We start from the raw sequence: 143799 nt of genomic DNA, 5'->3' as shown, positions 1-143799 counted from the left end.
AAGGCACTGACATTATCACATTCCTCCTATTTATTAACACCCTCTCCCTGACCTTTAGATATATGAGACAGTTTTCTAACTTCATGCTGTTTTCTCTCTGCCCTGTTTCTCAGCACTTCTCCCACCAGTCATGTTTTGCTTCTTTATAACTGTCTTTGATTGCTTGCTGCTCTTGCCTGTCTCACCTCTCTCTGTCTCTCTGGCCACAGTGATCTAGACAGAGACTTTTGGAATAACAATGACAGCAGCAATGTGCAACAGAGGTGGAGCTCCTACCCACCCAAGGAGTTCCTCTTAAACATGTCTCCCTATGCTCCCTACGGAGACCCTCGCCTCACGCCCAAGTGAGTCTCAGTCAAGGCTGGTAAGGGAACCCTCTCTCTGGGCTGGGCTGTAGCGAACGAGGGCCTGTATACACCTTGAAAACCCCCCATAAAACTGTATGATTGGTTGATATAATAAAACTGGACATTATTAGCAAGGTAAAGATTTCCTGCACGCTAAATAGGTGATTTTAACAAAGTTTTTGCTATTTGTGTGCATAAGTACCTGACAAGCAGCATAAAAAATAGTCTGATTCAAAGCCAGCGGTTGATCAATATATCCCTCTGAGCTGTGAAAAGGTCACATTTAATAGTCCAAAGGGGGGAGAAAGGCTCATTTTAACGCTGTCTGGCCACTTCTTTTAACAGAAGTCTCCTCTCATCCCTGGTAATCCTCATGTTTTTGCATTCAGGCATGTCTACAGCGAGGTGATGTTTAGTATGCACTGCTGGCCATGCAGCACCTGATAGAGATGTGCAGTACCATCCCTCAATATTGCTGTGATTCCCAGGACTTCCCTAACATTGACTGAAATTACTACCATTTTCCAAATGATGGCTTTTAGATAGAAAGACAGTGTTTCTCTCTGACAAAAGCCACACAAAATTAGTTAATATTTTCTATCTGAAAACACAAATCAGGCTTTAAATCATAACTGTTTATGAGAGAAGATTCCAGGGAGAACAGAAATTATGCTGGAGCCCCTCCTTTTTGAGTACTGTCTGGATGTTACAGTGAAAACTCAAAACAGAACAATACATCAGGAAAAAAATATATATATTATTACATTATTTCACTGTGTATGGGGTGTACAAGTGCAAAGGTTTGATAGCTGTGTTCTCTACAGCCCTGCTCGCCTTATCAGACCCTCTTTACCTCTCACCTGCAGCCCATGGGGTGTTACCATGGAGACGGACAACCCTCAGAGAGCCGTTTCACCTGTACCTTTTGCCCCTTAGTACAATCCAGCCTCTCAACTCCAAGTATTCAAATCTGCTCCTTGGGATACTGTAGCAGACTTGACTTATACATGTACTTACCTAAGCCATTAGGGCTTCCACAGAGGGTTGACTGTTATAGATTAATACAGATGGGTTTGTTTGAAGGAATAGTTTCTTTCTGGCAGAAAGTTAGATGAGAAGATCAACACCAGTCTCATAGAACATGTTTCAATAAATATTAAGCAGCCAGCAGCCGAGTTAAGGAACTGTCGGTAGATGGATTTTGTTACCGTCAAATAGCTGTTTTCTCATGTCTCCAGTTTTTATACTCAGCTAAGCTGGCCAGCAGCTGGCTGTAACATCTTATTTGACAGTCAACTGCAAGACTGGTATCAATCTTCTCATACAACTTCCCATCAGAAAGCCAACAAGCATATTTCCCAAAATGTCCAACTGTTCCTTTAATGGGGTGGTTTCTGTTTTATGTTTTTTTTTTCACCGTTTTGTGTGTGTGTGTGTGTGTGTGTGTGTAGAGTCGTAATGTGTTTTTTATTCCTCTCACCTCTTCCTCCACTCACTCTGTGTTTTATGCTCATTTGTTGTGGCTACTCCCACTACCCCCACTATCCCACATAGTACTGTAAGTGCTGCCTGATAGCCCTCCTGAGTCTAGTCTACTGAGACCTGCTCCAAAAACAGTGACACTGTATCCGTCGTGTACAGTACAACAATTAAGTGTTTGGATGGTAAAACTGGTCTGTTTCATATCACCCTCCATGCCATCATTGAGATGCATCTCACACGTCACCGAGGCATTAAGTGAGCCTGTTCAGTCTTATCCCATCTAATTACATCTCACTCAACTCTTTCAAAAACACTGGGAGATCAATTACACTATGTCTGTGCTGTGATGCTGAAATTATTGTAAAATCAGTGAGCGGCAGCCGATTGTTGTGATTGCACTGCATTATATTATTGACTAAATTATTTCATATTTGAACGCCTTTTAATACGCCATTTAATAGGCTGATGATAATGGCATTTCTGAGATATATGATAGCATATCAGCGAGTCAACCATTTCTTACTCCTTACTGTCGGAATAATGATGCTTTTAGGCTGGCAAGGCGAGTTTGTTTATCACCTTTCAAACTCCGAGGCAATTCAAAGTGCTTTACATAAGGTGGAGCAATGCATTGGAAATAACAAATGGAATAAAACTAGGTAATTAAAATCCACAGGTGAACAGCAGAGTTTTTAGGATACTGATTATCATACGTGAGGCTAGTGTGGACCGTGTGGGCAAAACATTAGCCCAAATAGCCAGAAAATATCTCCAGTGACCAGTGAGAAATCATTCATTTTACCGTCAGCCTACACTTAATGTCTAAATGTTGTTGAAGACGTCGTCCTGGTGTGCCGCTGTGTGTTGTGTGATTTGTCCTCACTCAGTGGAAGGTCCCTGCACTGAAGTCGACGTTCTGTCTGTGCTTGTCTCTTTGACGTCTAAGTTCAGGTCAGCTGGGGTGGGCCAGGTGGCGTGATGAGAAATGATGGAGAATTTGTATGAAAACACTTTTCCTGCAGAAAATATTTGCAAGTTATTGTGATGTATTTCACACAAAGTCATTTGGTATTTAAGGGCCATTGTTTACATCGTGAGCTGCAGGTGAGTTGCTGTGAGATTAGAGAGACATTAGTGTTCTGTTCTCATCACCTCCATCTGCAGTCTTAAAATCTGAAGATGATGCATCTGCGTCATTACTCAGCTATTATGCCCAAATCACAGAGCCAGCAGGCTGGTCATTGCTGTCCCCCTGTGTGGAGTGAAATGGGGCAGACCTGCTGCATCTCTTGGCCCATTTCTCACCTTAGATATTTCCAAAGACAGGTTGTTGTTGTTTTTGTAACTGCAATAACAAAAAGTTTCCTATAGGCATTGCCAGTATCTTGCCAGTATTTGACTTACCTGGGTGAATTGGGCATTACAAGTTATCTTAATAAATTATTTATAGCAAGTAAAGTAATCTGTTGGCCTTCGATTTTTGTGCAGTTTTGAACAGAGCTATTGTACTTTGGAAAATGTGCTTTGTCTCTGTCAAGTGTCCAAAGAGCAAAACAACTGTGCTCTCCAATTTACTCAGTGTTACACAGTAAATATCAGCTCAGACCTCTTCACTGCTTAATTTACTGGCTGGCTGGCTGACCAGCAACTATTCTTCCAAGTTTTTCTTGTATATTGGACACTTGTGGCTGGACTGAGCGTCCACAAAGTGTCTTTCCCCACCGTTATGACTAACTTTACTGATGACACTTTTGCTCTCCGGCTCTGTACGTCTGTCTCTCGTCTGTTCATCTCTCTCTCTTCTTTGTATCCTCTCTTGGTCCTATCTTCTTGTCTGTCCGTGTTTCTTTGTCTATGACCCACCTTCCCAGTGGGGCCGTGGATAAGGGTGGGCAGGGCGGTGCTGGACCCTCACCAGGGGCCAGTGACAGCGGGGGTGGTGCTTGCTCTGGGACTGGGGCGGGGCCCAGTCGCAGTGACAGCGTTCGAAGCATGGTGACGGGGGGCAGCAAGGCCGGGCGCTGGCAGACGGTCCAGAGCCATATGCATGCCGGAGGCCTGCGGTTTAGCAAGTGAGTGGCGCATGGTGAAAGGGGCACGCATGAGGGGCTACAGTGGGCACAACAACAGCATGGTGTGGATATCAAGGAAGAGTGTGAGTTTGTAAAAGCATCATGAATGGTACTGCTGTATGTACTCTCAAATATGGAGATTAAGTTATTTTTGACGTGTGCAGATGAAGATAACGTAAAGAAGACCTGAAGGAGAAGGCAGCTGCTTTGGAGACTGTACCTGTGACGCATGAGTAACCCTTGAAGTCTCTTGACTACAGAGAGCTTCCTCGCTTATGAGCAAAACAACATTTATGTGTCAGCTGCCTAATATCCACCAGCTGAAGTCAGGACAGTCTCACACAAAGTGAATCCGCACAGTCATACTGTATCTCTGCAGGCTCCAGTTTACTGAAGGCTGTGACAGTTTCAAGACTTTCAAACGAAACAGATGCTCACAGAAGATCTTCAGAAATAGCTTGTTTTTTCATCTCAAATAACAGCTTTTTAAACTCAGAGTGGCTTGTTGCATAAACAGCAGGAGGGCAGTTTTATCAGGCTAGTGATGCAAATGAAGACCTATCCTGCAACATGGCTGAATGCAGTGTAATTTTAGCCATGGTTCACTTCGCATCAATCTCTGTAAACAGCTGAGAAAGTGCTTCGTTTTTGTAAGTAGGTTTGTACAACAGCCCATCAAACTGTAGGTGGTAGTCACATCGATGTTCCATTGGTTACTGCTAGAGCCAGCTGATATTCAGCATGATCAGCTGTTAGTGTAAACAGTGATTGACGGTAAAGATTGTGTTACATAAGCAAAGAAAACTGAATCACCAGAATTAAGTATTGTGGATATCCCTAAATACTATATATAATCACACTTACTATGTTGCAGGTATTAAAGCTTCATTGCATTTTGTTCTAATTAACCCAAATGACAAATGACAATATGTACTTGTGACCCCTTATCCTATGTTTATCACAGTATGTAATACTAATGAGTTATGGTCAGCATTTTTTAAAAATTTGAATAAATGTTAGAGCCCTGAAAAGGTGAAAGTATCAAGTATTTGACAAAGAAATAGAAACGATCATAGATAATCTGACAAAAAATAAACAGTACTGTGAAGAAGACATAGATGTAACTTAATCCCACATGGTTTAAATGGGCTCTTATCATGAAAACTTTGGGCAGCTGATCCCAGCACACAAATCACACAAGCTGATAGTAACACCACCGCTGCAGAGCAAAATGGCAGGGAGTGATAAGGTCAGGGCCTAGTCGCCACTATCAGCTCTATCAATGCTCTGTATTCAAATAATGATCCGTCCAATATATATGAGTCGGGTGTGCAAATGCTAAAACAAATTGTTGGTTGGTGAAAGCTGCAAGCTTTTGGAAAATACCAGTAGCACACTGAAGAGGCTAATGAATAATAAATATAAGATCTCTGTATGTAAATCGTAGCCCAGATAATCAAATAGTCTTTTGTATTGTATCGCCTAAACAGTTCATTCATTAAATCCAGAGCAAAATACAGAGGAATAGATTAATTAACAAGTGTAGCCTGGGGCTTCACAGTGAGTCATTCTACCATTCATTCACTCATTGTTAGCTGACTGTATTTATAATGCAGGGTGTCCTTGTTATGATAAGGCAGACTGATTAGACACAAAAGAGAAAAACTCTGTTCAAAATCAATATTGGCCCCTTGATTGGACTGTAGACATTATAAACTGCTTCCACAAATAATGAATGATTTGGCATTTTCACAAAGTTTTTAGTAAATCTTATAACGCTACAGTATGAGGCTTTTTAACTACATGACCTATTAGACTTGCAACTGAATATTTGCTCTTGAACATGATTTTCACTTCTCTTGTTGTATTGTTCTCCACTCCTGTCACTCTTCTGTTTTGCTCCCTTTTTACTCCTTTCAAATCCATCTGAATTTCCATCTCTCCTCTGGAATTGGTTTCTATTTTGGGGCATTTACCTCTCCCTCTCGCTGTCTGTCCTCCACTCTCTCTCTCTTTCACTCTTCACTGTTGGTTTTTTGTTTTTTTTCTCCCTCTGACTCTGTCTCCTTGTTTTTCACCCTCCTCAATTTTCCTTAATTACAAAATCATTCAAGGTTTATAGTCATCTTAATTGACTTTCAAGCAAGAAGAAATGTGAAAATAGCCCTCTAAGACACTAATAGGATCATGGTCATGAATGACTGGTGCTGTCCAGACAGTAGATACAGGCGACAGTAAAGATGTACAGTACCTGAAATCACAAGCAGGTACAACTATTGAGGAAATTGCTGTCAGAAAAGGACTTTGGTTTGGAGAGCCTTTGAATTTTTTAAACGAGTTAATCCTTTGCCAAATTTATGACACTGAACAGACTGGCAAAATTTATTAGCACATGGACTGGCTCTCAGATGTCTGGCCGAATGCCACCATGAAACCAGCCAGATGTATTGATTTATCATGATGTCAGTTGTGATAACATATTTGTTGGACCCAGAAATGATGTAAAATATAGAGCTTTCTATGAGTGTCACAGGATCTTCTTTATTTATCCTTTATATATACACTTGACTGAATATTTTGGTTCCTAGGCTTAGATGTTCAAACAGCAACATAGTTTCTTTGTAATATGTTGTTTTGCTTTCATACATTTCATTTCATCTCTGGTTCTCGTGGCACATGACAAGTCTCATACATCATGGAACAATACATCATGTGGAGGACTTTCACAAGTGGCTTTGTCAAATTGAAATGTATACACCACATACTACACTGTAAAAAATATTTGTTGTAGTTGCAATTGTATTACCCAAATATGGGTAATATATCTCCTCCGACTATTCCTGTATTTCATGTATTTTTAGTTTTTTTGTTAACATGAAATGATTGCCAGTTAATGACTTGAAACTATATTGTGTTTCAGATATAGTATTATTATATCTGAGCACAAAGATGCTTTGAGTCAGCTCCAAATATAAGTGAACACAACCATCAATAATAAAAAAAAAAAGGAAAGATTGAAAAAGATTTAAATGTATTTTTTCTTGTACCTTTGACTTCTCATCAAAGAACCAGATATTTTTTAATGCAGTTGCTGATCATTTGTACTAATGATTCAACTGGGAGTTTTATCCAAGTGCTTGGAAGTTCTCCAACTAACCATCGCCTAATGTTGTCTATACAGAAAGTAACTGAGACTTTTACTTCAAAATGCTCAAAATATCTCCTCCCACTTCAAAACTCTGTAACACTTTTGCTCAACAGAAACCCAGCAAACATCTTTAATACATTAATTCACATTTAGTCAATTAAAATATTATGCACAAGTAAGTAAACATTCTCATCAAAGCCTATCCTCAGGAAAGACTCTGAGAGTGTTTGTGCGTGTGAGTGAGAGAAAGCGTGCCCACATGAGTGCATGTATATGAGCTCTGTCTTGTACTTACTTGATCCAGCATTGCTCTGCTCCTCAAGGGGCTTGTCTCCTGGCTCTCCAGCAGAGTCAGAGCCGAGTTAATACTGAAGAGCGCCACTAACACAACTCAGGTCCAGGCAGTAAATCCTCTCTCACAGCATTAGCTCCAGACAGAGCTGTTTAGCACGAGCTTACAGTCATCAGGCAGGGCAGTGATTGAGGGGAGGATAAGGGGTAAAGCCCTATTACATGATTGTAAGAGCAGCAGACCGGTAATTAGAGAGCAGACTTAAAGAACAATGATTGGCAGGGGTGTGGAGATAGATTGATGTGAGGGCTGAAGGTGAAGAAAAGATGAATGGACAGAGGCGATGAAGAGCAGTTGAGCTCAGAAGCACAAAGGTAAAGGGACGAGCGGGAAGGGAAACCATAGCAGGCGCAGAAAGAGAAAGACTGGTGGAAGCAAAAGGCAAGAAGATAGAAGTGGGTCAGGGCTAATTAGGGAGAGAGGTAACGTACAGAAACACTTTAGCGCTGCAGCTGGAGAACAGACTCAAGTGAAATGATAGTGATACTTTAACTTCAGCTCGAATTTAATTCCACTTAAGGTTTGTTTTGACACCAGCTTGGAAAAGAATAATCTAATGTTTACATACTGCATGCCAGCCCATTCAAGCACACACGCATACATTGTCATTCAGCATAAGCTCAAAAGTCTTCACAGTTGGTTTTATACAGATGTTTAAAGCTTTTTGACAACTCTGTTCTTCTTTCTCTCCCTCTTTCACTGATCTGCTTTGTTGTTTGTTCTCTCTTGATTCTCTCTGCCTTGGATATTCGCTGTGGACACTGTTTTCCCACATTTCAGTCTGTGCTGTATTTTTTTTTTTTTGTTGCCATTTTTATCCTCTCCGCCATCCTTTTGAAATCAACATAATCTTGTGTAACTTTTTTATATTTTCATCTTTTGTAAATCCTTTAAAACCTTCCTTCCTTGTGCTGTACCTCTCATGTTATCTCTGACTCCAATATCTACCTTGTATCCATCTCTTTCCCCGGTGCTCCCACGTCTGCTCAGTTTCGGGGATGCTTCCCTCTCGTCTGCTTCCACCCTGGAGCACATCCCGTCCTCGGCTGTGGCGCGCCCTCGACCCCTGGTCCGGCAGCAGAGCCTCCAACAGCCCCTCACTCACCAGCCTCCTCCGGGTCCCAACGACCCCCCAGTCACCTCACAGAGCCTGGGCCAGCTGCACACGGGCCCAGGCGGCGGGGGCCATCGTGGGGGCCCGCGGGGGGTCCGGGGGAGTCCGGCTGGAGCCTCCCGGTACAGAGGAGCAGGGACAGGCCGATCGAGGTCGAATCCAGGCAGTTGGGATCACATGGTGGAGCAGATCCGGAACAGAGGGCTGGACGTCAAATCGTTCCTGTAAGTGTCATGAAGTTTTCTACTCTCTAAATGTTGGATCGGGAAAACTTGACTGAAGACACTGTTAAATATAAAACTGTTGAGTGACTGCTGCTCTACATACTCAGGATATACATATGGTGTGCTGATGACCTCATTTTTAGGTTTTCGGTTAAGTATGATATAACTCACCTCCCAGTTTATTAGGTCCACTAACATGCTGTACATAATTTGTCTTTGTACTTAATTTGCACTTTAGTAAAAGTACAGAATAATTACCTGCAAAATGTACTAGAAGTATCAAAATTCAATGTAGCTGGTAACTAAAACTGTGAAATAAATGTTGTGGAGTTGAAAATGGAAATACTCAACTAAAGTACAAGTACTTAAAAACTGTTTGAGGTACTTGCAGTACATCAGTTCTCTCGACAATATAGTTTTTCCCATAAAGACTGATAACAAATAGAAAGAAGTAAGAGTAACACAAAAAATGAAATAGCCTTAACTCTAAACCGACCATGGTACAAAAGACTTATTCAGTGTTTTCTGATTCTTCCACTACTGAATAGGACAGCTCATTGTTTGAGGTACGGAGCTCAGAGAGCTCTCCTCCTCCACTTGACTTGAACGATGTGCTCTACAAAGCAGCCTCACGTAAACACCCTCTCCTCTACTGACCATGTACATAGACGCTTACACACATCCACACTCACAGATGTATGCTCCTGTACTTTTTGCGTGTCTTTCCATTAACATTGTCTCCAGGCCAGTGACCTCCCTGCCTATGTGAATTATCATTCAGATAAGGCTGCGCACGTATATATGGAGGTGGCATCACCCATTGTCCCTGTCCTCATGAATCTCAACACATCAGTTGTTGACCCTAGCAGTTTCACCTTCCATGTGTGTCCATGCCTGTCACACAGCGTGGCAACTGAGCCGCCCCCGCTTATATTTCAGATCAATAGTGCTGGTGTAGGAGCTAATGATCTCAGTACCCTCCGGTTGGAGTGCGCGTGTCTTTTTTGGTCATCTATACAAATCCATTCACCTTATCGATGAGCCTCATGTTGGTACTGTTTACACATCCCCAGTGGGTTGCTGTCTCTCAAGTGCTAATGTGTTCCTCTTGTTGTCGATGTTGCTTCAGCAAACAGCCTCTTGTTAAGGAGCAAATGCACTACAGAAAGTGCATGCAAGCTGGGAAAAATAGATCGGAGGCATGAGGTATGGAGAGATGAGGGTAAGGTCAGAGGAAAACTGAGGGGAAACATGAAAAATACCATACACTCAAAAAAAGATTCACAAAAGAGCCGAGTTTATTAACATTTTGATCTCATTGATATTTGTTTAAACTTCTTGGCTGTGTGCACAATTACACATTTGTCGTCATCATCATTGCAGAATTTAACCTTTACATTTCTAAAGAAGTTTTGATTACTGTTTTATATTGTAAATTATTAATGTTCTCTGTGATTTATATCAGGGCCCACCTTGTTTCACTCATCACCTGTTTAAGCTCACATTCAAACCAAAACAAGACAGATACTAATCCACAAAATAGAAATGGAAAATTAAGCTTAATCTCTTTATATAAAATTATAAAATTCTCAGTCAGGCTATGTTATGGGATGCAAGAAATGAGCAGAATCATGTTGGAAATGCCCATAAAGAAATTACAGTGGCAAAGAAAATACATAAAGCTTGTCCTTGGAACAGAACGCCATGTTAGAGGCTGTATAAAGTGGAGGAGAACGTGGTGGAGGCAGAGAAGAATGTATGAGAAGCAAGAATTTTGTACAATATGTGCCCGCATGTGGGTTGTTATTCTGTGACTGTGAATTACAGTGTTAGTTGTGGGCAAATGTTCATTTGTTAAGGTCACTGTTTGCATGGCCTGTTGAATTCAAGGTGCAGCATACTTTAGTAAGACATAATTTAAATGACTCCAGGCATGTTCAGAGGGAGAATAACAGCCAAAAATCAACATGATATGTTTCTTTGTTGCAGGTTTTTGTTAAGGCCACCTCAATTTTCATGGATTTTCTTCGCTTTTTCTTCTGTTTTTCTCTTTTTTTCCTGCATGTCATTTCAATTGCCTATATTTTTCTCTCTGAAACAAACCAAACTCTTATTTTAGTTTTTGCTTTTCTATACTTACACATTTATTTTCTATGAAACGGATAACAGAGGAATATAAAGCCGTGGAGGCAACAGTGATTTTCTACCTTTCTGCTAATGGTGCTTATTTTATTTAAACATATTTAATAACTACCATATCTGCAGAGGAGTTTAAAAAAAACCCTCATAAGAAACGGAATACATCACTGTGCTTCTAAGACTCACACTGTTCACTGATGCATTACATAACCTCATATTTTAATGATGAATTGTAAGAAAAAGAATTGGATGTATGGATGTTTCTAAATGGATATATATCAAAGGTTGGCCTTTGATGAATATGACTTCTGTTATCACCTGTGTTTTAATTAGACACTATGCTATAAAGCAATACATATTAGAAGTGCATGGGTACACTAAGATGATCTGTACAACATCATGTCAGTGTTAAAGAGCTAAAGAAAGATTCAGCCCAACTTCTGACAAATAAACTGGCACCAAAATCATCGGTTTCTCCAGTAGAAGCTGCTACAGCAATACAGTACATTAGGTAATCATAGGCACTACGCATTATCCAGAATGTGAGAATAAGACTTTGTAGTAATTCAAAGGCTGAATGGCTTTTAATAGCTCACTCTCAACCTTGAAGAATTGGTTAAGGAAATGAAAAAAGGAAAAAGTCTGTAGACCTCCTTTCCGCGACAACAGATCTTTTTTTTTTTCTTAATCTTAATGTAGTCTAATTTGCTAATATCAGAAATGAGAAAAAATTTGCCAGAGAGCTGAGGGCTGTGCATTAATTATTGTGTGTGTAATGGGCATTGCTGGTGGTGGCAGCAATGGCAGATTATGTTTTCTGATAATATGAATTTACGCGCTATAGAATAAAACAGTGCTAACCTTGAATTGTCTTTAACATCTTTGTGTAATGGTTGTCAGTGTTAAAATATGCACATCAAAGGTTATTTTGGTGCCAGTCCTCATCCCACATAAGCCATGTAAGTTGCCTTTTTAGGTGTTTTGGTTTGTTCTGCACATACAATAAACCAGCAAAATACTGTGTTTTCAATGCTTTGAAGGTGATGTTAATATCATGTTTAATGATATTTACATTAAATCAGATTTACAGAAAAAAAAACATGGCACAAAATGAATGCAGTGAAGTTTCAGATTGATAAAGTCTGTATTCTATTCTCAACTCACTCCATATAACATTGGTGTGGTTGAGATGCACTGCAAGTATAAAGTATGGAATAATGCCCTCACAACAGTTTACCACCTCTCTCCCACTCTCTCTTTGTACATGATATGAATGTGTGCTGTGTGTGTTGCTGTGTTTCTGTCACTGCCTGTTTTTGTGTGTTTTATGTTGGAGTGTGCGTGCGTGTGTGCACGTGTGTGTCCTTGTGCCTATTTGTCCACATACCTGTGTGGTCTTGTGATGTCTTGTTTGTCTGTCTGTGTGTCCAGTGAGGGGAAGATGGTTGTTCTGTCTCTAGCAATCGGGCTGGCTGAACAGGATGACTTTGCCAACCTCCCAGATCTACAGGAAGCACCAGCAAGCAAAGAAAATGAAACCACACCAGAAAAGAGGTAATGAGAGAAAGAGAGAGAAGAAGGATGTGATTAGTAGCTTTTTGTGAGGACTGTTTATCTCTGTTGTTTTCATGTAGTGGTCCACACTGTAGTGTGAACTTTAAGATCAGCATTCATATTCTGAAATGGTGAAGTAATTTTCACATTACCCTAAAAAAAATTAATAATCTTAGCTTAGCTGTTTAAAATTCTGTTTTTTCTACTCATAGGATTATCATCAATAGCAACACAGACCAGGACTGACTGCATTTTTTCAAAAAACTTAAATTTCAAAATACCTTCAATTCCCTTTTTTATATAATTTGAGAGAGATTAGGAGTATGTGGCAAAGAATCTTTTCTGTTGTTTGCCTATGCTCAATACATTTTCAGCAATTTGGGAAAAGAAACAGATATTTAAAAATCGTCAAAGGTTAAAATGTAATGAAATTCACATTAATGTCAAAATGGCTTGGTCCTGGGGCTGCAGCCAGGATTTTAGAAATACTGATATCATGATTTCCCCATGGCAAGCCATTCCTCCTGGCTATTTATCTGTTTGGTGTTTTGAAACCTTCTCTACACTGCCAGAAGTATAATTCTGGTGAAAAAAGACCTTATTGCCGGTAACTAAAAATATATCATGTGTATCTACTGTTGATGTAATTATATATAAACTCCTCCTCAGCATTCAAACCCCCACATGCCCAGAGACAATGCAGAGGACATGACCTTGGTATTCTCAATGGTAGCTATGGCCTTGCCTGATACTGCTATATTAGTTTGGTTTCTCTGACCATTATGTTGTTCTGAAGACTCTGACTTGGTTTTTTTCCCTCTCTTTGTTTATCTTTTGCTGTTGTGGTTTGTTTCATGTTTTGTCAGATTTTTTTTATTCTGGCATATCACCACATTTTTCTTTCCAGCTTTCCACATTTTGGATCCCTTTCTCCCATTTTTCATGTCCTCTGTCTTCTCCACCTAGACCTTTTGTAAGTCTGCTTGTCTGCAGCTCTTCACTGCTGGTTTGATCTCTGAGTCGTAGGCACAGAAAAAAGGGCACCCTCATTATTTAGAAGTAAGGTTCCTCACATGAAACGCTCGTCTAAAAATATGTTAACCTCTCATCTACCAGTGATCTCACAGCAACTAACAGAGACTAGCACAGTCTCTCAGCTGGTGAACAAAGGACATAACAGGCTGCCCTCTTATCACATCAGACTGTTTGAGGGATAAAGTGCTTAACCTAGTGTTTTGACACTGCTGGGCTGAGCGTAAACCTGGGCATAGTTCCATATAAACTGCATACATTTTTGTTGAGTGTTCTGTTTTTTTTCTGCTTTTGAATTCCATAAAATTTCTTAAAATGCACAAAGTTTTCTCAAAACCTCTCTGCAGTGCATCCAAGTGTGCTGTTCTAACTAGGTCATCTGTGAATTTGTGGTAGACAAAAAATAGTGGTCTGTCTTGGAAGAAAAGAATGCTATAAATTTGGATTCTTTTTGATGTTATTGCAATAATTATGACCATTTTTATGCTTTCGAAATTCAATTTAAAAATGTCTAAGGGTCAGTCAGGGGATGAGGACCAGCTTAGCTCTTGTCCCCCCCATCATCCACTCTCCCTGCCTCTGTGCAGAGGTCTGTCAAGCACCTAACTCTAATCACAGCCAGGCAGTGAGCCTCTACCTCGAGGGGTCTCGTGGGCCAAGTCGTCTAGTGTCCTTCCACAACTAATAACAGCTCTCCATCATCATCTCTGTCCATCTCTCTCATCTCTCTGTCTCTGTAGTTACCCCGTAAGCTCCTAGTGCCCGTCCGCTGGCTTGCTCCTGGGTGTTTTCATGGAGCCCAGTAGACTGAGAACAATGGAACAGGATGATCCTGCCAAGAATATATGTGATAAGACAAGATGCTGTCAGACAGTGAAAGAGAGACAGAAAGAGTGGGAAACCTTTGCTCTCAGCTTTCTAGAGAAATATGCTACAAGATAAAAATAGAAACTTCCATAGAGGTTTGAGATTCTCTTGGTTTATTAATGAAATCAAATACAGCTTGTAGCATAAATATCTACAAAGACCAAATCTGATAAAAGGGAAATAATAAGATAAAAGCATAAGCTGTGTGCACCGTGTATTAGGTCAGATCTATATTTGTTCAGACAATCCTTCTAAATATGGACAGTAAACAACCAGACCAAGTAGCACCCTGTCCTCATCCAACAGTTTTTGTATATTTAGTCATTTATAATTAAAGCTTTCTAAAAACGTTTTTAACCACTTGGGGGCAGTAGAACAAGCTGTAAACATGACATTTACGTCATTATGGTAAACACGTATTTACTCAACAACCAGGCGCAGATCAAACATAAGCATCTATTTGGAGTCGTGTTTGATGAAAGCAGTGACACTGAACCTAAACAATAGATTTGCTTTTTGTAAAACCAAAACAGTGAGTTAAAAGAGGCTGAAAACCTCTTTAGCACTAATGGGATCTGCAGAGCTCCTAGACATTATGTACAGTCATTTGGTCTCTTGTTAATATAAAAATATTGATGCAGCTGTGGTGTGTTTTGGGGATTGAATCAGTAGTCACTAATCTACATCACAGCTGTTTGGCAAACTGTTGTCAGGAATCATAATTATCTCATAACACAGATCAATTGTCTCCCTCATTACATAAATGAAGAGATGTTTGACTTGTGTATTCATACTGAATATGAATAGGATGTTTGTGAATCAGTAGTGATACACAGGTAGATACTGGTAGTGGTGTGTACTCAGATGCCGAGAACTGCTCATCAAAGCTTGCAGCGTGGGACACAAGCTATTTTTACCACCTGTCACTCATTTAAAACCCCAGATACTTGCCCAGTCTGTTTTAGTTGCTTACAGCTAAATTCGCGTTCACTGAGGTGAGGGTGATAAAGTGAAATCACCGCTGAACAGGGTTTGTTATCTCCAGTGTGTTGCTGTGTGAGAGGTTTAATGTTAATCTGTGATTTGGGACACTCTAACAGCCCTAGCCGTTGGCTACAAAAGCTGTCTTGTATTTATTACATCTTAGAGGTCAAATCCCTTAAAACACCAATGTTGTGATCACAGTTAATTATATTATTGTCAAAGGGCACATTCTCTTTTTAGCTGATCTGTAATCTCTAGACAAAGCCAGTGTTTTCTCTGTGTTAAGTTAAAGGTCCTCTATCTCTTATACTGAGCTTCTTGTTATGTAAGTCAGTTTGGTTCACTGTGGTAGACCGGTCAAAGCCCTGTGGTAGACTGGACATAATCACCCACCTGCAGATAACTATGATGGAAGCTCTGAAGCTGTTTGTGTTATTACCGTCTCAGAAAAAAAAAAAAACTGTTGTTGTATGGCAGAGCTGCATCTTAATGAGCTCAGAGATTCACCACACACAGAGATGCAACAGGGAAATAAATATGAATAAACCCAAAAGAGCTCACTGGCCCTGGACAACCTCCACTCTGAATGTTGAGTTTGTAAAAGCTGAAAAATGTGCAACAGTTTCTGAAATGGAGCATATCAAAGGCTGCTTCCATTCAGTACAAGCCAAGAATATGTTGTGCCCACACAGACTGTCAGTGATGGGACTTTCAAATTAAGTGTGGATCGCTCTGAATATTTCCAATGCAACATAAAGCTGCACATTGGATTGTAAATATTCCTGTTTTTCTTTCACAGTGGAGAATCACGTACTTGTAAGTATTTTGTCATAATTTTAGCTTTGCTGCAAGTCCTGGTGTGGTATAATAAGCTCTGTCAGTGTGGTTGACCATTCACAAACTTTAAATGAGCAACATGCACCAGTGTTACCAACGACAGTGTTCATTTGAGAAGCTGTAAGCCCCAGTGGGAAAGAAAGAGAGAAACCTCACAAACATAATATTAGAATAAATGTGACAAGAATCATTTTTCTAAACAGTCAGATTGAAAAGTAAGCCTTGCACACCTGTTTGCAGACAATACTGACTTTTTCCTGTTTCTCTGGAAAATGTCAGTCAGTGTCATGTTTGCAGCTTGTTTTGCTGCCTACAAGTAGTCAAAAATGAAGGATATTGCTTTATGATTTTGATATTTCAGATCAAAATCTGTACAGGAAACTTTTATTTGATGATCATTTAGAGATGCTGTCCAACATTTGATGGGTTATTCAAACAATGGGTGTGAAATTTGATGGCATGGGTGGTCTCAGTGGGAATCAGAGTTCTAATCTCGGCAGCGGTAATGTTACATTGCACTCGCTGAGTTGCACAACGCCAGACTGTACAGTATTAATCAAGCAGGAAGTTGTTGCCATCCTTTATCAGCCAGAATATCCGACTCTTTCAATTGTGTGCCTGAGCCAGCAATCACAGTGAGTCAAGCCTCCTAATGACTCTCTAGCCCGACCACTGGTCCCCATGGCAGCCTCTGGAGCCGGCAGTGGCCCGAGAGGAAAGATGATTGGAGAGAAAAAGCGATGTAGGTCAGCACAAACGAGCCATCTTTAAAAAAAAAAAACAAAAAAAAAAAACTGTCAGATCTAAGTCTGGAGCTCATTCACCATTTCCTTGGTTGCTGCTTGTGGCTACGAGCAGGGAGCTGATTTAAGAGAGCCCATGAAAGAAAAGTGAGGTGGACGTCACAGCGAAGGCGACAGTGAGTGGTGGAGGGGAGAAAAAAAAACTAAAAAAACTCTCTAATTTTGAAAAGGATATGACATCACTACATGTCATTCTACTTCCCTCATCATGCACGGAGCGTAATTTACAAAAACAACAACTCCAGGCAGCAGAAGTCTATTCAAAGAGCATCAAGCCAGTCGAACACTGCAGATGGCTCCATTAGTTGTATTAGCCTGCGTGTTGAGGGGGGCGGTGGCTGAGTGATTTGTCCCTGTTGGTGTAGAGCGCTGAATGGGCTGACATTGGAGCCTAGGCGTCATCCATCATGGGACATGGGACCTATATTGTGTTTCATGGTCTCCTAGGGCTAGTGTGCGATCAGCAAGACCCAGATACAGTATGTTTATGGAGACACGCTTCCTATCCAGGCCCTGCTGGTAACCCTCATTCCTCATGTTCTCAACCGTCCATCCACTTTCCCTCCCTCCTGCTCTCCTTCCCATTCCTTTCCCCATCCACCTCATCAATTTCCTCTCTACCCTCTGTAGCCCTCATTTTCTTTCTCAATAAGACGTTGTCTCCTCATCTCTCCTTCATTCCCTCTCCAGTTCTGCCTTCTCTCTCAGTCTCTCCACCACGTTTTATTTAATTGCGTCTATTAAACCCTTTCTCTGTCTTTGCCCTGTTGTTATGCTAGTTTGGCTCCTTTCCTTTCTCCTTTTCCATTCCACTATCTTCTTATTCACCTAATCCAACCTTTCCTGAGGGTGTTGACTGGCGTTGTGACGGGATGATGTCACTGTAGCGCTCCCCTGTTAGTATAGGTGACTGTCAGCTTGGCCAGACTCTGATAAATCTGCTTCATTGCTGAACATCAGAAAAAGGAATGAGATTCCCCTGTGGACAGTTTTCATGCACTGATATATACAGTATATTTGCCCACACACCCATCAGCTCTCTGTAACAACTCTGTATCACCCTTAAATGTACTAGTTGCAAGTGTTAAGATTGAAGGTTTGGCTCCAAATGTATTTGGTTTTAGGCTCACAGTTTTATTCTCACCTAATCTCAGCTCTGTTTCTCGCTCGTTTAATTCACCTAAATGATAAGGAAGTCAATATTATTTCATACTGTTTTCCCCCATGAAGCCAGCTATAAAAAAAAAGCATGCAATAAATCTTTGTCACTTTATAACTTATCTCATATCCTAAGGCAGTCTTAACTTGATTATTTTGGCATGACTTCAGAGAAGGATAACTGAAACTGACAGATGGTAAAATACCAACAAAAATAGCTTTTTCAAATGAGCTCTCTGACTTTCTGTTGGTGTAGTTCTTCTCTGGGTGATCATTATTTAGTCAGTTCATTTAAAGTGTTCTTCTGAACTTTAATGATATATCATAATTTTGTTTTATTAAATTCATACACACCGTAGAAAAAATCCTCTCATTCAGCCTTGTCTCTTAGAAATTACATTACCATACTACTAATTTGTTTTGCCAATTACATTTTGACCATAAATGTTATTGATTATGCTCATTCTGAGTAAATGGAGACTTTTTTCAAACTTAAACACATAAGGAAATTTTATGAGCAAACAATACAAAGAACCCCTCAATTTTCATAATGTCTCAGCTCAGTGCAGACCTGTAACAGAGCTTCTTCATGTGGCAGAGTTCAGTTCTTCTGCTAACTCAGGCTCAGGATAATTTCTTTGGGCAAATTAAAACCACTGACAGTGTCCTTACTGCTGTTTATTTCCAACTGGTTAACACCACCTCTAAAAACTCCTTCCCTTCTCATTACGTGCTCCACAATATAGTTAACAAGCCACAAATGATGAGCCTTGTTTTCCTTTTCTTTGGCATCTGGGGCCACTGCTCAGCAGGTGTTACTGACTGAAAACATAAATCTTAGCTCTTCAAGGCTGAGTTAGCATTAAAATAAGTCCGTTTTTATTTTTGTGAAACTGTCTACCATTAGACTGCATTAGACTAGATTAACAATGGCCAAGCACTACAGACAAGGGTAAAACATCTCTGTGAAAACGACCCCCTTGGGTTTGCATCTGAATCCTGTGTGTGGTTGGGTTCAAGGTTGTTCCTTGAACCCAACCACACACAGGCACATTGGTAAAGGTTAGGGGAAGACTGTGATTTCACTTAAAGGTTAATAAAGTAAACACATTTTGTTTCATCCTAAAGGACCAAAGTCTTCAGCTAAACTTTGTCATGTTGCAGTTGCTACAATATTATGGGGAAACATATGAAATGTGTTGTCAGTAAACATGTTCCTGATGCTTTCGGTATCACTATTTTGAGACTGATAGTTTTCCCCGTTATGTTGATAAAACATGTGGTGAAGGAGTCTGTAAGATCATTATATATTCTGTTTAGATAAGTTGAAGTGAAACATAAGGACTTGTGAGCAAACCTATGTAGTGGCGTACGTTAAAGGGATAATTGAGCACATACGTAATATGAGACATATTCTACTGAATGTTCTATTGCTAAGCATTTGATATAGTTTTTTTTTTTTTTCTGATCAGTTCTCACTCCTGAGAGTGGTTATATTTAGAAAATAAAAAACACATCTTCCTCATAAAGTGTGCATAAATACTTTTGGTTCCATCTCTAAGCAAACAGATGGCAGCTGCATGTTAGTGCTCAACAGAAATCCCATTAGTTTCCCAAGTCCCAGCTATGAGGAGACATGGAGCAGGACAATATGGTCGCAAAAAGCAAAGATTTGGTGGCTGACATGTGTGTGTAAAAACAAAAACACGCTAATTTAAATTCTTCTCCTGTAAATGCCACACAGCCTCTCCAACAGACACGTGTACACGTACACGTGTAACATAGGAGGAGATAAGATGTCCCTGCATTGTCCCCTGGGATGTAATGACCTGCTTTGCACAATAACACAAAGGATGGCCTACAACTCAGGCCCAGGTTGAGGCCATAAGGTCAAAGGTCAGTGTTATGAATTTCAAGGCATCAGATAGGTGTTCATTCTCCAGGGACATTGCCCTCAACTTTCAGGTGGATTACACACGTGTGTGTGTGCTCATTTGTTTTGTTTTATAGATTTGCTCATAGTTCATTTGCATTTCCCATGCCGTGGAAAAAGTGAAGTGTGGGGTGAGATCAGAGTTTGTTTGAGTCTGATGAGCCAGGCTGTTTTATTAACAAGGGAAGAAGATAACTCCATAGTTGCTGTCTTTGCCTGTTGTTTTGAGTGTCATAGCTGGAGGTTATTCTGCTCTTTTTTTCTTTTTTCTTTTTTTTTTGGCATTTATGAATCAGCCATTTTCAGCATGAGCTCACACATACCCAGTGGTGTGTGCTGTGGTGTTTTCGCAGGGTCACAGGGGGGTTAGAGAAGAGTAGGTATGAGGGAAGTCAAAGAGTGTGTTTCAAAGGCTTTCTAAAGGTTTGGTCCCTTTGCCCCGTGGGCTTTTTGCTATTTTCACTATATGGCCCTCTCTGTGGAACTACCTTGGATTTTTTACTGCCCTCTTTTGAAGGCTCCTGTTACCATGGTTACTGCAACCCCGCGTAAAATGCATGATGGTAGTGAGTACAACCTTAAGTGGGAGCACACATTTCAGTAGTCATGGTTACAACAACCTCTAAAGGATGAATTATGTAACTGGTGTTGTGTTTCAGACGAGATAGTCACCAGCAGGCAGAAAGGGGCAACTCATTGCTTCAGATAAATTCCAAAGTTTAACACCGTGGTATGATACATGTGCACTAACTTTTTACATTCTAATGATTGCAAAAATGCTGAGTTGGTGTCTAGTCTGTTTTTCATTGAATCAGAATGACTGCAGTGAGAACAATTCGGTTGTTTTTACTGAGAATTAACTGAATGGAACGAGAGCAACCCCTCCTCTTCCCTCTTCAGTTTTTCTGCAACATCTCTCATCATTTTCTTCATATCAACAAGCTGATTTGAGGATGTTATCGTGTCTGGATGAGATATTATGCGGCACCAGTGCCCTGCTGCAGTCTGTGTGCGTGTGTGAGTGCAGGTGTGTGTGTATGTTTGAGGGTGAGTAAATATGTATATTTACACGCATGGATGAACTCACCTCACTACCACACCCAAATGCCCCATGTCCCCCGGGCCGTTGCCGTGTAAACAGTCGTGATTTGAGGACACTCTGTACAGCAGCAGGTCTTTATTTGCCTTTCATGTCACGATACATTAATCTGTGGTGACTATGTCTCCACAACTGTACTTGTCTCATGCGAATCCTTTGGGAAAGCAGTGCTGATTTTCTTTTTATTGTTATGCTGATTCATCTGTTTGTTTCCCCAAAACAAAGTCAGAAAAAAGGCAGCACTGAAGTGGTAAAAAAAGGGGAAAGAATCATCTCATGTTTTGATCATTTCGGAGAATTTTATTTACAACTAACTGACAACACTGCAGACGCATTTCCGCATAAAACCTTCATCAGTGCTTATGACAGCGCTGAACTCGCTTTCAAAATGACACATCATGCAAACAACAAGAAAACAGCAGCACTTTTACACCTGCAAGAAGACCCACAGAGAAAAAGAAGATTCAATAAAATAAAGAAATTGTTTATCATAATTATGACAGTAGCCTAATAACAATATGACAAAAATAATAAAAAAAAAACAATAAAACTGTGGGTTGTAATAAACTGCTCTGCCACAAATGACCTATGGGCTTGTTTTTTTAAGAGGACAGTCTCAAAATTCAGTGAAGGAAAAGTGCACCTGTTTCCACTTATGAACACATTCCTGGTCTGGTTTTAACTTTGGTTTTATTTGGCATAGTAGTCATAATTTTGTTTTCATCTCTTGGTAGTTAAATTTATGAGTTGGCTCTGACTAGTTAATTAAATGTACACATGTTATAAAGAGATAGCATCTATGTAATTAATGATTCTATGTTTTTAGTTGATGAAGTAGGTCGTCAGCCTGAAGTGAGATATCATTTTGCTTTGATTTACTTTCCGTTACTGGAATTAAACTAGCTTTCATTTTTTACTTTTTGACAGACGTCATCTTCTCCTGGTTAATTGCTGATTTGGGTGCATATAATCTCCTCACTAACACAATTTTTTCATCAGTTCTCACTTTTCATTTGTCTGTCTGGCAGCTGAACACATAATTGCGTGTCTGTGTGTCTCAGGTTAGATAGTAAGTAAAGAGTCACAGTATTTGCTCAGTTCGTTTATTCTCCAACAAACTTTTTCCATTGCCGACAGTATTTGACTTGATGTTGCAGCATATTTATGTAAATATTACAAAAGCAGTCTGACTTTCTAGTTGGCTCAGTGCTTTATTAGACAGACAGACAGAGCAGTGGATATCAGGGGTGATCCTGGGATTAGACCTTGTGGGGGGCCCGACCATTAATGAGAGTGTGTCGCGCATATAGTACCTAGCAAAAGTGTTCAACCTCGCTGCTAAGTCACTCATTTCGCTGGATAACAATTAATGTATAGTAGTTTGTTATATATGATATTTAAATTTACAATAATAATACTAAGGAATTAGTAGTAAGCAACATGAGTTTTACACCTCTAAATATTTTGTAAGAAAATGAAAAATGGGATATGCTGTTTTCAAAACTATTCAAACCCTTTTACTTTGGCAAACCTCAGTTCAATTAGGTACACAAGGTTACCTTCAGAAACAACCTCATTTGTTGGGTAGTTGTATTGCATTGTATTCAACTAGAACATGATCATAAATAAAAGCTTATTTGAGTATTTGTGATGTAAAAAATCCAGATTTGATAACAGTACACTGCAAATAATACACTGCTTATTTATATGAAATCAATATGGAGTCCACTCCAGTGAACATGTGCAGAACAGAAGTTGGCTTGGCATCATAACTATGTGATTTCAACTACCTGTCCACTCTCCTTCTCTCTCTCTCTCTATCCTCCTCTTTGTCCTGTCAGCTGGCAAAAGTCACAATGTCTCCCTTTCTTACATCTTACATCCACCTATTGAAAAACACTGAAAGACATTTCTAATGAGAGAGCATTTGTTCCAGTGTTTCAGTTCACTGTCCATAGATGTACTGTAAATATACCATAAATCCCAATTCTATCAGAATAAGAAACCTTTGGACTGCTTTAACTAAAATAATGAAGTGCATCAATTAGCTTGTTTTTCTGGCAAGTGTGCAAGCAGCCTGGCTCAGAGAGCTAACATTAGCTGATTATCTCTGAGCTAGCTAATAATCCATAATTAAAAATAATAATTACTGTTATTTTTTAGGGGTGCTGAGATGAAATTTAAGTGTGCTTGAGCACTCCTAAAAAGAATCTAAAGTCTCAAATGGTGGATATGTTTAAAGTGAGGAAAAAAATATTCATTATATATGCAGGCCTGTTTTAACTACAACAGTGGTTATATGCACTGTGTTAAGGTACTGCATGTGCTCTGCATGGCTGAGATGATTTATAACCTATTCACAGTAGCATAGTAGAAAGAAATGCAATCTCCATAGTAAATAATGGAGAAAATCCCCAGATGTGTTTATGTAAGGCTGATTGTTCAAGATTCATGTGGTCTCTGTCTTGTGTGTTGTGTGTTGATTTAGTAGGGTTCAATGGGCTGTCATTGAGCCAAGCCCTCCTACAAGTAAGCATTTATAGACTCTTTGGGTAGAGACCCAGCTGACAGGCATATATTATGTGCTCTATAGGCAGAGTGGGGAATGCCTCTAAAGAGTCATCCAAGTAGCTTTGCAGAGCATCTGAAACAAATCCTCAGCAATCCTCATCTTAAGGGCTTTTTAAAAATGAAAGCTTTAAAGTTCAGGTGGTTGCTGTTGTGCCAAAAAAAAAAATCTGTCTGGAAGATAAACAACCAGTCGGGTATACCCACTGTGAGAAGGATCATGAACATTTTCATGCACTAATAACTCTGTGTTGGTGGTTGACATTCAAATGTCAGAGGGTCAGAATTGCTTTGACTGTTATCAAACCAGTCTCCACTAAAACCACATGCTGAAAACATATGTTTCAAAACATGAAGAAGATCATATGGTTATGACAGTTTATTAGACATTCTCCATATTGTCCAGTTTCCATCCAGAAAAATGAACAATTCTGTGCAAAGAACATTTGGAAAACCCAAACCCTGTTCTTGTATGCGTTATTGTCAAAACCTTTTTTGGATGACTAAGCTGAATATAATCTTTGCCCTACTGTAAGTCTATGTATGAGCTAAGATCAGCTTCGCATCACTGTAGATAAACTAATTATATAAAGTTGAAGTATTCCTGCAAAAAAAAAAAACCTGTATGATCATAACTATCCAATTCACATACAAAACAATAGGAACAAACTTGATTTAGTTATTCATTTTTTGTTCTTGTAGGCTGCATGGAAAGAAGGACATTTATTTTAAATGTTCTAAAATGCTTTGTAAAATGATTGAGCTATAATACAAAGTTTACATGTTTTTTAGTGAACAGGCTAAGATACTGTAGGTCCTATTTGTATTATCTGTAAATTCTGAGTGCCTGTACCCTATTGCATCTTCTCTTTGCTGCTGTAACAGTGTAATTTCCCCATTGTGGGACTATTAAAGGTTTATCTTATCTTATCTTATCTTATCTTATCTTATCTTATCTTATCTTATCTTATCTTATCTTATCTTATCTTATCTTATCTTATCTTATCTTATCTTAAAGCAGTGGGTATCGTCCTTGAACATGAAACACCACAGTGAAGGTGGGAATCGCGTCACTGGCGCAGCGAGACAGCCAAGTGTTATGTGTGTGACTGTCATGTGTTATGTAATTATTTTTAAGGTAACACATTGTCTCCTGATGTGTTGGGGGCTTTTCTTAGAAGCTGTAATTGAATATTCTTTTAACCTGTCCTGCAAACATTAGTTCTGAGCTGCTGGCGAAATGATGCAGTCATGTTTCAGAAGCCTCTGAAACAGGAACCATTACATTTTGAATTCAGACTGCGCTGCATTGTTGGTGCTCTGACCTGTAGATCACAGGAAATAAATGCAGGGTGACGAATCAATTCTTTTCTCTTCCACGCTGTATCCGTTTCTCCTCCTCTCCTCTTCCTCTCCTCCTCTGTTTTTCTTGCTCGCTCTACTTTTGCTTGTCTCTTTGCTCAACAACCCCTGTTCATCTCTCACCCCTCTTTCTCCAGCCTCCTTCTGTTTTGCTTGCCCATGTAACGTGTCAGCTTGCTTCCCTTCTCTGCTCTAGAGCATCTGATTCTTTACCCAAACCAAATCTGATATGTTTTGTTTCCAGACTTTTATCCCATCTCCCTTCTCTCCTTGATTTTTTTTTCAGCCAATGTGTGTTTGTGTTATTGTGTGTGCCTAGCAATGTCTCAGTCTCACATTAATTTGAGTCAGTAACCTCACTTTGTTCATTCTATTAATCCTCCAAGTCTTAACAAAGACAAATCCTCTCCTTCACTTCCTCTCAACCTCTGCGCACAGATAAGTTTTCAAATTTATCTTTCCTTCTCGGATCATCTTTCCCACAATACCATCGTCTAATCTCGCTTCTGCTTTTACCTTTGTGTTTTACAGCCCACCTGTTCACTCGCTCACCACATCTGTTTCTCTGGCTCTTGCTTGCACTGGGTTTTGTTTTTTTTTCTTCTCCCTGGGCCGTCTCTCTCGCAGCGATAAGTGCTCATTAGTCTTATTTGTCAATACGCCTAGACTGGTATTAGATCTTTGTATTTTCCCTGTCTACCAAATTGTTACATAATATGAGCCAGGAGCCGTTTTTTTTCCCCCTTTCCTAATTTTAGCATTTTCTTTTTCTCTTTTTGTTTCAAGGTTTATCAGTCAGATATATATATATATGTTTTTTTCTAAAGATGTTTTACTATGAACTTGGTTTTGTTTGATGACATAGTGTCACATTAAGTTTTGGGGCAAATTATACTCAAATATAGCTAGAAATTGTCTCAGTGACTGTTTGTATGTTTATTTAGTCCCATCCTGTTGCAGTTGACATCAGTGAAGCACACCACAGCTTCTGTTGCTTAAGAGACAAACACTACATGGCCAAAAGTTTGCAGACACTTGAAAGTAACTGAACAACTTGATCTAAAATCTTTGGCAGTAAAAATGATAATTTGCTATTTCTGGCAATACACTCATTTGCTTTCTTACCAAGAGTGAGATTAAAAGATTGATATCACTCCTATGTTTGTATGGTAAATATGAAGCTACTGCCAACACCCTGTTATCATAGCTTAGCATATAGACTGGAACTGAAATTTCCTATCAGAATAACAAGGCAAAACCTTGTCAAAGTACAGCAGAGGTTGAATAACACAAAAAGCCCAAAGGATTGTTGACAAACTTTGTTTTTCCCTTAGCTGTAGAAAGTTTTACAGATTTATTAAGGATGACCGTGTTGTGTGCCTCTCTGCTGGTTACATTCTTAGAATACAAACAACCTAGCAAGGAAAGGCTATTGGAAAAGTAGCCTACTTATGTTTTTGGCTGCCTCCTTCTGTCACACAGCCCTCGCCTTGCAGGCTTCCGTGTTCCCTCAAGAGTCTCACATGACAGCCTCCATTTTTTGGAAGGCTTCCACAACATATTGGAACCAGGTTGCTCCTATTCAGCCACAAGAGTATTAGACAAGTTGGGTACTGATGTTGGTACATAAAGTCTGGCTCACAGTTGGTGTTCCAGTTCATCCCAAAAGTGTTGGGTGGGGTTGAGGTCAAGTTGTTCCATGCTGAACTTGGGCAAAACATTTCCTTATGGACCTCTTGTTCACTGGGGCATCACTGTCATTTTGAAACAGGAAACAACATGTGAGCATGTTAATGTTAATGTGTGTGTGTTTGGGTCCATTTTAACAGGACCCCGGGTAACAAACCAGGCAGTAGCCCCAGAGGTCAGACCCCAGATGAGACCGGACGCCGCCAGGGGCCGAGCCACGATGCCAACTCCTCTGTTTCTGACTTGGCCAACTCAGTCACCAGTGACATGCTCATGGTAACACACAATATCAACACAACCCCATGAGACACATTTTTATTGATACACCACTAACTCATCTGTGGTGTGTCTGTTTTCTGCTTTGCCGAACTCATCTATATTAAGAGGAGGAGGACTGTTGTCAGCAAAGCCTTTTAAATCATAATAAATGAGATGGCTGAGAGACTTGAATGGTGCTTCCACATCATCTTTTCTAATCTAAGATGAATGTTACATGCAGGCCTTGAGACAAGGAAGTGGAAGATGAGCCAAGGGGGCAGAGGAAATAATGTGGAAACCTCAAAATAGAACTTCATCCTATTAGTTATTAATCACCATTGTAAACACTGGTTATATTGGCTTAAATGAAATTTAGCAGGACATATAAATCTCCTATTCAGTGTTTATGTTCATTATGTCTGTGTTGCTTCGCTTTTAACTTGCAGCAGCTGACCCTGTTGTTGGATGCAGTCTGACTATCAGGCTTGACAGCTCATTCTTGACCATGCAAACAGCAGCTGACCAAACAAACCGTGCTCAAGGTCCACTTACTCACTGCATCACATGTTCTTTATCAGCACAAGGTTTGCTCACTTTTCATGGAAATGAAGCATGCATCAGTTCACGCAGAGCAATTCTGAAAAACTGACATATCAAAGTGTATGTACAGGTAACAAATACTGATACTGATTCTCACTTTTATAGCAGTATTTGTAATAATTTAAATTTCAGTGTTTAAGGATACTTCCAGTCTCTTACAATTTGCATCCTATTTTTGCAGTTTTGTCCATTGCTCCTTTCAGTATTAATAATGCTCTGCTTACCAAATTAATGGCTGAGATCTGGGAACATGGCAACACTGCTAAAAAGAAGTCCAGTGGGGTGAGAAACACAAGGAGTCAGACAATCATTTGGATTTTAAGCCAAACCCCATTTCAGCCAAACTTATTTGGAAGAGAAAATATAGGTGTTAAAATCATTTCTGAAACTGTCTGCCGTAAACATCCATCACTGTTTACAGACCGAGTTCCCGGTTTAATTATGACCTTCGTGCTTGCCAGATCACAGTAATTACTTCAGTAGCAACTTTTTGTTTTCATAACTGATGGAGATGATGGCCAAAGCTACAAAAATAAGACCAAAGTTGATTTTGGTTGGTTTTGTGTGAGGTGTTTACATTTATTTGTCTAACACCTACAGTATATAATACACTGTGTTGGTTCTAGAGATGACAGTGAGAAAAGAAAGCCTACACACTTCAGTTCAATTGTGTGAAATCCTATGAGAAGTGTTTCCTCCTCCCAAGTCTTTCATCACTCAAAAAGTACTGTCTTCATCCCACTCATCTCACCCACCTGTAGAGCAACACAGTTAGTTACTGCCATACAGCATCTCAGCTAACAGAAACATACAGTAATCACCCTGAAGTGAGACACTGGGAGGGGAGGGGACATGCGCCGTATTCAGCGAGGTTCGGTAATTAGCTATGAAAGAACACGCAGTGCTGTGGGTGCTGCGAGAATATGGCAGAGATGGGTATGAGCAGTGTGTAATTATGTGGGTCTCATGGTGTGTCTGAGGAATTCACAGTGGTGGTGCTTAATGATAATACTCATTCTGGGCAGTTTTGCCAAAGGCGTCTATATATTACACAACCCTCCTTTCATGCTGAAAATACCCATCTAGCACTTTTGAGCCACTTGTGTTGCTGCAGGAAAAGCAATGGCAGAATATACAGACGTTTTTTTCCACACGCTGTATTGAGAAAAAGGATGCTGTGAAATGGCATTGAACATCAAAGTATATATACATCCAAACCTCTCAAGCGTCTCAGGTGATAGGGGTTATGGGGCGATGGGTGGAGGTCCTGTCAGCATCACATGGTTTGTATCAGGATGTTCTCTGACACGGCTTTCATTTTGTGTGATGCTCACAGAGCCTTGGATAGAGTAGTGTGAATGTGTCCTTGCCTTTGTGTCATCACTCATCCACACATTCACAGAGGTTTATATGTGCTTTATTTGTTGAAGGACAAGGCTGGTGATGTTCAATTTTTTTTTTTTTTTTAGATTTATTATTGTCAGTAAATCCCTTGAAAGTTATTCCACCTCTCAATACTTTTTGACTTCCCAAGCCTACAGTATATGCGGCACTCAGCACCAAACCCGTTCATTCTTAAGCGAGGTTAGTACTTCTATGTAGGATGGACTGAGCCTATGCAAGTGGCCTACGCCGTTTTGAGCATTTATACCTGTGCGCTGGTGTGTCAGCGTCACTCTGCAATTACCCTCTAGTTGGCAGTGGGGTTTCTGTGCCACTGTGTTGAGTTTCTTTGTGTACTTCCAACAGTGGCAACTGAAACTGATGATACACATTTTATGGGCTCGTGAGTATTTACAGCAGCAGGACGGTGTATGTGGGGCCTGACTGAAAATAAGCCATAGTCCTTGTTCATGTTCACAGTGCCGTCAGCCAGCGTTACATGTGGCTCATTTGTGGCTCTTCTTAATTTTTTTTTTTTTTTTTTTTTGAGTTAGACAAACAGTACTTGCAATATATTGATAATAATAAAAATAGGGTATAGCCATCAAACAAATAAAGCACATATAAACCTCCACAGATGTGTGGATGTCATAAAATCTCTTAATATCAGATATGCAGAATATCATTGGATTTATCTTTTAAAATGTTACTCAGACCCGACCACGTGTTGTGCTCCAAGAGCATTTGCATCTACTGCACGTGGGTTGTTTGGGTTTCAGAAAAAGAAATTAAAGAGAAGAATTTAAGAACTGAATGAGAACAGAGGACTCTGGGAGAAAGAAAGCGCGCCAAAATGTAGAAAAGGGGGAAAAGCAATTTAGGCCAGCTGTTGGGTGGAGGACTGCATAATGAAAAGTGATCATATTCAGCATGGAGAATGAGTTTGAGCAGAACCGTAAGAAATGTGTGGGAGAATATGGAATTGGATATTAAATTTCTGGAACTGCTCCTTGAGTAATGCCTCCAGCTCTTCCCCCATCAGATAGCACTTTTTAAACTGGATTTCTCACCCTCCCTCCAGGCCACAGCACCATCAGTCAGAGGGTCTGTCTACCAGCAGATAATCTGCCTCTCATCTCCACACAGCCCTGGACACACTGTGTCCTTGTCGCACAGCGGCCATGTGACATGTATCATTATGCTAGTTTGCTAGTTAGGAGCTTTTATGTTGAAGCCCAAATTAGTGCCCCCTGTGGACTGGAGTCCAAGTCTCCCATACCACCTGTCAACTCCCGTGAAAGTGTTTTATCTGTGTGTGAACAACGCAGTGGATATGGCCAAGTGTGACCCTGTGGTCTGATAATAGTTGTACATTTCAGATGGGACCATATTTTTTTACACCTTTTCACACTTTGTTGCCAGTTTAGCAACTACAGGAGTTAAAACTAAAGCAGTTTAATACATCGGTCCTGCAATAAATTCTACCTCCATCAAAGTTCAGTTTTTGTTGAGACTGGTTTAGAGGTGTTGATTGAACTTCAAGGGAGTCCACGCTGAAGTTGAATCAGCACCTCTAAAACAACTCAACTCAAGCTCTGAGGGGCTCTAGTGCTGTATCCAAAATCACTCCCTCGTTTACTCATTCACTTCTCCCTGTTAGAGAATAGACCCTCAGTAATTCACTCAGTGAGCAGTAAATTGAAATTTCAGACACTTATGAATCATCATCATTTGGAGTCTTCGGTGACAATAATTACTCAACAGCAATTTAACACACCTATAATACTATAACGTGCAACACATTGGATCTTGGGATTGTGTTTTTTTTTCTTATTTTTTATATACTCAGAATTTGGACACTCAAATGAAACTTTATACAGTAAATATAGTGCACTGTACAGTAAACAGGGAGTGATTTTGGACACAGTATTGGACTCGTGTTGACCTGTGCCAAGCTCAGCTGTTGACAGTGAGTCAACATGGATTCAGAGTGAGGGCAAATTTGCACATCAACAGTTCCACGCAACTGAGCAAGCTCAGTCTGCAAATGAAGACTGTAAAACTGACAAAAACAAGTGAGTAAGTGAAGCTTGATTTTAGATTGTTTTGTCAACAACTTTGTGGTCACAGGTTCAACCTTTGAGAATGAAACCAAAAAAAAAAAGTCTCCTTTTCCTCTTGTATCTCTTAGCTGTCTCCAGGTTCGGAGGAAGACGAACATGAGGGTCCAGTGTGCGAGAAGCTGGGTCGTATACAGTTCAGTGTTGGATACAGTTTTCAGGACTCCACCCTCACCGTCAAAATCCTGAAGGGACAGGACTTGCCTGCTAAAGACTTTTCCGGCACCTCTGATCCGTTTGTCAAACTCTACCTGCTGCCAGACAAGAAGCACAAATTGGAGACCAAAGTCAAGAGGAAGAATCTAAACCCCCACTGGAATGAGACCTTCCTGTTTGAAGGTTTGATGGAGGAGGCTTTCCTAAAACCTTAAACATGAACTTAACAATGCTCACAGCAGATGCAGGCACTCTTAAGCTGTTTCTTTACTATGTGTATCACTGTGACGGTGTTGTGTCAATTTCTTTCTCAGGGTTCCCCTATGAGAAGGTGGTCCAGAGGACTCTATACCTGCAGGTTCTCGACTACGACCGCTTCAGCAGGAATGACCCCATAGGAGAGGTGTCCATCCCCCTCAACAAACTGGACCTGGCAAACATGCAGACTTTTTGGAAGGAGCTGAAACCATGTAGCGATGGCAGCGTGAGTGAGAAGGAAACGGGGGAGGGAAGGTAGGAGGTAGAGGAAAGAAGAGGAAGAGGGAGGAGAGGGAGGAGGGGAAAGTGACGATGGGACAGAATATAACGGGTGATGTCATTCCTGGCTCCCAGGGAGATGTGGCAGCGTGCTGGTGGGAGAAGAGATTGAAGGGAATATGGAGAGGCTGACAGGTAGAGGGAACACGGAGAGCCAGAGGAAGAAACTGAAATAGACAGTGAGCACGAGAAGAGAGAACAATGTGTAAAGGGGATAAAAAAAGTAAACAGTTTGGTGTTGTCTATGATTTCTCCAGGGGAGCCGAGGGGATCTGCTGGTGTCTCTGTGCTACAACCCCACAGCCAACACCATCACTGTGAGCATCATTAAAGCCCGCAACCTCAAAGCCATGGACATTGGAGGCACTTCTGGTATAAATGTTCCTTCATCTCCCTCGTTTTTTTTTAGTGTTGTCCTTCTATATCATCACTGGTTCAAAATAAAACCAACAAAATGATTTGCTGCTATAAAATAACATGAAAACCATGAGAGCACACAAACTAACATTGCATTAAATTATAGTAAGCAGGACTGAGATATTGTGAGCAGCATACAAACAGCTGCATTTCCCTCTCCACAGACCCCTATGTAAAAGTGTGGTTGATGCACAAGGACAAGCGAGTGGAGAAGAAGAAGACGGTGGTAATGAAGCGCTGTCTGAACCCTGTTTTCAACGAGTCCTTCCCCTTTGACGTGCCTGCCCACGTGCTGAGGGAGACCACCATAATTATCACCGTCATGGACAAGGACAGGCTCAGTCGCAATGATGTCATTGGAAAGGTATCTCCTTCCCTCTTCTTCCTTCTTCTTCTTCCTCTTCTTCTTCTTCTTCTTTTTCTTCTTCTTCTCACCCTTCGTGTTATTCTGACTGTGACAGACCATCAGCAGCTGATCACTGAGCCAGTCTCTACTGACCCCTGCTGGAACAATCACACCCATCATCTAAATTGCATCTAAACAAAAGGAGAAAAAAACGCCTCGTTTTGAGTGTGAACCAGTTTTATTTAGACTTACACCAGTGACCGATAAGCATCACATGCAGGCACATGCAGGTACACACTCTCAAATGTAAAGATAATCACCCTCACGAAATGTACAATTTCCATTTTCGCTAAATCTAGAGGGTGTTTCCAGATTCTCTCCAAACTATAACTGAAATATCCCTTTTTAATACTGATCATATTGTATTATTGTCCATTTTCCTTGACAGGAAGATTGGCCAGTCCAAGTTTCTCAGGATCTATTGCGTACACAAAGGCTAAGATGTGCAAATTAGCCTTTGAATGTATGGATTTCCATGGTCAAATTCATCAACATGTTTGTTTTATCTTTAATTGGTTAGTTTGTTTAAGGGTCTTTAATTTCCTAATAAACTCCTAATTCATTCTCAGAATGTTCCCTGGCATAAAACTGTGTAACTTGGTGCTAATTATGGAGAACAGAGGAACAAGTTCTGAGAGTTGTTTTAGTTTGCAGAATTTAGTTAATTGTGGTCAGTTAGATTTACTTCTTGGAAAGAATTGCTCGATTTCAAGCACAAATAATTAATAATTCATAAGTCATTTATTATTGGAAATGTAATCCTTCATATATGTTCAGCTGTGCAGCTGCCTACAGACAAAGTCACATTTTTTGCATGCTCAGCTCAGCTGCTGTGCACTCAGAGTCTAGGCTACGCTAGCTTAGCAATTAATTGGAATTAATTTCTTTGAAGTGTACCACTTTAACACTGTCTCAGCTACAGCTATAATTATTGCCAAATTACATCGGTCTTTTCAGGAAACTTCCTAGGAAATTATTGGAAATTTACAAACCCATAAAATAGAACTTTGCATTAGCTTCTGGTCTTCTGTTATCACACCCACATTAATTTTACTGCATTACTGATTCAGATACTCAGCTCAGCTCCAACCCGTCCTGAGTCCTTGTGCATACCGACTGATTTGTTTATTGTAAACCAAATATCCACTTCTCTTACATATACAGTGGAGAATAGAGCCTCAGTTTTTGTCTAAAATAAAAGACCCCAAAGCTCAGATCAAGTTCTTGTTCAGAGGCTGTAAGAATATTTTTTGAGCTGTGTGCTGCACAGGTAAGCTACTAAGGTTTCCATCATTCATACACATCTACAGTTAACTGCAGATTCTGTACATGTCATTCTAACCACATACTGTATATTATCTGCACCCACACACAGCAGTTATAATGTGTTGCTTATTATAGGACACTCATAAATAACTTGAAACTGGTCGGAGGACTCTGAAAACCTGAACAGTACTTCCTGTGATATGTACAGTGTCTTTCTACATGAGAATTACTTAAAGACTCGGTATTTGATCTTCATTAGTGTCAGCATTAGCCTTTCTCAGAGTATTTTTCAGCAAGTGAAATCTCTTCTTCTAATGGTTCTTTCTCTGCCCTGGATTTGGATAAATTCTTTTTTTTTTTCACTTAATACCCCACTGTTTTTTGGGAAGGCTTTTTACAAATACCATCAATCTCTTTGTGATATTACATGAGCTACACTGACTCTCTCTTCCTCACAGATTTATCTTTCATGGAAGAGTGGCCCTGCAGAGGTAAAACACTGGAAAGACATGATGGGTCATCCTCGTACTGCCGTGGCCCAGTGGCATGCTCTCAAGGCCTGAGGGACCCAGCAACCAACCTGCCTACAGTGTTTTTCCCCTCAGAATTCAGCATCAGCCGCTCATCCCCTGCCCTCAGCACATATCCCCTACTACCTAACTGCAGCCTCGAGCTGCAGGAACTGTGTGTCATCTCTTTGTTCTCAGGCCTCTTTGATATCCCCTGCCCTCAGTCCTCGTGACACCATCCTTAAATTTCAACCCTTGTCAAATTCTGACTCCCTCCTGACCCCCTCTCATCTCTTTGTCTGAACTTAAAAATGTCTTTACTCACTTCCTTCCGCCCTCTTTTATGAAATGTTTTATTTTTTCAAGCTATCCCTCTGTCTTTCCTCCACCTTATCAGTTATTCTCAGTGTTTAACATCAGAGCAGTACCTCTTGCCACCCATGAATTCAAACTACCAACCAAAAATGGATCAAACTGATGTTCCAACCATCCTCTACGGCGGCAAGACGGACTGCATTCAGACATGCACCTGGGTGTGAATGGCACTGACCTCCGCAACCCATTTAACACTTACATCTGGTGTTGCAGTGAGGAATCTTCCACTCTGCCCCTCACCTCTTTGTTCACGTCCTCTTCTGTTACCGTCACTGTTCCTCCATTCCCTTAAAATGCCTGAGAAATCAGGAAAGCCCATGCAGGCCATAGAAGAGTGATGGCCTGTATTTAAAATGGAATTGGACTGGAACTGGACCCTGTCGCTCAACTCATGTTTGATCTTTTTCACTTTTCACTCTTTCTCTGGCACCGCTGTAATAATTCTCCCTTGGCTGGAACCTTTTGTCGTCTGTGCGTGCTGTGGGTGATGTGCTGTAACCCCAAATGAAGTTCCTCAACAAAAAAAAAAGAAAAAAGAAAGAAGGATATGGATGTGATCATTTAACACTGGTCCAGGAAAGCAAGTGTCAAAAAAAAAAAAATTCTTTCCTATTTTTTTGGAAAAGAGATCCCGATGGACAGAAAAAAAAGAGTAAAATGATTAATGTTGTGTTTTATTTTTTGGTTTTCAAAAGAACTTAGAGAATCAACCTGTTCTTCCAGACAGAAAATAAGCAAAAAGCCAGCTTCCATAAATGTGGAAGTGTGGGTTAATGGGTGTGTGTGTGTGTGTGTGTGTGTGTGTGTGTGTGTGTGTGTGTGTGTGTGTGTGTGTGTGTGAGTGTGAGTGTGAGTGTGAGTGTGAGTGAATGAGGGAGGATTTTGGACTTGCTTGTTGAAAATAGCATTACCCTTGATAAAGATGGCAAATAAGAAAAATTAGGTATTGTTAGAATTTGTGTTGTTGAAGTTGAGGGGAGGTCACTCAGGCAAAAGAGTCAGTCCACTCAAAATTACAGACACACAGTCTTTTTTAATGCCCCCCTAGTGGCAACACCAAGCCAGACAGACAGTTTTATCTATATATATATTTATGTATATGTTGTGGGTTTTATCCCCTGAAGTCACTGCTGCCATCCCCAAATGCAAAGGAGATCAGTAGGATCTCATAGTGCTCACTCTATTTGAAATGCCTTTTAATAAATTCAACAGCAGCTTCTCGTTCCAGAAACAGTCTTCTGGTAAATACGTCAGATACATCTAAATATTTTTCAAATATACATTTTAATAATTTGAGCATACTGCAGTCAAAAGGAAAAAGCTGGAAAGACCCATTTTACAGTGTGTCTGTCAACTACATCAGTCGATAAACCTGTATACCTGCGATAAACCTGTAATAGGCATTACCAGAGAACATTTTTCTTTTTCTTTTTTTTTTTTTCATTGTTACAGAGCACAGTGAGTCCACAGATGATATTAGACCTGTGTTTTGATGTTGCTGAGTTAAGTACAGGTCAGTCTTCCAGTTGTTTGCTTAACTGCCTGATTGTGACCTCCCCCAAGTCCCATATAGACACGTGCTAAGTGGATGAATGGAAACAAACGAGAGTAATAATATCTGGGTGAAAAGTCTTTTTACATTCCACTGTTCGTTTTTGTCTACTGGATGTGTGTGTGTGTGTGTGCGTGTGTGTGTGTGTGTGTGTGTGTGTGTGTGTGTGTGTGTGTGTGTGTGTGTGTGTGTGTGTTTGCACTGTGCGTGAGTGTCAGTATTTGAGCTTTAGTTTGTGTGATTGTATTTACTGTGAGTCTCTCTGTGTGTATATCTGCACTGAGTTCTGTTTTGCCAGTTTAATACAGAACAACATTGTTTACCGTTTTTATTCTGTATGAAACAATCCAGATGTACAAAGAAATATGTTTTTTTAAAAGTTGTCACTTCTTTAAGAATCACTGCACTTGTTGATGACAATGCTGGAACAAACCTCTCTTCATATCAGGGTCATTATCCTCATGTGTGGTTTAAAAGGATGTTTGATTTTGGGAGGAGGCAAATCTGTTATGTACAAGCTGAGAGTGAAGGTCAAACGAAAAATGTCACAAACCAGCTTTACAACAGCCCTAGATAAAACCTGTCCTTTTTTGTTTGTTTTTTACCACCGTACACCAGATTTTGAGTTCAGACAGAAGCAGCTACCGACATTTTGTCCTTTGTGTCCTTCCGATCTGGTTCACCGAGGCCAAAAAAAAAAACAAGGGTGGCTCCCTAACATCACAGCTGACGTTCCCCCGAAACACCCCCGTTGTGCACACATGCTTTCTGGCACAAAGTGCTCTGTGTGTGCCTTATAAACCCTGCCACGCCTTGCTCTTCACCATATGTGCTCCCTCTCCAGGTGTCAGGGAGGGGGGAGGAAAAAAAGGTGAGACAGGAGATAATCATCACCTCTTTGCATCGCTGTTAGCTACGTCTCAGGTCAGAGCAGAGCATCGGAGCATCCCAAAATAACCAGGAACACAGTCATCTGTCTGTCCTGATGGCCCTGTGTGTTAAACAAGGCATTATTTTGAGTGCTGCTGACAAAGCGTTACATTCCAAAGGCTTCGTGAAAGTCACTTCGAGCGATGCAACTTCAATATTGGTTAAAAATCAGTCAGGGTTTGGTATGTTTTAGTTTTGAAGAAACCGAGCTAAAAATCGTCTTTCTACACTCTTCACTGGCCAAATACCACACACTGGTAAATTTCAGCGGACAAGCTTGCATTTCTGATTTAGGGCATTCTGCTTGAGACAAAGAGAGGTTAACCAGCAACATTTTAATTTATATACTGTACAAATGATTGTGAAGTGTACTGTATGAAAAAAAAAGAAAAAAATCATCAGTATTCACTGGGGTTGTTGATATCTGTCTGTTCTTGGTATCACTCAGCCCCCTCTTTCACTCCGTTTTCTCTTTGTAGTCACACATCCGTGGGGTGCACAATGTTAAATATCAACCATTTATTTTTTTGAAATCTGTACAGTGTACATAATAATATAAATGTGTATATAAAACAAAGATACTTCTGGTCTGGTATTGTTATGAATTTTTCAGAAGCTTTTTTTTTCCATAAAGGCAACACAACAAAACAAGGTTTATTCAAGAGTTGTTCTGCAGTGGAGTGTTCAGATCCTTTACTTTAAGTACAAGTACCTCACATTACCATAGGTCCTTATTCAAAATCCTTTTTAAGAGATTTTAGTTCAGTAGGGGTTAGACCCCCTTCTAAGAGCTACAAGATGAATCTGAGGGGTTGTGATGTGATTAATCAGGTAGGAAAAAAAACAAAAAAACAATGTTCTGCTACACATTTGCATTCATTTTTGGGGTTTTTCTCTAACTATAATAATAATTTTACCTCTTTTATCTAAAAAAAAATAGTTTAATAAAACATCTGAGAATTTTTAAGGACATTCCTCTTTAGTGGAACTGCTAACAGGTAGAAGCAGGTGTTATTGTGTAAGGGGTCACAGGCCAAAAAGGAAACTCTGCTTTAATCTTTAATGATACATGGTATTTTATAAAGTTATGTTTTTCTATCCTGAAGAGTTATGAATAATTACAGCTGTCCAATAAATGTAGTGGAGTAAAAGGTGCAATATTTCCTCTTGAACTGTAGTAGAGTAGAAGTATAAGGCAACATAAAATAGAAATAATCAAGTAAAGAAAGTAAAAACTGTACTTTATTACTTTCCATCGCTGTGCAAACGATTGATCTAGCCAAATTTATAATCTAAAAATGTCAAAAATCATGACAAGCTGATAGTAAACTGGAGAGTTTTGGTGCAGTTTTCAGTGAACTAACTAATTTCACAGAGACTTGCTGCTAACTCACTGTAAATCCCAGTTCAGTCTGATTTTGGGTGTTGATATCATGAACTTCTCTTGTGGCAGTTTAATTGCAAATACATGGACCAGCTAATAAAGCCACATTTATCACAGGCACAGCTGGAAATAGACATTTTATCTCTGCTTTCCTCTCTCTCTTCCAGCTCAGGCAGAAATAGGACTTAGATGCTAAGGGTAATTAACATGGATCTTTAGAATTGGTCCTGATCTCTAGAATTAAGGAAATTGCCTGCTCTGCCTCCTACACATTACGTTTCACTGCATCTTCAGCACAAGATAGCATCTACGAGAAAAACTGTGAGTGCATGTAATATTAAGAAAGGGTGTTTGTTTAATTTACCAACTTATCTAACACTTCCTTCCAAAAAGTTAAATCTGGCAACCTTCCTTTCTCACCAATAAGAGTAGCTTTGTGGTCCTGTGCTCATGACTCTCCAGCAGACATGGAAAGACAAGCTGAAGGCTGAGGATACTGCTGCTGCTGCTGCTGGTGGTGGTTGTGGTGGTGGAGAGAGGAAACGAGAGAACATGAGATTGAAATTCCAGGGGAGCAGAGGGTGACGGCGGGGCTGTGGATAAAACAGAGAACTGTCACGACACAGGAGGCAGCAGTGGAGGATGACAGGAGCGCTGGGCTACAGATAGGCACAGTGGGTGTGCGTGGGCAACTGATGAATATACACTCTAAACAAGCCTCAGAGCAATAAAGACATGAATTGTGCTTCCCCTGCACGTGGGATCCACAGGTGGCATCTTTTTTTTTTCTTAAAGGCAGGGAAATGTGACAGCCAGCAAGGTTCACATTAAACCACTGTTTAATAAACTGCAGTTTGTAGTACAGGATATTTACACAGGCACGGTTAAGGTGGCAGAATCTGATTCAGTTTCAAACCTTTTTAAATTCACAGTTTATTTTATGCATTAAAATTAAAGGTGGAAGAAATTTTCAGCTCCTCATGAGCTAAAGTACCAATACAACAATGTTAAAACACTCCATTACAAGTAAGCCATGCATTCAAATCCCCTGAGGCTAATCTATATTATTATATACTCACAAGCCACTTTATTAGGTACACTTGTTCAACTGCTTGTTAACACAAATATCTAATCAGCCAGTCACATGGCAGCAACTCAGTGCATTTAGGCACGTAGACATGGTCAAGACGACCTGCTGAAGCTCAACCCGGGCATCAGAACGGGGAAGAAAGGTGATTTAAGTGATTTTGAATGTGTCATGGTTGCTGATCCCAGGTCTGAGAATTTCAGAAACTGCTGATCTGCTAGGATTGTCCTGCACAACCATCTCTAGGGTTTACAGAGAATGGTCTGAAAAAGAGAAAATATCCAGTGAGCAGCAGTTCTCTAGACTAAAATGCCTTATTGATGCCAGAGGTCAGAGGAGAATGGCCGGATTGCTTCAAGCTGATAGGAAGGCAACAGTAACTCAAATAACCACTCATTAGGTATGCAGAAGAGCATCTCTGAAAGCACAACACGTTGAACCTTGAAGCAGATGGGCTACTGCAGCAGAAGACCACACCGGGTGTCACACCTGTCAACTAGGAACAGGAAACTGAGGCTACAATTCACACAGGCTCACCAAAACTGGACAACAGAAGACTGGAAAAACATAGCTTTGTCTGATGAGTCTCAATTTCTCCTGCAACATTCAGATGGTAGGTTCAGAATTTGGCATAAACAATATTAAATGCATGGATCCACCCTGCTTTGAATCATCGGTTGGTGTGGGAGATATTTTCCTGGCACACTTTGGGCCCCTTAGTACCAAATGAGTATCGTTTAAATGCCACAGCCTACCTGAGTATTGCTGCTGACCTGAATGTCCATCATTTTATGACCACAGTGAACCCATCCTCTGATGGTTGCTTCCAGCAGGCTAACGCGCCATGTGTCCTGAACATGACAATGAGTTCACTGTACTCAAATGGGCTCCTGCAGCAACTGTATGATGCCATCATGTCAATGTGGACCAAAATCTCTGAGGAATGTTTCCAGCACCTTGTTGAATCTACGACACAAAGAAGTCAGTTCTTTTTGCAAGGTGTACCTAATAAAGTGGCTGGAGAGTGTATATTAAATGACATTATTAAACACATTATTGTTAGATAGCTAAAATGGATTCATTAGTGTAGAAGCAGCATTGTACTGGTGTAGTTGGAAGAGGTGGAGCTAGTCTTAACTATACATTGAGGCATTTTAGTCCACTTGTTCCCAGCCTAGAGGTCAGATCCCTTCCACAGGATAAATCCGAGAGGTAATGATATGATAAACGGTTGAAGAAAGAAGGAAAAAATTATAATTTTTTTTGTTTTGTTTTTTTGTTTTTGTTTTTTTGGACTTTTCCGTAAAGGTTGCTTTTTCGAGAAATATTGAATAAGCAAGAGAACATTTTTGAAACCACCTGTGAAATTTATTGGATAAATCTCATTTTGGTGGAACTGGCAACATCTCACAGATGTATGAAATGTGACACAAGGCCCCAAGTGGACACTGCGTTTTTATAATGGGTCACAAGAACCAGTGGTCTAAATTTTAGCGATGCATTGTATATTTATGTTAAATCTTAATCTTAAAACTAACTAGCTATAGCTGTCAAAAATGGGCTGTAAAAAATTAAATGTAGAGTAAAAAGTACATTTGTCTCTGAAATGCAATGGAGTAGAAGAATATGGAAATGCTCCAGCAAAGTACTTAATTGTGCCTGAGTGAATGCACTTAGTTACTTTCCACCACTGACTGGGATATTTGGTGAGACAGATGGCAGAGGAGCAAGGCACACACAGAGGGGAACCCTTCTGACATCACCTTAGTCTATTTTAAGACGAGCTGACAACATAAAAACTGAAGTCTAACTCAACATATTCTCCTTTCAAAATGATGAGAAAGAACATACAAATCCCCATTTGTTTCATGTCTTGCTTGTGTAACACCTCGGCCGTATATCCATGTGTACATTATAATTCTGTGGGCGCACACAAGCAGGCTTGTCGTCTTGTTTTGAGATTCTGTGCACATCTCCTGGCCAGAGGGCATTTCCCTTCTGCTCTCAGTACAAGGTTCCACTGAACTGACATGACACACAGCCAGGCAAGAAATCAGCCCCATAGTCAACACACACACGCATGCACACGCACTCACACACACCGATCCGGTGGTGGAGGAGATAAATATAACCTTGTTTAAATGGCTGTGAGCAAAAATATATGCGGTTTATTTGGAAACTCGGCTTGACAGAAAATTTCAGTGAAGCTTTGTTTCATTAAAGCTGTAATAGAAACACACTGACACTTAGGTGGATAATATTACCTTCATCGTTAAATGCAGTGATGTAATAACAGTAAGGTGATTTTTCTGTTTGTTTTATTTTTGCTTTTTCAGGCAGCTTTCATCTCAGTTTTCATCATCTGTAACTCACTGCACAACAGCTCTCAGCAGATGGCTATTTGTATAAGTGTGACAGCTGTGGACCGATATTTTCACATTGTATTCCGCATGAAAAATAAAGTGTGTGAAATATTTGTGGATTACAGGCGACACATTTGCCTCAGAGACACGCAGATCATGTGCACGTGCTTCGGTTTGACAGTCACTGAAAATAAAGTGATCTGCTTCCATCTGGTGTCTGTTAAAAGACACTGCAGGCGAAGCAAACAGCATTATGTAACAAATACGGTTCACACTGTCAAACATGGCATCGTCCAGTCATGTGATCCAATCCTGTGGAAAAGATAACCATCACAAAGAAAACACATAAGTAGAAATCAGTAGAGGACCGAGGTTTATTAAATAACTCATAATGTCTGGCACAGGCACAGTAAAATCATTGTACAGACCAGCGTGTATCCATTAATTAAAGCTGGCTGTTCCAGAATACATCTCACACACTGAGCAGTTTTAATTTACAGTCTTAAATCACAAATTTACAAAACAATGATAGCAAAATATTCATAACACATTCCTAACATTGTGTTGGGGGTCAGCTTTTGTCCGATCCGCAAACTTCCCTTCTTCCATGAATCTTCTTCTCGCTATAATGACCAACTGCTGTGACTCGAGTATTTCGCAGAAACAGGACAATACTAGATAGTAAAGTGTTCCAAATATTTTGCACTCCACAATATTTTGTACACTTTGCCGTGTGTTGCTAGAGGAACACAGCTGGCTTCTGGAGGTATACGGCACTGATGTTCGCTCACTGCCGCACCTTAAATGAGTCTTTGAGGAGGTTTTCATTGGCTTTCCTTTTCCAGGTACTCCAAGCTGGGAGCATCCAACCTCTGCTCATGGTTGCGGTTCTTTGTGAACTCCTTCAGCATATCCATGACATCTCCTTGGTAAACATCAGGGGTGGGCTGAGCTTCTGTGAGCAAAAAAGAGATCAGGTTTAATTATATTCAGTTTCCAACATCCTCTTCAAACTCTTAATTGGGGGGAAAAGGAAAAGGGAGAGATTACAGATTCTTTATTTTATGCAAGAAGATTAATTGTGAGACAGATGGCTGAAGAACAATGTGAGCACGAGGGGGCCTCTCTGACATCACCTTGTTTGGCTGATTCACACATGATATTTTACTCCTGCTGACTACAAGAAATAAAATGCACATGAATGTTTGTTTGTGCTTCATGCTGTAATCATGATTCTTGTGTCTCACACGCACTAACTTTAATGCCTTCCTTATGCCTTAGCCCAACAGTGTAGGGCTCATACAAGAGTCTGTGTGTGTGACCTTGGAATGTCATTGTTTATTCATTTCAAAACGGAAACCATCTCTGTGAATCACTTAGCAATAGCATGGTTATTATTTGTTTCAGTGAAGTCAGACTGCCTGCAACAGTTTTTGTTTGGTTCTCCAGAGCGGTGCTGCCAAGTGGATGTGTTCATGCTGTTCTCACACTGATTCTGTTTTTCAGCTGTTATGCACAATGACTAACACATAATTGAATCAAATTAAGAGAAAATTAAAAGAATAAAGTGGTAAGTTATCTCGGTACAGCGAATGAGCTCCCAGGGTGAAGTCCAAGCCAAAAGGAGATGGGGGTAAAAAAAAAGCAGCTACAGAATCAACATCAATTTGTAAGCAGAGCTTTTCATTATTTCTGAATCAGCAGCCATGAATGATTACCAGTTTAAAAAAAAAAACACACACACACACACAAAAACAAGGCCTTATTATTATGCCCACTGGAGTTTTCCACATTTTGTAGTGTTACCGACTGAATTAAAACCGAGTTTGTCTGAATTATTTGTCACTGTTCACACAAAACAACAAGTCAAAGCAAATATTTGTTATTTGCAATTTGTATCAACATTAATATTGCAAAGCTGAAATGTTTTTGTGTCATTAAATATTCAAATGTTTTGCAGTGAGAGCATCCAAATTGCCCTCAGTGTCTGAAACGTCTCGACGGGAGTCTATCAGCAGCCAGCTCACTAACTTATGATTTACTTTAATGTGCTCTGTCTGCTGCACCGCACAGGGAACATCACGTGTCTGAGGAGAAACTTGTCAAATAAGCAGCACAGTTCTCTCACCTGTTGCCCAGTAGTAGATGTCCCAGTCATTGCTCGGTTCATTTATCAGTCTGTCATACTGCTGCAGCTGGCTCTCACTCATCGTGTTCAGGTATCGCTGTGCAAACAGGCTACGAGAGAGATGAAGAATTCATTTGAGTCTGAGGCTTTTCACTGAACAGAGAGTCATAGTTGATGGTGATTATCTGAGCTGCAGCTGAATGGACTCCACACCCAGAACTTAAATTATAAAGAGCAGCAGGGTGAAGAAAATCTTCTATGGGAGCACGAGAATCTTGCACACCTGCTCTAACGTTGTGTGTAGGTTCACACCTTTTCAAGTCTGTCTTGATACAAGAGTTCTTATAGGCAAAATAATATCATTTTAAGACAGACTAGAAAAATGTGAACAACAACAAGAAAAATCACCACTATGGCTAGATGACAGACAGACGGGACAAAAACAGTACAGTTTAACAACCTGAGCAATATGCAGTTCTCCAACATGCCCCTCTTGCGACTCTCATAGAGAAGACGGCGTCTCTTGATGTCAGTGGGCTCTCCCAGTTTCTCCTCCCAAGGAGGCAAAGGGATCTCAATCAGGTCATTCCTGGTGTCATCCGGCGAGTCTCCGCGGTAACCACGAGATGACACCAGCCCTGCGACTGCTGGTCTCCATGCTGCCTGGCACACCCCTGTCACCAGCTGACAAGCAACAAAAAAAAAAAATACACGTTTCAACAAATACCAGCTCCTTGTCTTGTATTATATCATATCAATGTAGTGCTGTTCCTGAACTGGCGTGCAGTGTCTACCTTTGTTGTCACAACATCTGATTTTTCCCACACTTCCCTAGTTATAAGATCATCTGACTTTAACCTAAAATGTCTCGTGCTTATTCAAATATCAGATCAACATGTAAAACTGCCATATATGTAACTAGGTGCATGTCTGAATGGGGCCTTATATAAGAGCATGAGTATGTGTATGTGTATATATTCATATTCTATGACCTCTCATATATATAGCATATATGAAAGCTAATTTTTGTTTGAGATATTATACTTTAACAAAATTGACCCTTATAATTAATAATAATTAACTGCAATTTATCTTGATCTAGGCTTTTAGATATAAGTCTGTATATTGTCTGAGAACGCAAACTGTGAGGCGCATTAAGACCACAGTTTTTTGTTGTTGGTTTTTTGTTTGTTTTGTTTCTTTCTTTGAGTTTATTCTGGTATTATTTCCACCCACCTTTCTTTCCAAGAAAAAACACAACTAACATGTACATCCTATCATCAGAGACTGTCTGTGACCTGGACGTGTTGACTATGCAAAAACACAGTGGAATAAAGTGAGAAAGGGAACCTGAAGGTTATGATACGTTTAAAGATTGTCAGCGTAACAACGGATATAAGAATCAAACCTAACTGTAGTCCTTTGCTTCTTCCTTTAATCAGTGCAGCCCAAAGTGTTTAGTTAGCCAAAGTTTTAATATGAATACAGTGAAAAAAGAAAAACAGAGAGAAGCAGAGGCGGAATTACATAATATCTACCACACGCTGCCCTGTTGTACAACTGTCCTACAGCAGCACACGCACCTGGGCTCATAACGTTTACTGCTACACTATCAAAAGGCTGCCATGAACAATAGCTATTTACAACACCAGTAGATAGTTGCTACACTTTGTTATCACATCACACTGAATAATTTAGCTTCAGATCTTTCAAAAGTCCTCGACGAGCTCAAATCGTTACACGGCGGCTTCAGCACACAAACTTCAGCCAGCAAATTTACAAATAAATGTAACGTTTACTCGATAACTCACTCTTTTCGCGACGAAAGACGACAGCATTTTAAACCTCTTTTGTGACGACGCTGACAGACTAGTGGACGACCTGCTTCCCCGCCGTGAAAGTCTTACTGAAGCCTGAATGTCAGACACACAACAGAGAAATTACACAAGCAGCGTTCACCTCAGGGGAAACTAACCAGGGGACGAATGGACGCGGCGCACACCGTCACGCCATGTTGCTAAGTTAACTGCAAAGTTTAGCCACATAATATAAGAACTGGCGTCAGTGTGATATACTTAAGGGTTTTTATTTAACTTGTGTATTTTCAGTCATCTAATATAACCAATATAACGACTAAACCCATCCGCTTTAGCATCAGAATCTAAAGGAGCTCGACGTTAGGAACCAAATGTTGATTGTTGTTGTCAACCGGTCCAGTCGTCTTGACGCGCAGGCGTGTACGTAAGATTAGCAATATGAGCATTAGCTGATCACAGAGAGAACAAACACTGGTTAGAAACTACTTGTATGTGCACTCATACACGTATTAACGTGCATGTATTTTCAAAGTGACAATTAAAACATCATTTCTAAACTTATGTGCGCTTGTCGCATTCTCGGTTTGTGGTCATATTTTGTTTCACAGTGTAATGTTTTGCGAATTCGAGCGGAGCGTTAGCTAACGGTAGAAACAAGGCATAACGATAACAATTACAGAAAAGCGACGGTGCACCTTTCGTCCGTGTGCGCCGGTAATTTACAGTTGGGTGTGTATGTGGGAATTACTCTGAAAACAAACAAAACTAGACTAGCTGCAGTGCCATCAACTGGATCATCTTTGGCCCACGGGATGGCTGCTGCGGGAACTGCAGCCGGACCAAGTACCTCCAAGGATTTCATAGACATCTACAGCGATTTAAATAAAAACGAGGAGGTGAGTCTGATGTTTATATTCTTCATCGAGGTAACGCGCCAGTGAGAGCAGCACAACGGTGCTGACCTCGCTTTTCAGCAGACACCTGTGAGAACTGATCTCAGATGTTTCTCAGAGTTTCAGTCTTTTTTTGTATGTGGGCCATCATCATCTTCTTTTTTTTTTAAACTTTATTTTTCACAAAGAAAATGAAGATACATGTGCATTACACAACTCTTGACACTGGTCACAGAGTTAGAAAGTAAGCAAGCAATCGCAATAAAACTACAGTCTGCGTCCCCTCATTCAGTTATTCATACCCTCAGGTACAATATCGCTGCAGTCGATCTTCATTTAAAGTTGTGTTGTAATAAACCTAGTTGTTAAATTATTTGAAACACCTAGCTGAAACAAATGCAGTCTAATGCAAAGGTCTTGGAATAAGTCCTACCTTCACGGAGCTTAAAATGTACAGTTTGCGTTGAAATAGTTTTAGACAGGTGCTGAGTCAACTGCATGACAGTCTTGGAGGATGCTGTTGTTGAACTGCATTGCATTATACAAAGAGGTGTGTCTGCTGTTTAGTCTACCCTCACTGATTTGAAATGGGGTGGACAAAATAATAGGAACACCTGTCAACATAACACTTTGCATTTCAACAGCACCACAAATTGCAGCCTCCGAAATGAGGTACTCACCAGAGTATCATCCAGTAATCAGGCTATTAGTATGTATATTATAAATCTTCTCTTTGTCATGTGCTGTTTACCACACAGAAAACACACTGGTTGGGATGTCAGTATTCTTTTTTTATATGTTTATTTATTCATCCATTCATTCATTCTTTATGTTCATCCAAAATGTCCGTAGTAAAGGCCAGTCTCAGAAAATATGGGAATGATCCCCTGCCAGTTCATACTTCCTGCAGCTGAGCCCTAGGATTTGTATTTCTTTTGGCAGTGTTTTGTTCATTGATGCTCTGCACATTGAGATGACAGCATGTAAGATTACTTTATTATTTTCTGTCCCGCACAGGATTTGGACAGAATTGCTGAAGCAAATGAACTATTTGATGCTGTTCTGACTGGCTCAGTTGATCGGGACAAGAAAGTTACTACCAATGTGGCCCCTCCTGAAGAGACACCAGCTAAAGAGGAGGCTAAATTAACAGCAGAGAAAACCCAGAAAGGAGTAAATTCACTCAGGAAACTGTCGTTATATATTGGAAATTTCCCCTGGGTGAGTAACGCTCGCTTTGCATTAATGTTGATCACATTTTACTTGTATTGTCCAGTACCATTTCTGTTGTTTTGTTCACGTGGGCTTACAGAACAGAGGAATAAGTTCCTCTGTATCCTATTTTGAAAACTTAAAATGAGCAACACTGAGATGCATCATAAGCAGATGGATTTGACAAAAGGAAGAAAAAACATTTATTTTCATTTCATAATTTTCATGTCAGTGTAGAGTTGTCTCATTTCAAGAACTGCAGTATAATGCCAAGTCAAATAAAACTTTCCAGCACACTTGGCATTTGTTTATACAGTTGGTATTGTTGTAGTTATCAGTTTTCACAACAGACATTTTTCAGCATATCTTTGGATGTCTCTTCTACACCATCCATCGTTTCTAATGGGCAGAAGAGGCAACACACATTCAGTTGTCAGTTTATCAGAAAAACCTTGACAAAACTAATTCAGTCTAAGAAGTGTGCAAATGCTTGGTACAAGAAAAATCCGATTAATTTATGGACAAAGTGATGTTTTACATAGATTCACTACAGCTTTGAGTTTTGCCTAAACTCTCCACAAAGGGCAGCGTGAGGTAAGAAGACGGTTTTTTGAACAGGTAGCTTTAGTTACACATACATCTATTTGATTAGTCCACAAAAAAAACAATAACTGTAACTTTCTGTGTTCTAAGGACTCACAGCACTATTAATGGTTCCCTCAAAATTTCTGCTTTTTTTTTTAATAAGGTTCGACTCTTCATCAGCTCAAAATGTTATTTTCCTGAAGCAATAAAATTTCTGTTTCCTCCACAGTCTTACTGTTCATCAAGATCACAAGTAACTTTGTGCCCTGCTCTCATTTTCTCATCCTCTCTGCCCAAACCTGATGATACTTGCAGTGGACATCTGACAAGGACCTCACATGCATGGCTCAAACGTTGGGTGTGAAGGACATCAAAGAAATTAAATTTGCTGAGAACAGAGTTAATGGCCAGTCAAGAGGGTGAGAGGTTGCAGATTTTGTGTTTGTAAAATGTAAAGAAATGAATCAAAAAGTAAAAAGCATTTTCCTTGGTAGTCATACATGTGCTGTTTCCTCTACTCTGTGATACAGCTACGCAGAAGTGGTGGTGACCTCAGAAGAGTCATTAAAAGTGTTGTTGGAAAAAATACCCCAATGTGAACTCAATGGGGAAAGGATTGACTGTCGCTTTGCCACTCGCCAGAACCTCACTGTGTTTGAGGACGTAGCAAATAAACGTAAGAGCAACACAATCTTAAGAAAACACCACTGAATTTACATTATATTGTAAAATGTCAGTATAACTGTCATCTTTGGTAAAAAACAATGTGTTCTCTACAGGTATACCCCTACGTGTTAATTCTAAAGATTCCAAGGACTCTGATTCTTCAGACAAGATTCCCTCGTTATTATCGCAGGAGCCCAGCCCTCCCCCTATACCTCCACTTTTTCCATCACATCCATTTGCAAACAGGTTTCCCTCATTACCCAGCCCTTTCCTTAGTCAGCCACCTCCTCCCTTTCCACATATGCCTCCAAACATCCCTCCACCGCTGCCTCCAAATTTATTCCCTCCTCATCCAGGTCATGTTTCTAGCCAACCATCTCCTAGTCTACATATAAACCCTGCATTCTTCAGCCAGGCACAAGACGGGCACAGCAGCAAAGCTTACAGCCAACAAAAGTAAGAAAACGTACTAATTTAAATTTTTAGCTATTGCAAACTATAAATAATAGTAATGGTAATGTGTATTTTTTTGTTTGTTTGTATGTTTTTTTATCCAAGTTTAATAATATTGTTGTGGAAAGTGGATTTACTTTAAAGTGGCAAAAAACCAGGATCCAGAATATGTGCATATAATAAAGCAACCAGAACATACTGAGGGTAGAAATGATGAAAAAAACAAAGCATGGCAGTTATCATAAGAGTTATTTTTAGTCGTAACTCGTGTTGGTGGTTAAATAATTATATAACAGTCTGTCAGTATGACAACAATCTGTTTATTTTTCAGACACACACCTCAAAGTACAGATGGAGATTTTGAAGAACTAATGAGCAGAAATAGAGCTGTTGCCAGCAGTGCTATCTCCAAGGCTGTATCTGGAGCAACAACTGGCAAGTATAGCCAATCAGATTCTGTCAAGTGAAATAAAGAACACGGAACTTAATAAGCCATGTGGGGAAAGGACTGGTCCCTACTTATGACTAGATGGAAAAAATGACTATTTTAAGCACATTTCATTCATAATAACAAAGCTGGGTTTCTTCTTTTTTTTATTTCCCTTTTTTGAATTTACTATTGATAAAACACTGTACTGTGAATATCGCATGTCATTTGCATAAGTACCTAGACACTTCATTGAGTTCAGTTCTCATACAATTGTATGTGTGTTCTGGTGCAGCTTTCTTCAAGGAGCCTCGTTGTATTTGTTTGTGTGTGTTTTATTCTTGAGTGACCTCCACTGAGCCTTTAGACCACAAAGACATGACTGATGAGTTGTTGCAGAGATGGTTTTACGTGAACTCTGGAGCACAGTGTGTTCCTGGGAACCTTCAGCAGTGTATAAACATGCCTTTCCTTGATCTGTGCTTTGACACAGTCGTGTCCACAAAGAGTTCCTTGGACTTAATTTAGACAGGTGTGTAACTTTGTAAATCCTAGACATGTCTAAAAAATGAGCAAACAGGATTTTGACCAAGACTGTAGCAGGTATATGCAAATGAAGAATTTCTGTTGGAATTTAAATTAATATGAAAAGTCACTGTAGCTTAGTCAATTTTTTTTTCCTGGATGTTCGTGTTGTAGGAGATGTAGATGTTTGAAATGCTTTTCACCTTTATATCAGACTCTGGTGTTACTCACTGCTGGGTGTGTTCATATGAGCAGTGTGCTTAAGCAAAACTAACAGCTGGCAAGAAACCGTATTTAGTAGCAGAATGTGCCTGATGCAAATCCAGTGCCCTTATGCCCAAATTGAACTGAGTGCTTGAAAGTTTTTTACCTAACTTTACTGAACGTGGAGGTAAATGTCATCCATTTTAAAAACTTTTTTATCAAGTGTAATCCTAGGAGCTTTGAAGTGCTTAACTACTTTAAAGCAAATGTCTTTAATATCTATTGTCTTCAATTGCTAATGCAGGAGACTTGCGGGTGGCCATGGAGACCCTGTTAACTGCCATTGCCATCATTAAGCAGTCCAGAGTCTATAGAGATGAACGCTGTCAAGCCCTGGTCACCTCACTCAAAGACTGCCTAGTCTCTATCCAGGGGAACTATGGCTACAGGTTTGTATGATTATGCCTCAGGACTCTCAGACATGATGCATCTTGCTGTCCATACAGAAACTGAAGCTGAGGATGGAACCGTTATAAGCTTCCTAATCAGTCTGGATCACTCAAATATTTCTGTGCAGGAGTAGCAGTCGTTCTGGGGACAAAGAAAGAGACCGCGACAGGGGTCGCGACAGGGACCGAGACCGTGATAGAGAACGGGACCGAGAAGATTCCTTCGGCTGGGAAGGCGCGGGAATGTCTCGAAGGCACAGAGAACGTTCCTGGAGTGGGGAGAGAGACAAGGAGCGCTCACGGGAACGGGAAAGGCACAGAGATCACAGAGACCGATACCGCTAATTTTGTGAGCTTCCCTCTAAATACTTAAATTTATATACTTATACTTTTTCACCGTTTTATTATTTCCTGTGTTTTATTATCGCTACCTTTTCAAAAAACTAAGTTTTATGTACATAAAAAGTTTCAACAAACACATCATAAAACTGGTTTTGTATTTTATCTATGTCGGTAAGGCAGAAAATGATCAGTCAGTGGAATATGACTGGTAAGAATTTTAAAAACGGTTAATCTTGCAGTCTTGCAGCACACTCAGAACCTTTTTGACAGATTACGTTTCAATAAGTGAAGGTCAGTTATTTTTAGTACAAAGTTCTTACTGTACAATGATGTCACTTAATGCATCATCATCATCCCATTTTTCATCTTCCCAGTATGTTTCTATGAATAGATCTAGAATGGCTATAATTTGATAGCATAGGTAATATAATATAGTGAAGTGGAACACATACAGAACTTTAAGAGAGATATATGTAAGAACACTGTTCAGTCAATACAAAGGTTTATAGCTCTGTATGAAACACCTCAGACTCTTCTGTAGTTTTATGAATAATAGTTTTTGGTATATAATACCACTAATACTGTAGCTCTAAGGACAATAAACACATCCTTTCAGAATCTACAATGCATATTTGTATAAATGTGGCTGTGAAAAGTATACTTCTTTTCTCCACAGACTGCTCGAGTCAGTGTGAAGCAGAGCGAAGATAGGACTTTTTGTCTCTGCATCAAGTTGTGTAAATCTGGACAAATCTAAGGTGAGACTGAAGATGTATCTCCAAAAGTATAAAGTGTACTTTTTTGTTCTCCAGTCGTCTGTACATACTGGGACTTTTTTTTTCCCGTCTTAAGAAAAAAATGTGGCTGTAGATTTGTTGCTTGGGCATAAGAGTCCAATTCTTGCATGCACAGTAACGCTTCTTAACAACTTATGTAATACGGTGTAATGTTTTCATCACTTTCTTTTGTATTAAATCTACAAATTAAAGAACATTTCCTGAAAATATAATTCCACTGTTTTATTTCCTCATGCATTTAGGTCATAATCACATGTGCTCACTGAAGACCACAAAGATAATCTAGTAATTATGTTTCCTATATTTGTATGTGCATATACCAGCAAGACATTAAAACAGAATTTGAACTTGAAGCAGTCAAAACACCTAAGTGTCTACATACTTTAATTTCTATTGATCGATACAGTGATTCATGTGGACTGCAAAACAATATTTGATTAACCCAGTTTTCCTAAGGCCTGGTAGACCACAATTGTGAGAGCTCATTTTCACCTTATAGTTTATGTAGAAAGATGAATGTAACAACATAAACCAGTAATACAGGTAACAATGTCATTTAACAGGTTTATTTAGAAAAAAAAAATGCATCATCAAATAGGTGCACAAATGAATGTTTCAGAAGTCTTCAATGCGGTCGGCATTTGTTGTCGCACATCAACATAACATCAATCTGTCCATGCCACAGCCCCACAAAGTCCATGCAGTTCTTGAAGGTTGCCAGTTCAAATCACTTCTCCAGCGGAGCATAATTCAACAATTTCTCAATAAGATCCACGTGAGAAAGGAGCATCCTCCGACAACAGTATCTCTTCAAGCCCAGGGCATCAAGGGCATCACTTAAAAGGGAGACAAGAGATAAAGTCAGTCCTAATGCATGGCATACAGATCACAGAATGAATAAGTAAAGTACATGGACATTACTGCATACAATAGTGAGGGTAGCAGCCTTAATGGCCTCAGGTAATTCCTATTATTCATTCCATCATTGCATCCGGTGTCTGATTGTAGACAACTGAATAGGTTAAAAGGTTTCGATGTGTAGTGTACTTGACTGCTTCCACATAATTCTTATGCCACAGCTGCTCCCCTGCAAAGAGGCATGTGCACATTGTCTTGATTCTGGCTTGAGTCTTATTCGCGTTTTAACTGACACACTGTGAGGAACTCTAACTACTAACATAACAAAATCTTGAAGTGTAGTGCAGTGACAGAAACCAGCAGCAAGGTAGCTTACCCTTCAGTATACTCGGCTTGGAGTAGGCCGAGGTATGCCTCCCACTTGTTACCCACGATCTTCCCACACGTGAAGCACCGGACAGGGATAATCATTGTAGGACACCTGGAGACAACATCATCCAGTTAACATCAATACCTGAGTATAAAATGTTACGCTAGCCAGGTAACTATCTACCTAGCATCAATTGACTTGTTAATGTAACCGAAAGCATTTCATTTTCATACAAGTACCATTGTTAGTAACATATGGATTTGTTAAGGCGGTCTGCGAACAACACTAATGATTTTTGTTAAGTCTTTAGTTTCGTATCCTCTGTACCTAAAGGTGCGGAGAACCATGGTTTGAGCTCGTTAATAGACTATAGCCACGCGATTAGCAAAACAGTAAGCTGTTAGCTAACGTTAGCCGCTAGTACCGTGCGCCCACGAGTTGACATGTTAGTTATTTTCCTGTCAAAACACAAAGTCTAACTATGTCAGATTATGTCTACTCACCGTCACCAGTCCAGTTAACCTAAAGTTTATATATAATGCTATTTTGAGAGAAACTACGAGAAAGTGATGGCGGCTTTCCTAGTTCGCTCCTTCTGCAACAACAATGAGAGAACTTCCGGCCCACGTCCTCCAAAATAAAAGCACAACTTCCACAGGTCTTTACTGATAAACTTGGACAGTTTAATAGATGCAGCATACCCTCACTGATATAAATGGGATGGACAAAGTATTAGAAATATCTTGCAATATAACGCAATACATTACAGCAGCACAACAAACTGCACCCTCCAAAATGATCATAACAGCTGACACAGTTTGAATAAAAATGATTACATTGACAGACCTAACAATCCACATGACGGTAGGATTTTGTTGTAGGGCTGTTGTATTAGACTGCATTTGTTTAAAAAATTTAATTATGAATTCATTATTTGCCATAAGCTGCACCATTGTAACTATGTAGAATGACAAACTGCAAATAGCCCACAACAAACCATTCTAACATTCTGTGCCTTTCTGTTTCCTCTTGTTTTTGGCTGAGCAGACATCAGAACTGTAAGACTGTGTACAGTACAGACTGTGCATGCTTAATTAACATCTCTCAGACTGGCTTGAGTTTTTTTTTTTACCTGGTCGGGTCTATATCCTTATGACTTTTTGTCTTTTTTTTGTGACCTCAACATCAGCAATAGTTTACATAGCTTCCAACTGAATAGAGGTGTAATCAGCCATCAACTCTACAGCCTGAACAGAAAGCTGATCGATAAGGGCTTTTGTAGGACGTTATACATATTGATCATTGTGAGTAAAAAACAACTGCATAACAATACACATCGATCAATCTTTTTTTTCTTTACACAAGCATGTAAATATTTTCAGTAAGTATCCTTCAGATGGGTTATTAAAGAGTGACTAAAGACATGTACTGACCACTGCAAGATATTTTACAGTTGAACCATAAACTTTGTTGTCAAAGATAATTAAATACAGTAGTTCACACCCTGAGTATATAAAGTATACTCAACCTATGTTGCTATGTTGCTTCAGTGTTCATGAACATGAAAGACTCAATCTGACAGTGGACAGCCAGAATCTCCAAATTGTCTGTCAATATATTAAAAGATAAAACACTTTTGACGACTGTTCTTTTTTGTTCCTGTATCTCCAAAGCTTATAGAATCATTTAAGGCCCATACTGGTGCAGCAAAATTTTTTACTGAAATTAAAATCTAAATATTCTAAAGATTGTCATCAAAGCATTCAACATAAAACAGAGAATACACAATAAAATGTATTTAGGCACAAATAAAATGAAGATTTAGTGGGATAACCTTACGATTGAGACATATATCCTTATTGTCTGACACTATGAATTCATTACACAAACTGTATGATATACATACATACAAAATGTATGATAACAAAAACACACTTTAACCATTAATTCATAGAGCTGAAGCTCTATCTGCAAATATGATCACCAATTCTGAATAGCTTGAAAGAAATAGGGCAGCTGTTATAAAAGAAATACTCACTTGGGCTGGTTCACTGCTTTTAATAAAGGTTGGATTACAACCCTTTCTTTTTTACATTTAGGAGTTTGGGGGCAGAGGGGAATGTGCATAAGGAAAATATGTTAGAAATATATCAAAAATATATCATAACCATCATCATAATCACAGCCTCCATTAAGAACATCATTACCATCATCATCATCTGTAACATCACCGTCATTGCCATCAATAACATCAAAGATCAGAATCACCAACAGTATTATTACATTATCATTTATGTAATTTAACTTGCTACAGCACATGTGCTAAATGATGAATCCTATCTGAATTATTGCATTTATACGCTGTTGAATTTATGAAAATAGGAGTTTTCTTTTTTTGGTACACTGTAATGTACAATGTAAGGTGAAGTTTGTTTTGGTGTTGGCATACTATCTTTTGGATGTGTTTGGGGTGTTGATTGTGGCGAATGTGGTATGTTCGTATGGTCATTATGTGTTCGTACACACCCCTTTCCCCTACAACTGAAATTAAGTTATGAATTGTGTAAGAACTGTCTTCTGCTTATGCAACAGGGACGTCCCCATGAGCTTTATATGTGAGTGGACAGTATTGTGTACATTATACAGGCGAGTGTATGCAGCAACAAAATTGTGACTGACAATTTTTTTTCCTTCAAGTAAACTATATAACAGCAGTTCATCTACTCTATACTATCATTGTATTAGCAACCTAGGATGCTATCATTACATGATAGTTGTACTTTGTTATCAATGAAGTTTGATATCAAATGATTTTTTTCCTAAAGCTGTATAAAGGGAGCACAGCGGAAGAAAAAAAAAAACAAATAGAAAAAACTCCCATGTTTTGGCAGCAGGTTTCAAACCTGTAAGACTAATGGCTGCTACAGCTAAGTATCTACTGTAAGATGTAAACAGATTGAACCAGCTTGGTTGTGGCTATTGTCTGAGACATGAAAGGTTATTGATTTCTGACATCCTTTGACAGTAAAATAAAACTCTTTCTTATTCTACAGCAAGAAGTGACTCCACTATTCTTCTCTGCCACATACTGTACTTGTTTTATATCCAACATGCCTTTCCTAAACCACTGCATGCTTATATTTTCTGTCTCTGAAAAAGTTGATGCTTTAAATCGTGCTGTGCTGTGCTGTTCTCTATTTGACTTTTTTTTTTTGATATGCGGGGACACAGTGTCTCTCTCCCAATACTCTGACGAAAGAGAAACTTAATCTATTCAGTCACGCACTGATTTAGTCAAAATGTATGCAATACGTCACAATGCATATTTCCAGCTGTTTTCAGGCCGGTAATAAATTCTCTCTGTCTTATTTAAAAGTAAAATAAAACCGGGAACAACTCTGATAGCCAGTATTAATATCTATAAGTTTCAACATTATGAATACAGGTTTTCATGATCTTTTAGCAAAGTGAACCAAGCGCATTTCCGTTGCAAGAATGTACAAATATTGCAGGATTGTGTCAATATTTGTGCAGACTGGATTAAATAAGATAAAGCAGTTGAATAAGCTACCTTTAGAGATTTTTGGCTTTTTAGCGCAGTACTACAGTGTGAGTTTTTCTTTTTTTTTTAAGAAATACATTATTACAGTTCAGATGCAATTTTGAAGCAACTTCATGCATATGCTATGTGTAATTATGCTCCATATACAACCTTGATCAAAACTTGAATGGTTTGATTCACTATGAGTGAAAGCAGGTCAAAAAAAAAAACATAATTTGCAAAGTGGCTCCCCACCCCCCATCTGTACCATGGTAGTCTGTGAACCAATCAGCAATAACTCTCTAATTTCTCCTCACCAGTAGCAACACTCCCAGCAAGATGGCTCCTGCAGCAATAACGGCACCACCAATAAGAAAGGGTTTCAGGTGTTCCAGAGAGTCTGTGCCAGAGGCCGCAGCCTCATCACCTGCTGCTGCAGCTTCAGCTTCTGCTGCTCCATCCTGGGACGGAGGATGCTCTGGCTCAGGGGCTGCAGGTGCAGGGTCAGGCTTCCGTGGAGCTGCTGGTTCCTTCTTCTCAGCTTTAGATGCTGCCTTGGGCACTGGAGCCCCGGACTTGGCTTTGGCTTCCATGGACTCTGGGACAGAGGTGTGGTCTGATCAGGAGTAGTCTTTATAAGGTCAGCTCTGTGCTGCTTCACTGAGGAAAAACAGCAAACCGACACAGCCAGATTATCCCTCTAAATTAGGCTCAGACATCATGTTATCTGCTCTGTTGAGTGTAGAGACACTGACATGTGAGAGAGCACTTAATATCCATGTATTCACTGTACAGTAGTGAAGCAGTCATGTGGCAGTGGGGCCTAAATGTGACCTTGGAAAAAGATGACATTGATATTGACATAGGAACACTCTGATGCGCAAAAGGACAGGGAATTGTTTATTTTGGTCAAAGCTGCTGTGACATAATCTTCCACTGAAGACATAATGTTACGGCAGCTTCCTGTGTAAAGCTTTTTCAAGGGACAATCTATTAGTTTTGTAATGGAGGAAGGGAGACTGGTACTGCAGCTGTAGAGCCAATTCACAGTCAAGGACTGAATCTTTATTTCTTTGACCCGGACAAGAGCTCAATCCATATGAAATAACAGAAAGATTTAATCTCTTCCCCTGTTTTGCTCTCTGTTCTCCCACTTTAAAACTGCATGAGTCATTTGTGCTATAAATGGAGGACAAGATGGAGGAGAGAAATAAGGACCACAGTGACTGCGATAGAGGAAATAGGGGAAAATGCAAATGAGGGAAAAGAATGAAGAGGAATAAATACTGCTGAAACTGAATGAATACATGATAGCAGCTTGCACCTTACAGAATGTGCGCTGGACAGATCTTTGCAAAAATGCCTGCTATTAAATCCTACAGCGATGTGATGAGAGGAAATATGGATAGTACATACCTCTCCAACAGCTCTGTAGAGATTACAAGAATATCAGATGGAGGAGGATCCACAGCAGTCTCTGGAAGTCAGAATGTCCTTAATATAAGAAAATGAGAGAAAGCGGAGAGATGGAGGACACTGAAAGCAGGAGGGAGGAGAATAAGAGGGAGAGGAGGAGAAACTGGGATGTACCATCTTGTCGTCAAAATAGGGGTAGTCTTGCCTTTCCCATCCTGGGTTTTAGACTCTTTTCCTAAAAATTCTTAATCCAGTTTTTAATGGCTGTATTAAGGGTTATTTCCATGAAACAAAGCCCAGTGTTCAATTATCTCATCAATGATCAGATATGATATATGCCACACATATGATCTTGTTAAAATAATAGGTGTGAGTATTTGGAAAATGACATTTTTAATGATTTGAATGAAGCACATTTGAGTTGAAGTTAAACCGGTGAAGATGCAGAGTGTCACCTATTGATTATTATTATTATTATCTGATTATGATTTGTTTTTATTCTATGATTTTAATGTAATCTGTAAAGCACTACGAATTACCTTGTGAACAAATGGTGCTATATAAATAGACCGTGCCATGCCTTTAGGTGTGTTTGAGGGTGTTTATGTCCACATTGTTGGCATTCTCTGTAAGAATCATAACCCTTTTTGTACATAATCCCAATTTTTTTCTTCCAGAGCAGGGGTAGAGTAACTGAGCTACAGATCTAGCCATGGATGTAAAAACCCTCCTAATTAAAATAGAAAATTAGAGCTTTAGCCTCATTCTATTAATTACTAATTCATTCATTTTGTTTATTTTTAGGTCTACTAGCTACAAGATCTTGAATGTACATGTACTGTGGGTAACCACATTATTTTCTTTCTCTCTCATACTCTCACTCTCACTGCCCATCCATTTATTTTCTATTCCCGCTTATCCTGTGGATGCTGGACCCTATCCAGCATATACTGGAGCTGTCTTTAACCCACCTGAAAAAAAATCATTGATTGACTACAGCAAATAAGAAGGCACTCACACAGACTTAGACAGTACTAAGAGAGGTCACAAAGGAAATAAAAGTAAAAACCATAGTTATGAAATTGTTGTGGGGGAATTAAACTGGTATAAAGGCACTTTAACTTCTGCATTTTGTGAGACTAACACATACCCCAATGACACCAATCATCATCATTTGTCCATTCCCACAAGACTGTTTGACACGTATCCAGTCATTTTATAAGGAAATGAATCATGTTGCTTTCTTCTCTATGTAGGGGAATCATCCTGGATCAAGTTTGCCCTTGTCTATGCAAATATGCTCTGTAGTGTGACAAGTATCTGTCTCTCACACTACAACCTTTATCCCCCAAACAACATTTCAGTTATGTTTAACAAAAGAAAACCTGTTACAGCTGACACACCAGTTACAGGCAGCTTTGAATCTATTTTCAGACATGAAATGCCTGCCAAATAACCTCTAGCCCTGAGGTCAGCGGTCTTGGCAGCAGGGTGTGTGAAAGTCATAAGTCTCTGTGACTGGACCAAGCCAAGTGCTCTGATGAGGTTTTTCTCATTCATTTGATCTCTTTTCATGTAGCTTGTTGGCTCGGCTCTCGCTTGTTCGCCTGCATTTTTGACAGATGACAGTACGCTAATTTTCATGTGTAGATTGTATGGAGTGACGCTGATCCACGCCCATACGTCCATCCAAAGAGGAGCGCAGTACGTCAAGATAGAAATCGGTGAAGTCGTACGGAGTCGTCTGCTAAAGGAGTACCCGTTCACGTAAAAGACACTGCCAAAAAGAAGTCGAGAATCAAACATCAACCCTCTCATGCATTTTTATGCCAGTCTCATATCTTCTACTGATGTACTGAGCAAACTTTAATGTTTTGAGTTGGGTTATGATGCGACGCTAAAGACAATAAGTTAAGCAAGGTCTAGAAACAAAACTTGCAGAACACGTTCGCTAAATACGTTTTGATAGTGACAAAAAGTATACTTGTATTAGGCCCGTTATGTGAAATTTCTGGTCCCTTTAAACATACGTCTGTACACGTTTTGGACAAAATGTTCCTTAAAATCCATGTTTGTTTTCCGCACAAGTGTGGTTTCGTCGCTGTGGTAACGTACGGTGCTTCGGATAAATACTAAAGTGCGCATGCGCGGTGGTACAACAAGGCACAAATAAATAACATTTTTGCTTTTAAAATAGCCAATAACTATATTTAATTATATTTAACAGCTCCCGAAACTATGTAGTGATTGAACGAAAAAGAGTGTCCACCACCCCTGTGCTCTCCCTGGGTGACTTCACAAAGGGGAGAGGCAAACTCTCGACAAACACTGCTCTCTTTGAACCTGATTCCTTGATATTCACAAACCACCAGTGGCGCCCTTTCTCCATAGGATCTCCAAAGTCTCTGCGGTCTGCTATTTACAAAAAAAAAGAAAAAGGCAGGTGTGCGTAAACAAAACGCGATTTGCGCCGCCAAACACGGAAAGGGAATAGCCAATTCGTACGTATTTTTCCTGTGGGAAAAATGTCCGAGGGGATGGGCCAGATTCTCGGGAAATGCTACCTCCGTTTAGCTGCTCCCCGCGCTGAGGTTTCGGGAGTTGTCCGGCTGATGGCACACACAAGCTACTGACTACAACGTGAGAAACGAAGGGCTCGTCTTTTCCGTCAAACCAGAGGGACTGTAATTCTCCTGTGGATAGAATTCATCATGCCGAGCTCCGACGAAGGGACATGAAAATGACCCACAGTCAGTGAACTGCCACGGCTGACGACGTGTTGCAATTAAGCAGAGAACCGAGCCGTCGGTCTCCAGCGGCTTGAAAACGACCGTGTAATTAATTGTGGTCTTTGATGGCATGTATCGGGTTTGCCTGACACCCGGCAGATAACCGAGGAGGCTCCGACTCTTCGATGTCTCTGGGTCCATTCATGCGCCCGTTGTAATGACATCTGTTCGGTTCTAATATTTTTTTTATTGGCGAGGCATTTATGAATTCAATCCCCCCAACCCTGAGCCCCTGTCGGGAGGAGCGAGGCTGAGGCGGGTCGGCAGTCGGAAGGATATGGGAGAGCGAGCGGAACCGATGCAGTGGGTCTTGGCAAGGCATCGTCAAAATACAGGTGAGCAGCTCCTACCGGATGGGGAGACCGACTAACCTGATTGATAAAATGCCTTTAGGTATACGCGCATGCAGGCGAGCCAGCCCGCCGCGGCTCGGACAGTGTGACCCGGTTTTTCAGCTGGTGTTTTAGTGATGGTTTGAAGACACATTTCTTAGGCCACATCTCCGTTAGCTAGGCCCGCAGGATGCCACCTTAAGCAGCTGTCCTGATTAAATGAGATTAGGGACTATGCTGCTGCCGCTGCTGCTGATCGACTTGTTGGAATCACACGCTTGGATGCTGTTGCACATGCAAACACCAAGGGCTGCAGCTCAACTGTAGTTCCGTTTTTATTTGTCCGTGATTTTACTGCCAATCTAGGGCATAAAATGTCAAAAAATAATGACAAATGCCAGTCACAAGTTACGCGGGCACGAAGTGATGCGACAGTTTCTTAGACTAGTTGATGTGAACTGGTCAAACCCTTAACAGTTTAACCAGGTTTGTGTTTTATTCCCTGCTTATTTAGAAAGCAACTGGTCAGTCCGCTGGTCTTTTCGTGACAAGAAAGAAACTAACCAGACTCATACATGTATTACCTTATTATATTGTACATCATCCGGACTCTATTCTTCTTCTAAGGCAGTAGATCACATGCTTCCCCTTTTTAAACAAGGACCTGGGGCAGTGACAGCAAGGGGAATGTCACACCTGTTTATCATTCACACTGAGAATATTTCACTGATAATTTGCGCCCTCTTTTTCTCCCCACTTCCAGCTGTGGCTGCTGCTTTTCTTTATTGCCATTATCTTCATGCCACTTAAAGTGCAAATGCCCTCACTATGCAGTGTTTCAGCTTAAAATGGCCAAAAAATGTCAATTAGAGTCGGAACTGTCCCAACTAAGATAAGATACACCCCAAAGGTGATGATAACCTGATATTCCAGCCTGTGAAGGAGAACGAGGAGAAGGTTAGCCGTTACTCGTAAAGTGGCACATACAGTAGTTTAGACCTATTGTAGGCTTCTGTTTTATGCTAAGGCACCAGATGAGTCTGTTATGTGCAGAGGCACTGAGGTGTTTATGGTACACAGATGAGGACTGGACTATATCCCAGCTTTTACTATTTACATATTTGTTATTTTATACAGATTTATGCACTGCGTCCTGCCTCTCGCCTGGAGCCTATCAAAACTGTCCAGCTTTAAATTTAACACGGACTGATGGAAAACACCACTTAACTGGGTTGAATGGTGAGCAAAAAAAATAAGTAAATAAAAAGAAAAATTTGAATTAAGTAAATATGCCTGAGATCAAGTTAGGTTAAGTTTAATGCAAAAGAGGACAGTCAAGCCAGACCCAGCTATGCACTGCAACTCGTGTTTACACCTGCTTCAGTGGTATCTCTGTGGGCTTTGACCCTAGTGGAAACAAGAGTGCCTCCAGTGAGTCCTGGCAGATATGTTGTCCCTTCATTTTCCCTGTCAGCATGTAAGAGAGTTTCTCTTACATCACCTCATCTTGTTCCAGAAAACTGGCTCCTCTTTTCCACTACAGACTCATTAATTTAATCTGATTTAGCAGGACATAATGTTGGCGTTTGGTCTTCACATACTTAAGAAATGACACTTCTTTTGGATGAAGCAACAGGAAAGTAGAATATTTTGCAGTATCTGATTGTTTTGTTTCTGGAGGTAACCAGCAACAATAGTGATGGAACAAATTTATAAATGTTTAATGTTCCAGTGTTGCTTTTGCAAGAATGCAAAGGAATGATTACTAATTAATAATTATTTGAAATGCACTGAAAATGGATTATTCAAATGCTAATACATTCTGTTATAGCAGGTGTATGTACAAGACTTATGTAAGATCTTCCCTGTGTCTTGTGGCGATGTAGATTGATTGATTCATTGATTTACACTTGCTCTTTTCAACAGTGCATCATGGGATAGGTGATTCAAATTAGCCATAAGTAAAGGGGCATCACTCTGTGAGGTAATATCTGTGAGACAGTGCTTTGCAGGCAGGTTTGTGTTTGCGTGTCTCCAGAATCTATGAGCTGCAGAACTGAAATAATGTGGTTCTGCAGAGAAGCCATTAATAGACAACTGTTCAATACAAATGTGTGAAAATGCCAGTTTAAAGTACCATAATGCCTTTGGCACACTGCTGAACACCTATGGCTATAGTGGTGTGTTGCATGGACAAAACTGCTGCAGCTATTTTCGGTATCTGACCAAATATAATGACAAACAAATCAGTACATGGTTTGTGGCAGCAAGCCACAGACAGGTTGATAGAGCACATATGTTGCCACCCCAACACAACAACATTCACGTACACACAAACACACACATGCAGTCTGCAGTGCACATACTATCACATCAATTGAAAGAACAGAAAATGGAGTGGGAAGAGGTGAAAGGGATTGAGTGGGTGGCAGTGGGAGAAAAAGATGGAGAAAGAGGCAGAGGGAGAGTAGGAGTGAGTGGCACATGGCTTTCAGTCTAAAAAAAGATGAGCAACACGAAACCAAACCAGAATCTAGATTATCTACATAAGGAAGAGGAGGGGGGGGGGGGGCTAGAGGAGAAAATGTAGGTTTCCTCTGCACCGAAAATGGTGCAGACGCACACGCTTCGGTTTCATGCTCATAAATGTCCTCTAAAATATGAATACTGAATGAGTGTGTGGGTAGAAGGAGAAGAAGGAGAGAGCATAAGGATGGGAAGACAGAAGATGAGAAAGGCAGAGGGTGAGATGGAGGTAGGACAGGGTGAGATTCTTTAGGATGGACAGAAGACTGCCGTAGTGTGACAGAACAGGGAGAGACAGGATCATTAGAGACAGCAGGAGCAGAGCCAGGGATGTGACAAACGCGGGAGAGAATCTTGATCGGAGCAGAATGTAACACTGACCCAGGCAGAAAAAGAGAGAGACAGGAGCAGATGGATGTATGACAGAGAGCAGAGGAGACGGAGAGATTTGGGACTGTGCTGCAGTCGCGCTATCATGCCAACCCAGGGTAACCTCAACATTTTCTGTAGCCATTCTCAGTTGCCTTGTCCGTCCAGGATTCTACCCATCACCTCAGGCCTACAGCCTGCCATCACTGTCCCTTTCTATCTTTTTGATCTCTATTGATTCTGACTCCTTAACAAGCTACCTCCAGGACAGGGAAGTCACTGCGTAATTGTATGTCAGAATGTGTGCCCAAACAGCTTCTCTTTAATAATAGTTCACTAACTAATTCTGCAGTAGTTGAATATCCCTTTAACACAAATGTTCACGAGAATAACACATGACATTGATTGAGTCAATTCCGTCTGGAAAGTAATTCTGGCTGAACTTTGTATAAGGGAATTGCAGCCTATTCCCAACACGCAGATTTCCACGATGTGCAAATGGTCTGTCAACTTCGTCCCCAAAGCTGTATCTTTGCATATTGTGTGCGGACAGCATGACATTTAAGACAGTGTTCTATGAATGGACAACGTAGCTATTTTATAATATATAAATTTTGCATCCAACAAATAAAAGTACCATGTGAGTATTCACATCCCATGGATCAGCGCTGGACATCCAGACTTGCTGCAGAAACAAAATGTGCTGCAGTAAATATCAGATACATCCAGGATGTGTTTGGATGCTGTTTACCAATGTTTTGTTGGACACACCTTAGTTTACATGGATTCTCTAGTCACCTTCAGTGTGCATCCTGCTCACAGCCGGATATGTTGCTGTTGTTCTATATGTTGACATGTATATGCATAACTAGGCTGAATGTAGAATAAATGGGGGGAATCAGGCCCCTTCTGATAATTTAAACCAGTTCACGAGTGTTTTGTATCTGTTGGCTAAACATGGCAAAGCAACACAAACATACTGTATGAGCAAGGGAATGTTCTTCAGACATGGAATTAATGTTTGTCAGATGTTTGTCACAATATTTTGATTTGATGTGATTGCCAAAGAAGTGATGACACCAGTCCTGAGTGTGTGTGTGGCGACCTCAGGAATGGTGTACTGACAGAAGACGTCTCAATCAGAGCACACTCAATGCATCAGAGCAGAGCACCCCGTTTTGTATGGACTCGCACAGAATACCATCCAGTACTATCACCCACTTGACAAAGCAAAAGGGGAACTGTTTCATGTTTGTTTAATGAGGTGCTGAGAAATACATAACAGCAGAGCAGCTTCCCTATTTGTAAGAAAATCAGCATCCTGTTTTTAGTGCCAGATGTAAAGTGTGTACCTGCAAAAATAACACCTGTCCATGGTGGCTGTACAATCACATATCTGTATCTGTTCAGGCTATCATAGTGAACACAAAGTTGCTTTAAGTGACACTTTACCCAAAATCTGTCTCACCTCGGGCCCCACAAAGGGCTGAAAGGTAATTCTGGAAAAAGAAAGGGAAGGAAATTATGAGATGACTCTGAATGGTTTCGATAGGTTTATGTGGAAAGTTTGATTTGTTTTCCAACATGAAAACTGGACACTGTTGGAATTTGTTTTACCTAACCAAAGTCAAGCGGACCGTAGCTTGAGCATGAAGAAATAACAAACTCTGTGCAATGACCTTTTAAGCCTACAGGGGCTGATTGTTTGACACTCAAATATACTGCAGATTAAGGCTGGATTATCACTTTGAAAGGTACCTCGTGATAAAAGTAGTAGAGCTGTTTTCAATTAGTCTGAAGGCAAAGTGACAATCTTAAAAAAGGGCTTGTTTTATTATGTTTAATATGTTTAATTGAAAACAGCGTAAGGATGTGACAAACTGTTATGTTGCCGTTGCATATTAATCACCAGCAAGACCAGGGAATAGTGTTTCCTGTTTATGACAATGGACTAGTATTTCTCATCTGTTTGTTTTCAAACCTGTTTGTAAGATCTGTGTGTGTGTGTCGAGACGCTGGCTGGAAAAAGTAAATAGTCTTCTTGAGCTTGGTTATAACAGTGAGGTTACACAGGGAGAGAATGTGATAGAAAATAAAGAGGCTGTAACCAACAGGCTGTGTGCCACAGCTTGGCTTGATGCTGATGTTGCTGCAGCAGACGAGCAGGATACTAAAACACCTGCTGCTAGTCATACCAGATCAACCTGCTCTCTGTAAAACAAGAACTATGCAACAGTGCTGAGTTCAGGTGAGACTTGAGCTTGCTGTTTGTGCAGATTTAAGATTCAGGTCCAGTATCTGTGGCTGCCCCAGGAGTGATGTATTGATATATTGACAGTGTTCTGAGTTCTCTTTTGAGCAGTGAGATAAGGTGTGTTTTTACTTTTACTTTTTATTAGCGATGGTGAATATGTGAGTGTATTGACTGAATAATCATATTTTTTAGCACCCATAGGCCATCTGTAAGCTTAAATAAGATAGTTCTGGGTTTAACTAGGTTATAGGATGTGTAGAAGATGCATAGGCAATTGAAAAGATGCTGTGCTGCACGCCTATGCCCTGTTTCTTTCAATAAGTCCATGTAAACGACAAAGCCATAATGACGGATGGGGAGCCCTGCCATTGTTGTTGCATCATTGTTGTTGTGTCACGTGGGTATGGGCCTGGGCCTGGTACACAGTAGCACCCTGTGTAGAGCACAAAAGCACTGCTCACATGCAAGAATATGTCACAGTCTTTTCACCAAACACATGTCATTTGGATTCAGGCGGCGTCACCAGCTCAGGATGAGAGTCAAGAGTTTGCACGACTCATTCTGTATGCTGAAAAGTCTTACCATAGCAGAGTCAGGGACAGCAGCTCAGTCTGGCGTTGTATGTGTAGTAGAGTTGCCCTAAAGGTCAGGTTTTAGACATTTAGGATGCTCTTTTGATCTCAGGTTACAAGCACAGCAGGGCATGTGTGCCAGCTTCAGGTGCGGGAACTGAATGTTTTATTGCTTGAGGAGGATTTTTAAAAATAAAAACCTCAGTAACAAAATTAGAATGTTTCTTTACTATTCCCTCAGCATAAATAAGGGATTGATTTGGCATTTACTTTTCTCCTCGCCGTGCTTCATCACCAAGAAAATCATGGAGGGTACCGCTTAAATTGTATGAGCAAAGCATATGTTAGCTGAATCAATATCGACAGTAACGGAGAAGCTGTGGCTGTTTGGATCGAGGAATAAAACATTTGCTATCATGCCTTAAGTTACAATAAACAGGCATGCAGGTTGTGAAGACTTGCTTTGCTGAGAGCATCAATATCAAATTGAAGAAAAAAATCAAATTGTGGTTTCTCACTGATTGTTTGACTTTAGAGTTAGTATGACAGATGACATAATGCACTTTAATATGAATGTCCAACCCACAACTGCTGAAAATGATTGATTTTACACTAGTGAGTACATCTCCATTTACAATATATAAAAACATAAAACCAATGTTGAACTTGTGTGTTTATGTATTTACATGCAGGACAGGAAAGGCTTTCAGAACCATGATCTAACCACCATGTGTAGCCACAGTCAGAGCCATGGTACATATATAGACTATGCCTCATAAAATGAAAATATGACATCCAGTCGTCTCTATTTAAACTGAACTTTGGTCTATGTTTAAATGTGCTGGGTGGGACCCAACTTATGACAGATGTTAATGTTGATTATAATGGATGCTATTAATGTTAATGATGTTTTTTCTACTCTTCATTTTATTTATCTTTTTGGCCAGCTGCTTGTCACATAGATTGGATTTGTGAGGGTTTCATCATAGTAAAATGAGAAGTTCAGGGGTGGCTTGAGCTACTGATAATCATGGCTTTTAATGTGAAGTGTATTCATGCTGTGAAGGTACGGTAGTCAGCTACAAAGTATTGCCTTTTGCTGTGCTATAACTTGATATCATGATTAACAATATTCCAAGTCTGTCCAGTGAGGCCTTAACCACTTAAACAATTTAAGTATATCTTTTGTTATTGAACAGAAAAATAATGTTTAATCCTTTCTGGGATAGGATCTGGCAGCCTTTGTGTGCATTGGTCTATTTCATGAAGTACTGGTTATGTATACTTACATAAGTTGCCATCATCATCAAAAGAATGTGTTATTTCACACTCCAAATTGCTCATATCATGCTGCATGTCTTTATTTTCTGAAGATACACAGTTTCCTGGTTGTCAATATCTTATAAGAAATAAAATATCTCCATGTTTTACTTACACACTGTCAGTGACCCACTGTTTAAACTGAATTTATGTAGTGGGGTTGGATACATTGCAAGGATCAGTGTGATTGGAGCTGTTGAGACCCACATACACATGTGATCTTGAAATGATGAGCATATTCTTGTCAAATATGTCGTTCCTCTTTTATCAAAATCAGCCGGCATTTTCCTGGAAACCACTCTGTGGCTCCTTTGTATCATTGTCTTAGATGACCTGGAGTTGTTTGAGCAGTAGCTACGATCACGACCAACTTGAATTGAACAGCAAATTGTCTGTAATTAACTAGTCAATTTTTAGAAGGTCTCTGCGAAAAAAAAAGTTGATTGCAGCGTGAATATGAGTTGTTTGCATTTCACTGTGGTGAAAAAATGTCTAAGTGCATCTGCTAATGTCTACAGTGGGAGTCAGACAGCACCACTAATAGGGTAACATCCCTAGGGTGATGGATGGGAAGGCCGTTGAGGAGGCAACTGCTATTAGTGAGGATGCTCGGTTGAGACATATACTGATGGCCAGAGTCGTCTTCCATGAAATGAGGCCAGCAGAACCAATCTCGTCACGAGTCAGCACTGATTAGTTGTGCACAGAACTGATTACAAGAGTAATACGCTGGATTTCGTGAATGTCACTGTACAGCTTAATAGATTACCTATCCTAAGATTATTGGGCTGGTGTACTCTCAGTATATATTTCGAACCTTGGGAGTGATCAATCGGAAATAATGATTGACCTTAGAATCTGCGGTTACTGTTGTTGCCTGACAGTGGCCTGATGAGTGAGAATACAACCCGAATACTGAACTACTAACTGTAACATAGTCTGTCTTGCTCATGGTTGTGTTAAAATGGTTTTTGAGAATATATTAACTAAAAAAGATGGTAAGTAATAACTACATGACTCCAAAGACAACTAATAATGATAATAGTCCTAATAATAACGCTTATCTAAAAGCAGTTTACAAAGTGCTTCATGGCTCATAACTGCTGAAATGATTAATCGATGAATCAATTGACTGAAATTTAATCCACAACAATTTTGATTGATTTGATTGTGATCTGTTTATCAATAGAATCAAACAATAAAAGTAATAAGTCAGGAACAAACAGCCAAAACAATAAGAGCAATATAAAATATTTTGTTTAAATAATTCATCAGTCATTATGTCTTTCTGTTAACAGGATACACCCTCTGACAGCTAAAGTATTGGTCCTGAAATTATGAAGGCAGTGGTTATAAATGACTGAATGTGCTTGTAAACTTTCTGACTTTGCTGTCCTAACTAACAGACCATCACTCTCATTCGGGATATCTAAGTTGATGGTAGCATAATTTAGAATTAAAAAACAACAACAACAAAAAAAAACAGCTATAATTGTTTTGGCAGCGTTGCTTTGGGATAAGGCTTATGTCAACAGTTAAAAAATGAGGCAGTCAGCATTGCCATAAAAGAAGTTAATTTGTAAGCCATAAATCACCCAGTGCCTGCTGGGATAGGCTTCAGCTTCCTGTGACTAGATAAGCAGTTTAGAAAATGCATTGATGCTCAGATAGATGGAAGGGACTGACACTACCTAATCAGTCTTTTTACTTCACCCAGACAAACTTCACTGAGTAGATTTGCGCTACAGCAGGGTCACACCGTTACTCTCAAATCCCATTTAATTTATAATTGTGTCATAATGTTTTTTACCCCCCAACTGTTGAGGTCCCTGCTGGGAGTTTAAGCCATATCGTAACAACAGGCCCGGAGGAGAGTACTGATAACAGTGTCCCTGGTGGTGTAGTGTGCGGCTCCTTCATTTAAGAGATCTGCTTGATTTCACTGGCCTGATTGTTTTGGCCTAAATGAGATTTTGGGGAGGAGTTCGGTTATTCCCTTATTTCTTTTCCCCTCTTTCTTTCTCCCCCCCCCCCCCCCCCCCTCCTTCCTTTCACTGTCCTCTTTAATGTTACTCCAACCCAGATAGAGTTTTACAAGTAGCTGAGAGGTGACCTTAGTCACTTGAACCCATTCACATGCCCTTGTTTCCTTCACTCTCTTGCATTACCCCCAAAGCTGAAGAACCACAGGATAAATACTACGAACTGGAATCTGGTCTAGGTCATGAGTTATGTCAAGTTGTATTCCTTTAACTGTATTCCATAAGTTTTGAGTCTCTTCTGAAGCTTTGGCTTTTAGGATGGTTTGCTGCCTTTTCTTCTTTTTGCCTCCTCCTCATGAGTATTCACAGCAAGTACACAAGCTCCATATTGGGGTGTCACACCATTTGCTGTGGAAGACTGAGAGTAAACAGGTTTTTTTTTGATTGCTGATTCCACCACGTTGTCTGTCCTCTTTGGTTGAAGGTGTGCCAATCGGTGAAACCACCTGCTGTAAGTGCTTTGATTGGAAGCAAACCCTTCATACTGTCACCCCCACTGCTCATGGTTTGACCCCTCTGCTTTGAAGCAGTTAGCTAGTTGTAATCACCTGCCAACACCGCTCAGGCTTAGTTGGTGTGAAAACAATTTTGTGTCATTAAAACACTGAAGAAATTAGTCATTAGTTGGCACAAACTGTCCTGTAATATTTGTGCCCACTCCATGAAATCACAGTTTCTCGCCGTGTTATTACATCTGTACAGAGTATTATTCAAAGAATTCGAGGAGTTTCATATTATACACTTTTAAGTCTCTCCTGTCTGAACTTGACAGCTTCGGTGTGGCAGCTGCTGTACTGTGGGGTTTCAAGAGGCATGAGCCCTTTTTCAGACAGGTACATGTCAAGATTTGAAAACAGGAACGCGTGAGATAACATAAACGCCTTAAAATGAAATGTTACAGTGAATGCCAGTCTCACAAAGCTCACAAGACTGTTGTGTGTGTAGATTCGACTTTACAGCTACAGTTTTGAGCCAGTCAGTTTTGGTGAGGGTGTAATTGTGTCCACTGTTGGGAGGTTCACTCTTAAAATTTCCCATGGTAGAGATGGAGGCGACCAGACCTCTTTGCTGCTGAATGTTAATTTTCAAGCAGCCATAACGGGCATTTCACAGTCAGGTGTATAGTGGGTGTCTGTTCAGTTTTGGTCATTCGTTAAGCAAAACTTGTTCCACCAGTCCTCTCTTCCTCTTGGAAGAAAAGTGAGATTCATTATTACCATGTCCTGTCATCCTTTTAAATTAGATTCACTTTTAACTGAAGGCTGTCTGATCCATCCAGGCCCATGATGTATGCATATAAAGCCCAAGTCCAGTTCAATAGCACACAATAGAAGAGCTTGGTAATATGGCATTAAAAAATTATCTATATGTGTTGGTCACTCAAAACTTATTGTGTGTAAGGTTGGGACCAAACAAATGTGTTTGGTGCATTTTCTTCCTTATAAAACATTTTCAAAGCCAATCAGTGGATCATATTAGATCAGTGGAAGAGTGGAAAACTGTTAGCAGTAATGTATATCACTTAAACCATGTTCTTGTGTGGATGTTTGTGCTCCCTAATGGAAGAGAACAAATAAGAACATTGTTCCATAGCACCACTAATGGTCAGAAACCACACAGGTTACCTTTAATATCTGATACAGACCAGGACAAAAATTCTCTCATTCAGCTTTAAGAAGTTTTGAAAATGCTTAGGAGAAAACAGAACCATAATACAAATGCAGACAAAGTAATTATGTAGTTGATAAAGGGCTCTGCAACAAAGTGTAGTAACTTAGTGGTATGAGCAATAAAAAACCTAAAAGCATCAGAACAATAATCAGTAATCAGAACATGGAGCACATCTGTGATGCTGGTTTATTTTCTTGCTTCCCTCTAAATTAGTGGAACTGTTCTTGTTCCCTCCTTAATTTCCTAGACTCAAGACACCGTGATGTGAAATACTATTCCTGAAGTGTGCAGACATTTTGGCAAAAGATGAATAGTAAACCTAGAGTTCTTTGTTGCACATTCACAGTAATGTTTGAAAGCCTCATCATGTGGCTCATTTCCTGTTTTGCTGAGAACAGCTTTGGTCATCTGTCACAATTTTACCATAGAAAATATGTTTTATCAGAAAAAAAAAAAACTAGAACACATGTAGATGACATGTACTTGTCTCTATTGAATCTGAGACAAGGCTATTTTGGTTTAACAGTTCAGTAGGTCTCCAGGGAACTGCAGTGGAGATGCTGGTCATATTTGCACTGAATGTCAGAATAGTCCACTAAATGTGGGCTTTGGTTCTGGACTATATCAACTTAATCTCATGCACATAACATACAGCATATATAAACATGTCACAGCATAAACATACCAGTGTTTAATAGTATGCACATTAATACTGTAATAATATGTAATGAAGTAATTGTGGTTGGTCATAGAGGATCTGACTGAGAAATGTTATAGTCACAGTCCTGGTAAAAAGTATTTCATGTTTCATGTTGCTTCCAAACAAAAGGGGAAGCCTTTGATCTATATTCAGACATAATGCAAATTAGTGCAGGTGTTTAAGCTGGCAACCACTTGGGAAATAAAGGAGGGAACTGGCACTTGGTGTAACATTGGGGATTCAAAGGCCTGACATTTTATTATTTTAAATACTTACATACTTAGCATGAAGATAGGATAGAACTTTGATTTTGCCAGTACCAAGCTCCTGGATTGTGAATATTGAATTTTGTTAAAAAGTTAAAAGTCCAGTGAACTTGGGGGGCATGGGAATCAATTCTGACAACAAGTGTTTCTGTGTGTGTGTGGACACAGAATAGAGAAGGGTTTGTAAAAAGCCACTTCACCAGATCTGCACAGAGGAAGTCCAGTGTTTTTCTGTAATACTCTACACATCCCTACTGAGAGCTATGTAGGTGGTAGTACAAATGCCTCAATGAGTTGTTTTTTTTTCTGTGCCTGATTTCTTTCTTCAGAGGTAATTAGGTGCATTCTTGTTCAAGCACAAGTCAGGATCAGTATATTTTCTGCACAAGAATTATTTGTTTATATTTTCAGGTTATTTGTCAAGATTACCTAGGCTGGATGATGTCTTTTATTACGCTTTCTTAGTCTAAGAAACCTCTCACCTCACCTCGGTTCACGATAATTTTCTGAATGCGTATAATATATGTTGTTGGTAGAGATGATTACAGTGATTTCGTCCGAGTCAAGTCTTACGGACATGTCAAAAGGGGAAGATCCTTGTGGTCTGTGCAGTCGGAGCTTTTACATTCAACTTATCAGTTAGCCTACCTTTTTATGATCAGTATTGCAGATGCCTTTTCTTCTCAAATCCTTACTTGTATTAGTACAGGTCAATGAGGACACTTGTTATCTCTCTTAAAAGCTAATCCTTTCAGACGTCTGCCATCATTACGAGGGCATGAAGTTACCTAAAAAGTACACACTACTTTGCAGAAAGAAAGGATGCACTTCACAGGACATTTAGAAACACAGAGCATGCGGAGCACCACAGGTATTTATTTCACAGCAGTCATTTTTTTTTCTACAGTTTAGTTGGATTTTCATTGGCATTATCTGCAGTCACAGTTAAGCCCATTTTGGAAATGTACGTCATTGCATATTTGCCGCAGTGTTGATCCACTCCAAGATTTCTTCGTACAATCCTGCATTTACCTTTAACCAGGGAGTGACACGACTATCTCTTATGCTGTTTTATGCAGGCACGATGCAGAGTGAGACTTTACCAACTGTGATGACTGTGGTATTTTAGGGTGAATCAAGGAGGGTGCTGCCAGTTTCTCAAAAACTAAAAGAATGTGAAAAAATGTTCTGAAACACTACTAAAAAGCAGAGGAGTGCTGGACAGTGACCAATAAGAAATCTTAAAATTTAGTTGTGTTGCTTTATCTGTTGCTAAGCTCACCACTATCTTATAGCTAGATTTTATGGACAGTGTTTTGGCATGATGGATGGCATATTTTTTGACAGAACTGAAAAAGTTGTCCTCTAGCTTTCGGCGAATATGCAAGAGCAGCGCACCATAAAGGCTGTATCAGCCTGTATCAGCACCATAAGGCCTGCATCAGCCTCTCTGTGGCTCCTCTTCTCCCTACTATTTCCTTCCTACCATGCCTTTCACTTCATTGCAGTTCATTTCAGTTTAGCCCAGAGGCAACTTGAGTAAACAGTCAATGCTTTTTCAACAAGGAGAATGGACAGAGTGACATAGGAAAAACAGCTTTTTCATGCCATCATATATCAAAGTGGGTTCTCTTTCTTTTCTTCATTAAGTGCTGCATTTTCTCTGCATCCCCTAACCCACTTAGTCTCATCTCTTCCATTATCTTTCAGTCTTCTCTTACTCTTCTTCTCTGTGCAAGTCTGTCTCCATAGCAGTCTCCACAGCCCTCTCTCGGTTTTAGCATATAGAGAGTTTTAGAAACAGAAAACAATGCTTTGTGCAGACTGCAGGCAAATCAGAGGTGTTTCTCAAATCAGACCTTTAGGACAGACAGTCCGCACTGTTACTTGCAAGCTATCGGATTGGATTTGTGTGTCCAGACCTCACCAACCTATCTGCAAGGGTTTCTGTAGTAACAATGCAGGCGTCATTAACTACGTAGCTGCGGTCACTCTGGATTTGACATGTTGTGTTGTGTTGTGAGTGACTCAGAAGACACTTTGAAATCTGATTTGAGCAGTTAGACTGTCTGGACTGAGACACATCTGCAGAGATTCGATTGAAATTGCATTTCACAGCACCTCCAAATGTGGCCCTGAAGTTTTTACCTCTGCCTTTTGTTTCTTCTACAGGGCAGTGATGCCTGGAATGGTGATGTTTCGGCGGCGCTGGTCAGTTGGCAGTGATGACCTGGTGCTGCCCGCCCTCTTCCTTTTTTTATTGCACTGCATTTGGTGAGTCAGTGTTTCTTTCATTGTATTGATTTTTTTTTTTTTTTGACATACATATTTAATTTTTAATGTGTCTCACTACTCTGTAGGGAGATATATTTCCCAATGTTCATTAGCACTTCCTTAACCTCGTCTTTTATGCTCAGGTTGGTGGTTCTCTCTGTGGTTCTGTTCGGCCTCCCTTATGGCTCAGACCAGTCCTGTTCAGTAACACTGGTGGACCATGGCAGAGGGTACCTGGGCATCCTGGTCAGCTGCCTTATCTGTGAGAGTGCCATCATGTGGTTGAGCATGAGAGGCAGCATTTTGTACACACAGCCCAGGGAAGCTGTGCAGTATGTCCTCTATATTCGGCTAGGTAAGACACACATACTTCTTTTTGTAAAGGTTAGGCTCTTTCACCCACGACTGCCTATTGATACTTGTGGTTGTGAGGATTAGTTAAGATTTGAACATAGTTTATATTGATTGGGCAGATATTGATCATTATTCCCCTCGCTCCCTCTCCGTCTTTCTCTCTCTTCGTCTCTCCAGCTATTCTGTTGGTCGAGCTAGTATATGCTGTGGTGGGAATTGCCTGGCTTGTCCAGTATTACCAGCCATGCTCTGATGTCACAGCCAAAAACCTGGCTTTGGGTGAGTGAGAGGGTATAAAGTGGAATAGACGATTTAAGTTAAAAGGGGGTTTGTTATTCTTGAATGTGAATAATGTTTTAATATTCTCTGCAGGAATCGTTGCATGCAACTGGCTAGTGATATTCAGCGTTTGCATTACCCTCATGTGCACCTTTGATCCAACGGGTCGGACTTTTGTCAAACTGAAAGCCACCCGTCGGCGTCAGCGCAACCTCACAACATACACACTCAGGTATTATCAGGCCCATGGATTCTCCATCTCTGTCTCTAATTTTGACAAAACTCTGCCAAAACACAACAACCAGGCATGCACAACCTACCCATTTTTCACACAAATTCAGTTTTGACAGTATTCGCTGCTTTTTTCTCTCCATTAGACACAGGCTAGAGGAAGGCCAAGCCAGCAGCTGGAGCAGGAGGCTAAAGTTCTTCATGTGCTGCACAAGAGCGCAGGATACACAATCGGTGAGTCACAACACACACTTTCCTCTCTGTGGAAAACAGAAAGGACTGAAACCAGAAATATGCCATTTAAATACGCCCTGGCAGAATTAGCTTATTGTCCATCTACTTACCAGTGACTTTCAGTATTTCCTATAAAATATGACTGTAAAATGATTTCATTTCAGGTTAAATTAATTTACAAGCTGTCCGCAAAAACGTTAAGCACAGCTGCAGGCATACAAAGTTTTGTAGCTTCCGTTCATTAGACTAGACTGCAGAAAGAAAGTTAGGAAAATACAAAAAATCCAGGAGGAGTGTCATCAGCCTTTAGCCAACCATTCAGTGTATTTTCCAAATAAATGAAAACTAATACTTAAGACAGTGACTTGGTACAACTCCAGTGGACATTCAAACCCACTGTACTTCATAATGTTTAACATCCACGCAGTTGTAATATGTATATCATTACAGCCATTCATGGAGGTTTTTGTGCATTTAATTTCTGGTAAAGGATATTTCATGTGGATTTTCAAAGACAAAGTTGCCTCACCTTTGGGCTCAAGCTATGTTGCTTCATGTATAAGCTCACAAACTTGCATTTTGAAGTGGGGAGATATATAAATTTTTAGATTTATTATGGACTATTATTCAGTTGAACAGAGCACAACAAACAGGGTGAGGCAAACCTCTTGTATTTCAGTCCTCTTTTTGTTACTCTGCTTTCCCAACACGTCCTGATATCCTCTGCTTATATATCTTGTCCAGGATGCGTATTCAGAAGTGGCCAGCCTTTTTGCAGAGTTCTTCAGAGACCTGGACATTGTGCCTAGTGATATTATTGCTGGTCTGGTACTTCTCCGCCAGAGACAAAGGTCTAAGAGATCGGCTATCCTGGACCAGGTATCACTGTTTGTAAAGTATATGTTAATGTCTGTATTTTTGTACTTGTCTGTGCGTGTGCTGTAACGAAAATAAATTTCCTTTTCTGTCTTCTTTTCCTAAGGCCAACAATGACATTTTAGCCTTCTTATCTGGAATGCCTGTAACTCGTAATACTAGATACCTGGACCTTAAGAACTCGGTGAGTTTCCTCTGTGTGATAAACTGGCAGAGCCAAGGCTGACTTGTGTTTATGTCGCATTTTAAACCTCAGTGGACTTATTAAAGGGTCTCCTGACTTTTATTAACCCTTGAACGGATTTTGCTTGCTTGAAAGTCAGATAAGTGATTGCAAACAATAAACAAAGAGAAGGCTCATTTGTACTATAACTAACAAAAGTTTCATAAGGCCACTGTTATTTTTATCCAGGAATTTCACAAATTACTACAAGGAAAAAAGGGAAATTTGTGATAAATAGAAAAAAATGGAGTAGACTAAAACGCCACATGGTCCTTTGACTATTTGTGCCATACAAAGCAGTTTTGTGTATATTTCATACATTATATACATCGTATCAGATCCAACACTCAGTCTGATGAAAATCCTTTTTACACAGAATATTTTTTGCAGTGATGTACAGTTTACTTATTTGCCGTTGGTGTATGCACTTGTATGTATTCAGCTGAAATAACATTTGGAGCCTGCTATATCTCAAGAGGTCTGAATGTGTTGTTACTGTTATTCCTCCTTTGTTCTCATGCTCATGTGTGTCCGTCTGTCTGCCTTTTCCTCTCCCAGGCTGAGATGAACATGTACAAGGAAGTGTGTTATTATATGCTGTTTGCCCTGGCTGCATATGGTTGGCCCATGTACCTGATGAGGAAGCCTGCCTGTGGGCTGTGCCGCCTCGCCAGCTCCTGCCCGTAAGCACTCAAACACACACCCGCACAGTTTTGATCTGTTTGGCTTATGTGTCTCTTGAGCCGCTCCAGTGCAGATCAAATTTCACATGCGTCAACACTTGCCAAGTGGTAATCCACTGAGACAATACCACTCTAGTTGGACCCACTCACTGATACAAGCAATGTTGAATTAAACACATACTCGTATCCAGATTGCCTGCACTGGGATACTATGTTATACCTCTCTAATCTTACCTGTTCACTGTATATCTCTTGTGTCCGTTACTTTTATTGCTTTACAAAAAAATCTCCCATTTGTCCGATTTTTTTTGTCTCATCTTCCTGTCTCACCCCAGATGTACATCAGTGTCAGGCTCTCGGCTGTCTCAGTCGGTGACAGTGGAGGAGGACAATTGCTGCGGCTGTAATGTCCTGGCCATACGCAGACACTTCCTGGATCGGGACCTCAAGCAGGTTCACATTGTCTACACTTCCTGCCACGATGCTGTGAGTAATTTGACAACCAGCTAACGAGCAGTCAGAGGTGTTGGGGCTTTACTTCCTGAGGAAAATTAAGGATGGGTGTTGTGGAGAAGTTTAATAGCATCAGACAAAGGTTCATGTGTTTATCCTCTTCTTTTGTTAATGTGTATCAGTTTTGGAATAAAACACTTTTAAGGTGAATTATGATATACCCTTTTGGACTATTCTGCTTATAGAGTCCTAGAGCCCTGGATGCAATGTTATGCTTGCAACCCAAGCAATACTCTTGTCAGACAACATAGTTTAACACAGGGCTGCTGTGCAGTGCTACACATCCACAAGCTGGGAGCTAGTCTGATAATTTAGTCGCTTTATTTTGTAGTTTTGGCCATCAATTGTATCTGTTTTGATAACACTTCACTCACCAGTTTAGTTGCTGAGATATGGAGAGCTGAGTGAGAGCTGTGTCCACATCCTCGGCAGTAAGTCAAGTGTGTTCTCAGTAGGTGTTGGACTCCGCCAGGGCTGTGCTTTGTCACAGACTCTGTTTGTGATCATCATCATGGGCAGAATCTTAAGGTGCAGCCGGGGAGGGGAGAGGTTATCCCCTTTGGTGCATTGCATTTCTGCTCTCACCATATAAAGCGCTCCCGCTGGCTTTTGGTGCATTGTCTACAGTTATGTGAATGTTGTACGAAATTGTCACTGTGACGAGGTAAATTACTCAGTTCACTTGTCACAGCATGGGGGACCCCTCCCCTGGGGAGATGCGGTAAACATTGTTGTGTTGTGTTCCCTTTTGAAGGTAGGTGATGTTGGGGACCCGTTCTAAAACTGTGAGATTAGTGTGCCGTTGCCTTGTCCACTTTCATTTATAAATTTGTGTCTAACAAAGTTGCTGCATCCTCTTGTCCTGGCAGATTAAGCTGGTGAGTCGATATGGCTGATTAGCATGATGTGCAAAAATAAGTCCCAGGTTGTGAAATAATAATAATAATAATAATAATAATAATAATGATAAAAGAGGAGTCTTCCAATAACTTTTAAAGTGTAGTCGCCAAGTCAGTTGTTTTCCCCATCAAAATGTGTACCTTGAAGTACCATGTTAATAATTAGTTCCACGTCATGAAACAATCTCAAAGTAGTGTATACAAAATTTAGTTGTTAAAATAGTTTCCTGATTATACAGAATAATAAATTTAATAAATCTTTTTTTTATGTAGAATTTCCATAGCATTCACAGTAGCACTTGAGCCACACAATGTCGATGATTTGTAAAGCAGAGTACTTCTCAGCGAGGCAAGCCAACCCTGAGTTTCCATCTATAAATTTCTCTCATGGAGTGACTTATATGACTGTGTTCTGTGCCAAGCTAAGGAAGGTATGAAGCTGAAGTATTTGTCCACTCTTCATTTTCCCCTCTTGCATGTTCCCTTCACTTTATAACCAACTTCAATTGCCTACTCTGCATCTTCCACACAGGTTTATGAGACTCCGTTTTTTGTGGCAGTGGATCATGCAAAAAAGAAGGTTGTCATCAGTATCAGGGGAACCCTATCGCCAAAGGTGAAATTCAGCTTTCTTGTCTTTTTTATTATGGTAACATCTCTTCAGCTCTCTCTAAACATTAACTGACCCTGATCCCTTCAGTTACTCACAACACCAGCACCTCCAGAGCAGGTGAAGTTCTCACAGTTCAATGCGGTGTTCTCAAACTCCCACGCCCTTCATGCATGAAGCAGAAACGTGACTGTCCACTTTCAGAAATAAATGATCTATCCAATTTTTTTTAAATAAGCATTTGTGAAAAATTCTCTAGTGTTTTAATTTTGGTGTCTTTTGAGAGGAAAATAACTACTTAGTCCACTGATCTCTGATGCTTTACTCCCAACCAGTCAATTACATGCAGTTTACAAATACATACAGTTCAAAGATTAAAGAAGCATTTTTGAGGTGAATATATAAATCTCAGGTTGGCCATGTGAGTGTTGATCTCACTCAGGGCAAACTTCAAACTGCATCATTAAGATAAGAAGCACCTTTTCAAAGGCTGTGGCTCTCCACTCATTAGATACCACTCTAGCATAATCTGGAGCTGAGGCAAACTTTGCTTTTGCTTTGCTTGGTTAAGAAAAAATAAAATAAAATAAAATAATGTGGTGCACCTCATCTTTAAGGTGTCCGCTGTGATGACTGCCATAAGAGTTGGTACAGTACTTCAGTACTTTTGCACTTCACTCACTTGTGTTCTCTGCTTAATGCTCTTTTGTAGAATTTTTTGAATTTGTCTTCTGTGTTTCAGGACGCCTTGACTGACCTGACTGGGGATTCTGAACGTTTGCCCGTAGAGGAGCAGCATGGGACCTGGCTTGGCCACAAGGTGAGAGATTATTGTTTTAAACCACTCACCTACAACACATATACTTTGCTGCTAAGTCTCCTCTGATAGTTTCCCTCTTTTAAGTTTCTCTGTTCTAATTTCTTGTAGAGCCGTTTCAACAAGTAACAGTATCAGTATCCCAGACTCTAGAGGTCATTTCAGTTGTAATAGTACATGACTGGATATTTTAATAAGAGATTAATGACACAGAGTTCCTGTCGATATTTCTTTCTGTCTCACCTTCCTCTCCTTCATTGAATCCCTTTCTCTTTCTTTCCACTCTCAGGGGATGGTTTACTCAGCAGAATACATTAAGAAGAAACTGGAGCAGGAAATGATCTTGTCACAAGCCTTTGGGAGAGACTTGGTACATGACTCAGTAAACCATATAAAGAATGGCAGGCACAATAATGTGCATTTCCTATACTTTGTGAATTTGTATTAATACCACTGTAGTTCTTTATCTATACACTGGCCCTAAGCCTCTTGTATACAAAGAATTATTCTGCAAATAGCAGTAGAGACAATTGGTTGCAAAGATGATCCTCACTGTGTGAACAGTGTGTTGTTCTGAGTGTAATGACTCTGCCTGTCCCTCACAGAGCAAGGGCACCATGCACTATGGGCTGGTGATAGTCGGGCATTCTCTTGGTGCAGGCACTGCAGCTATCCTCTCCTTCCTGCTGAGACCTCAGTACCCAACACTTCACTGCTACTCTTACTCCCCACCTGGTGGCCTTCTAAGGTGAGTCAGTCTGTGTGTGTGTTATATACAATATGCAAACGACTGTACAAGAGAACTTCAGTCATTCTATTTCAGTACATGGTGCAGGAAGTTATTAAAAGCTACTTTCACATGTAAGTCCCATGCTTATCTTAATAAATTCCACACATTTAATCCAGGTTTGATCATTTCATACCAGACTACTATGCCCTGGTTACCACTGTTTACTTGAGAGCTGGCTCTCTAGTTGTTGTTCAGTGCACATAAGTGCTAAAGTTCAGGGTTACACCAGAACTCATGTAGATATTTTTGCCCAGTAGAGCTGTGAATTTTCAGATTATCAGAAATGGTCCTTGCTGTGTTTAGACATGTTTAAGAAAAACCAGTGTGTTGTGAAGTGTAAGAGACCTGAAAAAGTGTTTTGGGCATGTACCCACAAGCTGTGGTTTGCACTTTCATTTGTCTTTTTCCCCCTTAACAGAATAGTTTATTTATGGTCCAGTGGTTCAGAGTTCATTAGCATTTTGTCTGTCTGTGGTGGAATGATGTTCAACACTCTTCCGTACAGCTGGGCTGCAGTGCTTGCTGTGTTTGCTATGCAAATCATTCTGAAAGAGAGTCTGTACCAAGAGATTACTAAATGCTGCAGTGCACGTTGGATATTTCAGTGAAGTGAAGTCAAGACAAGGTAATTTCTCAGACTTTGTTCGGAAGACACATAGGTGACAAAGAAAAAAGCAGGGTGGAAAAACATAACACATGCAGATGCTTCCATACACGACACAAGTGGTCTCTGAATGTAAATATTTTGCTCAATGGAGCTTTGAATGAGTGCGTCATCAGTGTTCACCACCACTATCATCAAACAGCAAATGAGGGAATATATTTTAAAAGAATTATGTTTCATCCTTCTAGTAGAGTTCAGAGATTGTAGTATCTATGCTAAAGAGCCCTGAAGCTATTCTGGAAGCTCGTGGTTGCATCACATACACAATGAATGTAAATACTTTAGTAATAGTCAAGTTTATCCCATAAACAAGTGCCTGAATGTTCCTACAATTCCTAGATAACAGGAATCACTTTTCTATTGAAAAATACCCGCCCTCATATGATGCGCACACTAGTTACAATGGATGAACATGGTATGCTGTGATGCTAAGATGTACTCTAGCATCAAAACTTCAATCTATATGTATTAATGGCCCCACTAAAGGCCATATGAATGTTCCTACTTAACCAACACATTCCCCCACAGGACTATAGATAGATATACTACAGTGTTTGCATCTTGTTTACAGCTCTGTGCTTGTGTACAGTTGCAACCGTGATTCATTAAAGCAGGCAACCGCTTCCCAGTCATCAACCGTTTTAAACCATAAAAGCAAAAGTGAAATGCTTTGTTTATGTCAAAGTTCTTGTTGGTTGCTCTGTTCAAAAAGCATCAACATTAAACCCATTTTACACACATCCTCCTTTTCAAAGTCTGTGAGATCACACTTGTTGCCATTGCTTTGGTCATCTGCTCACATGCAAATCAGATGTTGGAAATGGAGTTGTTGTTATTGTTTGCACCTTTTAGTTTATAGCAAATAATAAGGGAGGGTCCACTTATTCTGCAATGGCAGGGTTTTTGTTTGTCAGTAGATTCTGGCTTTGTTTTAATAGGTTTCTCTTGCTTATTTTCAGTGTTGTATCAACTAGAGTGCAAATGCACTCACATTTGTGACCCTGTCTTGTGCATATGGTTAGATAAATATATTCTTTAAATATTTGTAATAGAATAGTGCACATTCTGTCACATACCATTATTGGTTTCAGATAACATATTGATGTTTTTATTGATATTCTCCACATGCGATGTTCATATAGTTTAACTGTTTCTTTCTTTTATTTACATAGTGAGGATGCCATGGAGTACTCCAAAGAGTTTGTAACATCTGTGGTATTAGGAAAAGACCTGGTACCAAGGTATCTCTTCTACTATATTTGGTATTCTGTGATTAACTTCACTTTGCAGCAGTATTACCACAATAAACATATTTGCGGTTTGCCTCTCATAGGCTTGGCCTTTCTCAACTGGAGGGTTTCCGACGCCACCTTCTGGAAGTCTTACAGAAAAGTAACAAGCCAAAGGTGACTTCAATTCTTGAAACTGCAGAAGATGTCTCAAGAGTAAAAACATACAATATACAGAAGATAAATATAGATTCAAATGTGTTATGTTACATAATGTGTTTTTCTTTGCAACAGTGGAGGATCATTGCGGGAGGCACTAAATGCATCCCGAAATCAGAGCTTCCACTAGAGGATGATGATCCTCAGTCTCAGCCAGCAGCAGCCCCCAACAGTCGCCTGTGGCTCCACCCCAGTGACCTCAGCATTGCCCTTTCAGCCTCCACCCCCCTCTACCCTCCTGGCAGAATTATCCACGTGGTGCACAACCATCCTCCAGAGACATGGTGAGAAAATTGATTTGAAAGCTGTGGGTAGATTATAGCAATTAAATCCCCAAATGATGTTCTTTGCTGTTACTGTTTTGCTGCGTGTGCTGCAGATAACCACAAGTGAGATCAGTCATCAGTTAAGTGGTATTGACGCTTAAAGCTTGTCTTTGTATAAAACAAAATTTTTTACGACACAGCTCCAGCTCACAAATAGTTAAGTGGTTGTATAAGCGATGCGTGGACACTGTTAGCTCAAAGCACATCTTATATTTGTTACACACTTGTGACATAAAAGAACTGGCAGCTCTGTGGGAAAAGGTATATGCTGCATATTTGTGATAGTGTGGGTTTACAGTGTGTCACGCGGCACTCCCCTATTCTTCTGATTGTACACTCTGCTGTGCTCTCTAATATCATATTTTATTTTATAATCCTCCTGTCTGTTTGTACAGTGGAATACACCTACCTGAGCACTTTATAAGGAACACCTATACACCTGCAGTTATCCAATCAGCCAATCATGTGGCAGCAGTGCCATGTATAAAATCATGCAGATGCAAACATCCGTATGTGGGAAAACATGTGATCTCAGTGACTTTGACCGTGGCATAATTATTGGTGCCAGGGTATTTCTGAGACTGCAGGTCTCCTTGGATTTCCACATATATATGTAGCCTTGCTGATGAGAGAGATCAGAGAATAGCCAGACTGGTTGGAGCTGACAGAAAGGCTGTTACGGCAACTCAGATAGCCACTCTTTACAACTGCATCGCGCAGAAATCGTCTCAGAATGCACAGCACGTCGAACCTTGAGACAGATGGGCTACAACAGCAGAAGACCACGTCGGGTTCCACTCCTGTCCGCCAAGAACAGAAATCTGAGGCTGCAGTGGGCACAGGCTCACCAAAACTGGACAGCTGGAGACTGGAAAAAACATAACCTGATCTGATGAATCTGGATTTCTGCTGAGACATGCAGATGGTAGGGTCAGAATTTGGCATCAACAGTATGAATCCATGGACCCAACCTGCCTTGTGTCAACAGTCCAGGCTGCTGGTGGTGGTGAAATGGTGTGAGGAATGTTTTCTTGTCACAATTTGGGCCCCAGTCTATTTGAGTTTTGTCACTGACCATGTTCATCCCTTTATGGCCATAGTTTACCATCTACTAATCTGTTACTGGTTTCATGAGCATGACAACAAGTTCAATGGACTTCAGTGGCCTTAAACACTGAAAATTAACTCTGAAATTAAGCAAGTGGATGTTTCTTCTTCACCCTCTTCTTTACTCATCCTGTTCTTCATCCTCTTTATACTGTACTTTGAATCATTCTGTAGTTTGCTGTATGTAGCTGGTGAGCTTTTCCCCCAAATTATGAGAGTGTTCTGGTTTCTGAAATAAGCTCATTTGTGAAGTCTGACTCAAAATGTTCCACTCAGTGATGTGATAACTTGTATTATGCTTCTCCCACATGTACTCTATAGTAAGCAAAGGATACTGAGGCAGGCTGTTGCTAACTCAACGTGTATGTCCACTTCGCCTTTCACCATGATTGACAGACTTTCCCTCTCTCTCTACCTCGCTGTAGCTGTGGCCAGGAGGAGCCAACCTACTCAGCTCTGTGGGGGGACAACAAGGCCTTCGATGAGGTCATCATATCACCTGCCATGCTTAATGAGCACATGCCCCACATGGTGATGGAGGGCCTAAACAAGGTCTGTTTTATCTGTGTGCATGCAAATGGATTTGGCAGGGGGATGTTTGAAAAGTGTGGTGACGTGGCTTTTAAATCTTGTATCTGATTTCCAACACTGGGTGACTAAATTAATGGATGACGAGAATGTGAGTGTTTGAATTGCCTCCAAATACAAAAAAATTCAGATGCATTCACAAATATTTTCAACAATTGCTCATAAAGGGGGATACCACTGTTTACAAATGCGTGATGAAATGTGTGACAGGGGAACAAATTTAGACATTTTTAATTAAAGCTATTGACCAGCAACTGAAAGTGTAAAATAATGTTTCTGGAGATAGGGCCAATCTTTGTTAGATGCCTTCTTTGATAAATCCTCAACAATATTACAGATTTTACAGAATTGCTGATGTGTTACTGCAGTAAATAACTGAATGAAAGATAGTCATAGGTAGACTCTAGATTTAATTCTGATCCATTTTGTAGATTTGATTTACAAAAAAAAAAAAAAAAAAAAATCCTGATGCTAAAATAAAAACTATAGCATCCAGTGGTTATCTAGCCACATGCTCACATAAATGTTATACATATAACTAATTGTTTTTCTACAAAGAGTTCCAGTTATTGCTAGATAGTCATTTAAATCTACCCTACCATCTCATGACTGAACTTTCTAGCAATCAAAAATAATTATTAAATATATCAAGTGATTTCATTCATGGTTACTGTTTAGAAGAACCCCCATGATTACAAAGACACAGAGGAAAAAAACTTTTAAGCTTAAAAGGTTTTAAATTTTCAGTGGTATGCCCCTTAAATGTTCACTTAAGAATTCTTTTTGAGGCATTTTGGGAGATTGATTGCATGTGACCCATCATTAACCTATAACCTAACACACCTTTTCTTTTCTCCACATTCCTCCAGTCTGAAAGCATGGGAACTGTTCACTCCTGGTTGGTTTCATGGTCTTCTCTGAGCCTTTTATGAGCATATTCTTCACGAACATTGAACATCTGCTTCGATAATGTGAATGTTTGCATGTGACGGATCCACTTTGGGGGAATGCACTTTCTTGTGGCGGCTGAGTTAAAGTTTGTCCCTCTCTGTGTACAGTGTGTGTGTGTGTGTGTGTGTGTGTGTTTACGTCTGCCGTGCCTAGTCTGTAGTGTGATACCTCTGGTGTTTCTGCAGGTACTGGAACCATTTTGTCCCCTGTCTGTGCAGGAAAACTCGGAAGCAGAGGAACTGGAAGTCATTCAACCTACCTGCAGTACCCATGTACTCGTTACCTCTCAAACAGATTTAAACTCTAGTCCTCTTCCCTCTGATTCCTCCTCTCCCGCCCACAAAGACCTGTCTTGCACTGCCTCCCGCACAGAGACTGAGGCTGTCTTTGTCCCTCTGACTGACGTTGCTTTTCCCTCTTTTTTAGATGCAGAGTCTGTTGTTGTTCCTCCTCCTCCTCCTCCTCCGTCAGACTGTACTTCTGGCCCAAAGCTGTGCATGGTGTCTGTTCCCCCACTGTCTTACAATCCTTCAGACCCCCACTTGGGAGCGCTTTCAGTTGAAGATGATTCATGCATTCCACCACAAACCCAATCAGACCCACCCAGCTCTCACCCTTGTGCAGATGGGATTACTTCTCCCTTTAAAATCCTGTTTGATTCATCTAACTGTACCCCAACAGAAAATTCCCCTCAATATAGCAACATCACATAACGCTTAGATGAGGTCTGTAGTTTAGAAGTGCCAACAGTACTTCTGATTCTCTTTTACAGACTTTATAACTCTCAGTATTAAAGTTGACCTTCATTAGCTATCATCATCTTCATTGTGAAAAAAACTTGAAAATCCTCGCTGTTACTATTAATACTGTGGCGACACTAAGATGAAGTGATGCCCTAGCCATGACGTTCAACAGGAAAAACCTTTTTGCCTGATTTAAAACTCAGGATTTGGTGCCATCCCTTGAAGAGTTACGTTTACAATGTCATCAGGGGAGGTGGAGAGAGCCTGCCATTTCCTCCACCAAAAGAATCCACAAAAGCCTAGGATGTAAAGCAGCTCATCTGGTATAGCAGTTGAGAAAACTGAAAAAAAAAAAGACTTTTAACCAGCATTATTGCTTTTTCTTCTTACAAGTAAACTGGTGGCTGGATGCAACAGTTTCAGGCGAGTTCCCTGGAAGACATCAAAATGTGTTCCAGGAAAAGTAGGAGGCAGTGAGATTGATATAAAAAGAATTTAAGTTAAAAAAGTAAGTTGAAGCAAGAGCAGTATATACACAACAACAAGAGGAGGTGGTATATTTTATTACTAAATAGCTTTTGGAATACATCGAAAGGTTAATGGTGTATATAACAGTACAACCTTAGAGTCAAAAAGAGCCCTTTATAACCCTGCATGATGAGTCCAAATCCACCTGCACTCTTTTTCTCGTGTTAATGGGATTCATCATCCAGCTTTCCTTAATTCAGCCCTTCATTCTTTTGCATTCCTCTCACAGCTACGGTACATTTGGTCAAGTGTTGTGGCATGAACTTGCTAACCCTGTTCCTCGAGCTAACAAGTTTTCTTTGTATGCTCAAAGTTTCCATGGTAACCTAATTTCTTCCACATTAACTGCTCTTTCTTCCCTCTTGGCTGGGTTTTTCAGTAGCTGCAGCTCTTCTCTCTAGATTTCTTTTCCCTTTTTGCTTTTTGAAAGCACATATTCAGCTTTTCCTCAATCATAATCCCTTCAAGGAATTGTCAATTACTCATCAGCAGCAGATGGAGTAGCCAGGGGGAACAAGTGTATAAATATAGAGTACTCTGCTTAGCTCCACTACTCTGCCGTAAAATTGCTGCTCAGAGTCTGACAAATTTCTAATTCCCCTTATTATGGACTTGGTGCAGTGGAGAGCTTTCATTATTAAGACTCTGAAAACTGGAATTATATTTTTTATGTCCTATATTGTGCATTTCATAATGCTTTGTCATAATGTGCTTTCATAAATTATATATGTCATATGAATCTACGGCTGTAGGGATTGCAGTACAGTATTGCATAATGCAAAACTCCAAGTATAAACTCTAAGTATAAAGTTCTCTCCATGGGCACAGAGTCTGCAGTGTGATGCTTGATTTTGTTTTGATTTTTTTGGGATAATTTATTGGTTGTTGTGCCTGCAAGTGCAGGCGATGTAGTCAATATTGTTAGTGCCAAATATTTGCTGTAGTTTATCAATTGCAGCAGTGCTGTCCTCATGTAACACTGGCCACACTCACCCATGTAACAAAATCATGCTTTCATTTGTGAGCCACAACCAACTGAATAACACAAGCATTTTTTTTAATTTATTGCCATTTTAACTTTGTTTACATTCATTTCCATTTAGGTTTGCCATTTTGTGTTCCATTATCACATGTATTACATGTTGTTTTATGTGGGGTTTTTTTTGTTCACTCACTGTTCCAGTTGTTCTTATACCACAATGTGCTTCCACCAGCTCATTAACTCATTAAAGTTAACCAACTATGTGTAATTGTGTGTTGATGTGATTTGCCATTGGTGTTTGTTTCTCCTCACATTTTTAACCATTAAAACAACACAGTTAAAATGTTGTGGGACAGGGTTTTCTTGAATGTTTTTGATGTTACACACACAGTTGCCTTATGGTTTGCTATTCCTTATCATACCGTAGGTCTTGCATAGTTCTTGCTGAGGCAGTATGATTCCATTGTGGGTGTTTAATGTCAGTTGGAGTAGGTGTAAGCTCACCTTTAGATTACACTTACATTTATCTGAACTACACTGTGCCTTTTAACACTATAATAATAGATGTAATCATGTCTTCAGTTAAATATAGATGTAGTGGTGCCCTGGATAATGTAATTGAAAACAATAATAATCTTACTAAGGGTGATCCAGGTGTGTAACTAGACATTCTTGATCTTTCATTTAATGTTCATGTACCTGATAAATGACACAAGTGTCTATGTCTATGAAAACTGTATGTGTGTGATGATGTATTCCCAAAATATTAGTTTTGGGAGTGTATTATTCATTGATCTATTGAATCATCAAAACCCTTTTTTTTGTTTTCTTTTTTTTAAGAAAAACATTTTAACATATTTCTGTCTTGTATCAGTAAATTGAAATGCCTGTGCGGTCAGTTTTTTGAAAGCATACTAGAAAAAATATTGAAATTAAATGAGTCAGTGGGGATATTTGTTTGATCTTAAAAATAAGCAAGTAAGCTAATTTTTTTTTAATGTTGTGTTGACTGCTTTGGTGCAACAGTAATAGAATTTTAACTTGTAAAATCTCATTGGTGAGAATTTTTCCCATTATAACTGAGCTTATGTATCTTTCTGTATGAAATTATTGTTCCATTCATATTGATTCCCAACTCCAATGCACATCCTCCCCGCTCTTTTGCTCTCATCCTACCTTCATGACCTATCAAGTCACGTGTCTGTGTATACCTTTGTGCTTCTGACAGGTGCTGGAGAACTACAACAAAGGGAAAACGGCTTTGCTGTCAGCAGCCAAGATCATGGTGAGCCCCACAGAAGTGGACTTGAACCCAGAGACCATGTTTATGGATACATCAACAACTTCTCAGCAGCCGACGCCTACAGCCCACCACCGCAGGAACAGTAGTGTTCGGTTAGTACACCAGGCACCACTGTGGGTGTGCTGGAGCCTAAAAGAATACATAAACAGTTTGTTTGATCCTTTGTATATTCAGTTTCCCCTCTAACTTAAAATATAATGGAGCAAACCTCTTCCTAAGCTGTGTAGGGTTAATCATGGGGACATGTCTGATTTTAATAATCAAGCCAGTACTTAACAATACTACTGCTACTAACTGCTACTTTATTGTTTTCTCAAAATTATCATTTCTGTCTGTTCGTTTGGTTTAAAAAACAAGACAAAAACCATTGTCACGGTAAGCAAAGCATGCTAATACTAATTTTGCATAATGTGCTCCCTTCTCTCATGCACGCATGCACGCTGTCTGACCACAGAGCAGTTGCAACGTATGGTAGTATTCAGTTCCCACCTCGCCCTCTCTGGTTTAGCCCCTGTCCAAAGTCAGTGTGATGTCCTGATAGTAATGGTTGAATTATGATGTTATCTCTCCTGTATTAGATGCTAATACAAGAGCATATATGACCTAGGATACACTCCTGGCCTCTTAGTCTCTCCTTTTCTGTTCCTTCTTCCATCTATGTAATGTTTCACTGGTATTTACCAAGTCTGTAGAATCTAGATGTGTTTTAAATACTAACATATCCCCAATTTTCCCTTCTTTAACCCTGCGTAAGTTGTTTTGACCTATTTCTTATGTCTGTTTTGTGTTTTGGATCCCCTTTCCCCTCCTTTCCCTGTCACTACTCTCCAATCCATTCTTTTCCTCTCCTCTAGTTCGTGTGCCCAGTCTGAAATATCTCTGGATGGTTTCTCTGAGTGCCCTCCTCCCCCAGTGCCTGTAGTGCTGCGTGGAGCACGAGAGCGCCTTGCAGTGGAGCTAAGGGACCGCAAAGCACCACTGGCCGTCATGGAGAGTCTCTCAGACGCCGAATCCCTCTATAGCCTGGACTCCCGACGCTCCTCAGCTGCTTTAAGGGGTTCACCAATGCTGGGTAGCCTCCCATTCCCTTTGGATGCCCCGATCCCCGAGGAGAACCCATCTCTCAGCTCTCGCACTGAATTACTGGCTGCTGACTGCCTCTGCCAGGCAACACCAGAGCACCTGGGTGAGGTTGGGCCCTTCTTTACCCCACTGGAATCCAGATCCACCCCGGATTACCCCATGAGGCTGTCTCCTGCCACACCTCGCTACAGTGGACACCATTCCCCCGCTCTGCTAAACCAGAGCGCTGTGGCTCAGCCTTTCAAACCAGAGCATAGCGCCAACCCAAAAATGCTTCCTGATGGGGATCACCAACAGATTCCTGGTGTCTACAGCCCAGGGAGCACTCCTAATGCTCCACTCAGCCCCCATATTGGTTCTAGACCAATGGATAGAGAAAAGGAAGATTGGGAACTGGAGACAGCAGAGAAACAGTTAACTGCAGAGACAAGACCGGCAGCTTCTACTCCTCCACCACAACTATCCAATGGAAACCCCAGCCAGGCGGTGTTGGAGTTTGCCCAGTACTTAGACTCTCTATTCAGACTGGACGGCAGTAGTTCACCGCCTCTGGAGCTGTCTGACGGGGAGTCAGAGTCAGGCCGGGGCTCCTTCGGGCAAGGTGAGTGTCTCGGAGATGGACAGCGGTTGGATGACAAACAGCTTCTGGCCAGAGCAACATTGGAGCCTAACCTAGTCCCCAAGCCCCCACGCACTTTTGCTGGATCTGCTGATCCCTCTTCGGGCATCTCTTTGTCACCCTCCTTCCCTCTCTCATCATCTGAGGAGCTCAACGACCTTTCCCCTGGCGAGGGTGGCCCGCCAGCCATACACTCCCTACGAACATCTACCCCTTGCCACTGCCCTGAAGAGAACACACTATCATCTATGGTGTAGTGTGCTCCCGAGACTCTGATGTCCTTAGCCCTAAATTGAGAGGTGCAGTCATCCAAATTTTAAAACATATCACAGTACTTGCATGCAATGGAATGCAGTCACTCATCTGAGATCCAATGACAGAACTTGACTGATCAACTCACAAACTATTTCCATTCTTCAGGTGTCCCCTTTGAACGCTGTTTATAGCATTTTCCACACTATTGCAATGACTAAGAAAAAAAGATACCTCTCTCTGCATGCCAGGGGGCTGTGCTGCTTTTGGGTGAATATAAATAACTGTAGCTTCACAATGCCATTCCAAAACAATGTTGTCTCACCCACGTAGGGACTCGTCAGCATTACATCAATTCCCTGACTTAACAAAAATCAAAGGGAGAATAGATAACTGAGCAGGGATTCAAAAACTAACACTGTAGAAGAGGTTAGCATAGGCACATCATCTGGGTTGATGTACTGTACAACTTCCTGCACCCTCAGCAGCTCCGGAAATTTTGTCCAGCTTTTATTTTATTGTATTTTATTTTTTAAAATCAGGAATGTGAAGATGGACATAATTTGTCAATCAATAGAAGCGAGAAGACATTATTTAATGTTCCTCAGGTCTATAAAGAATTGACTTTGAGAAAGAGAGGAAGTGTGTTACATTGGTGAGAATTCATGTGTCTTAAAAATTTAGTGATTGTGACAAAGTTATTACAGACACCTATGGATGTTTTTGAGTCTTTTGGTTACTCTTTATAGTGCATGAAGACTTTTTTTTTTCTTTTTTTTTTGAAGAGAAATTGTCACTAAGCCACTTAGATGGTCATCTGAATACTCTTGCACACATCATACTGCTCAATTTACCCCCCTTTGCCAAAAAATTTAATACATTGTATTGCCAAATGTATTTATGAGATGTAATTTTGTATATGTATATGGATATTGCTTTATTTAAACACAAGCTAAGTTCATTATCTCCTCCCCTAGCCATACTGTTGGTTCCCATGTAGACTGTTACACAGCAACACCACAGAAAAGATGTCATCCTGACCTTAAAACACTGCCATAGCTTTCATTTTGAGAACACATTCTCTGTACCTTGGGTTTGAACCAATAATGAACTTGCTAATAATCCTAGTCTCATAACTACTGTACCTTTCTCTTTGAAGAGCTCTTAGCAACGTGCCCAGATCAGGGTCTGCATGCTTTATGCATTTCAGAGTAGCATGGCTGGTATATAACAAGTTTTGTCAATAAGTCACAGTAAATAAGCTCTAAACATGTCTAGAAAGTATCATGCGTGTCATCTCAAAACTTTGAGAGGCTTATTAATTGTCCAGCTCACCAGACAGGACCAAACTGTGTCCCAGGATATCATTTCTCTTGTTCTCAAGGTGCTCTCAGTCATTTTGGATGTCAAGGTGTTTGCTTCCCTTTAATCTGGTTCATCTCATACATCCTTGAGGTCGAACTGAATGAATAAATGGGCTCGAACATGACGTTTGCCAATTCTAAATACTGTACGTGCGATACAATCTTCCATATCACTCTGGGTGTAACAGGTGGCTCACGATTTGCATTATTTATTATTGTTAATGTTGTTATCACTTTTATTGCTATATTTGATGGTATTATTATCCTTATTGCGCTTGCAGCAGATTGGTTTGATGTCAGTGGTTTTTAATCTCAGTTTTTGGGACAGTCTGGGGAACTTTTTAGACTTTCCCAAATGTAAGGAGTTATATATTTCAGCTTTTTTTCTGTCCGAGTGGAAAAGTATGTGACATTCTGCCATGGCATGGTGACAATATGCTCTTTTTACAAATCTTTCATAGTGGTGAGACGTGCTGCAGAGTAACAGCCTGCTCACAGTGACCTTTGGTGTAGCGCCACCGTCAAGCCTGGAGTCACCATAGGGATCTGCACAGTCTCCACTTGGAATAAGATTTGCTGTGGTTACTCACAGCAGACGTTTCCAGCCAGTTTACAGTCTGACACTACTCAAATCATGCTGCCAGTCCCAGTAGTCTCTCACCAGATACACTAAGGTTGGGCCAGCAATTTCCTACGTTCTGTAGCTTTGCTTGCAGCCAGTCAAACACTAAACACTGCTGAAAGAAAGCACTATAATACTTTCCTCCATGATGTGTACAGCACCATCTTCTATGTGTAATTATTTATGCAGATGTCTAAAAAAAAGATGAATTCCAATAGAGTCATGTAGAAAACAACTATATAACAATAAGGAGATAATGACTATATTAAAAGATATCAGTATTGACATATAAAAAAAAATCATTTGAAAGTTATTTATTCAAACTATTGGCAGATTTACAAATCAGTCTATATTGAAAGAGGAATAATTCAACTATGTCTTGTCCATGTTTACCTGGTTTGCTTCCCTTCCTTTCCTGCCCCACAATGAGAATGTATTTAATCCCTCCCCCTCACTGCCCTGCCTGTAATGGAATAAACTACAAACTATGAAAATAACTATAAATTTCTGTTGTATATTGTATTCTCTTCGCTCAGCATATTTCTCTCGGATACACTGTATTAGGTCTATTTAAATGACCCACAAATTGTAGTTCATGTAGTTTATGTCCCAGGTTTTCTAGGTCTACTTGTTTTCCTCACTGCTACAAATTTAGTTATTTGTTTTTGTTTAGCTTTGATATATTAATAAGGGAATAATGTGAGTATAAATGTCCAAGTGTTGTACCAAAGTTCTGTTGAGGGTCTCCTAAAAGATTCTGAGTGTAATTGGCACACTTAGGCAGATAAATACTCAACATCACAAACTTGGCTATTTGTAAAAAGTAATTTCTTAAAACTATTGACTTTTGATGATAAGTGCTCTGGACATATGAAGGATTGTATTTAGGAGGAAATTTTTCCAAATGGACCCATCCTGAAAAAGGTTGTGCTTTAGGTTTGATGTAAAGAATGTGTCATCCGTTTTAGAAGTGCTGAGTGCAAATGGATTTTGAGTAAAGATGGCATGAGTTGCTCAGAGCTATATTTAAGCCCAAGTGTAGGTGCATTGTATTATGAGCATACAGTAGGTCTGCTGGAGATCAGAATCTACTGTTGAACCTTATGGAGGAGTCATGGGTCAAATGAGACACCGTGGATGGGAGGTGTCTGTTTGATAACACAAATGACGTACCTTGGACCTGTATCACAAAACAGTTACTGAGTTAGCCACTTAACTGTACTGAAAAAGTGCTAGTAAAATGTACAGTATAAGCAAATATATGCCTGTAACTCACAATAGCCTGTGGGTATTTTTAATATGTTTATTTCTTTTTAGTCTTTTTCTTTTTCAATGTTGCTATTAGGTACTCTGTGACCAACAGTAGGCTGCCCTCACAAAAACAACCCTCCTGTCATTGAGCTTAGACAAACTAAGCAAATCCCTTCAACATTTTTCAGTGTTTTTGCTGAAATTACAACCCATTGTGGAAATGATTGCTTCTGTAGGTCTACATCTACCATCTTGAGCTGTCTGTGGATACACTGGGGTCCTGGACTTATTTCCATTTTCATTATGATATTAAAAATAACATTAAAGAAAAATATGTCATATGAACAACTAATTTAATCAAATCTTTTTAAGTCAGTAAGAGTCAGAAACATTAAGAACACTGGTTGTCTGACATAGTTCAAGATGTAAATATTTCTGGATTAAAAAGTGGTTGGTTAAACCATTTTAATATCACCACATTACATTAAAGAATACTGGTAAGCAACCAACAACTAACCTCTACATATTCCTGAGAAGTTGTCAGACATGTCCAAAAATCACTGAAAATCACCAGTGTAGTTGACAAACTATTTACTTTTTTTTTTTAAAGTAACGCTAACAAGGTCCGCTGAGAGAGACAGTGAAGTGCGGTTGAAAGCTCAGGGTTGGTTAATTGTTACTTTTTGTTTGTCTGTTTTTTGGTCAATTTACAAGATGTAACATTCCCAAATAGTTTACTTAACCCACTGCTTCGTTTCTACCATGATCTTTCCCTTGGTGTGCATTAGTAAAGGCTGTATATAAACATTTAAATATAATGGTAAAACGTGTTTAATGTAACTCCAATACCACCAGAGGGAAGCAAACGTCTACCTCCTGAGTCACATGTACATGTCAGAAGAAAATAAGAATGACTTCCGGATATCGCTGAAAGATTTCCTGGAGCGCTAGTGTTAGCTTGAAGCTAGGCTAGCATTAACACTGTGTATACAAGTGTAGCTTGTTTTCTCACTGTAGCCATGAATTAAGACAGAACTGTCGGACCTCGATCGTAAACTTCTCGGTGGGTAAAACATATACCCGTGACTATAGAAAATGAAACGTCTCTTCCCATTATTTTATAGCGTCTGATAATGGCAGCTAACTTAGCATGAATGTTTACACAGCTGTTTCAGTTAACGACTACGTTAGCTGCGATTAGCCAAGTTAGCTTCCTAGTTCATCTAAAACAAAATAATCTTATCGCGGTTCTGGCAGCAAACCGTGACAGTTTATTTCTTTCGCCGCGTTATGGTCAGTATTTTTGGATCGGTGACATTGATATATTAACAAGTAAGAAGATGTTATCGTTTCAGTTGACTGTACGCGTCGCTGACAGCAAAAGAATTGAAATAAGCATCACATTTACCGCTAGTTATTGTTAATGTGGATATTAGGCACTGCAGTCTTGTCATGAGAAATACTGTGACTTTTGGGGACATGAAACCTGTGTATTACCCTATTCAGGACCTTACAGGCAACGATTGTAATTGCGTGTGTTTGTGTGCGTGTGTGTGTGTGTTTACCTATTAGACAAGGTAGACTAATTCATTGATTATAAACTAGGGCTGCAACTAACGAGCATTTTCGTTATCGAATAACCTGCTGATTATTTTCTCGATGAATTATGAATCGCTTTATTTATATAACGTCAGATAGTGAGAGAGTAATGAAAATGTTCATTGCAGTTTCCGAGTCCTTGCAAAGTTCTTGTCATCAGATCAGTAAATCAGCAGAACCCTAAGATATTCATTTTAATGTAGCATATGACAAAGAAAAGCATTAAATTCGTTAGAGGAGCTGGAACCAGACAAACTAGTTGCTGATTAGTTTTCTAATCAAGCAATCAATAAACTATGTAGTTGTTGCTGCCCTACAATAAACAGTGCACAGAGCTGTCACTCATCAAATGCTTGTCTTTACAGTGGCTGGTTGGGCAGAGAGGTGTCAGACATGTATGCCTCTGGGAAATACAGCTCGCGGGGCCCTGCTCTTATCCCCCGGATGAAAACCAAGCATCGCATATACTACATCACCCTCTTCTCTGTGGTGCTGCTTGGATTAATTGCCACCGGAATGTTTCAGTTCTGGCCCCACTCCATTGAGTCCACAGCTGACTGGACCCTTGATAAACGCAGTGTCCATGACGCACCTCTGGTCCGCCTGCCTGTCTCCAGTCCCATTCCTGAGAGGGGTGACCTCAGCTGTCGCATGCACACCTGTTTTGATGTGTACAGATGTGGTTACAATCCTAAGAACAGAATCAAGGTAACTGCCTCTCAAAAACAACCCTCCCATCATTGAAATTACACAAACGAAGCAAATCCCTTTAACATTTTGCAGTGCTTTTGTTGAAATTATAACCAATTGTGGAAATGGTTGCTTTTGTAGGTCTACATCTACCCTCTGCAGCGGTTTGTGGATGAACTGGGGGTTCCCATCAGCAGCACTGGACTTTCTCGAGAATACAATGACCTGCTCAGTGCCATCTCCGACAGTGACTTTTACACTGATGATGTTACCAGGGCTTGTCTTTTTATCCCATCTACTGATGTACTGAATCAGAATTCTCTACGTATCAGAGAGACTGCCCAGGCTTTGGCAATGCTACCCAGGTAAACATTTACACTACATCCAGTCATTAAAAATTTGTAGTCTCAGTTAGTTTTAATCATGGTGTTTTACTGCTTTGTCGCTATAAGTTACTCTAAAGTCATTCCTCTTTATGAATCTCTTTTTCTCAAATGTATCACATATCTGTGTTGCTATTAGAAGAGTTAAAGGTAGTAAGTATAACTGGGATGGAGAAAACCAAGGACATCACAGTGAATGTTTGATATTTTTTTATTTGATCCTTACTCATCCTTTAATTTTCTGTTCAGTTTTCTGCTAAATTAGCTGGTTGTTTCTGCACTAACCTTGTGTGTGTTTTGCTAGATGGGACAAAGGGATGAATCACCTGCTTTTCAACATGTTACCTGGAGGCCCCCCAGACTATAATACTGCCTTGGATGTGCCCAGAGACAGGTAGTTAGAAGTATATCTTAAAAGCCATTGTTGTGTAGTATTTAAGGATGATTCATTGTAACCTGACAATAATCTTTCTAAAATCTAAAATTACCAATGATGGTTCACATTCACAGTGTTCCCAGCAGGTTCATATAATAACGTGATATATTTAGGTCAAAGACTAGGTGTAAGAGAGGTGTTATTCAAAACACCTTCCCGGGGAAGCATGTCATTAAGGTTCATATTTTTAGGATTCCTGTCAACAACATCACACCTGTAGGAAAGACAAATGATTTCACATTGCTACTTATATTCTGTGTCAGGGACAGGTTAAATTAATTTCCATGCATTAATGGATTATACAATCTTAAGTAGCATTTACCATAACTGCAGTCACTCCTCAAGTGTTACGAATTATTATTTGATGAAGATAAAAGAGATATTTACAAGCATTTAGGATATAAAACATTTTCAGGAGGCCTTTAGGAGACATTTCAAATCTGGTTGCATTTACCTGCTAAGAGCCCATGTGTCTCAAGATGTCCTGCAGGTTAGAGTGATGGTTGAGGATGGAAGACGGTGGGTTTATGAACATGCTGCCTTGAGACAATGAACACTATCTTTAGCTGTAAAGAATTTCCTGGGCTCATCCAGCTGGAGTCCATTTGGCATGGAGCCTCATCAAAAGCAGGTGTGTGACTGACAGAGTGTTTCCATTTTATATTCTCCTTGCCTGAGAATTGAGCAGACTCCAAAATACATTTTATCATTTGGTGGACTAGATGGGATTAGTTATCCAGGTCACCAAGCCTCGTTTGATGCCACTTCATGTCTCACAGCAGCATTGTTGGTAGCAAAAATGTGTGCATTAGAAAAGGCTGTATATAAACAGGAAGTCACAGGAAGCAAAAGAACCAATTAGTGAATTTGTGTTTTAAAGTATGTTCACGTAGCTCGTGTCTGTTGAAATCTCCAGTGTGTTGAAGCATTGTTACAATCCAGGTCCTTTTGTTTCAGAGCGCTGCTGGCTGGAGGTGGTTTTTCTACATGGACCTACAGACAAGGCTATGATGTCAGCATCCCAGTTTATAGCCCACTATCTGCAGATGTTGAGCTGCCCGAGAGACAGCCTGGGTGAGCACACCTCACACATTAACTCTCATTATCTTGTTTGAGTGTCACATCATGACCAGATTACAGTCACTTTACCTAATTCAACCATCAACAAGTGCTCCTAGAGAACATAATGATATGTGATATTTAGAATGGTCTTCTGAACAAAATAAAAGTTATTGTGGTTTATCAACACTCTTTAGGCTGCTCCCTGATGTTATTTGATTAAGCAGTTAACAAAATTAAGTATGACTCAATAACCAGTTGCATCTTGTCTTCATTCTTTCCAGGCCGCGGCGATACTTTATTTTGTCCTCTCAAACTGCCATCCACCGAGAGTACCGTGCTGAACTAGAACGGTTGAAGGAAGAAAATGGAGAAGCCCTACTCCTCCTGGACAAATGTAGCAACCTCTCCCAGGGTGCCGCTTCTGCACGCAAACGCTGCTACAAAGGGCAGGTGTATGACTACCCACAGATCTTGCAGGTGGGAGGCACAACTGCACTGAAAACAATTTATTTCAGGTCTCAGGTTTTAAAATTGATACCACCAAAACCAGTGCATGTTATAGACAGAAAGGATGCAGTATACACGTATGAGCAGCATAGAGGCTTATGCGTTACCACTCAGCAATGATAAAAACTGCTGTCCCTGGACCCTGATAGTTCGCCTTTAATAAGTACTTCTGTTGGAGCAGGGAGGTAGAAATTACTACCCAGGAACTAAAACCAGGAACTAGGATGCTGTTGTCAAAATGCAGTTAAAATTCCTAAAATGTTATTTGGCTCTTGAAGAAGTTTCCAGCAGTGGAAATGGGTCCATAGAGCCGTGTTTTAGTTTGTTTGTCTTTAAAATGCAAAATCACATGGCCCATTAACAGTTTGTTCCCAATGTGTCCCGACAGGAATCTTCATTCTGTGTGGTTTTGCGGGGGGCACGTTTGGGTCAGGCAGCCCTCAGTGACGTTCTGCAGGCTGGCTGTGTCCCCGTCATCCTCGCTGATTCCTACATTCTGCCATTCTCTGAAGTACTTGACTGGAAAAGGTCTGCCTAAGTCACCAAACGGTTATAAAACAAGTTAATGGCCTGACGGTCTGCCATTTTTAGTTCACTAATTTAATGTTTCTGTTTCTGCAAAGGGCATCTGTGGTTATTCCAGAGGAAAAGCTGTCAGAGATGTACACCATCCTGAAGAGTATTCCTCACAGACAAGTTGAAGAGATGCAGCGACAGGTAACACTCACAATATCTAAATGAAGAGAAAACATCTCTCAGCGAAACGTACGCAAAGTGCTTTACATTTAACTGCACTTTGAGATCTTGTGGTGGTAAAAGGTGCTGTCACTGAGTTTAGAGTTATTTGCGTGTCTGAGATGTGCCTGTACCTGTAACCAACCAGTCAAGTCTGTGGAAGCCAAAACAAATTTTATATGTTGTGAAACAGACAGAAATTTGAATGCCATCCTCACTTTTTGTAAGTTTGAATTTCCTTCTTTGCTCAGCCTAGATTTTAAAAAGCTTTCGGAAAAGACTCAACTGTGTTGATATTTGCTTGAGTGAAATGTATAGAAGACGGCTCATTCTCCCTTTCCTTTGATATCTGCGTTGAGCCACAATAAACAAAAGTCAAAGCGGCTATGAGAGAAGTGCACCAGTTCAGCTGCTCCTCATTCTCTTGTATCAACTCTGGTCCATTTACCAATTATACTGGCCAAACAGACATTTTAGGCCAAGGGCTCAGAGACGGGCTTGGGGTTGGATTACACCAGACAAGCTCAAAAATATGGCTTGCTTGTGAGGTGGTGATGTTGGTTAGGAGCATCCTACTGTGTATAGTTCACAGCTAACTTGGTATCATAAATCTGGTGTTGTTTTGTTATCCACTGGTCACAGTACTTCTCTGCCCGCTGTGGTGGTGCACAGATGGATTGAATTGGTAACAAGCTGATTCTTATGTGAGACGTTTCTCTACAGATGTGTATATTATATACATAATCCTATATGTATATAGGATTTTCTTGTGGTGTTGGTCACAGTACACTCTCTAAACTCACAATGTCTGTTGCACTCTTACCTTCATAAATCTGGAGGTTTTCCTTGATGTGGTTGAGCTGATGCATTTCATGAGATTGGCCAGCAGATGGCTCAGCAGCTTTTGCTTTCATAATGTTTGTCTTTGTTCCCATGTGGTCTGACTTTTGTGCTTACAAATGTAAAAATAGGAATAGGCAATTCATACTTACCACAAAGGAAATCCCACAAAATGAGCGACTTTTATTCTACTTTTTTAGTATAGTTGAAGGTTATGCCAACGTAAATTATTGTTACTCCTTTTATGAGTCAGAGGTCAGGGAGCCGCCTGTGATATCAGCAAAAAAAACAGCTGCTCCAAAGAAGATGAACTAGGAAAGACTGATTGTTTGGGTGATTTGGTCATTGTTATTCATCAGTTGTCTTACTGGGAGGTCAAGTGTGTTTTTATTTCACACAAATGATGAGAGTACAGACCATGGCAAAGTAACATGTACATAAAGAGCAGGACTGCTTTTCCATTCAGCAAATCCTAGTAGACCTCCTCAAATTGTGATCGGCAGCTGTGGAGCTTCCATCTGTAGACTTGTTTCAGACAGCAGAACTTATTTTCAAATTTGAGATGATGTAATATCATTCATCGAGCTCACACTTTAAAACGCCAAATACTAAACGGCAACAACAACTAACAATGTTAACAGGGCTCAAGTGAGACCACTGAGCTCATGTTTTGGTACCGACTCCCATGACAACTTTGTTTTAGCCTCTCATACACTGTATGGAGTCTATGTAGCCTCTCCAGCCCTTCACCATGCAGAACAGTATGCTGCCTGCAGCTGATTTATAGAATGTCAAATCTGTCTGCCCCTTTTCTCCCTTATATACTGTCTGCTTTTCTTCAGTCCAGACCTTTTTTTTCTTTAGCATGCAGCCCATCAGACAGAATTGAACAGTCAGGATAATGACAGGTCTCAGTGGCTTTCTGGTCAGTCAGATTTGTAATAACAGCTCCTTAATCTTACCGATCTAGATTTGCAAATTCGATGTCCTTGAGCGATCAACTGAGATCCTACTCCAGATTTTTATTCTTTCCTTACCTGCACAAATGCAGGAGTTATCAGAACTTCACAGCCCAATGAGAAGGGCGGGATTTTATATATCTGAAATGTAAAGGTTGAACAGAGGAGGGTCTATCAGTGTAACCCAGGAAACCATGGGGTTCACTAACAACAAGACCGTGACCAACATGAAACCTGCTGCTAAAGCAGTGGTTTTCAGTCATGGTCCTCCAGACACAAAGTCCTGCTACTTTTTTAATCTAGACATTATAGCAAGGATTGATTTACACCTGGGAGACCAGGTAATTATTATTAACAAGTGGTGTGTGTGTGTGTGTGTGTGTGTGTGTGTGTGTGTGTGTGTGTGTGTGTGTGTGTGTGTGTGTGTGTGTGTGTGTGTGTGTGTGTGTGTGTGTGTGTGTGTGTGTGTGTGTGTGTGTGGAAATGTTTTGATCACAGTCAGAAGTAAAGTTCTAATAAATCTTGAGCAAAACAATATTCCCAGAGAACAGCTCACACGATTGAAACAGACTTGGTTTCACTGCTGCTTTTGATTATGTCGAAAACACTAATGATTGCCTGGTTCTGTCCACAGCTCACTGGTTGCCAATTCTGGTCTATAGGTTGAATCATCTGTCAGGCACTTGACAACTTCCACTGAGTTAAACAAAGTGATGCAGACTACTGTAATCTACACTGCTTCTAATCATGTCCTTGACCTTTATTTTAACTATTTTAAACAACAAAAGAGTGGGAGCTGCTGGGGAGCTCTCTAAACAAGAAGGAAATTAGAAGATTGTTCAGTTTTAACCAAACGTTGCATCGAATGACTGTTATGTTTTACTTACAGAGGAATATATTTTGGACCTGACTCTCTTGGGACTGATTCCATTATTTCTCAATATTTGCAGCAGGTTTATAGTTACTGTTTACATTACACATAATTTTCCTTTTATTGGTGAAATAAATTCTGGTCAGCTCATGGACCGAGTAGGTCCATGAGTTGCTCTGTTTGTGCTGCTAAACAGGAACAAGGTGTAGGCTATAGGCTAGATCCTGGAACTGGAAGATGGAGTAATGGGTTTCTCTTCCTCTCTTGCAACGCTGTCTCTTCTTCCCTGCTCATAAAAATTCCTGCAGGCAGTGGGAGCGGGTGGAGGGTGGTGGGACAGGCCCTCGGGCCAGCACAGTTTGCTTTCTGCCTCCTCCCGGTCGGAAAAGAAACTTTCATCACTGGCTGATTTATGGGCCGTTGGGATTCCCCCTCGAGATTAGAAAATCTTTTTGGATCCTCCTCACCCCCTCTGTAAAAATAAATGCTGTTTTTGTGTTGTTGTACATCTTCAATGCTTTGTGCCATACGCAGACATGGGTGATTGAGGCAATGGTCACATGTTGTTCACGTGCCACTAAGAACCGTCTTTGTTAAACAGAGAACCCACACAGTCAGTCAGTAATGCAAACTGGTGCGCTCCAATAGGAGGACAAGATAGAAATATAGCTCACTGCTCTACACACACACACACACACACAAATCAACACATCCTCTACCACGGAACTGTGGGTCATTGAGGAGCTGGCGGGGTGGAGTCGGGTCAGTGTAACACAGGGCCTCCTGGCAGGAGACAGTGTTGTTTAAAGCTTCGTTAACTCTTATTGGGTTCTTTCTCCTCTGAACTGTCTCTTGAAGTTTCTTAATAGTATAGGGGCCTGCAGGAGACAAGGAGGCTAGACGTGTATCATGGTCAGTCACACTAGTACAGAGTGATCATTTAATTGTAGCTTCTATAAAAATACAGTCATGAAAAAGAATTAAGGGACCCAATAGAATTTCCAGGTTTTGTTTCATTGATTTCTCTTAAAACTTCTTCGTCTCTGCATCACAACCATAACACAGTCAGAGCCTAAATAAACTATCTGAATAAGCAAATTCAGGGCACAGATATTCTTTATCATGCTTTGCAGTCTTGGCTGAAAAAAAACTATGAAGTGAATCATGAATGAGGGAGATTGAAGTTGGGTATTCCAGCAGCCAATATGATAACATTAAGATATGAGCTAAGAGTTCACTTATCATTAAAGTCTGCTTTGCACATCAGAGATCTGTTGAAATAAAACAGGCACGGTCCAAAGACATTTCAGAGGGCTTCAGAAGAAAAGTTGTTGAAGGGCAAGAGGCTGGAGAGGGCTGCAAAACTGTCTTCAGAGACATGGACCAGGGGGGAAAAAATCTGGATTTTACAGTTATGACTTCACACTGGTGTTATCTTCTGTCATGTCCAGGCCATACTCCATAGGATAAATGAAAATGAAATGAAAATAAAAATACAAAAACAGTTTTATGAGCAAAAGCTTGTCAGCATTTAAGATTAGATTAGATTCAACTTCATCGTCAGGAATTTCTTACACCTGTATGTAGCATGTGTTTCGATAATGACAAGCTTGTCTTTTTTGTGTGGTTACATATGTTTGTGTTTTGTTTTTTTCTTGTCCTGTCTTGCCCATTTTTGTATGCATTTTAAGCAGTTCTGTTCCATTTGTCCATAGGCACGCTGGTTCTGGGAGGCCTATTTCAGCTCCATGAAGGCTATCGGCTTGACAACGCTCCAGATCATCAATGACCGCATCTATCCATACGCTGCACGCACTTATGAGCAGTGGAACAATCCACCTGTAGTGGTATGTAACTGTGTAGACTTAGAGTTATTTAGCTATATCTACACCTTGAAGGCTGTTCTCTTCCACCATACAGCTATATAATCCATACAGTCTGTATGCTGTACTGTCCTGAGCTGCTCAGTTGTATTCCTAGACGTCTTTTTATTACAGACACCTGAATGACACCCATCCCGATGGGAGCTTTGCCTTCCCTCTTTCTGAAGCGCCACACATGCAGCACTTCATAGTTTGGTATACACCCAGCTAGCTCTGAGACAGCCAGTTTGTGTCAGCAGTTCTGCACTAGGAGGATGCCTCCACTGTGGTGAAAAATAAGTTCCTGCACGTCTGAGTCATTGTGTTAGTAGAGAGTACACTGGATGTGAAGAATGGTGTGTGTGTTTAGCATCCCTGTGGTTGTGGGAGTTTGTGGCTGCAGACAGCTTGGCTGTGCGACCATCTCTCAGGAGTTGTTAATCAGCCTGGTGCGATCGAGAGTCTTCTCCATGCTCAGCCTGTGGGGTAGAGGCATGTGAGTGTGTGTGTGTAGATGCATAATAGTGTCTTTGCATCTGCCAGATATCTGCAGGTATCCCAGTATAAGTAGAACTACTGAACTCCTAAGATTTGACAGGAAGCAGTCACAACTCCGTTGCAGTGGTGTAAACAATCAGCGCTCTGATGGGTGTTTTCTGATGTTTGTCATTGTAGTTCTGCTCAAACTTTACAGTTTACAGGTTTACAGTCAAGAGGCAGCTCACTCACATGGTTGCTTGTTTTCTTCTGAACAGGTAGCTCGTTAACCAGCAGTTACGTTTGACATTTCCCACTTATGTCAGAATGTTTTGTCAGAGGTCTACCCCCAGTCCAATCTATCTGTATCACTCAGGCCTTAAGGTTTGTTCAGACCTGTCCAGACCCAGAGGTGTTTAATTGTGTCATGCTACAGACCTTTGGCCATTTCTGCCTGAGATGGCAGATGAAGTGTTTTCTCAATGGCTTCAGTGAATGGATGGTGAGAAGAACTTGCACAGAGCACTAAATAAATCAGGCAGACATTTTCCCCCCTCTCCTCCTGTAGTTCTTTAGGCTGGTAATTGAAAGCACATTTCCCAGGATTGCTGGTGCCTTTGGAGGGGGGGGGGGGGATTGCAGAATAAGGGACAAGCTGCTTTTTGTTTGGTAGGTAGTGGGCACACTTGTAAGGTCTATACATAACTGGAATTGAGGCATTTCAGGGTTTTAAATTTGCCAGAGTTTAAAACATTTTGTGGTGATTGGCACCTGGGTATATGAAAGTCTTATTTGATCACTGTCTTGTTTAAAAGTTACAACACCATGTGTAAGTATTTGGACATTTTTGTTTTCACTCTGTTCTCCTGCACAGCTGAAAGTCAGCACTTTACCAGAGGGGATTTTTTTAAAAATCCAGTTGGCTGAAGTCGAGCCAAAAAAAAAAAATTGTCTTAATACAAATGAATTGTCGTGTATCTGATGTTACAACTTAAGTGTCTGCATCATTCAACAGCGATAGATGAGATTTAATCTACCACTGCTGTGCCTCTACATCTGCGTAGTAAATCTATGTGTGGTTAAAGTTGAATGTAGAAATGGGAATGTTTCTTCAGATAAAAAGATAGGACAGACAGATAAAGGCATTTTGAATACTCTTCATTTTATCTTGCTCTTAACCTATGTGCCTTTGAGAGTGTTGAAGTTTCTCAGATTAATGAAGAGCCACTCAAGCAGTTCAAATAACCAAATAAAAATTTTCTTTTTAAGTGTAAATATAAAGTATAAAAACACATTAACTCCTTCAGATGTGTTGGTGGCATTGAGCTGTGGCTTTCTTTTCATCTAATTTATTCTGTTTGACAAATGACTTAAGTGGTCTCTGCCTGTTTTATTCTATTTTAATGCATCTGTGCTGCGCCTATGTGTTAGTTTAATTATTTCCCCCTCCTCTTGAATGACAATGTGAGAGCAGCCGCAAGGAAGTTTCCACTTGCCAGTAAAGTGAATTTTTATTGGTGGAGCAGTGACTGATGTTGTGTAAAAGGCAGTATCTGTGTCTCTGTTGACAGACTTGTGTTGATGCTGTCGAAGGAGCCACATAATCACTCTGTGGCCACCTGGGACCAGAGGAGAACCAGGGTTTATGTGGACTTCAAGAAGCCCACAGATTTACTGTGTTAGATATGTTCTCTTTGCCCTTCTCAGACTGATTGTCACTGTAACCAGTGTGGAACATTTTTGGAGCCTTTGAAGTCTATCAACAGTGAACCCTGGTGCTCCTATATTTACATGTCTTATAGTAGCACATGCTTGTAATTGAAGTGAATGGGTTGTCATTTATTCCAGTTGAGAAAACAAGCTCAGTAAACCAAAAAGAAAATTATTGTTTGTGCACAGACTAACACTAGTTGTCTGTGAGTTTTGAAGCTAAGTATTTAGTGCACACAAACCATCAGAAAACTCTCCTGTGGCTTCCTTCATTTAACAGTGTCACTTGATCTAAGCTGGAGTCAGTGCTGCTCCCAGGATTTACAGGCCATTTTAAAGAGGAGCAATGAAAGAAAAGCCAAGTTCCACACTGACGACAGATGGCCACTATGCACTACCTGGCAAACTCCAGTCTTTCATTGTTCCCTGCTTCCCCCAGTCCTCCTCTCTGTCACTCCCTATTTCACCTACATCCCAGAAGAGTTTCACCCATCGTAATAACAACAGCAGTAGATACAAGAGTGAGGCCAACCTATCTTGTTTCCAGCGGATCTTTTTTTGAACTTCTGTCCTGCTGCTTCTGTAGCGTTTACTTGGCCATCTGACTGGAAGCTTAATTCTGTGCTCTGCCTCTGTTAGCCCCTGAGAGACGTTATTGGATGATTCTTGCTCCGTAATAAAAACCATCATCTGGAAATTACTGCAGGTGACCTCACTGTTCAGTGAAGCGTTGTAATAGTGCATTAAATCATGGAAAACATGACAGACAGGGCTGACATAGAAGACTAGAGGCTAGCTATACAGTAGCTTTCCATAGAAATGACATAGAATGAATAAAAAAGGATGATAAAAGATGTTTGCCGCTTAAACAGCTTATGTTATTTTTTTGTTTTTTTGCTTGTTTCCTGTCTTGTGTAGAAGTGGTCCAGTGTGAACAGCCCTCTGTTCTTGCCGCTTATCCCACCAAGGGCACCTGGGTTCACAGCTGTGGTGCTGACCTACGATCGAGTTGAGAGTCTTTTCCGGGTCATCACAGAAATCTCCAAGGTGCCTAGCTTGGCTAAGCTGCTGGTGGTGTGGAATAACCAGAACAAGAGTCCTCCTGAGGGTGAGTATTTCAGATTCATCGAAAATAAGAAAGTTTATAAAGCTTTTCAAGACATATAGTATCGTATATACACAGTTTCCAGTTCATTAGGTAAAACAGCTCTGCAATAAGTCATACCTTGGTGAACTTTATTATGTTTGAAGCTGTAGTTTGTGGTGTGGTTGAATTGTAAACAGGGTGGCTGCTAACACTCTGATGGACCTTTCCAATTTACCGGTTTAGCCCAAACAATCTGTAACTTCATTTGCCTGACGTTGTAAAATGGAAAAGAAGGAGTAGCTAATAACACCACTAAAATGACCTAGCAACTTTTTGTTGCTTCATGCTTTGCGCTCTTTGTTCGTGCTGTGGTGGTGGTTAAGACCCAAAGTGAATCATCTGATGTACAACAGAGGTGTATAGATAATGGCAGTCACTTTCCAAAATACATGCTGTCGTGACATGCTAAATGCTAGAGTCACTACTCTCTGTCTTTCTGTTTCACAGAGGGTAAAGTGTTTACAGGACAACTGAGACGTCCATACTTTTCTGAGTACTCCAAGCATAGGCACACATACAGAACACTTCATATACTTGCACCAGCAGTACTATGTGTCACTTGTATTTTTATTATTACCTGTCTCTCTCTGTTTTTTCTGTCTTTCATTACTGCTATTTTGTGGCACAAAACTTTTACAGTTGTAGTCAATCAGACTTATGTCATAGTAAGCTCTTTCGAGTTGTTATTTATTGCACCTTGCACTCCAATTATTTGCCTTAATATGGCAATCAAATATACAACAGTTAATCGCGCCTCACCCCACTGATGGCTTAACTCAGACGAAGGCTGTTCATGACCAGGAATTAAAGCAGTCCTGCTGCTGTAAGAGTTGGCTAATGTAATGAAGTAGTGAGACGACTTTGAAGTGCTCCCTCGTGGCTGTGAGTTGCCTTTTCATTAGAGGCATCAGCGGCGCCTGGCTGGAGCTTTGTGACCCATTAGAATTAACAAGGGGCCATTGACAGGTCAGACTCATGGGGCTCAGTCCAGTATGAAGGCAAATTTCTTTGCCATTCACGCCAAGCCTTGATCTGATGTGTTTACAGGCTCCTATTTTTGCTTCTTTCTGTCTTTTTTTTTTTTTTTTTACGACGATTCAGATGAAGTAACACAACATGGGTTTTTTTTACACAGTCTAGCACTATTCCATTTTCTGTTTGTGAGTCTGAAGATCATGTTCTGTTACAGACCTAAATGACATTACCTTTATCAAATTATCTTTACTTGCCTTCTGCATCTGTTCTCACAAATGATCTCTTGTACCTATACAGCAGCTGAGATCAACTGTCACACAGCTAATAAGTGCAGAAGTTATGCATAAAAGCTATAGTTTTTTCTTCAGAACATGTTATTTTGTTTTGTTGATTCTTGAATACAGGTTAAGAAGTCACAGAAGAATTAGCAGTGTGCGTATTTTGACCCATCCTAAGGTGGGGCTAAAATTCAGATAATAACTTATAATTTCTCCATGTCCTCTTCCAACCTTGGAAATAAAAGAAGGGCTGACGGCAGAGTGAAAGAAGAAACTCTGGGCATTTAACATAGCAGTTTTCCTGACAATAGCTTCTGACAGGAGACTTCAGACGTGGTTAAGAGGACCTGGAGCTCTTCTTATAGGCTGCCAGGCCCCAGTTACCCCATTAATGAGGGGACACATTCTGTGTGATCTGCCTGTGCCATAGTCCGTGCCGTGGACACTGCCCAAGATCTTTGAAACGCTCCCCTGAAAAAACACTTTGTTGATCTGCCTCATGAAGAATCGTAGTGTGGTTAGATTTGCACGTGCTTGAGGTTAGGGTAGCGATACGAGTCAGTGAGTGAAGTTTAACTCCCAGAGCACTGTTTTCCACTGCCAGGACAGACTTCAAATATCTCTGTCAGTGGTAAATGACATCATAATTCCTCACCCATCTTCAGACACTGAGATTGGCCACATTTATAATTTTGTTCATCCACTAAAAATGTATGAATTATTGTAGTGTCCCGCTCTGTGTATATATATCTACATCCCGCTGCAGATTTGCAGATAATTTTCTCAGTTAAGTTATTAATTTTTTGGTTTATGAAATGTCAGAAAATAGTGAAAAATATCTAAGAAATAACCAGAGTCCAAAGTGGTGTCTACAGAAGCTTGTTTAAATGATTTATCAATTTAAAAAAAAAAAAAATGTTGCCAAATAATTTTCTGCCAATCGGTTAATCGACTGAATTATTTCAGCTCTTTATCTGTGTTTATAAAACCTGGAATGCAGTTACTATTATTGTGCTGTTTTCTTCTTGGCAGAGTCTCTTTGGCCAAAAATCGGTGTTCCTCTCAAGGTTGTGCGAACCAAAGAGAACAAGCTGAGTAACCGCTTCTTCCCCTACGACGAGATCGAGACTGAAGCTGTGCTAGCAATCGATGACGACATCATAATGCTGACGTCCGATGAGCTACAGTTTGGCTACGAGGTGAGAAAAAGACCCCCATTCAAACAAAAACCCTTAACCTTTACAATAATTTCCCATCTTTGGCAGGTATTGCAGGGAACCATTTCAAGTTGATCCCAGAGTTTAAAGTCATTCAGGGAGATTACAGTCTCATTCTCCTCTAGTTGGGGATTTGACTGCCTGCCGGATGGCTGTGTGTTTGATGTGTGAAGAATGATGACAGGTCCAGAGCTGATGCTTTCCATGCCCACATACCTGCCTGGCCCCACTTAGCCCAGCACACTCACCTGAATCCATTTAGAAGCCATTTAATAAAATTGTGCCCAGTTTAAGGATAATTACATGGAATTACAGACAGGATAGAGGAGCTGTCCGTCTGACTAGATGACAGTGCTTCTTACTTGCAGTAGATCAGTATCAGACTAGCTGCTGGTGTTAAGCCTGAGATATTCAGCCAATCATAAACCTACTTCTATCCAAAAAATATTTTAATTTGACTCTCACTTGTGATTTTTGGCTCAGACAAAAATGTTCAGAGATATCGTGAAACTTAAGACTAAATTTTTAATTCTTAATTCTCGCTCTCTTCTTTCTTGCTCCCAGGTATGGAGGGAGTTCCCAGACAGACTGGTGGGCTACCCAGGCCGGCTGCACCTCTGGGACCATGAAATGGGGAAATGGAAGTATGAGTCAGAGTGGACCAATGAGGTCTCCATGGTTCTAACTGGAGCCGCTTTCTATCACAAGGTGACTTGGGAATGCCCAGCTGAAATTTAAGTAGTTTTGGATGCTTGGGTTCTGCCACTGCCTCTTTCACACAAGTTTCCCTTGGAGCTACCAATGGATGCTAGATCTTTTGCTTAGTAATGTTGCTCAAAGAACCAGTTTTGAAAAAGGGTGCATATAGGAATTCAAGCAAGAAGATTACAGTGATAGACGAGCAGAGTGTCATAGGTAGAGCAGGGTTATCTCACTCCTACTTAAAAGCTCACACATTCACTTAAGTTCAAAGCAAACTCTTAATGCATCGGTTCCTCCTACATACTCTTGGGTCGTCTGGTCAAACAGTGACTACATTATTGTACATAATTAACCTGCAGGATATCTGTATGACACCTAGTAATCATTTGTTGTTTTGAATCTGTTTCCATTCCAGTACTTCAACTACTTGTACACATACAAGATGCCAGGAGACATCAAGAACTGGGTGGACGCTCACATGAACTGTGAAGATATTGCCATGAACTTCCTGGTGGCTAACATCACTGGCAAAGCCCCCATAAAGGTACGTTCATAGCTCTGACTGGCCTGGGTGCTTTAAGCTTGCAGGGGGAGGCTGAAGGTCTGAAAGAACAGACCACCATCTCTGGGTCTGATCAGCTCTCACCCTTCGACTTCACTGCCTCTCCCCCTCCCCGTCACACTGACTGTGCCCAGGTGCAGGGGCCCGAGCTAAAGCCCGGCCTTAACCTCCCTTATCTTGGTGTCACTCACCAACGTGAAGACACACTGGCACTCCCCCCCTCTGAGTGTGTTTTCCTTAGCTCGCCGGGGCTCACACACACCCTGCCATCAAATCGCAAGCTGCACACTTCCCTACTCCTGCACCCTAACCCCACCTCCCACCATATCTCAAACAGGTTCCTTCAGTAAACACTCCACCACACCCCGTCTGTCTTCCTCTCTCTGTCTTTCTCACTTTCTTTTCTCTTCTACACACACACATACATTCACAGATCCAGATTGCTGGGTGCAGGAATGTGTTGGGGTGTAGATGTGACGGAGGCTAGACAGAGGAAAGCCATACATCACCTCTCTCCAACTCCACTGATGAAAATTCTGACATTTTTCAACACACTGTGCTTGACAAAAATTCTTGTAGGATGTCACAGCCTTATTTTGTTGGACTGGACAGTTTATTAGCTTCAGTCTGGGCCGCTGAAGTTTAACAAACAGTTAAAGTGAGCTGACATTACTGGTGTGACCCTGTCCTCCTCCTGTTTAGGTGACCCCAAGGAAAAAGTTCAAGTGCCCTGAGTGTACTGCCATTGATGGACTGTCCCTGGATCAGACACACATGGTGGAGAGGTATGACACTTTGTTTGGAAAATCTCGAATGAGATCAGCACAGTTAAATGACACAGTAAAATATTTATTTATATATTACTTCTTTATTATTTTATTTCTTTTTCCGTGTGTGTCTGTGTGTGTGTGTGTGTTAACATATTGCAACTGGAAATGTCTTCTTCCTCTGTTTCTCTGCAATGAAAGCATTTTTTTCATGCATGCGTTACAACCACCACATTACTTTGGCTTTGCATAATGCGCAATTTCGGTTGTAAAATATTTTTATAGCTCATTATGTATTTTTTGGAATATTGAAAAAATATATTAAATCACATTTATATTAGTTACACAAAAATCACAGTAATGATGGTATTTTAATACTACTGTTTGTTTCTCTGTAATTTAAAGGTTAGTTTCTTATACTCAGAGCGAAACAAATCAAGAACCAAACACAAAAATACTTGCAAAGACACATAAAATTTGTGTGAAACTTATTTTAAAGCACTCTGCTCCTTTTTAAAAACCTCACTGTATTTATCAGTGAAATCTGATGAAAACCTTTATTATTGTCAGTCTTTTCAGTTACTTCTTTAAAATGAGATGCAATAGTTTACATGTAAACAGAAATTAAATGTTTATATATAAACAGAAATAAATTATGGAAATTTGAAAAACTTATTTGAAGAAGAAGGATGACTTACAGATTTTGAAAAGAAAGAAAAAGGTAAATACTTCATCCATATCTATACCCATCATTTGTAAACATTACTAATCAGAAGCTGCTAAATTAATACGTTTTTAGTCTGTTTTTAAAGTAAATAACTTGTGTTTTCATCCACAGATCTGAGTGCATCAACAAGTTTGCATCAGTTTTTGGTACAATGCCTCTGAAGGTGGTGGAACACCGTGCAGACCCAGTGCTCTATAAAGATGACTTCCCAGAGAAGCTTAAGAGCTTCCCCAACATCGGCAGCCTCTGACCAGCCGGTAACAGATATCTGGACCTTGTCACATCTTCAAAACGTCAGCATTTGTCACCATCGTCATCTTTTGTATCAGGGCGTCAGTATTCAGATTAAAGTGGTACATGCTCTTGTCAACTCTCAGTCCAAGTGACATTCACTTTCATCTTTAATTTGAACTCAAAACCCATAATTGTACAGGAGAATATCTTGAATGAGGACACTAAAATCTGGGGTTGTTGACGAGAGTGATTTGTTTATTCCTTTGAAAGTAAAAAAATATTTACCAAAAGTAATACATACACTAATGGTACAGAAGCTGCTTTTGGAGGGTCACCCTGAGGCTGATGTTTGACAGGCTGACTGATTTGAGGCTTGTGGTCCCTGGTCCCTCACTGTTACTGTTTTGGAGCTGGAAACCTTGGGCTACTACTACTACTCTGGAATCATCGTATACAGTGTATATATTTGTATTTTGCAGCAGTGCTGTGTAATAGTCATAATTTATGATGCTCCAACAAGGATTCTCTATTTTTTTGCTTCTTTTCAAAAGCTGACATGGACCAGATTCTTTTAGCTGTACTGTATGAAAAGTAATAAATGTTTAATTTACATGATATATTGTAAATGATTCAATTACATATCTATGTAGGCTTTAGCTAATGGTCACATGAATGTGGTTACACACAACACGGTGGCTAACAGATGATGTACAGTAAATGTTTCACACACATTCTGTTTGATACAATCTGATTGGACTGTTAGATAAAAAATAGTACCATAAATCTAATGTTTAGAGTGAGTAACTGCTGATATAAAAAATAATGATTATACTGAGCTACTGGAACATCTTGAATTGTAATTTTATACTGCCCGAGCAAGCCTTTAGTCATATTTATATATATATAAGAAAAGCCGTGGTGCTAATTGAAGCATCCACTATATGGTTACTGCATAAGCATAAAAGTAATTATATGTTTGACACGCATTTCAAGAACTACTGTATAGTAAATAATAGACAACTCCCAGATCCACATTTTTCAAAACAGATACGTATAAAATGTTGCTGCAGTCCTTTGTTTTTGTTTTGTTTTACCTCTTGTGTGTGTTTATATTTTTGTTCTTTTCGTCGCTATTTGTCCCACCTCCAGTATTTAGGCTGAAAGCAGCACAGTCTTCAAGATGTTAACATGGCCTTGTGATGTTTTTATTCACCTTTTTTTTAAATTTTCATTAGGTCAGTGAAATTGTTTTAAATTTTTTGACTGAGTTTATGTATCTAAATGTATATATGACTTTGTAATACATGATACATAAAGACCACACAAATACATCTTGCAGTTTGTTGTTTTTTTTTCCATCTATGTCTGAGTGAGGTGGGGAGAAGATGAAATCAGACGTTTTCCTTCTTTATTTCTGCCTTTACTCCGATCTGCAACCATCCAGAGCAGACCCTCCATGACACGGCCCATCCACTGTTCCCTCCAGCCTGTCACCTGTTGTTAATATACGCTGCCTAATCCACCCTGTTCAATGTCAGCAGTTCAAAAGGGCGCAGTTCGTATTTTTGTCAGCTTCAATTAGTGTGATACTCTTGCGGGTTCTGCGATCTCATTTCAGCACTCGTGTCCCTTCAAAGGGACTGAAATGCGTGGGGATTTCAGAATGTGACTACAGGGATGACACAATATTTTGGCAGGGTGGAGCAGTGAAATAAGACACAGCAAATTCATTGTTTTTTTAACACCAGCAGACAACTTATTCACAAGTTGTGGCCAACTAGTGCCTTTAGTTGATGACTTGAAAGGCTTTTCTTGAAACTGGAAGTGATTTGAGTGATCTCTAAATACCGACAGGAGAATAGTGTTGATTGTCTCAGTTGTTCTCTGTACAGACAGTTTGTCTGCTGAGGCAACTAAGGGAGCAACCATCACAATTACCCTGCAAGAAATCCTACCCTTTATATACTGTGTCTTTTGCTGCTTTAACCTAGTGAAACGTGCACTACGCATTGCAACAAATCAGGTGACAAATATTGATTCTGAATAGGAGTGCAATAACTTATTGTACTTTAATCACACACAAAATGTAACACAAGCATGAGTAAATTCATACACTCATTTCAAAAGACAGCTTGAAGCCACAAAAATTTTGAGAAAAAAAAAACAACCTTTTGAAACTCATAAGAATTACATATTGAGAGAAAAACAATGTTCAAACAATTTGTGAAATACAGTTTTACCATGTACCACCAAATGACAAAAAAAGTGATACGCAAAATAAAACATAACATCTAATTAGTAACATTTCCAAGAGTCTTACAACACCTCAATTCATTTTGCATGCACAAAAATGCACATGCACACAACAGCACACATATTTAGCATATATTTACTCCTATACTGATTACCTGACTTCAGTAGTATTAGAAAATGAGAAAAGTGGCTGACGACATCATCACTCAGAGACGGAGTTGCAGCATAAAGGAGGAAGAGGCTTTTTATGTAACGCTGATCTTGCATTAACAGTTTTCAAGGGGTAGGTATAGAGTGTCTGTGATTCCTGGTGGAGGAAGACATGACTGGAGATGTTTCAATCCAAGAATGAAACGTAAATACAAAAAAAAAAAAAGAGCGAGAACAGTGAGTGTGCTTTGTGTGAACCTGAGCTACTGAAAGCCAGTATGTCTGCGCACTGTGCAGAGGAACAGTCTACGCTGAATCAACTAGAAGACAGACAGGCCTGTCTGTCCTGACACACAATACTGCAGTGCACAGCCTCCACATGGCTCAGTGTTAATTAAAAAGCCTTCCTGGGTTGGCCGTGCGGCTGTGCCTCGGACCCTGCGATGGGGGGCTGCAGCTTTGGGCCACTGGACATAGTGGAAGTGAGCAAAAGGAGGGACACAGTGCAATGTGTATGTGTGTGCTGAGGTGGGTGATGAAGAGGAGGAGGGGGTGAATCTTTGAAAGCAGAGCCATGACAGCTGAGGGGGAAGCATGTGTGAGGCATGTTTGTTTTGCATTTACCCCCTGAGCGCAGCTGTGTGCACTGTCCTTTTCCCAGAACACCGGAACACAGCAGACGCCCTGACGGCTCGCCCTCTGTCCAACCCCTCAGCTAGAGCAAAGGGGGCCCCATGTCCACATTTGCAAGAAGACTTTCTCAGTTTTGAGATGTGTGCTCTTCAGTCATGATGATGCATATGCCTTGGATTTGGACCAGAGAGTAAAACTGGATGTAATTTGGATGACTTTGGGGTGATCTGCTCTGCTGACAGGTTATAGCCTGCGTCCTGCTTCACTTACCTGCCCAGAAGGACAGTGAATGTGGTTCAGTTTAGAGAATTAGAAGAGGTTGCTCAGCTTGAAGGTGTATACAGGGTATCGGGTTTGCTTTTCAAAGCCATGAAACCCTTTGTTATGCTTAAGGCCTAAATCAGGCCTTGCAAACAAAGGAAGAACATGCATCACCTCATCTGTAAACCTCATCTGCTATTTCTGTCACTGGAGGGGGCAGTTACCAGGGAAGAAACATGGTTTACTGTTTGGATATTTAAATGATATGAGAATATGGATATAAGGATATGATTTGAGCTCACCCAAATGACTCATCTCAGGCTAGTTTCAGCTCAGTTTGCCCCTCTGCTTCTCTTTTCACAGCGAGACACAAACACAAGGCATATTGTGCAGACAGTGCACACAGTACAGTACAGTACAGTACAGATGGCAGAGCTTTTGTCCAGAAACTAACCAGTGCACCTCTACAGGATTTCCCAGGACTTCTGTATGTCAGTTATTTGATTAAACACCACTCTATTTAGGATTATACACTGTGTGCATGCAGTTTAAATTCAAATTACTTAAGGTTTTAAAATTCAGTTCTGACACATGGCGCCTTTACAAGGTAAGGCCACAGGATTAATTAATAATGCAAGATCCAGCTGATATTGCACTTCATCTGTGCAAAATCACAAACAAATCTGCAAGTAATCAAATAACTAAAAAAAAAAAAAAAAACCTAACACACTGTGAATCTGGAAGTTGGGGTCCAGGGTCAGTTGCCCTCTGTGCCTGCTTGATAATATGGCCCTGCTAGTACCTGTTGTAACATTATTCCTGTAGAAATCCCCCTGACTCTTCCTATTGCCTCACTCACAAAGATTGAATGCCATGTGATGAACAGAAGCATGTTTTTTGTGGTAAAACAAAAACTCTCAAGACTGTGCTGAGCTGTTCATGGTGCCACATCCAATTAAGATGCAGTTAAACCTTACTGAAGCTGTTTGCCTGCGTTTGTCCAAAATACTGAGAGAAAAAGAGAAAGAAATACGAGGTGTATGGTAGTGCTGCCATGTGCATTTACTGGTCAGCTTTGACAGCCAAACACCGCCTTGTTTAAGTCCAGAAAAGGCTGTTGAACACTTTCAGTGTTCAAAAGTGTCAACACACTATGTGTAATCTCCACCAGCAGCCTCTGTTTCAAAGGTGGCGACTGCTGGCTTCACTGTTATTTCTGGCAGTCTGACTGACTAGTAGGCACTTCTCTCTCTGAAACTCCTGAGACTGGAAATGCAAAGGGCACAGTCGTGTCCACTTGGAGTCTTTCCTCCTGAAAACAGAGCTGGCTCTGTTTGGAGGCTGGCGCTCCCAGGCTCTTCAGCTCTGAGAGCAGCAGGCCTGCTGTGCCCCCTCTCATACTCCCACACATACTTCCTCCTCCATCCCTTGCTCTCTCTGGCCATCAGCAAGCTGAGTCAGTGTGGCAGGTGGATCTCTCACCCTGACCACATTGAATCAAACCACATTTCATCTGTTTGACTTTTAAATGCTGGAGGGTAGAAGCACTTCTAAGTTCTGTAGTAAGTGAAATACACACCCAGAGGTGGTTATTTTAATGTTTGTGTTGGATGTGAGAAACTTCATAATGTGACAGATATGCTGGATATAAACAGTTTTCTGTAGCTTTATCTTAGCACCAGCATGACTTAAGTCAAGTGCATGCTAATGCTGATAAAGATTGCCTTAGAATAATATGTACATAGCAAATCACAAATAAATTTGAATTTCATTTTTTTTAAGGATGCTTGCTGAACTATTGTCACTATGTCAAATCAGAACCAGCGACAAAATGACTGAAATGGAAAAACACAATAACACTCAAAATTTAAATAACACGGTAGGAATAAAACAGCACCTGAACAAAGAACTACAATGACACTGAAAGCACTGTACAAACAGAATTTCCTGTCTTTTAGCAAATAAGTGCATGGATTTGTTTGAAATTCTTAAACTTTTCCTAACATTTTCCTTTGCCTATCACCAGTAATACACTGCAACGCCTGTTATACAGTACAGCATCACCTCCCACTGGGCTTTCCGCAAAGCTCACTCGCCAACTGTGGTTGCTTTCTCCCACCAGAGGGGTTGAGAAACGTGGCAGTGCCATGCCGCTTATCTTGCCAAATGTCTTGTTGTTTTCTCTTCGAGTAATCTTCAACCATCTGAGTATTTGCATAATTATTTATTGCAACATTTTTAAAGGTAGCCACTGTTGCCTTTAAAATTTTTGATTTCAGTGCCCCCCTCACGCCATGCTGGGTTTGTTTAGACATTTCAGGGGTCAGCAGGGTCCCCAATCTGGAACATATCAACACATCATGTGGCCCAAGATATGGCTGCACTGTGCTCTTTGGCCTTCATGCGCAAAGCAGCAATACTGGAAGACTTGCGGTCTGGGTCCATGTTGAGATCATACGTGTTGATGCCTGCAGCCATGCCAGGAGATCCTCCAAACAGGCTGCCCATGTGAGCCTGCCCCACGTGACCTCCAGGGCTCGGTACACCCAGAAAATCAGACACCCCGCTGGCAGAGTGGGGGTGAGGGGTCATACAGGGAGTCACAGTGTCGCAGGGCACAACACAGCCCGGCACAGGGGATGCTGCACTGCTGCCTCCGATCCAAGAGGGGTTCTGAATCTGAAATATTGATGGGAAATCCATACTGTTAAAGAATGATGGAACTGCTCCATTAACCCCACTGGCTCTCTCCTAATTTATGTAATCAGACACACTTTTATGAGCTCATTAATCTTTCAGTGCATCTTGGCAGAAATTAAAAGACTGTACTTGCTGTTTAGCCCATTAACTACAGCTTGTGTATATGCTAAATGGCTGCAGGAAAATTTAGACTGATTTCCTGTGTTTCAGGCGATTGTGTGGTAATGCTGATATGAGCAGAAACTGTTCTGAAAACCAGCCTTGTTTCTGCACAGTTATCTTCCAAATAGCTTTATGTATGTCAGCAAAGCCGTTGCAAAATCAAACACAAAAGGGAAACAATAGGAAAACATGGGGGAGTTTCTGCTTAGCTAAGAAAATGTTTAACCTCAGAAAAACCACAAATTGTATTTTTTACACTTCAGTTTTTGTCTCACCTAACTAAAAAAAAGTAAGGCTATTAAATAGTCACTGAAACCACAAGCAAGTAAAAGGACAAGTTAAAATGACTGAAACCTGGAAACCTAAAATCAAAACATAAATGTAAAAATAGTAGAACAATCAACGCTTTCTCCTAGAATTTTTGTTTGGGTTGCAAAAATGGGTGTGATTAAATGTGTATGGCAGTACCAGTGTAGTTAATGGGCTAAAAAACGTCTTGCACCTGTACTGAAGTACTCATTCTGTACCTGTGCGTAGTTCTCAGGACGTGTCAGAAGAGGCAGCTCATAAGCTGTTGAGAAGTGTGTTCGGACCTGCTGCATCTGACCAAAACGCTCCCTCTTTCTCCATTTTGCCCTTCGGTTCTGGAACCACACCTGCAGAGGGACATTGTTTGAGTGTTAGAAAACAGGCACTGTCGTTTGTAATTTTATCTGAGAGAACAAAGGATCTTTACTTAAATCTTGCACAGTATCCAGTCTTGGTCTGGAATGGAAGTGAGATGGAGTTGAGAATTTCAGATGGTATATTCTTGTACACCTAAACCCTCAACAGGGACTTCCCCCTCAAATCTGAAGGAAATGCTTCTCTATAGATATAAATCTAACTTTCTTTTTAAAATGGAAAAATGATCTCATGCAGTACTCGCAAAAGATTGAATGAATATCAAAAATGATATCTGCATCACGTACATCTGTGCAGTTTATCTGAAGGAATAAAAAAAAGGAAATGGTAAAGACAAAGAGGAAGGGAATAGCTCGTAAAAGGTGAACTGCAACCTTCACTTCACTGGAGGCTCCCAAGCAAAGTGTAAACAGATCTCACCCATCTCACCTTTGTTGTCTGACATGGGCAGGGTGCCTGATGTCATGGCTAATGTTTTCTGCAGTCATTTTTTGAATCTAAATCTGTTGGTTAGTGAAAGCATTAGTGTATTTGAATCACCATCAGAGCGTGTGAAAGTTATCTAATTACTTTTGTCTTTAATGAGCTTTAGAGGTCACCTGCCATGTTTTTCAACGTCAAATTTTGTTAAAGGTTGTTGTACAACTCTCGACTATCTGATTGGTAGCACAAATTTAGCAACAAAAACTTGTCTGGCTGTCTGACATGTATCTGCTCTTTGCTCACACACTTCACTGTAAATCTATGGAGGCAATATGGGAAATTGAAACGTGAGATGGGATTATAACTGGGGTTTGTTTGCATTTTCCTTTTTAATTTCCTGAGGCCTAAAGGTCCGGCTTTGAGATGTTGTCTCCTTCTAAATTAAAGCGACACACAGACCAGAAGACGTAATCCTTCTTTTCTTGATGTCTTTGTACATCCTCCTCTGCACTGTTGTAATCAGAATCTACAGTCCTATACAAGATCATGATGTTTCGGGTCATGTTTTGAAACAGCTTTTGAAATAGCCAGCCAGTTTTAATTTTTTTTTGTAAATTACAGGTTTTTCTAATCACTGTTATGTCATTTTTCAACACCATCAGAAACCTTTTTTTTTTTAATTCAACCATTTCAACCATTTTCAAAAATTTAGTTCAGCAGAGACCAAAACCACCTGTCCTATTTCTACACTACCATACCATACCTAGCTAAAAAAAAAATTCTATGTAAAATCCGTAAGATAATAAAAATAAGATAATACCATTTTTTTTAAGTTTTGAATTTTAAAAAGTGATTAACAGAATAAAGTGTCTTTAAAAACAAGGGTTGACCAGTTTTTGTTTTCTCAACCAAAAAGTGCCATCTGACGACGTGTCTGCACGTCTCAATATACAGTGCCACCTACAACTCTCATCTGTTCGCTCTCTTCTTTTTGCCGAGTCTGTTGGCTATTATACAGGGAGAGCATATTTTTGTGTTGCACACACGGCATCATGACAGTAATTGGTAAAGACCTTGACAGCTTAAGTAGCTGGTGGACTTTCAATGAGGCTTTATTTATGTTACAGCTCCAGAGAGAAAGAGCAGAGAAATGCCAAACTGGCCCCAGCAGGAGAGCTGTATGGAGCTGAAAACACTTTGAAGTGAGAGACCGGCTCAGAGGATTGATAACCCGCCTCTGCTGTCACTCATGTCAGCTTCCATACCGAAGTAAAAAGAAATCCAAGGCTGAGCCTGGCTTCGGTTTTCCAACACCCCCAAAGCACTAATAATATCATGGAAACACCTCTGACCAGTGTTGGAGTTCATTAAATGTAAGTTTGTTCCCTTTTCCCCAAAAGTCCTCCATCACATAATTTCATATTTCCGGTGTCAATTAAAGGTAAATCCAGGACACTAGTGGTCTGAATCAAAAAGAAATATATTAGAGAATTTGATATCCTGCCTCTACTTTATGCCAACTGGCAACGCATTGTACTCAGACTGGAAATTTTTTTTCCAGTTTTTTTTGTGTCGGTACATGAACTTTTTTGATCTACAGTTATAAACCTTCCACCTGTCATTTTCAAGATTTGTTAACACCTTAAATATACATCATCTCCATTCTTAATGAAGTTAGTTATATATTTAACTACGGCTGTAACTAAAAATGTTTTCATGTGACACATACTGTCTTGAACATTGTTTAGTCTATAAAATATCAGAACATAATTAAAAAAAGGCAGTCACAGTTTTCCACACCTTGAACTGACATCTTTATATTTCTTGTTTTGTTCAACTGACTGTAAAAAAACAATAAAATTTCTGTTTAGCAAACGACAATATATTACAATTATACAATTACGATTATCAAAATTGTTGCCGAGTTTTTTTCTTCTTTTGGCTGACTGACCAATTTATCAACTAAATCCAGCCCTACATCTGACAAATGGTTTTCAGTGCCTGACTTACAATATTAGCATATTTAAGTATGATTTAAATTTGTTCTTAAAAAGGTCTCATGGTTTCTCATCAATCAGAGAATTTACTACTTAGTTAAACAAATACCTTTGTGTATTTATAAAATGAAGGAAATGACTTGACTGTTTTAGCATTTCTACAATTTAAGACTGATCCTCTATTTGCAGAAATGTTCGTCTTGCTAATTCAGCTTCCTGTTAATTGTTTTGATCTGTAAACTCGTACTGACACCTGTGTTTGCCCGGTGAACTCCACGTCAGATGCCATTTCGGCTCTCTGAGCTCTCTGGACTAACAGAACGGCAAATCTGAGAGATGTGATGTTTTTGAAACCCTCGACCCTTGACCCCTGACCTCTCCATGTATCTGTAGTGCATATGACTGAGATCTGAACTTACTTTCTCCCTTTGAAACCGGGAGACTGAAAAAGCAAACAACTCCAGACCCTTACGTCTTTTAACTGAAAGCTGTTTTTTTTTTGTGTGTGAACCATCAGACGATGAGGTATAATATCACACTCCTCAGAATCATACTCTCTTGAGCATTTTTTAGTTTTTCCATTAAATGAAAATGCTTGTAAATTTTACAAGTTCAAGCAAACTTTTCAGCAGCAGTAAAGGTTTTTTCTTAACATTTTTTTCTCCACTCCAGACACAGAATTCATGAGCTGTGAGTCCTTTTGCGTGTGAATGACCCGAATAGAGCACAGAGCCCTGTTCTCTGACTGACAAGGCATCTCGTGTCTTTTATCTTTTTAACTTGAGTGTTTAAGAGGGCCGCTGGGAGAGCCGAGGGCTGTAAAGCTGCATCCATCTGAAGCGGGCAGGTCCGTGATAGTATGAGCAGCAGGGCAGATCAGCATACCTTCAGAGACTCAGGGCTGAGTTATAACCCTGTGGCTGCGCAGACTTCCTGTGTTTCACTGCGGAGCTTTTCTGGTCACTGTTCCAGCTCATTGTGTAACAGATCGGTTTTAATCGAACTCTTATCTCATCCCATGTACACTACCGGCACACCACAAAAATTTAACCAATATATTGTCCGTTTGCATTAGTTTTAGCAATATGCTTTATGCCTCAAAAGTGCTCAGAATTCAGTTATGACTTGTAACATCAGTCGCTGACTTGCTCAAAACCCACGGGAAGGGTTTCACACCTACTCTGGAGACCACAGCAGGGACACATTCTTGTCTGGACAGGATGTTAATGAAAGAAAAACACAGAAAATCCAGGGGCTTTGGTAGTCCACAATACACCCGTACATACACATACACCACACACATACAGGAATGGCAGAGGTCTCTTTTCTGTGTTCACCAGTGTTGGAATGCATTACAGCAGTCATGGCCGGTTTGTATGCAAATCGGACCAGAGGGTCACCAGAGGGGTTTCAGTCAGAGAGGTCCTGTACACCTCAGGCTCGACTAGCACCAGCTGAACTGAATTCAGCTCCAAAGGAAAAGGCCACTGAGACGATCCCACGGAAACACGGCAGAGTCAAACAAGTCTCTTCATATGCTGATGAAAGCCTGCTCTCCTGGAACTGCACATATGAGGCCCAGGCAGCTCAAACCTCAGCCCCCTGGGGCCCCCTGGCCTCTGTTAGCTCCCACTCCCCCACTCTCTCCCCCTAACTCCCACATTACCAGATAAATCTCTCATGTTGTTCTGTGAGTGACGTTATCTCTGCAGAGCTGCAGATGTTGAAGGATCCATGAGGTTGTGTTGTTTAAACATTATCTGTTCTGCTGTGATTAAGAACTCTTTTTTTTTTTTTTTTACTTATTGATAGGATGACAGGACAGGCATATAGCTGCATGAGGTGCGTTGCAAACATTAGACTATTACTGTAAATGAACTTCCATTAGAAATGTTTGTGGGTTTGTTTTTCCTTTTTTCAGATCTGTCGGCTGTTTTTTGCTGTACACGAAATAGCCTTAAACACTGTTGTTGATTTCCTTCTTTACCTGCACACGAGCCTCAGTCAGGTCAGTCCTCAGTGCGAGCTGCTCCCGAGCGTAAACATCAGGATAGTGCGTCTTCTGGAAAACCTTTTCCAGCTCTTCCAGCTGGTAGCTTGTGAAGGTCGTGCGGTTGCGTCTCTTCTTGCCTTTGTTGCTTTCGCCGCCATCAGCCTTCTCCAGGGGACTTGCTAAGTCAGTGCCCGGCAGCCTGTCAGAGGCCACTTTGACACCTTGATCCTTCACAGCCAGGTAGCTGTTGTCCATTCCAGGTGGGTCAGAGTCCGGGGCCAATTCAGAGTCTGTCAGACTTGAACTGTCTTTACCTACAGAGACAGGGAGGAGATGAAAACTGTTAAAAGAGGTTTATGTTATAATTTTGTCGGGATTGAAAGGATGGAATCAAAACAGATCTTTGTGAATTTGTTACCCTGTAACCGAAGAGGAACATGAAAATAAAGAAAAGTGTGAAAATCATTACATGATGTCAAGCAAAAGTTATAACTTGGCTGTTAGAGGCACAATTTGTCACTTTCAGAGGACAGCATTTAAGGGAACGATAAGATAAATGTGCATCATGATCTACTGCTATTCTTCAAGATTTAAGCTGCACTCCACAGTTAACTGATTTAAGTCATGTGTGTGGATTCTCCAGATGTATAAGACAATAAAGTACAAGGGGAAAGCTGTTAATATTCAGACTTCAAAGATCCTCCACTTCCTCTTTTTAGTGCCTTATTCAAAGTATTGTGTTGCCTTTTTCCAATACTTTTGTGACATTTTTCTTTGGAAAGCTTTTGGGGAACAGAGTTTTAAAACATATCAAATGTCTACACAAAAGACACAAGTGCTTGTGGGACATAAATACTGACATATACCACGGTGGTCTTTTTCAGCTCTCTACAATGATCTTGATTATAAATCCAACAGGTCCTCCCAATTAAATGACAAAATGTGTCATTTGCAACTGCCCGCCAGAATGACAACACAGAAGTGTCAGAAAATGAGATATTTTCTTTCTCTGTGCCACCGGGAACGAACATCATTTATTTTGTCACTACCTTCAGAGAGCAAACAAATAAATAACTTCTTTTATCGAGCCTCTATTCTTCTAAAGTTTAATATTGAGTCACTGGCTTCTGGCAGCGTATTCATAACCGATGATTTATTTGTCGGATCAGTGTAATAACTCACGGGGTGTGATAGGGTGGAACAAAGGAATTTCTTGCTCTTTGTGAGGAAATACAGTCACAGTTGTGAAATTTGTTGGCGCTCAGTGCTGAGTATGTGTCTTGATTTGTTTGTCTATCTGCCTGTGTAATTAATGGATGGCCTGGATAACTGGCTGCTTACAGGATTTAGTTGTAGTTCGTAGATCATTCTGTGATGTGCTGGGGAACAGACACCCCTGGTCATAATTTGAGCCTGACAGAAAGTTGCAGCTTTTTTTTTTTTAAACTACATACCCTCCTTAACCATCACACATACACACACACACCACTCTCTCTCTTCCACTCAGACTCTGTTTATCAGTCTTGCATGTGGCTGAGGTTTCTCATCTAACTGCAAAGTCACCTGGCAGAAAGACCGAGTGATTTGCTGGGGAGTAATTTGTAGCCATGCAAAAATGAGAAAGATCCATCTCTGTACTCTCTCTGTCACACGCACACTTGCTTGCTTCATGGCTACAGCTTAACTATAAAACCTCAGGCAGCTCTCTGATCATAAATTTCCACAGCTGTACCTCTGCCAGTGTTCTTGTCAAAGCTGGCAGCTCTTTTCGCCATGCTGCTGCCCTTCACTGATCTAACCAGTTTGCACACTCATCTTTGGATTAATACACATTCCCATCTTGAAGGATGTCATAGTTGAAAATGTGTATAAGACATGCTTCCAGGCTGCCTAGTAAGGCCTGTGAGCGTACTATCTCTGACTCAGTCCAGTGGCGACTGCATTGCACCTTCCTGCTCCTCAGTACCATCTGAGGTGAAGTTATTTTCAGGAACGAGGACATCTCTGCTCATCTGCTCATCTGCCCATCCTGCGATTTGTCAGGTTAGAACCAAGAGGTGTGTGTGTTCATGTGAGCTCAGTCTGCAATTCTCAGCACTCAGTCAGCACAGACGATCACACACACACACACACACACACACACACACACACACACACTCAGTGAACCTCAACTCACAGCCATGTTGGGTAATGTGCTGCAAGGTGAGGTGAATGGATAGCTTGTTGTACACTGTCTCACAGACACATGTATAGTGTATCATTTTTGTCAACAGTATAAGACAAATATTACCACACCTTCTATGTAGGCTTGAGTTAGTTTGTTAGAACAGTGAAACAGTGGTGTAACTCAGTGTTTGTTGGGGACTCAGACTTAGTCTGATGATGTTATATCGTTTGGTCTAGTTTGGTGTTTTTGTTGAGTACAGTACTTTAATGATCCCAAACAAGATGTTTGTTGCTTGCAGCTGGTTTCTTGTACAGCTTGCTGTCCTTTTCCCTCTTTGTCGTACATATACATATACATATACATACATACACGTATGTATGTATGTATGTATGTATGTATGTATGTATGTATATATGTGTATATATATGTGTATATATATATGTGTGTGTGTGTGTGTGTGTGTGTGTGTATAAATACACACATATATACACACACACACACGATATATTCTTTTTAAACTCTGCTATGTGAGCTCCTACTTTGTCTTTTTGTTATGCAGATTTGTTTTGTGCCAGTAATTTCTTTTGGAACTTGAATTGTAGTCAGGTTTATTTTATGGACTTATTGAGGACTGTGTGTTAAAATATGTCACGGCAAGTGCTGGCATTGTTTGAAATTGTCCGTACAGTAAGATCTGAGTTGATTTGATTCCAATATCAAAATAGTATTGAAAAATATGTTACTGAACAAAAAAATCCTTATTCTATTTGACAGAAGCCCAACTATGCATGAACTTTGCCCAGTTAAGATACAATCTAAAATTGGCAAAATTTTAAGTTAAAAAAGAAGCTGACTGATCAAAATAATAAGCAAAGAAGAGTATGAATGTGGAAAAGCTTTCAACGCCTGCTTTTGCTATTTGACAGCTTTTGGTACTTGGTGCCATCGACACACTTAGGTGGTTTGTACCAAGAAAAGTATTGAGGTTTGACAGCCAGCTGTAGGAATGGCACACAGTGCATGTGTCCCAGTCAGTCGGGGGCCTTGCTGAGATAAGCTGTGTATGCAGGAGCAGAGTGTCATATGAAGCTGCTGTTTTGTTTTTTGTTTTTTTTATTCATCCTTGTGAGGAGAGAATAAACCCCCGCTGGATGGAGACCTCATACAGCACACAATGCAGGCACATTGTATGAGGACAGTGCATCAGACCAGATGCAGTTCAGCCCTGCGAGAGCCAATGAGCAATGGGGCTCTTGTTTCTGAGATGTTTGCCTAACAGTGCTGGGAACGGACTCGGGCTGAGGAGCCATGTTTTGGTGGCAGACCACTTGCTGGGGGTTTCAGCGCCCGCAACACAGCCTCGCTGTCTATGACGAACACATCCTGTTAGGCTTGAAGGGAGCAAATGGGTTTTATCCCACCATAAATACTCTCTAGTTATTTCATCATATTTCTCTGGCCGGCACCCACAGGCCCCAGAAGGAAAGAGCTGTCAGACTGTTTGAAATCGTGAGGCCTCTCGCTGATCAAAGGCCAATGTTTATATCGCATGTCATTGATGTTTTTTGGCAGGAGTGGGATATTGTGACAGTCTCCTGCTTGTTATCCATGCGATCTGCTGGAGCCGTGAGGCTCTCCAGCACTGCCCAAGGTGAACAGCAATGGACCCTCCTGCAGAGAACACCATAAGCATGATGAACATAAGAAAGTCTTATTGCAAACAATGCCTGTCAGGAGAAAATCTCTGGAAAGAGGAAAGAGGCAGGAAGCGGTGACTGTGAAAAACAGATGCTGCATCAAAACATCTACCATGAGCACAATTTGCTTTTTCTTCCATTACACAAAAGACACTTTGAGCTTACACCTGCACTTCTGCATGTAGTGCCTAGATCCCAACAATAATCCGGCAAACTCACAAACCAAAATTCCTTTTTTCTTTTCAGACAAATATGCCATTCAAAATGTTTTGAGTTGCAACCACAGAATGTTCTATTTTCACTGCAGTGGATCCAACAGTCAGCATCTGTTCCAATTACTGGGCACAGTGAGGAGAGGCGAGTCTGAAACTCTATGTGGTGGGCACAAAGAAAGTTCTGCAAAAATTAAATGCACGGAAAGTGTGTCAGAACAAGCTGAGCTGTGACTTGCAGTTTAGCTCATGTGTATATTTCCACCTGACTACAGAACAACACGATTTTGTACACAAGTCTAAATGTTGACATGCAACATTTGCAAGAGTTTTGTATTTATTTTTATAAGATAGCATGTCACTGTTGGCACTGATGTAAAAATTAAAATACGGTCTAACTTCCCCAGTTTTTTTTAATACTGTGAGAAAGATATCAGAACCGAACTGATGTTCTCGCAGGTCAGACATTCGGCGCGGACAGCTATTAATTCACAGTTGAAAATGACGGGGCAACATCAAAGTGTAATTTAACTGGCTGTAAAGCGACAGGGCACCATCCGTGCCTCTTTATTAACTGGGATGACTGGGGTCAGCTCACGGTGTTAAGAGGAAACACTATAAATTACACACCACACGGCAACTGAGAGAGATTAACAACAGGTTGCTCAAACTGAAAAAGGAATATCGGAAATAGATGGAGATGTAAACAGTGGAGAAAAAGAGAGAAAATAGATGAGTAGATGGGAAAAAAGAGAAAGTACACTTTGTCTAACTAAATGCAGAGAAGAGAAGAGGAAATGTGTGAGCAAAGTATTTATTTGTATGTGTTTTTGGGGTTTATTTTGACTGAAAATATGGATTGGGATGTAACAGTGGATAAGTCTTAAGTCTTGCTTGGCTGCAAAGACAGAGGCTGGCTGAGACAGTGATGCCTGATGCTGTGTGGGCTGGACAATCGAGCCAAGACAAGAATGATATGATACATATAATTTATGAGTTAGTTATGATTCCCTTTGGTTTTGCCTCATGAGTGTGAGTCCATAAAGGGACCTATCACAAATTACAGACCAACTGAAGATCAGTGAAAGAACACAACTAAGTACATTCACAGCCAAGTTCTTGATTGTTTTGAGTTTGCTCTACAAGTTCAAATTTTGCATACAGAGCAAATGATTAGTTAATTAAGACTGATGAAATGTTGTAGGTTAAACTACTACTGTGGAATATTTTTATACTGTAGCCCTGCTATGTTTACTTAAAACCTGCAATGACAGATCTTTTTGGCCACTTGGGGGCAGCAGAATCATTTTGTGAACACAACATTCATCACCGTTTAAGATGATATGGTGAACTTGTTACTTATTTACATGTCCAGCAGTTACAGAGTAATATTATCATCCATTTGGAGTCGTGTTTCTGGCCATCTGGCAATTGTAAGTACAATTCACTCAACGAGTGCAATGTTTTTGCTCTGCTTTTGGTCTCTACCAGCTCCTGAGAGAAATATCTGGCTCTTTAGCCACTGAATGCTCCATAATGGTCTGTGTCTTTCTACCGCTTGGTGCAGAGCAGGTAGAGTCTTTATGGAGCTTTTCACTAAAAACAGCTGTCTGCTGTGGCTTAAAATGACGCCATGAGAGCAATGAGAGCGAACTAAACAGTGAAACTATGGCCCAGACAGCAAAACAATGAGCCAGAACGTCTTATTAAGCTCTGTAAAGCTGAGGACAGCTGTATTTTCAGATGATCACTCTCTGTAGGTTCATCACTATGAATGATCCCTTTCACATTCTAACATTGTTTTCACATTGTCATGATATAGTGTCATTGTAAAATATTAGCTAAAGCCACTTTGAGTAGAGGATCTTAATAGTTATTCCACCGCTGCTGAAGATGCAGTCAAACCCTCTGTTCTTGAAATTTAATCTCATCTCTTTTGGAAGTTCAGATAACACAACTATGAATAGCTTGACACTATACTTGCTTGGTGCAGAGTCAGGTGCGTCCATCAAAACATTTTCAGACAATACACATACTCACATACTGTATACACACGGTCCGTAGACACAATACATTTTGCATGTTACTGCTCTGATGTGGAAACAGTATGTCTTACAGAGTTACTTTTGTTTGGAACAAAAACCTTTCCTTTGTGACCATGCAATAGTTAACCATTTACTCTGCAAATTCAACACCACTGACTGATCAGAGCAATTATCCATTTCAGTAGGCTGAGCAAAATTTACAGACTATGAAAAAAAAAAATGCATTAAGCCTAAGACTGATATATCACCTCTCACACACTCTTTGTCTTCCTCGCACTCTTCCCCTCCCTGTCTCTCTCCCTCCCACCAGCTCTCCTCCAAATGTTTCTCTCAGACCTTGGAGCAAAACAGAATTTCCTTCATCTTATGTTTTTGTTGTCTGATCGAAAGAGAACATTCCATTTGAGTGGGAAAAACTTGCGAGAGTACATTTTTGTGTGCACGCACATAAAATGAAAAATACTTTGCTGGCAAACTCACTTAACAACATGCACGATCATTTCTTCCTGCCAAGGATACAGGGACTGAAAATCTGAATATTCAAAAAACGATCTGAGAGCACAAAATGCAACCAGATTCCACCAGTCAAGACATCAGTCCTAACAATGTGCGCTGCGACAGCGCAGCAGGTTTTTGGAATCACAACTCTCTGTTAGGTTCATAACAAATTATAATTGTCTAACAATAGAAATACAACTGTTCAGTCACCAACAAATTCTTATCAAATCAATCATTGTCTTTTAAGGCCTTAACCTAACGCCAGGAATTACATTACGTTTGTAAAGTTTTGAGACAAACATAATGTATTAACGTCTATCTTTTTGTAGGCCTACCTGTGCAGTTAAACGACATATTAAAAACACCAGCTTCTGAAACTGCTGGAAACTGTTTTGCTGCAGCAACTCAATTTTTTACTGTATCTATATATGTTTTTAGTTGAATACATGTTTATATTCTGCTTTAAGTGGTCGAGAAAGTTGCTGTTCAACTTTTCAAAAACCGCCAAACTTTGAAAAAGTAATTTTCTTTGACATTACAATTATTTTTTTTCCTCCTAAAACACAGAAATCATTCGAGTACCTTTGAAATGTTGCTTTTAGATACATCAGCGAAGCCACTTGACTTTGCACAAGGACGTAATATCTTAAAAAAACCCATTATCTGAAAATGGTCAGCCATTATTGTTGTGAATGTACAAAGAATTATTCAGCCTTGCAAAGAAAATGTAATGTAGAAGTTAAAATGAAATTTAATAAAGTAATCTGAGTGCAGTGTAAAAACTACAGTAACATATGGCAGGTAAAAAAAAAAAAAATTTAAACAAAACCTGAATCTTTGATTTGCAGTCTTGGTGCAGTCCTCCACAGTTGGTTCACAGTTGGTTCTGTATCAGTGTTCACTTTACATGAAGCGGTGACAAAGAGACCAAAGGACGTCCTGGACTGCATGAGCCTTTTTGCCCTGCTGCTCTCACTTGGCCATGCAAACTGAGCCTAATGGAAATTGCGCTGCCAAACTTTAAGCTAAATGGTAAAATGATCCTGAGTCCTTGTCACCTTCACTCATGTCACTGACTTGCTGAAGTGTGCCTCAGTTGTCTGGGGTGCATGGCTGGTTCCCATTACTCCCTGCTCGAACCAATCAGTGCAGACGGCCATTACGAGAGGCTGAAGTGGTTGTGTTGGGTTAAACTTGGTGAGGGAACAAAAGGACAAAACAGGAGATCTACATTTTGGAGTGACAAAATCTCACAAGACGACGCAGTCACACCTCAGTGTTGGTCTTTCTGGAGATAACTGTCTTCCACTGCTTCTGCAGGGAATGAAATATTTACACTCACGAGGCAGCAGAACTGGATTGAATTCCCTCTTTGCCCCAAAAAAACAACTTATGGTTTAAGCTGCAGTCTTTCATGTCTTCAAATTGTCCCAGCAGTGTCTTGTTGGTGCAACAATGTCATTACCCTGCACATCTCAGTCTATAAAAGGCTAAAAAGTGATAAAAGACCAGATCCCACTATAATTAGCCCTACAAATCAACACTCATTTGAGAACAAAACAACATCCTTTGTCTTATTGGTGTAGTTAAATATTTACTGTGTAAAACTGGACTCCAAATGTTGCAGAGAGCTCTGCTTTGCCACCAGAGAGTTTCAAATGGGGGTTTCGAATGGATTTTCTTTGCTGTGTGCATGCAGGGGAACTCGCCCCGTTCCCCAAACAGACAAGGGCAGGAAAGCCGAGCTAAAGGTCAGCAACCTTCAGACACTGAGAGAAGACACGGACATATCAAAAGAGGAAGTGTGGTGTCCCTGGAGGTTCACAAAGACACATAGGTGGCTGCTTAAAGACTATGAAGTGACTGACTGAGTCATCCCCAGGGCCTTTTTTTTTTTTTTTAAATCAAAACGTCCCTCTCTAGTTTAACCGTTTTTATGCTGCTATAGTAAATAAATAGATTTGCATTATTTGGTATCCAGCATGTCTTTTATCTACACCTTAAACATGCATTTTCAGTGGTGGAAGGTAACTTGAGTAAAAATTAACACTTCTATTTTATGCAGCATTTTAGAGAGAAATATTGTAGTTAACTATATTTATTTGACAGGTGTATTTGCTACTTAGTTTTCAGATTTCATGATCATCTTGTACACTATGCAGTGATAAAGATTAAACAACTCAATATTATGTAAAGCAACTAAAACGGATTATTTTAATTTTTACTAACAATGATGAGTACTTTTAATTTTGATTCTTTATACACCGACATTTTGTTCATAATATTCTTGCACTCTTATTTACGAACATTTTTAATGTAAGACTTTTACTCAGGTAGTTTTACATTGTTGTTTAGCTACTTTTACCTAAAGAAAATAACTGAGAACTTTCTCCACCTGTGATTTTTTTTTGTGTCAATTTGTTTTTATTATTTATAGTTTGTTATTATTTTATTTTATTTTATTTTATTTTATTTTATTTTATTTTATTTTATTTTATTTTATTTATTTTTGCTGCTTTTGACATGTACCTATATTGTTTTAAGTCTTACCTTAAACACACTGCTCTGTGCGCCTCTCCTCATTTACATTCCCTTTCGGTTTTAGTCAGTCTAATGCTGAAAGTTGTCCATACTCCAAGCTCTGTCCTGTTGATTTCAAGTAACAGTATGATTGGCAGTGTGTTGAGTAAAAACAGTATAACTGCTTTTGTAGTGGCTCTAATGTATATAAATGTTTATTAGACAGTTGTGCTGTTTCCAGCCAGAAATATCTCAGCTGTAGCTGTCAGCTTCAGACAGCTGAGACCAGCCATCACATCACCTTTGAGTGAACGGATCAAGCCGCAAATTAGAACAACAAAGCAAATCTTTGACAATTTGAAACTACCCAGCGATTGTGTAAAATACAGGTTTGATAAAAGAAAAGGGCCAGGAAGTAAAATACTCTAGCATTTTCCCATAAAAACATCAGGAATCGTTTATTATTTTTTTCTCCTCAGCCAGTAAGCTCAGCATATTTTACTGCTGCCTTCAATTTATGTCCAGGCAGTCTGTAAAAAGATGGGTTAACTAGAACCTTCAGTCAGTGATAATCACAAGAAAAATACATACCAGTCACAACCAATTCTGATCTAGTTTTAAAAAAAAGTTTTATCTTTAGATAATTGACACTTGAATGCGAATTTAATTTTAATCTGTACCATTAAAACGATTTTTGAGATAAGGCGATAAAAAAAGCATAAATTCAGCAAATCTAAAAGCGGGATCTCTTCTGTTTGTCTCTGAAGTCACTGTGAGCAGAGAAATAAAGGCAAGTTCAGAAGTTTGACATCTGAGCCGCATTAATGCCAGAGCTCCTCTTGCCTATAGCGCCGAGGTGCTTTTTCCTGCCTTCTTCAGTGTGAATCCGGTCGTTTTATATTTGAGTCTCCTTTTTGTAAAACAAGAATCTCTGGTTTGCGACTAAAACTGACATATTTATCCCTAAACGTCTAATCCTGATGGTAACACAAAGAGAAAATCTAAAGGAGCCGAGAACTAAAATGAGATTTTATGGAATTTTACCAACCCAGACGTAATTTGAGGGATATCTTTTTGGAAACTCTTATATTTAAATAATTAAATAAAATAAAATAATTCGTTTGGACTAAAAAGCGCAGTTTATTCACATCCTAATAACTGCGGTTTATTTACAACATAATTTTATCTCCATTTACCGGATCTGTGTCAAGGTTAATAGGTAATAAAGATTTAACAGCCATTATAAAAGACCTATATGAGCTTTGAAAATATTGATCTCCGTCCCTGACGTGTTGGATCTAAAAAGGCTTTGTCAGCAGGCCCACATCCAGAAACTGTCAAAACATCCTGAAACCACTTCCACTAAACATTTCAGTGCTTAACACTGATGGACAAGCGGCTCTGTAATTCTAATAAGAAGTTTTGACTTCATCCGGAAAAGGACAAGATTCTGACTTTTCATCGAGGGGTTGTTTTATTCTGCTTCATGTTATTTTCATATCATTTCTTATTTTTTGTACTCGCACTTTTGTTGGGTTTACATCATTTACTGGAAGTTTTAATGTAGATGTAAAATGTGTCAGCAGCATTTTTTGGGCCTCTGTAGCCCTCGCTTCCATACATAGATCTGTTTTATCAAAAATGTTACTGGTAGTCACCTCGTTAATGTTTTTATTTGACGGTATTAAAAGCAACTCCTCGGTGAATTAATTTCCATGTATCGACATCCTGTTTTATACAGTTTATATGCAAGGAGAGAGAGAGAGAGAGAGAGAGAGAGAGAGAGAGAGAGAGAGAGAGAGTCTGTAGGAGCCCTCAGGCTTCGTGACTTTAGTAATACTTCTGTTGTGCACATAATAACCTCAAAACTAAAACACATTCAGGCCGCCTGTCTGCAACTCGGGGTAAACAAAGACTGTGACTTAGGATGCAGTTATTTTACAGAATTTAATTATATAAAAAATGGTGTCAGTGTTTGATCTTTGAGCTCTTAAATATGCAGTACCCTAGACTTAATGATGGGTAACGTTACCCCTCAGTACAGCTGCGTCAGTCATTCTGAAAAACCCTTGTTTGTTTGTTTGTTTGTTTGTTTGTTTGTTTGTTTGTTTGTTTGTTTGTTTGTTTGTTTGTTTGTTTGTTTGCCTGAGCCCTGATTTCTTTATTTCTTTATTTATTCTTTTCAAATGGTGGGGCCCAAAGACCCAAAACACATATATTAAATTTGGATTAAAATATAGAGGACTTACTGTCATTGTGGTAAATATTAGTCATCTGTGTGTGTGTGTGTGTGTGTGTGTGTGTGTGTGTGTGTGTGTGTGTGTGTGTGTGTGTGTGTGTGTGTGTGTGTGTGTGTGTGTGTGTGTGTGTGTGTTCTCCTTTATGAGCAGGCAGGGATGCAGTAGAGGTGAATTCAGTTTGTCTACGTTGTAATTTACTAAAAGCCTCTTTTGGATGACAAATCTTAATACTCCAGTTTTTTTGTTTTTGTTTTTGTTTTCTTTTTTAAATTTTGGTATCGTGTGTTTCAAGTTTTGGAGGAAAATGTTTTCAGGTGGACGGAAAAAAAACGCGAACTGATGCTGCTTCAAAGTGGCCTCCTACCTAATGAGGGTCAAAGTTTTATTTACACCCTCATCATTCACCCATTACAGCAGCGTCCCCACGCAATTAAATCTAATTGGAGCCAATCAGGCAGCGCAATGAAATGAAAATATTATCAGTTTGGAGCTCACTATTTGTACCATCTGAAAACCTGTTAATTCAATTGTCCGTCTCAGCTCCAATATTGAGGATTGTAATGCAGATTATCGCATTAAATGCGCCCTAATTTAATTTTGATGGCCAAAGGGACAATTTGATAGTCGGGAAGATTATGCCTCTTCTCAACTGTGTTACGCACATGACTGCTGGGCCATGGCGTTACGAGCTGGGATGTCCTGTATACTGCTGCTGGAGAGAAAAGGCTGCTGAAGTTTTTTTTTTCTCATCTTAGAGGACAGGAAGAAGAAGACAAAAGAAAGGAGTTTAAAGTTGGTTTTGGACAAGTGCTTTCACCAGTCAAGAAACAATTAACTACCAAACCCGGCGCCGCTCATCTGAGTTCTGTCAGTTCACCATTGACCCTAATGGCCAGTTTCTGCATCACGCGCCTTTATTTGCGATCGAAACCTCCAAACCGCTTAGGGTCATATCTGCGGATTTTGTATGAACAAGTGGAGCAACGAGCGATGACTGACAGGTTCAAAATTTTCTGTCTGCTCATGTGAAAAATGATCAGACACAAAAGTAACGTTGCACAGACGCACGCAGCTTCGGAGGAAACATCCTGATAATTGAGTGTTTGGAGTAACTTTTGTTGCACAGCCTAACATCTTAAAATACATTTCTGCTGATCTTCTGCGTGACAGCTCCTCTGTTCTATGATGGAAACAGCTTAACAAAATCAAATCTTGACATAGGTATGTCATGTCTTGGGACGCCTCACCTTTCGCCTGCAACTCAGTCATCTCAAAGATTTTTGTTGTTGTTGTTTTTTCTCACTCACCATAGCACGGGATGAGCGCTCCGTTGTGTCCTCTCTCCTGGTGCAGTTTGCCGTCCTCGGGGGGTGTTTTGCAAGAAGACCTCTGCATAAACAGGTGGTATTTACTGAAAGTGCCTTGCCCAGCTGCGGCGGCATCCAATGACTGGCACTCCTGCTGGAAGGGGCTCCGGGACTTTTCTCCGTAAGCCTGACCTTTGTTGGGCAGGAAGGCAGTGGGACTGTATTTGGTGTCAGTGGCTGGGAATGTCCTAAAGTGGTCCGTCTGGTGATCCCTACCTTGCGCTGCAGAGGGGCTATAATATGAATCCATGGATGTCATGTCGCTGTATGAAACGCAGGTCTCGGCGTTCATGCCTAAAAAAAAAGAGTCAAGCGAAGAAAAATACCAAACTTTTTTCTCTCTCTCTCTCCCTCTCTCTCTCTCTCCCTCTCTTTTGGAAAGGGAAGCGCAGACGCCCCTTCCTCTCCCTCTACATCATACAGATGAGCACACACACATGCACATGCACGCAGACACTGCAGCGCACACCAGACCGCAGCTGGGTTTGGTTATAAAACGATTCAGATCTTTTCCAGGAACCACTATCGTTGACCAAACACTCCAAACTCCCCCGCAGGTTTGAGGAGAGTTACACAAACCCGTCTTTCCTCAGAGGATGGGACCCAGAGCTCCTGGCTTCTAGACCTCTCCCAAGTGATTATGCTGATGACACGAACGAGTTAGGTCGCTTATTAGCTGAAGGAAGGGAGAAAAAAAAGTTCGCAAAATATGGGCGGGGGGCTCAACACATGACATTAATGCAATTTGGATATGAATATAGCCTATGAGTGATGGCACTGGGGCGGAGAGGGCACAATTTTACGCTTCATTCGCAATGGTTTATCAAGGGCAGCTCATAATCCAACGATTGTGTTCCTGTGTAACCAACTCTGTGGTTTCTGAATTAAACTGTTTAAAAACATAAAACATTCAACATTCAGAACCAATGACTTCTATTAAATTTCTCGTGATTTTAGACTAGAAAATATTATTAGGTGTGATATACCTGAGTAAAGGTGGACTCAAAATGAAAATACAAATAATAATAATAATGTTATCATGGGCTCGTGTGCATTGGTGCCCAGGCTTATTATCAGTCCACCTAATTTAGATTATTAAATTATCAGTTTTGCATCTTTATTTTTTATTCGTGTATTTATTTTTCACTTCGTCCATTAGATTTGGTTTGAAAAATTCAGCCTGTTTGCGCTGACTGCAAATGTTTCAAGATGCAAATTTCAAATTATGTTGCGATGAGATGCTATACATTATTTTTGCAGCCAGCCACAGCTGTCGTCTTCAGTTAGTGATTTATTTGTAAACCCTGTTTTTATACGTGCAGCCGTTTAAGAAAGGCCACCTGATCTATGCAGCAAATTAGTTAGAGCCTAAACATCATACACATTGGAAGGGTTAAGCACCCATACGAAAAATCCACCTAATTCCTTTGAGGACATTATAGATCAGTCAAGGTCAGACTATTTAATAACTGAAAACTCATCGACAAAGGAGGTGCATTTTTACAGGTCCGGTGTATCTTATCGCTTTTATTGAAGCCTCTGCTCTAACTTGATCTATGCATAAATACACGCCATAATACGATTGCTTTTCTTTACTGTTAGTGTATTGACTGGAATTCAGATTTCATCATTTTAACGTGTACGAATTCCTCACTTAGTGTCTCATTCAGCAAAGAATGAGACACCCAAACATACCTGTTTTCCTCTGTGAGAACATCCTGGAGGGTTGACGAGTTTGTATGCATGATCCTTAACAATTAATTATCTAACTTTTAGAGTCAAGTGCGTCCTTAATGAGCTCTTAAAATGACTTTAAAATGCAATTTGTTTTCAGTACAATTCGATACAGTACATCTTAATTTAATCCAATGCAATTTATTTTGTTTTATTTGTCTGGAAACTTCATATAAGTTTATACATGAATAATTTTAGTTTCCCTTAAGTCCAATTATATTTTGGATATTGTTGTTAGATGTAGTTGCGTTAGTCCACTTATTTGACAGTTAGGCTGCCACATGTGAGCTGGGGCATCATGAAACTGACACATTTTGCTGAATCCCTTACACTCAAGCAGAAGCTGAATTAGTGGGATCGATGAAAAACATATGTACCACACTTTATTTGCTTTAAAAATTACCCCATAATTTATAACAGGCAGCCCATATTTACAATGCTCTGTTTATTAAAAGTATTTGACCAAGAAAATTTCTTGCTTATAAACACGTATGTAACCTAAGGTTTCAGAAACTTGTTGGAAAAAAAAAACTTTTCTAAAACTTTGGATTGACAAAATAGGAGATAAACAACACACAGTTTGGTCCATCTTCTGCGGCAGTTGTGCGAATGTAACCTTTTCTGCCTTTTTCGTGTGCTCAGGTTAATATTTGTCACTCTTCTGTACACTGCCTTTCTCTTGAGTAGCAGAGCTTTGTAGGAAAATGAATAACGCTGGACTGGACACACTCACATAAGCAACCAGCAGACACCGTGACAGAACTCACAGCTAGAAGTTATACATTGTGTGCGCGCACTGCAACAAACACACAAACATATTCATACAGTCATGCACACATGGTGGACACATGCACATATAAGAGTACATGTGTGAGAGAAAAAAGGAAGCAACTGAGAGAAAGCGGAGTAGAAATCTGCTCCATTTTATATGATTGGATTTCAGATTGAGCCCATGAGGCTGAAAGGTGTCCATACTTCCACGTCTGATGTAATGTTCATGCTCTGAGAACCTGGCTCACACTCAGCCGCAAACTGACTGTCTCAAGGGAGAAAGATAAAATGACAACAACAGTTTATGTTTCATCTAATACAGTCAAACTAATATCTAATTACTTTGAACTCTATCTCCATATGTCAGCAGCCTGGTTTATGGCAGTGAACCAGACTTAATGATTACATGGCCGAATTTTCAACCTGCTGGAACCGTATACCTCAGTCTGTGCTATTCTTAGCAGTAAGCTGATGTCAGGTAATGATCTAGTAATGTAATAATGTTACAGCTTTTACATAGATTTACCAATTCAGTGAGACTGTGTGGATTCTTGTTGTGACTTTTGCTATGCAAATCAACACTGCTACATGTTTGCAGCATTTTTCTGGTGTGGTTCTATAATGTTTTTAAATATTTTTTTGTTCTCTACCAAGCACCAGAATTGAAAAGTCATTAATTAGTCATTTTATAGATTAAAAAGTTGTATGTGTGGTATTCATCAGGAAGCACAGTGTATATCAGCAGGACTCCAAAATGCTATATGTGCCTGAATATTGTCTAATCTGTTTTTTATCTCTAGTGTAGCTCCAGGAAGTCTGCGTCCACTGTAAATAAAGATGGAGTATAGTGTGTTTTATATTCCCACTGGCATGTTTAGAGGGTGGTGGTTCATGCTTTGGCCACAAGCATGATTTGATCTCCCTTTATTTCACAGGGAAAAGTGTCCCCAGTTTTACCAACTGTAATTGCTTTATTATAAGAACCATGCGCAGTCTCTCCTTTTTGTTTTGTAACAGCACAGGATGGTCAGAGTGTGAACGTGAGGGACCGTGTTCCTGACTATTGAAAAGTTATTTACTTGTCAGTTTTCTGGCACAGCGAGTGAAAGCTTCCCCTTAACAGCAGGCCCACCTGCAGTGAATAAAGGAGCATTAAAAAATAGGCACGCAGACATACGGTACACGCTCACAAAAAGTGTGTTCGGGCATGAATACACACAAAGAAAAAAAAAGCATTGGCATCATATTTTACGTCCAGAACATAAGTCAACATAAGTACAGTTTTTAGTCAGATTCTTTGGGTAAAAAAATCATCAGAAGTTAAATGTTTAAACTCACTGACTGTGGTGATAAAGAGTCAAACAAATTCATACATTTTAATTTGGCTGTGGCTTTCTGTTCTTCTGTAGAAACAAGGATTACATGATGACAGTCCCTTGATAATGAAGCATTCATTTGATGAAATCTATTATATGTTTTATTGAACTTTATTGTATAAAAATATATTTACTGGCAGCAAAAAAAAGCTTGGCATTTCTATATGAATAAATTATCCACCATTTTTGGTATTTTTGCTTTTCAAATTATAACTTACAATCCAGATCTTAAATTTACAGTTCAGTGGAGAATAATATAAGAAAAAGAAAGCAGATTTATCAAAGTAAAATTCTTCCTTGGTGTTACTTACTGTACATGCACTACATTGAAAACTCTTTGTAGAACCCTTTAGATAGGGTTGATAAGTTTAAGGGAAGTTTAATTAAGACAGATACAAAGCACAACATTCTACTCAGGAAGAGAAAACGTCAGCAGACAGTTATTAGCTTCTTCTTAAATATTTCTCATTGCCGGATACGTCTAAACTAAGAGTCTATTGACTCACAGCCATGACAAATTTTTTAGGAAGCCCTGTGTAATTATGTTTTATTTTCTGAATTTTCCGCCCTCTCAGTGAAATACATAAAGACATTGTCCTAATGGTACAATGAGTAAGACTGTTGTCACAGTCAGTGACCCTGAAATGGCTCTTTAGTGTGTGCTGTTTTCAGATGCCTCGTTCCACTAACCCGACTTGCAAGATATTTGTGAATGTGGGGGTTAAAAGAAAACACAAGGGCATGGAAGAGACATGAGCCCACATCCTTGCTGCACTGGCAACATTAAACTTTAGCCTCTCCAGTTTGACTTTAGCCTGTGGCAATGCAACTTGATTGAGGCCTTTGATGGGCATTAATACACCGTGGAGAGACGGCTTTGTTTGGGAATGGAAATGAACATAAAACGGAAAGCGGAACAGGAAGGAGAGAG

At 40.2% G+C, this 143799-nt stretch overlaps 7 protein-coding genes across 7 annotated transcripts; 4 read left to right on the top strand and 3 right to left on the bottom strand.

Annotated features, from left to right (window-relative positions):
• The first annotated feature begins 3821 nt into the window (after window positions 1-3821).
• Window positions 3822-37758, top strand: syt7b (synaptotagmin VIIb). The gene is made up of 9 exons (XM_041044473.1): window positions 3822-3901; window positions 8392-8739; window positions 12310-12432; window positions 26905-27040; window positions 31197-31464; window positions 31596-31765; window positions 32076-32190; window positions 32400-32599; window positions 34366-37758. The coding sequence occupies exons 1-9, from the start codon at window positions 3822-3824 to the stop codon at window positions 34468-34470; spliced, it is 1545 nt and encodes a 514-aa protein (XP_040900407.1). The 3' UTR covers window positions 34471-37758.
• Window positions 37759-42463: 4705 nt separating this feature from the next.
• On the bottom strand, window positions 42464-46200 carry sdhaf2 (succinate dehydrogenase complex assembly factor 2). Its single transcript, XM_041036780.1, has 4 exons — window positions 46047-46200; window positions 44696-44919; window positions 44236-44345; window positions 42464-43062 (listed from the first exon to the last, which is right to left on the bottom strand). Exons 1-4 carry the CDS (start codon window positions 46071-46073, stop codon window positions 42932-42934), a joined length of 492 nt encoding a protein of 163 aa, XP_040892714.1. The 5' UTR covers window positions 46074-46200; the 3' UTR covers window positions 42464-42931.
• A 281-nt stretch (window positions 46201-46481) lies between these two features.
• On the top strand, window positions 46482-52824 carry LOC121185352 (cleavage and polyadenylation specificity factor subunit 7-like). The gene is made up of 9 exons (XM_041043398.1): window positions 46482-46948; window positions 47963-48166; window positions 49058-49161; window positions 49273-49418; window positions 49522-49864; window positions 50193-50296; window positions 51322-51466; window positions 51595-51815; window positions 52485-52824. The coding sequence occupies exons 1-8, from the start codon at window positions 46865-46867 to the stop codon at window positions 51809-51811; spliced, it is 1347 nt and encodes a 448-aa protein (XP_040899332.1). The 5' UTR covers window positions 46482-46864; the 3' UTR covers window positions 51812-51815; window positions 52485-52824.
• Window positions 52825-53155: 331 nt separating this feature from the next.
• Window positions 53156-54462, bottom strand: polr2l (RNA polymerase II, I and III subunit L). Its single transcript, XM_041043408.1, has 3 exons — window positions 54337-54462; window positions 53840-53944; window positions 53156-53441 (listed from the first exon to the last, which is right to left on the bottom strand). Exons 2-3 carry the CDS (start codon window positions 53932-53934, stop codon window positions 53333-53335), a joined length of 204 nt encoding a protein of 67 aa, XP_040899342.1. The 5' UTR covers window positions 53935-53944; window positions 54337-54462; the 3' UTR covers window positions 53156-53332.
• Window positions 54463-61214: 6752 nt separating this feature from the next.
• On the top strand, window positions 61215-95470 carry dagla (diacylglycerol lipase, alpha). Its single transcript, XM_041035412.1, has 20 exons — window positions 61215-61914; window positions 75804-75905; window positions 76049-76260; window positions 76437-76538; window positions 76632-76770; window positions 76916-77003; window positions 77748-77882; window positions 77986-78063; window positions 78661-78785; window positions 79121-79271; window positions 80730-80813; window positions 81550-81627; window positions 81914-81994; window positions 82230-82372; window positions 84251-84319; window positions 84412-84484; window positions 84602-84810; window positions 86385-86511; window positions 90980-91146; window positions 91909-95470. The coding sequence occupies exons 2-20, from the start codon at window positions 75811-75813 to the stop codon at window positions 93011-93013; spliced, it is 3261 nt and encodes a 1086-aa protein (XP_040891346.1). The 5' UTR covers window positions 61215-61914; window positions 75804-75810; the 3' UTR covers window positions 93014-95470.
• A 1702-nt stretch (window positions 95471-97172) lies between these two features.
• On the top strand, window positions 97173-116316 carry ext2 (exostosin glycosyltransferase 2). Its single transcript, XM_041041113.1, has 15 exons — window positions 97173-97308; window positions 98210-98552; window positions 98676-98899; window positions 99222-99311; window positions 100311-100427; window positions 100697-100892; window positions 101311-101450; window positions 101546-101639; window positions 106043-106174; window positions 109295-109484; window positions 111809-111975; window positions 112558-112701; window positions 113111-113239; window positions 113960-114042; window positions 114863-116316. Exons 2-15 carry the CDS (start codon window positions 98238-98240, stop codon window positions 114999-115001), a joined length of 2160 nt encoding a protein of 719 aa, XP_040897047.1. The 5' UTR covers window positions 97173-97308; window positions 98210-98237; the 3' UTR covers window positions 115002-116316.
• A 4324-nt stretch (window positions 116317-120640) lies between these two features.
• On the bottom strand, window positions 120641-139279 carry alx4a (ALX homeobox 4a). Its single transcript, XM_041040162.1, has 4 exons — window positions 138924-139279; window positions 130452-130476; window positions 121672-121788; window positions 120641-120961 (listed from the first exon to the last, which is right to left on the bottom strand). The coding sequence occupies exons 1-4, from the start codon at window positions 139277-139279 to the stop codon at window positions 120641-120643; spliced, it is 819 nt and encodes a 272-aa protein (XP_040896096.1).
• Between the last annotated feature and the right edge of the window lie 4520 nt (window positions 139280-143799).

Source organism: Toxotes jaculatrix, chromosome 1, assembly GCF_017976425.1.
Source record: "Toxotes jaculatrix isolate fToxJac2 chromosome 1, fToxJac2.pri, whole genome shotgun sequence".
Taxonomy (NCBI): domain Eukaryota; kingdom Metazoa; phylum Chordata; class Actinopteri; family Toxotidae; genus Toxotes; species Toxotes jaculatrix.
This window is presented reverse-complemented; position numbering and strand designations above follow the sequence as displayed.

What these genes read in the sequence shown, in the direction of transcription:
- syt7b (XM_041044473.1), top strand. Translation starts at nt 3,822, where the DNA reads ATGGTGACGGGGGGCAGCAAGGCCGGGCGCTGGCAGACGGTCCAGAGC. An exon ending in CTGGACGTCAAATCGTTCCT is followed by an intron (nt 8,740 to 12,309) that starts GTAAGTGTCATG and finishes CTGTGTGTCCAG; the next exon opens with TGAGGGGAAGATGGTTGTTC. An exon ending in GGACATTGGAGGCACTTCTG is followed by an intron (nt 32,191 to 32,399) that starts GTATAAATGTTC and finishes CCCTCTCCACAG; the next exon opens with ACCCCTATGTAAAAGTGTGG.
- sdhaf2 (XM_041036780.1), bottom strand. Translation starts at nt 46,073, where the DNA reads ATGCTGTCGTCTTTCGTCGCGAAAAGA. An exon ending in CGTCTTTCGTCGCGAAAAGA is followed by an intron (nt 44,920 to 46,046) that starts GTGAGTTATCGA and finishes GTTGCTTGTCAG; the next exon opens with CTGGTGACAGGGGTGTGCCA. An exon ending in GAGAACTGCATATTGCTCAG is followed by an intron (nt 44,346 to 44,695) that starts GTTGTTAAACTG and finishes TCTCTCTCGTAG; the next exon opens with CCTGTTTGCACAGCGATACC.
- LOC121185352 (XM_041043398.1), top strand. Translation starts at nt 46,865, where the DNA reads ATGGCTGCTGCGGGAACTGCAGCCGGACCAAGTACCTCCAAGGATTTC. An exon ending in ATTTAAATAAAAACGAGGAG is followed by an intron (nt 46,949 to 47,962) that starts GTGAGTCTGATG and finishes TGTCCCGCACAG; the next exon opens with GATTTGGACAGAATTGCTGA. An exon ending in AAAGCTTACAGCCAACAAAA is followed by an intron (nt 49,865 to 50,192) that starts GTAAGAAAACGT and finishes TTTATTTTTCAG; the next exon opens with ACACACACCTCAAAGTACAG.
- polr2l (XM_041043408.1), bottom strand. Translation starts at nt 53,934, where the DNA reads ATGATTATCCCTGTCCGGTGCTTCACGTGTGGGAAGATCGTGGGTAAC. An exon ending in CAAGCCGAGTATACTGAAGG is followed by an intron (nt 53,442 to 53,839) that starts GTAAGCTACCTT and finishes CTCCCTTTTAAG; the next exon opens with TGATGCCCTTGATGCCCTGG.
- dagla (XM_041035412.1), top strand. Translation starts at nt 75,811, where the DNA reads ATGCCTGGAATGGTGATGTTTCGGCGGCGCTGGTCAGTTGGCAGTGAT. An exon ending in TTTTTATTGCACTGCATTTG is followed by an intron (nt 75,906 to 76,048) that starts GTGAGTCAGTGT and finishes TTTTATGCTCAG; the next exon opens with GTTGGTGGTTCTCTCTGTGG. An exon ending in CCACCTGGTGGCCTTCTAAG is followed by an intron (nt 82,373 to 84,250) that starts GTGAGTCAGTCT and finishes TTATTTACATAG; the next exon opens with TGAGGATGCCATGGAGTACT.
- ext2 (XM_041041113.1), top strand. Translation starts at nt 98,238, where the DNA reads ATGTATGCCTCTGGGAAATACAGCTCGCGGGGCCCTGCTCTTATCCCC. An exon ending in ATCCTAAGAACAGAATCAAG is followed by an intron (nt 98,553 to 98,675) that starts GTAACTGCCTCT and finishes TTGCTTTTGTAG; the next exon opens with GTCTACATCTACCCTCTGCA. An exon ending in ACTACCCACAGATCTTGCAG is followed by an intron (nt 100,893 to 101,310) that starts GTGGGAGGCACA and finishes GTGTCCCGACAG; the next exon opens with GAATCTTCATTCTGTGTGGT.
- alx4a (XM_041040162.1), bottom strand. Translation starts at nt 139,279, where the DNA reads ATGAACGCCGAGACCTGCGTTTCATACAGCGACATGACATCCATGGAT. An exon ending in CTCATCCCGTGCTATGGTGA is followed by an intron (nt 130,477 to 138,923) that starts GTGAGAAAAAAC and finishes CCCACCACATAG; the next exon opens with AGTTTCAGACTCGCCTCTCC. An exon ending in CAGACTCGCCTCTCCTCACT is followed by an intron (nt 121,789 to 130,451) that starts GTGCCCAGTAAT and finishes GTGTGGTTCCAG; the next exon opens with AACCGAAGGGCAAAATGGAG.